Genomic DNA, 136731 nt, shown 5'->3' with positions numbered 1-136731 from the left:
TTAGTAATTAATAACTTATACTAGCCCTTATTCTACAGCTAAAAGGGAGTTAATAGAGATATATAAGTAATTTAGAGTCTAAAGTAATAGTAAGTAATAAAGTAGCTAATTATATAATATATAACTTAACCTCCTTACTAAAAATTACTCTACTAACTTATAATATACTAAACTTATTAGAGAGTAACTACCTTACTATAAGTTAGTTAAGCTAGAGACTATAAATACAAAAATAGTATTATTTAATAAGTATAATTAAGTATACTTAATTGCCCTATAAGTATAAAATGTAGGGCTAGACTTCTACTTATTTATATTCTAATTCTTATTCTTAAGCTTATTTTTACTCTTATTCTTATTCTAATTAATATAAGCCTAGCTTATATTATTATCCTCTTTATTAATATTCCTAATTTTATTAGTATAAGTAAATAAGTTATTAGAAATACTAATTAAATTAGCTACTATTCTTTTTTTACCCTTAGACTTAATAGTTATACAACTACAGTAGTAGTACTTTAGAGATTATTAATTATTATTAGAGGAGTTAATAGGGGGTAAAGTAAAAGATGTCTTCTCTTATTTAATAGGCTAAGAGAATATTAATAATAACTATTTAAAATAGAATACTAAAAATAAAGGGTAACTACTTATTTATTAAGTACTATAGGGGGTACTATAGGAGGTATTAACTTTATTATTAACTTTAGGGGAAAAGAAATAAAAGTATATAGTAGGACCTTTCTTATTCTTCTTTACCTTCTAAATACTTAAGTTCTTAAAGAGATTTTTAACTATTCTTCCTTTATAAAGTAGAGGGAGACTATATAAGCTATTAGAAGTAGTATAATTAGAGTATAACTTAAATTCCTAGTACTAATTAAAGAGTAGTTAGAATACTAGTATAATAATAGGCTAAATATACTAATTAATTTAGTTAATTTTAGTCTAATTAGTAATACTTATTTAAGTAAATGCAGTAATACTAAGTTTCTCTAAGTATTATTAAATTTTTACTTATATAGGAATATAGTAGGGGAATATATAAAGTAATTTAGTAGTATTATAAATAAATACCCCCTACTATTTCTTATAAGTAATAATTTAAATATTTACTAATACTACTATAATACTAAGAGTATTATTATTAGCTGCCTTCTTCTTCCTATTTAGAAGGTCCTAAAATACTTTTATCCCTTTCTTAATTTAATCCCTACTTTACTATAAGTATTTAAAGTTTATTATTTTATTATAGACTTAAGAATAAAATAGTAGTTAAGTAGGAGTATTATTAAATAATTTATTATATATATAAAATAGCTTAAATATATATTTAGCAACTTAAATATACTAAGCTAGTATATAAATAAATTTTTTATTATTAAAAGAGTTAGTAATAGTAATTAGAGGGGGCTAAAGTTTCTTATATAGAGGGTAAAAGGAGCCTTAAAAAAACTACTTGAGTAATAAGTACTTCTAATAGTAGATATTCTTTAGTAATAGGTAGAATTTCTCCTTAGTAAAGAATACTATATTAAAGAGATATTTAATTAAGAAGAAAATTAAAGAAAAGTTAGGAGGGGAATAAGTAGAATACCCTATTGATATATTTAAGTATTATATATAATTTAGGCTACTTACTCTAGTGTACTTAAGTAAGTAGAATAATACTTATAAATTTAATTAGGCTAATTAGTATTATTTAAGAATAGTAAATAAGTCTTAATAAGCCTTATAATTACAAACTAAAAGTAATAAGTTAACTTAGAATACTTAGTATATAATTCTTTAAATATAATATTACTATTTTAAGTAATTTAAAAAGTACAACTTATAATAAATTTATTTGCAATTAGTCTAATTAAGTCTACAATAATATTAAATCTACTATAGTCCTCTTAGCTTTATTATTAAGAAGACTCTACTTAGTAATAGTACTAGTATTAGGAATATAAAGTTAATAGTTATAGACTTAATTAAATTAGACTTTACTAAAGTCCCCTTAGCCTTATTATTAAGAAGACTATTTAGTAATAGTACTAGTACTAGGAATATAAAGCTAGTAATTTAGGCCTACTTAATTAAGTTAGACTTTACTAAAGTCCTCTTAGCTTTATTATTAAGAAGACTCTACTTAGTAATAGTACTAGTACTAGGAATATAAAATTAGTAGTTTTAGACTTAATTAGGCTACTCTTAACTTTATTATTAAGAAGACTCTACTTAGTAATAGTACTAGTACTAAGAATATAAAGTTAATAATTCTAATTGTAGTTTAGAATAGTAATTTAGACTTAATTAGGCTACTCTTAGCTTTATTATTAAGAAGACTCTACTTAGTAATAGTACTAGTACTAGAGATATAAAATTAGTAATTCTAATTATAATTTAGAATAGTAATTTAAACTTAATTAAGTCTAAAGTACTTTTTATACTTCTAATATGCATTATATAATGGCTTATAAATTATAGTAGAAAGAATTATTAGAAATTAGAAAAAGAAAGTTAAATACAATTTAAGAAAACCTCTTAATTAAGCTTTAAAAGTAGCCTTAAAATTATCTACTTTTAAAAGTCCTTCCTACTTAAAGTCTACTATTATTATAGTCCTCCTTACTCTTCTCCTATTTTCTATTATTTATACTATAAATAGTACTATTTAGTATACAGTTAGTATTCTAATTAAGTCCCTATAATATTTTTTACTATCTCTTAATTATTTTCTTTAGCTTATAGAAAAAGAATTAATAAGAATTAATAGAAGAAATATTCTTAGAGATATTTAATAGAATTCCTCTACTACTACTCTAATAGGTCTTTATTCTCTTAATTAAACTACTAAATTTAAAGCTATTTTTAAAAGCCTTATTTCTAAAGGAATAATTAGTCTATATTTTATAGTAGAGGTAGTTTAAGTATACTCTATTATACTTATTAATTATTAAAATACATTCTTAGAAAAGTATAAAGTAGGCTATTTAATTAGGGCTAACTTATATTACTTTTTATTCTTTCTTATAGTATTTATAAGGGATAGTATTTTAACTTCTAAATATATAAATAATTAAAGTAGTACTAATTTAGGAATAATTAGTAAGCTTCTAATTAAAGTATTTAAAAGAGCCTAAATATCCCTTATATATAAAGACTTAATACTTAAACTTACTAGTTTTAGAGTATATTTTAATAAAATTAAGAATATTATTTTAATTAATAATAAATTAAAATTACTAAGTAATTTAGACTTTAGTCTAGTTAATATAAATAGAATTAGTAAATTGCACTTTATAATAAGTTTTACTAATTAAGAACTCTAAATTCTTTTAAATAAGAGAGAATGCAGCCTACTCTAATTAAATTAAGGAAACTAGAAATAGGAATAAGGAATATAATACTTACTAATATAAGAGTAGGAGAAACTTTAGTATAGTTTCTACTTCTAATATTTAGTACTTTATAAAAGAAGAACTATAAATTCTAAGTAGCTTTAGAACTACATTTAGAAAGTATTATTATATTTAATTAAGTTAGTAATATATTTTATTTACTCTTATAGTATTTAGGAATAAAGAGTTATTTATTTAATTGTACTAATAGAGAAGAAAATTATTAGAGGAGAAAGAAAAGAATAAGCTTTTAAATTAGAGAGAAGTTATTTTTTATATTTATTTTAGTAGAGTCCTTCTTTATTAATTAGAAGTCTATATAAAGGAAAGACTTTCCTATTTACTACTAAAAGTAACTTTAAATTAATAAGTAAGGCTAATTATACTAACTTTTAAGCTTACTTAATTCTTACTTTACTTTAAAATTTCTATTACTCTTTCCTACTTACTTTTAAGCTTAAAGTAATACTTACTATAATTACTCTAGTAGGGTCCCTTCCTTAAGCTATAAAAAGGGTAAATTTGCAGTTAAATTTCTTCCTCCTCTTTCTTCTCCTCTATAATAATATAAATAAAATTTTATAATTAGTTCTTTATTTTCTAGAATTTTACCTATTTTGTAGACTTAATTAGATAAATTCTATACTTTCCCTCTATTTTTAGAGCCCCTTAAAAGGTTTCTAATTTCCTCCTCTTCTTATTCTTTTCCTCCTTCTTAATAATAATAGTAGTAGTAATTAAACTATTATACTAAGTCCTTTAAGTTTCTAATTTCTACTTACTTCTTAAACTTAATTAGAATTAATTCTTTTATTTATACTATTCCTTATAATATCTTCCTTTACTCTTACTAATATTCCTACTATTACTTAAGTTAATTCCTACTCTAGTAGTATAATAAATATATAGAATAAGGCTTAACTTACTAAATTTAAAAATAAATTCTTAAGTGTAAATATAGTTTTAGCTCTAATTAGGCCTAGTAGTAATAGAAAAAGTATTTACAATTTAAAGAACTCTTAATATATATACTCTATTAATTTTAAGCCCCTTAATAGTCTCCCTAATTCTACTATTAGACTTATAATTCTATTAATACTAGTAAACTATTTAAAATTCTCTAATTAAGTTCTAATTCTTATACTCCCTTAGATTCCTTTTAATAATACTTAAGTACTTATAATTATAAAAACTTACTAAGTAGCTAGCTTTTTAGTTAATAAATTTTAGAGTAAGTAGTCTAATTAGAAAGTAAATATCTTCTTCTTTAGAATTTATAATATAGCTAATTAAATAGTTAAGAAAAACTAAATAGCTTCTAATAATATTTAAGTACTAATTACTCTTACTACTTAAAATACTAATATTAACTACTAGATTACTAATAGCCCCCCCTAGAATTTAAATCTCTAAATATTATAGTTTAGCCTAATTAAACTTAGAGTATTTACTTTACTAACTACTTTACCTTTATTATATATTATATAAATTATTTTATATTTCTCTTTATTAATTAAGTCTTAAGTTAAGTCTTTTAGTATAATAGTTTCTAATTAAATGCAGCTTCTAAGAGTTAATTTGCAATTAATATAGACTACCTCTATAAGTTCTATAAGGGTACTAGTACTTATAATAATTTAATTAAGATTCTTTAGTACTAAGTAGGTATTATTATTAACTCTCTTTAGCTAGATAATTACTCCTATAGTCTATATGTAGCTAAGTTCCTTAGGGAATATATATAAAATAATATAGCTAATATTAAGTAGAATTTAATTTAGTATACTATTTAGAACCCCTCTTAAGGAGAGATTTTCCCTTATATTACTAATTTATAGTAAAAATAAATTACTTTAGACTTTAGCCCTTTTAGAGACTATAAGAAAGATCTTTAAGTAAAACTTAAAATAACTATTAGTTATTAGAATAAGTAGAGTTAATTTTAACCTAATTAAACTAAGATACTTATAAAAATAGTTAAATTTATTACTAGAATCCTAAGTAACTCCCCTATTCCTTTTTTACTAGAAGCCCCCCCCCCCTAAGCTCTTACTTTTTAAGAGTAGGACTAAAACTCCTAATTTTAAATTTAGTAAGTTAGCCTTAAGTTTAAATATACTTAAATCCTCTAATTAGATTACTAAGAAGGGGGAAATAATACTACTAAAGTTAAATTAGTCCCTTCTAACTCTAAATTACTCTTATAATTTTAGTAAATTTACTAATATAGTAACTTCTACTTATATATACTCTAAGAGTCTTTACTAAAAGCTTTATAGAATAAAAGTTAATAGTACTACTTAAATTAATTAATTAACTAAATGCAATATTAAATTTATTACTAAATTTACTTAAGAGGAATATATTAATTTAATTCTTAACTCCTATAAGTCTATTATAGTATAAATTTAACTTTAGAAGGTATTTTTTGTACTAATTTGCACACTTAAATAGGAGGGCTATTAATAATACTACTAGAGTCTAATTTAGAATATATAGAAAAAAAAAGAGAATACTAAGAATTAAATAGAGGGTAATTAAGATAGTATAAAGGGAAAATATACTATGCACAAGTAGTAATTCTTATAAACTTAATTAGAATAGAGTTATTATACTCTTATATTTTTCTTTATTTTTATTTTACTTTTTAGAGGTAAATACTATACAAATAGGGGAAAGTAATATTTAGAGGGTAATATAGGAGACTTTAATACTCTAAAATTTAGAGTACTTCTTAAGAGCCTTTAATACTCTTAAGTCTAATTAGACTAGTATTATTTATATAGTCTTAGTTTCTTATATTTTAAATTTAGTTTTCTTAAACGTAGATAAAGTAGAGAAATAAGGCTTTTTTAGAGTAGCTTAGAGGATAATATAAGTACTCTAGACTTAATTAAACTATAAGGAGTTTAAAATAAAAATTTACTTATTTAATAGCTATTTCTTCTTTTATACTCTATTATAAATTATAAACTCTTAATATTATAAGTTAGACTTTAGAATAATAAGGAAATAAATATATAAAATACTAATTTAAGTATAAAAATAGAAATAAGTATTATTAGAGATTTAATTAAATTAATATAAACTTATTATATATAATTATTACTATATTAAGTATAGTATTTAAGAGAGTATTATATACTATTTAGGAGATAAATTTAAGTAGTATAATAGAAAGGCTAGCCTACTATAGACTTAATTAGAGTAGACTATATTTAAAAGATATAGTCTCTATACTATTACTTTATTTCTATAGTTATATTTCTTCTTATAGATATTTATATATATTTAATTTTATAACTATTTACTCTACCCTTCTAAGCTACGTATTGTATAAATGTATTTTTATTTTTCTAGGATTTAGTAAAGTGTATTAAGTATAATAATTGCATTAAGTTTTCTACTAATAATCTTCTAATAATATCTCTACTTCCGTCTATTAATTGTACTATACTTACTAAATAGTGCAAATTACAGCTTGCAGCTAGCCTAAGTATTACTTAATTATTGTAATTCTTAAAATGTCCTCCTACTACTAGGCTATCCTACTAATAAAGAAGTAGAGCCTCTACTGCAGGACCTACTTTATCCTAATAATTAGGCTTAAATTAGCTACTAGGCTATTAAGAAGAAGGAGTACTAATTTAATACTTGCAATATTAATTACAGTATAATTGTCTATTCTAGTATTAATAGTAATAATACTATACAATAATTTCCCTCTATATTATTTAATAATAGTACTTATTTAAGCTACTATTAACTACTATATAACCTCTAAGGGGTTATAGTTAAGAGGGTAGGGTAAGTTAAAGGGGTTATCTATATTAAGTATAACTATAATTAAGAATATAGTTTAATTAAATTAGAAAGAAGAATTTAATTTAGTTACTTTAGTTTTATACAACTAAGGGATAATTTGTCTAGATTGCAGGTTTTGCAAATTGTAAGTATAGTTAATAGGAGAATCCTAGGAGATTCTATCCTTACTAACTATATATATCTAAAAAGCCTATATTTTAAAATTTAATACCTCTATAGTTAAGAGTTCTTAATCTTAATAGTATAGACCTTAATAGTAGTAAAGCTATCTCTAATAGACTATACTAATTCTATAGTACTACATATTCTTAAATAAACTACTTTACTAAGTTAATAGTATAAGAATAGAGTATAGTACTTATATTAGGCTTTTTACTACTATTTTTTTTGCATTATATAATTAGTCTTAACTACTAAATTTAATTAATTCTACACTAGTTAAATTAGCATTCTTAAATAGCTATTTACTCCTTACTATCTACTTTTAAGTTCTTTATACTTTCTTAATTTATATACCTTTCTAATTATTATATTTTTATATACTCTACTTACTATAATTACCTCTAATTAAAATACTATATTTATATTATATAGTTAAATAGTCTAGTAATTTAATTAATTGTAGTCTAACTACTAAATTTAAGAATTCTATAGAGATTAGTAATCTCTATAGACTAGTATTTAATTATAAATTATAAATATAATTAAAAGTAAAAAGTCTTAATATAGTATATAACTCTAAATTATTATTCCTTAAGTATTTATAAGCTATTAGTTTATATATTATTAAGTAAATTAAAATAAGTATAATTTGTATTCCTTATTCTATTAATTACTAGTGCGTATTCTAAGGGTCCTTTATTAATAACTTAAGTGTTACGACCCGTCAAACATAACAGGACCAGGGGACGCCCCCACAGGGCGTCTGGCGGTTACGAACAAGTTATAAGCAAGCAGACACGGGAAACAAGGGTGACTCCTCCGGAACGGAAGAACTATGGTGCAAGGTCACGTGGAGATAAGGAAGTGAGCAACTGATTATGCGTGAGCACGATTGATCACGACGTGAGCGGGAGCACGACCTTTCGCGAACTTTCTCTTCACAAAGTATCCACTGTTAGTAGCTGTTAAGATCATAGAGGGCTCCGGCCCACCGCACTATCATTTCTCATCATCAGCCCACGTGAGCTGAATTTCACCATCATGGCCGTCTCTCTAGACGCAGGGCCATCGATCACGGTTCACGGGGACGCCAGTACATCTCGACGGTCTGGACGTGTCCGGAAACCGACCGCAAAGGTCAGAGTGGTTGAGCAAGTCAGCTACCAAGACAATGCGGAGCTTAAAGACGAGATCAACAAACTCTCAAACCTCGTCCAGGATCTCCTACGACGGGACGCCGAAAGGGAACAGTTCCTGAAAGACTGTTTGATGAAGATCGAATCCTTGGAGAAAGAGCTTCAGGAAGAGAAGCAGCGTTCAGACCGGCACCAACGTGGTCTAGCAAGGTCCATGCATGCTGTTAGCACAGGACCCAGCGAGTCTGCCCAGAGTCTCCAAGGGCATCCCTTACACACAGCCCAGAACCAGCCGCCCCAAGTTCGGTCCTACGCGATGGTGGCAAGCCAGCCACTTACCAGACAACTGCATGAAACAACCCCAGCAAAACAAGCCGCAAACCGGGCGGCTTCAAAAGACCTTCGCATCTTCGCACGTCTGCCACCTGAAAGCCCGCTCCGCAACGAGAGAGCCTACGACATCTACGCGTTCGTTCGTGAAAAGCTAAGTCCCCAAGCTCGAGAAGCCCTCAAGGGGATCGACCATGTCAAGACAGGATTAGCACTCCTACCATCGTCAGCAGATGGGGCAAAAGTCCTGCTAGAGAACAGAGAACAGATTGCTGCCCTTCTCCAGGCACAGGCGGTCGAGCAGCGCGACACCTGGATCCGGGCCTATATCGCAAACGTCCCTTACACCAGACACTGCCTGCTCACCAACACTGAGCTGGAAATCACGACCGAGGAGCTCCTTGAAGAGATCCAGGCCACGACGAAACTCAAGCCCGAAAAAGCATACTTTTCCAGAAAAGACGAAGCCGAAAGGCTAGGCACGGTGACAGCCTGGTTCAAGGCGGAAGCCGTAAGGCAACTACCAAGGCGCCTCCGTTTGATGGGGGCCAGCGTTTTCGTCAACCTGCAGTTTCCGAAGGAGAAGAGGTCTCCCCAATGCCACCGCTGCGGCGGCTTTCACAACGAACGAACGTGTACCAGAAGGAAGAGATGCCTCAAGTGCAGCTCTCCTTCCCACACGACCGAACAACACCGGGCACCTTGCGGCGGCACTGAGGGTCACGATGGCTGTGACTGCCCCTTTAAGTGTCCGTCGTGTAACGGGCCCCATGCCGCCTTTGACGTGACTTGCCCTATCAGACCAAAAGTGGTGAGGGGCGTAGTCCAGAGGAGGAACAAGGCACAGCTACGGGCCATCCGAGCCGAGGGAGAGAGATCGTGGAGGCTTGCGACCCAGCAGTCGCATCAACAATCCCGAGAAAGAGGAGAAGAGATGGACTGCAACCAAGCTAATGAGGGACATCAGGAGAATGCGGCCCTCTAGAGTCCTGCAGATCATGCAGGCGAACGTGGCCAGACGACCGCTCGCACACGAAACGGCACTGAATCTAGCCTACGCGGCCCATGTCGACATACTGCTACTTCAAGAGCCCGCTATCCGCTCGGAAGAGAGAAGGCTCACAAGATGCCACCCGGGCTTCGAGATCTTCACCCCAGTAGACAACTGGATTGAAGACAGACCAAGGGTGCTCACCTACCTCCGCAGAGGAACGGGACTACGGGGCGTACAAACACGCCCGCTGCCCAGCCCATCCACAGACCTGCTCTTCCTACAACTCCTGGCGGGAAAGCGGAAAGTTCTCACAGTCATCAACGTGTACAACGCCCCTTGTGGCTCGCTGCGACCAGGCCAAGCGATTAGGGATATCATAACAGCCTGGCAACCCGGACACCAGGAACGTGTGTTGGTCGCGGGGGATTTCAACCTCCGTCATTGGACCTGGCAACCCGAGGCGACCAGCTCCTCGGACGCTGATGACCTGGTGGAATGGACAGAAACCGTTGGCCTTGTCCTCCTGTCGCCGATAGGTGAAGCCACACATAAGGACGGCAACACGTTAGACCTATGCTGGGCGTCCGGCAGCCTCCACGGGGCATCCACCAGCATAGAAACGTCCCTACACACAACGTCAGACCACGAAAGCCTGCTGACCCGGGTCCCCTTGGCCCTAACCGATCCGGTCGACCCAACCCCGGGGAGGTTCCGGCTTGACACAATGGACGAGAAGCTCTTCCTCGACATCCTTCAGCGAAGTATACATCCCGTGCGCCATACTGCAAGCAACGCAAGAGACCCACAGGCTCTGGACATGCTAGCACAGCAACTCACAGATTGCCTTGTAGAAGCGCTTACGGCTTCTACAAGGCGTGCGCTTGGCAGAGGACCTGGGAGACCATACTGGGACGAGAACTGCAGGCGGAAACACCGAGCCTACACGACCAAGAGAGCAACTGTGGCAAGACTCTGCGCCTTGGGAATAGATTGTCAATGGGAGCGAAACGAGGAGGACGCTCTGAAACAGGACTTTCTCCATCAGCTTCGGCGCTCTAAAGACACGTACTGGAGAGGAAAGATCGCCGCAGCCTCCACTGGCAAAGACGTGTTCGAAATGGTCGGGTGGCAGAAGGCCAAGGGATCCTTCCAGACCCCTCCACTCCGGGATGGGAGCAATCCAACCGCGCTCATCTCACAACCGAAGGAGAAGCGGGATCTGTTCGCCCGCGTCCTCCTCAGAAATGCTGCCATCTCCACGGACATACCAGCAGAGAGCCCAGGACCTCGCCTGGAGGCCAATCTTCCTTTCCCGCGTGTCACAAAAGACGAGGTACAAACGTCAATCTTCTCTGCGAGAAGCACCACCCCCGGGTCCGACGGAATCACAACGGCCGTCCTCAAGACAGCGTGGCCCGTTATCGAGGACATCGTCTTCCGGCTCTACAGCGGATGCGTATGCGAGGGCTGGCATCCCACCTGTTTCAAAGAAGCTATCCTAGTCATCCTGCCTAAGCCGGGCAAGAGAGACAGGGCGCTCCCGCGCTCGTATAGGCCAATCGCGCTGTTGTCTGTGCTTGGAAAAGGCTTGGAGAGACTTGTCGCAAGAAGGCTTGCCTGGATCACAGTCAAGTTCCAGGTACTGCACGACCAACAGTTTGGGGCCCTCCCCCTCCGCTCGTGTAGCGACCTCATCGCTGCTGCCATCCACGATATCGAGTGTGCCTGGCAAAGAGGTCGTGTCACCTCTATGCTTACGCTCGACATCAAAGGGGCCTTCGACGCTGTGCTGCCAGGGAGGCTGATCCGACGCCTCCGATGCCAAGGATGGCCGGAGAACCTCGTGCGGTGGGTCTCGAGTTTCGTCCTCGGGAGAAGAGCAAGAATAAGGCTAGACGGAGAGATGGGGGACGTCTTCGACCTTGAGTGTGGGCTACCACAGGGCTCGCCCGTGTCTCCCATCCTCTTCATGCTTCACATCGAACCCTTATTCAAGCTGGGCACTGTTCATCCAGGCAGGAAGCGATCTCGATTTGGCTACGCCGACGACATTGCCATCATGGCAAGCTCAACCTCACTAGAGGACAATTGTGCCCTGCTAGCGAAAGAATGGGAAGAAGCCCAAGAATGGGGGGCGTTAGAGGGAATCACTTTCGACACCGATAAATCCGAGCTCATCCACTTCACCAAGAGACCAAAAGATAGAAACCCGCCAATCACCGTCAGACTGCTGGACGGGAGACAGCACACAGTTCAGGCTGTCAATCAAGGGGCCTCCCTACGGTGGCTTGGGGTCCACTTCGACCGGAGACTCACTTTCAAGAACCATGTGAAAGGCCACTGCGCCAAAGCATGCCAAGTGGTCAACGGACTACGGGGACTAGGGAACACCGCCTGGGGCGCGCCGACACACCTGCTGCGCCGTGCTATTACCTCCTGCGTATTGCCCATTCAGTACTATGCGTCAGAGGCATGGTGGCCGGGCAGGAATCGGATCAAGAACGGACACATCGCCTCGAACGGGGTCAACGGTCTACTCAACCAACTCGACATTACGCAAGCCAAGGCTATTCGAGCCGCACTTCCTGTGTATAGAACGACGCCTGTATCGATCCTACAGCGTGAAGCTGCCCTGCCCCCAGCAGAGGTGATGCTAGATGCGAAGCTCCATAAAGCCTCCGTAAGGATCCATCGCCTTGACGATCGACACCCCCTCCGAACGAGGCTCGGAGAGAGGCCCGGACCGGACTCAAGACTACGGCGAATGGCAAGCCTTATCGAGAGACATGCCGAATACATCGACCCGCTAGAGCTACCGCCTTGGGAGCGCTCAGCCGACTGGCACACAGCCCTGAGCATGGTCGGCTATGAACCAAGGAAGACCAAGGATGAACTGGCCACCGCCTTTACAGACAGATTGGGAGCACTCTCAAAGCGGGACATTGTTGTCTATACTGACGGTTCCCAAATGGTGGACGGTAGCAGAACAGCCGCTGGAGCAGGCTGGGTCGGGTACCAGGCCACACGGCAGATCTTCCGAGGATCAGAGCCGCTCGGCCACCAGACGGAGGTCTTTGACGCAGAAGCGCAAGCCGCTTTTCGGGGCCTACTGGAAGCCATGAGGTCCCCCACGGCGCGGATGGCAGACAATGTTCACATCTGCCTCGACAACCTCGCAGTCACAGCCAGACTCGTCACCCGGAGCCCAGGAAGCAGCCAGGCTAGGTTTAGGGCCTTTAGTGAGCTCTCCGTCTCTTGGGCACAGAGAGGACGGACGAGCTGGACGAGGCCTGGCAGGGTATACATTTGGTGGTGCCCTGGACACACGGGAATAGCAGGAAACGAGGAAGCAGACGCTCTTGCCAAGGAGGCCTGCAGACAAATCCCAGAATCACAGCCACAGCCTACATTGGCGCACTTGAAGCGGGAGTCCAGAGCAGCCGATCTCCAGGCTTTCGCCAGGAGATGGCCGTCAATCTGCCCTCGGCAGTATGCCGACCTTGGGATAAGTCCTCATCCCAAGCCCCCCGAACTTCGCCTTCCTCGGCATTTGCTAGGAAGGCTATATGCGGCAAGATCGCATCATGGAGACTTCGCAGCGTACCACGAGAGATTCGCCCACCAAGACGCACTGCTTCACTGCAGTTGCGGAAGACGCAAAACCCCAGTACACTTCTACTTCTGCAAGCGTGGCCGTAAGGCCACCCCGCGGCATCTCCGCCGACGTATGGCGAAGGCAAGCATAGATTTTCTGCTAGGTACTACGCAGGGAGCTTCTCTTCTGTGCGAATGGATGGAGGCGACCAATTTCTTTTCCGAAATCTGCCCAAGTCACTGAACAGGAACGTTAGGTGAAGACGGCAGCCTGTAAAATAGTTTAGATTAGGATAGACCATGTCGGCATCGCCCGGCACGTCTCTTTTTACTCTGGACGTTAAATACATCATCATCATCATCACGACGTGAGCGCTCACGCGCCCCACTTCGAGTGATCACTCCATACAACACCTGGATTACTGGTAATCAGGTGTAAGCCAAAACCTCAGCAACAGACACACGGGACTTGTATATAGGATGGACTTGGACGAACTCAAGGACAGACTTCCATAGCTCTTCAGCAATCAACTTTGTGATTATCCCCTCGGATACTCTCGGCACCCTTCACTAGTGACCAACGTTACCAGCCCCTTGTTGAGTATACGACTGATCACCGTATCCTCTGAAGACCTGATCCTTTCAGCACGACTTACAGCACTGTTCCCCAGCTTCGTTGCCTCAGCTTCTGCTAATAGACACTACCACGGAAAGCCGACCGTAACATTAAGAGTAGACTTTAAAAGTTAGTAAAATTAAGATTACTCTCTTAATTAATTTTTTTAGTATTTTTATATTATTATTTATAAAGTAATAGGTCTAATTAGATATATCTCTAGCCTATTAGGGCTAATATGCAAGAGTGTAAGTAAGTATGCAAGTTGGCTTAATATTAGGCTGTCCTTAGTTAGGTTGGTACTAATGGTGTACTGTAATGCTTCCTGGCCGGCCTCTGAGGTTTCAATCCGTCTCGGTCTCGGTCTCGTCAACGGCGTCGAGCGTCAAGTGGTTTGGGGTGATGGGAGGTTGAAGCGGTGGCTCGATAACAACGAAAGCTTTCCGGTTCTAGTCGATCAAATCCCGGTCAGCACCTTCGAATAAGCCTTCGCATGACTCTTGATGACTGCTTTAAAGCCTCCTAATGTCCGCGAGGCCGAATGAGAGAACACCAACACCTGTACTGCAAAAAAGAAGCTTTTTTGGTAATCCTTATTTGAAAAAGCCAATCCCGTTACCCTAACCCCCCGATACTGTTCCATCTCCTACACGCCTGATCCTCTGCATCACCTTCCTCGTCCTGCTGTATCTCTTCTTCCTCCTTGTCCAATGGGACCGGACCGACTCCATCACCAGCAAGCTCCGGCAAACCGGCATCGTCAAACAACATCGCCTCCGCCGTCTCTGTACTTATTACCCACCCCGACTGGTATCGTGATATCACGGGCCCCCATAGCCTTCACCGTCCTCAAAGAGTCGACCCTCGTCCCCGGAACCGGTCATCGGGCTCCGTTTGTTTGCGAGCCGGACCTCCGCCATTGTCCGAGCCACCGAGGTCCTCCACTACCTGTTAGTTTGAGCCAAATGATGCACAGGACAGAGGTGCGCGCGAGAATAATCAAAATAACCAGATGATTCTGACGACCTCGGGAGCCCCGGTCAGCTCTGCTCTGTCTTTTGGCAAAAGCGAGGTCTATTGGTCCTCGATGCGAGCGATAGATAGATGCTTTCTTGCCCCGATGACAGGGCAAATTGGGTTCTAGCACACGTCGTGCACGCTCCTCCCTCTCGGTCCTGTTCTCTCGATTAGTGTTCACTCGCGTTGTTCGTGATTATCCTTTCTATGCTTCGGCGGACGTATTAATTAGGTTTCCGTCCCCCTCTCACATTAGATGTCCTTTCCGGGCTAGCCAGGCCTTCATTGTCTCATCGCTCTTCATCCCTCTCTCTCACCCGTCGATCAACTAACAATCTTCCTGGCAGATTACTCATCTTTTTTTCTTTCTTTTTCCTTTTCTTTTTTAAACCATGTTTCGGTATGAATAGCCATAGGAACGGTGTCAGGAAAGCCACCAGGCCTCGCGCCGAGCGGCCAGCGGACCGGCGCTGCCTTTCATGCCGCAGACGACGGGACGCGGTAAGGCTTTCATGGGTCACAGACGGAGGTGGGGTTGGTGATCCTCACGTCGCTGACCCATCATCTCAGTGCAAATGCCGATCATTGCGCAGCTCTCGTTCGGCGGAATGGCAGAGTTCGTCCTCGGGGACGTCTCCTATGACGCAGTCGTCGCCCGAGACGGCCGAGTCCAGGATCACGACGCCAGGAGACCTCGGCCTCGCCGCCGGTACTTTGGAGCCCCTCCATGCGGCCATCACGGCCGCCTTCTTCGCCTTCGTCGGCGATTCGCTTTCTCCCATCACCGACATATTCTCCATCTCCTTCATGCGGACGTACCTCAACACCTCGGTACTCGTCCGGACCGTCGTGTCGACGATTGGCAAGATTTGTCTGGAGTTCCAGAAGCGCGCCAGCCTGGACAAGAAGCGGGCTGCTGCGGCCGCCGTGATGAAAGAAGACCGCGCCAAGCTGAACGAGATTCTGGAAAGGCTGACCGGCCCGGACAGCCACGACCAGCATGTGATACTGCTGTACGGGATCCTCATGATCTACGCCGAGGTGCCTCGAACGATGTGCTACCCCCACAGGAGACTTTTTCACCCGACTAACTCGTTTGCATAGTTTATGACGAGTGACACGTGGGTCTACTTCCAAGCAATATTCCGGAAGTTGTCGGTCAAGGTCCAGGAGCAGTACAGGCAGAGGAAATACAGGCCCCTCCTCTACTTTGACAGAGGCTTGCTCATGAACTTTTCCATGATGGGGTCCTTCTACGCCATAGTATGCTTTGGGGACACGTTCCTCGTCGACCTAGACCTGTACGACCCCTCGCCGTTTGAAAGGGTGGGCTCGCTCGCCAGCCAAACCCGCATCAATTCCGCAATCTTCCACCGTTACACCAAGTTTATGGAGCATTTTGCACGCTTGCATCACAGGTAGGCAGTAGCCATATGCGTGGAGAGTGTGGCGATGCCGAATACCGAATGCCGAAGAAGAAGAAGACGAAGAAGAAGAAGAAGACATGTGCTGACGACATGTCAAGGGCCTATACGTGGGTACAACAAGCTCGCAGCGTCATCAGGGACCGCCACCTTACGGAGGATGTCCCAGCGGCGGAACTGAAAGGGATGCTTGCTGTGAACGGGCTGTGGCAGAAGGGAAAGGACATTGTCGAGAGCTCGACAGTGGCCATTGATGTGATGGAAGGCCTTCGCGAAGTAGGCTACGATAACCACGATGATAATGACGACAACGGAAAAGACGACAACGGAAAAGACGACAACGACGACGACAAGGACGACGACGATGATGACGATGAAATAGCCAAGGCCGACTTCAAAGTCTTGAGGGAAGCCTACTACCGGTACTCGATCATGGGCCTCACACGCACCTTTTGCGACCCGGTGTGGAAGCTCGTGGACGAGAGCCTGCCGCGCGTGGGGGACGTGTGCGACCTCGAGGCCCACGGCGAGTTCGTCCGCGAGAGGATCGCGCAGAGGCTGCCGGGCGTGGGCATGGAGGCGTGGAGCTACCTGGTCATCCTCGTGGGCGTCGGCATGGAGTCGAACACGGAGGAGAACAGGAAGAGGCTGAGCGGCCTGCTGTACGACATCATGGGGAAGGGGTTCGCGAGCGCGGGCGCGTTCCTGAAGGACGCGAGGCTGGCCTGGGGGATGAACCACCCGTTGGGGCTCAAGTTCCATGGCCCGGCGTCGTGAGGAGACGGGCTGCTGCGACAGGAAGACCCGGAGCCGAAATGGGAAATGTTTGTTTGCCAAACTGACGAGAAACTTGATGTTTCCAAAGGGGGAGGGAGGTTCTCGTGTGAATTACATCACGACCTGTCTGTCGGTGGAAACAGAACTTCATCACAACTCGGACAAGACCACGACATAGTTCGGGTTTGACATGTCTCCAGGGACACAGCAGTGAGCGAGATTTGAATGACACTCATGAAGATAGTCTAGCGGCTCAGGTAGAAAGTGAAGAAGACGCCGCTCCATCGCACGCGCGGAATGGAGTGATGAGAATAGACAAACTGCCATATCATCCATCGCATCCAAGTGTGATCCGAGCACGAGCAGAGAGAGAGGCAACTTTTGACCGCCATTGGAAATCCCGCGAGTCCCATCAGCCATAATGACGTCATCTTAATAATCCCCCACGTCCCGTTTCAAGACAGCGTTTCCCCCCGCATCCAAAGTCCCTCACTCATAGGATACAAATAGTTGAAACTGGCAAGAGGTTCAAGTATTCGGATTTGTCTTGTAGCCGGCTGGGTCCAGGTTGAATCTCAGTAAATTACCTTGTCTTAATATCCAGAGCAAATCATCCATCAAAAACAATGGCGCCCCCTATCTGCACAAAGACGTTCAAGCTGAACAATGGTGAGCATCATCTCGGCGGGCCGCTAAGGGGGGGAGGATGATTGATAGATATAGCCAGGGTGAGAAGAGAAACACTAACCCCTTGATAGGCCTCGACTTCCCTGCCGTCGGTCTGGGCACTTGGCAAGGTAAAAGAGCCCCTCCTCCCCTCCCCTCCCTTCCAAGCACCAAGCACTCCGGCACTTGTGTGTCTAACTCTAACATCACCCCAGGCTCCCAGGGAACAGACGATGAAAGGGCTCTGGAGGAATCCATCATCCACGCGCTCAAGTCCGGTTACCGTCACATCGACACGGCCCAGATCTACGGCGTCGAAGAGGTGGTGGGCAGGGCCATCCGCAACAGCGGCGTCCCCCGGTCCGAGATCGTCGTCGTCACCAAGTTCTGGGGCCACTGGCACCACGACCCGGCCGCGGCGCTCCAGATCTCGCTCGACGCCCTCGGGCTCGACTACGTCGACGTCTTCCTCATGCACTGGCCCTGGGCCACGACGCCCGCCCCGGAGAGGAAGGTGCTGAGGAAGTGGGAGAGCCCGACCTTCATCGAGACGTGGAAGAAGATGGAGCCCCTGGTCGGCGACCGGTGCCGGGCCATCGGCGTGAGCAACTTCATGCCCAAGGTCCTGGACGAGTTGCTCGCCGAAGCCAAGGTTGTGCCCGCCGTAAACCAGGTCGAGCTGCACGCCTTCAACCCGAACCTGAACCTTGTGCCCTACTGCCAGGAGAAGGGCATTGTCGTCACCAGCTGGAGGTGAGAAACGTCATTCCGGGATTCCCCGTCAATTTGGAAACGGCGGCATCTTCTTGCAAGAATATACATGTAACGTGCAGGGAGGAGGAAGTATTAGTACATACTGACCGCAATTCTCTTGGATAGCACGCTGGGTGGCTCGCGCGGGGCCAAGAACGAGATCCTCACGCACGAGCTCTTCACCGGCATCGCCAAGGCACACGACGTCTCGCCGGGCGTCGTCTCGCTCTCCTGGGCGGTGCAGCGAGGCGTCGCGGTCATCCCGAAGAGCGCGACCAAGTCTCGCATCGAGGAGAACATCCGCCTCGTCACCCTGACCGACGAGGAGATGGCCAAGATCAACGAGGCGCACAAGACGATCAAGAGGGAGCGCTTTTCCAACGGCATCGCCTCCCAGCACGACGAGATTGACGGCAAGGTGACCCAGCAGGGCTGGACGTACGCGGATATGGGCTACGAAGACGAGGACGGCAACTGGTTGGCGTAAACCTGCAAACCGTAAGTCTGACGGTGCCCACGGTGTCCACGCTATGCACACTCGAGCTTCAAATAATCGTCATGAACGGTTTCGAGTTACCGGGGAACACGACCAGGGTTAACAATATACACCTACCTAGCTAGGAAGAGCATACGGGACACACATCTCCAATACGATCTCCCAGAATAGGGAATACAGTACGGATAGTAGAGTTGATATGCAAAAGAAAAAAACCAAAAAAAACAAACCCACCCGATTCATTTGTGCGTCAGTCAGTAAAGCTACCGCAAACTCAAACCCGCCATGTCAGCGGAGTTAGGGGTTTTAACCGGGGATAATTGGTTTCCCGTGTCGTGTTTACATCGTACGAGAGGAGAGGCAGCCCACGTGAAAAAAAGTTGCAAAGCCAAACCATATCACTATCTATCACTATGCCTGGGAGGCCCATTTCGTCCAAAAGGGGAAGCCAATCCACCAAAATCAGTCGCATTAACCCAATTGGATTCATCCGAGTGTAGAAACCCTGAAGAGAAGTCTATTCTCCACGTTGTTGAGAGCAGTAGAACCAGAGACTACGATTTCAAATAGTGAGAAAGCCCACCACCCCCCCCCCCCCCAAAAACCATGAAGCATCGAGACCAGGCTTGTGGCCCTAGCACAAACTGAATCGGGGGCCTAGGCGCCCGTAGCGTCGCAAGCAGAAGCCCCTCAAGACTTCTGGAACCCTGGAGGGAACCGTACTCTTCCCAAGTTTCTCTACACCCTTCCGTCCCACTGCAGTCTCAAGGCCACTCCCCGCTCAGCAGCCCGCGAAGATGAACATGTCGCTCCAGGAAGAAAATGCGGGAGGGCCGACGGGTCTCCAGCTAGACATAATGCCACAACAGAATGAGGTCACCGAGCCGAATGAAGATTGGACAGGAGTGACTTCCAGCAAAGAGCGGAGAAGACTCCAGAACCGCCTGAACCAGAGGGCGCACCGTTGGTCCCCCCCCCCCCCCCCCCCCCAAGCATCTACACGCCCACCCGAAAAAGGATTTGATCTTACTGCTGACATTCAGACTGACTGGGTTTCCATAGGTAGGAGATTAAGGCAGGAATTCTTCCGTCAGGTAGAAAACAGGCCGCCGGTCGAATACGTAGCAGAAGCCGGGCCCTCAACCTCGGGCCGGGCCGCGGCTCCGGCTCTGGCCTCCGGCAGCGGAGCGGGAACCGGAGAAGCAGCAGCAGCAGTCGAGGATGAGGTCGCAGATGACGGCTACACGCTTCTCCCCTGCGCTCAAAAGAGAGCGCGGATGAGGGACGCCGGCATCCAGGCCAGACGGAACCTCGCGCTGGGGACGCCGCAGCCGGTGCATCTGCCGCTCGTCGTCGGGCTCAACCTCCTCACGGCGCTCGCGCGCAACACGCGGCTGATGGGCTTTGACAAGCACTCCATCTGCTACGACGAGTACATCTCCCCCTTCAACCTGCAGGGGCCCGGCCTCCCCTGCGCGCCGCGGGACGCGTCCTCGTGGCCGCCGTTCCTGCACCCGACGGAGGCGCAGTTCACGATCACGCACCACCCGTTCCTCGACGTGTTCCCCATCCCCTCGCTGCGGGAGAACGGCATCCGGGCCGAGGAGCTCGGCTTCTTCGACGAGGACGACTTCTGCAGGGACGTCTTCAGCACCGACGACGACCCGGACGGCCCCCGGCTGCTCGTCTGGGGCGAGTCCTGGGACCCGCGCGGGTGGGAGGCCAACGTGCCCTTCTTGAAGAAATGGGGCTGGCTCGTCCGCGGGTGCCCCGAGCTCTTGGAGGGCACCAACTACTGGCGGCAGAGGAGGGGGGAGAAGAAGCTGAGGTTCATCACGGCCGGCTGAGTGGTTTTTGGGTATACATATGGTACAAACGTGAGGACCAACAGCCCGGATAAAGTGTTTTTATCTACGTGAGGCTTATGTTTTTTTACTCGTGTGTTGTCGGCGGATCATGGATTGTCCTCTTCTATGATGATTCATTCTTGCTCAGGAAGAACAATTCAATGTAGGTACTGTAGGGGAGGAGAAAAAAAAAAGAAAAACAAGTTGACATCAAAGACACCAGATGAACTTCTCGTCCTCAATGTTTCCCCGGGGGATTTCCAACACCCCCCCCTCCAACACTCTTTCAACAAGTCCCATCAGAAAGGAACGACTGAGCCGTGCCAGAAGATGTCCCTGGTAGCATATCTCTTGGTGATGGTCTCGACGTCCTCCTTGACGCAGCCCTCGGGCACAGGCACGCCCTCGAACCTGGCGTCGATCCAGGCCGCGATGTCGGCCCGGGCCGCCTCCAAGACCTGCCCGTGTCCCATGTCCGGGTACACGCGCGCGTGGATGGAACTCCCGGGGAAGGCCGCGCAGGTCTTGTTGAAGTCGTCGAGGGTCAGGTCGTTGGGCGTGATGGTGTCGTCCTCGCCCGAGATGACCAGCATCGGGGCCTTGACCGAGTGCGGGCCCTGGCCGTTGTACCGCACCGCCCAGTCGTCCGTCACGGGGTGCGTCAGCCAGCTCGTGTTCCTGTAGAGCTGCTCCGGCGTGAAGCCGCCGACGATGGCGAACCCGGACTGGAAGCACGACTTGTCCAGGGCCCCGAGGCGCTGCAGCGGGACCTCGCCGAGGTAATCCGCCACCTTGATCTGGTCGGGGAAGAGCGCGGCCAGCGACTGGAGGAAGTAGACCGAGAAGGGGTCGCGGGCCGGCTGGCCCTGGGCACGCGTGAGGGACGCGGGGATCAGCTTCTGCGGCCGCAGGGCGGGGGCGGCGGCGACGGAGCCGAGGAACTCGCCGGCCGCCAGGAGGGCCTCCTGCCCGGGCTGGGCCAGACGCTCGTTGGTGCGCCAGGCGGTCATGCCGCCCTCGCTGTGGCCGTAGACCACCCACTTGCTGCCGAGCAGGTCGCCGATGGCCTTGCGCGCGGCGACGAGGGAGTAGGCGACGTCGGCGACGTGCAGCCAGCCAGACTCGTACATGAACCCCTGGGGGATGTCGGAGCCCTGGCCGGCGTAGTCGGGGGCGATGACGGCGTACCCGGACTCGGCCAGGATGAAGGGGGCCTTCCAGTCGTAGTAGAGCCCCTTGTTGTTGGTCGGCGCGCAGAGCCGGCTGCGGCCGGCGGTCCCGTGGGTCCAGACGACGGTGCGCAGTTTGTTCTGCTCCGCGCCGCCGCCGCCGCCGCCGGGCTTGGCGAAGGGGTTGTGAAAGGGTAGCAGGACCCAGGCAGAGGCCGGTATGGGCTTACGGTCGACGTCCTCTGTGACGTAGAGAAGACGGGAGAGCGAGAGGCCGGCGGGGATGGTCCAGTTGGAGGTGAGCTGCTCGGCGGGGACGTCCTCCCATCGCAGGATGTCTCCCGGCTTGGCGCCGGTGGAGTTGGCCGGGGTCGAGTAGAAGGGGTCCGACACGATGTCGCCGACCCAGAGGGCCGACTCGGCCTCGTAGGTGGTCTGGATGGCCGCCTGGCAGGCTTCGTCGCATCCCTTCTGACACTCGGCGTCGCAGATGGGGTCGAGGGCGTTGACGGCACCAAGAAGTGCCGCCGCGAGGATGATGAAAGGTCGCATATTGTCAGGTTAATCTCAACCGGAACAGTAGATATAGACAAACTGTTTTGCTTGATGGGGGTGGGGAGGAGGGAAACAAGAAGTTCTTCTCTGCAAGTGTCACCACCGGTTTATATCAGATATCGAGGCATGCCCCCGTTCGTCCCGTCCAGCACACCCACAAACGGCATGATGGCCACATGGTTGACCTCAAGAGACTTCATTACGAACTCTAATTGGCCATGCTGGCTACAGAAATAGACCCTCCTCTCATCAGAGGGTCGTAACGAGCCTCCATCCAAGAGTTCGTTCCCGCGGGGTTTCGCACAGGCGGCGCATACGGCTTCCCCTTCGGGTTTAGACTACCCGCTCATCGTGGCAGCCCAGGGGTCCGAAACTGAGTCAAATAGACTCAGCTGACGGGTGCTGATAAACATTTGCAGGTGCTTATTTCAACCCACAATGCGGAGAGCTGCCAATACTCGAGATGGCCGAGCCACTGAGCCGTCGGAATCGTTCCGAGCTTTCTATCCGAGCTGGTCGCTTTCTCTCAATAAGAATGCTTGGCTTCTTCTGCCGAGGCTGCTGCCGATTCCACTTAGACTTTGCTAGCACAGCTCCCCCCGTCACCTACCATGACACAATTTGTCACTTCGGCTTTTGTTCCCGAAGATTGCCCCCAGCGCGAAAGACAACCATCCATACCATGGCTCTGGTGTCTGTGCCAAGGTAATGAAACTTTGGTTGCACTTGAGTAGCACTGCACCGAATTCGTCAGGGCGGCACTTCTCGTTTAGCTTATCTCTGCTGTTGACGACCTCGGCCTAACAGGGCGACTCACAATGACGGCCCAAAAGGAAAAGATACCGGTACTTGCTGACGGTCTCTCAGCCGAGTCTTCCTTGACAGACATCCAGATGGAGATTGAGGTGTTTCCAAGGTCGAGGATGCTCCCCTAAAAGAGACTTGGCCGAGAAGAGGGAGTACTAACAAGCAGGCGAGAACCTGAACCCCGACGGCCTTCTTACCTCTCAGATGACGCCACAGATCACAGGTCACTGAGTAGCAGCCGCATCCACTTCTTCGTTCGTACTGACAGGTGGCTCGTGAGAATTGTGGTGAGCTTAGCAAGAAGCAGCTCGTGCGAGGCCCACTATTAACATTCCCAAACCAAAACCGAAATCGTCCTCAAAGTCAACATAAGCTCATTACAACGTCAGTAAGAACCTCTCCGTATTCGTCGACCAAGAGAAATAGACTATCGTAAGCAAACGGTTCTTGGGCCACGATGCCATTGTGTCACAACAGAACAATCAACTATATGATACCACAGCGATCGAACCTTTCTGCGTTACCAGTCAAACATCACAGAATGATCCATAAGGCGTCATAGGGCGTGTTAGGTAGGGCGCGCACCTGTACTCGAGGGTGGCTTGAGCTTCACAAAAGCGACGTTCCGCGAAGGCCCGCCCCAGACTAACGTCTTACTGGTTCATGTTTGCATTTTGTCGTGCTGGCCAATGTCAATCTCAGACCAGCAAAGCTGTGTGTTTCATCCTGCCTCGATCTCATCAACTTTGATTCCCTTAGACTTGACTCGTTTAGGCCGTCCCGTCGCGGAATGTCGGTGGCAAAGGATCACACACATGGTGATCATGTGACGGTCGCCGAGTGCTCAACTGCAGGTGTCGTTCACCATGCGGCTATATAATAACTCCTCACGGTCAGTTCATTCGGCAGCTTCTTGTCGCCAAACGAGACAACTTGATGAACCTTAAGATCCTCAAACCCACCCCCCCCCCCCCCCCCCCCATCACCAATATGACTAAACTTTCGGAATTCGTTTCCCGCCTGCGGAAGAAACATGGAGAGCCCCTTTCCGCTCAGACCAATCAGTACAAGCAACTCAACCTTTCACAATCAACCCTTCAGCCGGTCGCCAGCATGCAACTGGCCCAAAACGACCAGATACAAGAAACCAAGCGGGTCCCGGGTTGGTCCGTCTACACGATCAATGGATTCTGCGCTGTTGTTAAGAACCAATGAGAACTGAGACCACTTGGTCATTACTGAGTCCCTGTATTCACAAACTTCTGTCGGATATTGGATGGGTCATGGATTGTTCGCATGTGGTAAGTTTTGCAACAACTGTCGAGTTGAAAAGTAATAGGCTGACGCTTCGCTTTGCGGCCCTAGTCGCACTCGGTGATTCGCCCACCTCTACGGCGAGATCAGCTGCGTCGTGCAGCTGATCCGAGCGACGAACACGGGGAAATGGCAGGCTGGCGGGGTGCCGGCTGGACGCCTGCGGACTGAAGGGGCGCAACACTATCAGAAAGTGCGCAATGAGGTCTCGGTTACGCTATTATTCTTGCCCGCTGGTCGAATTTGATATGATGGATACCGAGCCGGGTGCACTGCCAACCAGTTTCAATGTGGAAGACCAGCCTGTCAGGTATTCGGGAGTGACTTCAACGCAGCTGGAGTTTGGCCGGACTTGCGTAAATGTGCGATCTACTTTGCTTATAGGGCAGAGAAAAGAATGCAAAACTTTCTCCGTCCTGGTTCGACTACATATTCTACAATTTGCCTCGAGTTCAGTATGGGATCAGGCCCTCTACCTCACACCGGGTTCACCCACAGCCATGGAGCATCCATCACCTGTGCCTTTCATGGTAGACGGACCTTTCTAATTCAAGCGAACAACCTTGCCGTGAGACTTGGAAGAGTTTGCCGGCACCAGAGGGAGAAGTGAGCTCGCGGACGGCCCGATTATAACGCCTCCGCCATCGACGCCATCGGTAAAACCAAAGCCCCAATATAAAGCCTTCCGGCTGCAGCAGTATCGCGGAAAAGACAGCTTAGACTTGGTTTTGTAGCAGGATACGAGCGACTTGCTCTTTGGCCGCCTGTAGCCGAATGCAGCCAAGCCGGTTATTGGGCCGCTTCAACCAGCTTTGGATTTGATAACCTACTGCACACGCGGCCCCGTCCAATCACGCAAAGCTTTTAGTTCTCCAAAGGAGCGTGCAGTCTTGGGCAACGATCCTTCGTATGGCAACTCGTACGATGACCCCTCGTATAGCGTTCGCTGGGGGTGGGGGAGACCATACTGAATAGCCTTAGGTAAATGGCCGATGCATTTCTCTGTATGTACTCAACTTGATCGAGGCTACGGTTGCGTCTTGAAGTTAAGATCAACTGCACCGCTTTCAAAACTGTTGCAGCTCAGCTCAGCTAGCTAGGTAGTATTACTCGAGACCTGCTGATTGCAACATTCATGGATTCTCTACCTTGTGTACAAACTAGATCGTCAACCTTCCCGCCTAAATCCTCCCAAGGAAAGATGCCAGGATTAAAGATCCTGGCCTTCTGGGCAAACTGGGTTCAAGGCTCCTTCGCTGTACTAAGCAGAAAACAGGAGGGAGGCGCCGCGCTTCAGTTGCGCTGCAGTCAAAGAGTATAAACGTCAGAAAGTAAGAGCTAAGTCTACTTAGGCAGGTTCTCAGAGACGCCCACGCATTTCCTGAGCACGATGAAAAGGAATGTGACAGGGTTCAATACATATCAGAGCGGGGAATCTCAGTGATCCCTTTGCACTGCAGTAACTCGGCTATCAAAGTTGGCCAATCGCCACCACGCTTGCGCTTGTACACCACTCTCCGGCGTAGACACCATGATGTATCCCTTACTTTCGGTGTCCCGGAGCCGACGAGGTATGAGGTTGGGATCTTTTTTTCCATGATCCTTGGGCGAGCCAAGGAAGGATGAGGTTGGGTTCCTTTTCATGATCCTTCGCGTAGCCGTTCGAGCCGTGTTTCTACATCGGGATGTCCACGTCTAATTACGAATGAGAGACTGCACTTGCAAGGACCTTGAGAGGTATATAAACCAGTCTTCTGCTGCCTTCAGTTCTCCCTACAGACCAAGCAACTCATACTCTCTCATCAAGCTACGAGAACCATACACAGAACCTCCCCTAGAAAATCATCGAACCCTTACAGTCACTATGCGTTTCACCGCCGTTTTCGCTACCCTCGCTGCCCTCGCTGTCACAGCAGCCGCAGCTCCTGCAAGCGCCTCTGCTTTGGAGCAGGCTGGTGCAGTTCTCGGTGGGCAACACTCCTATCATCCTATCATTGCGTACAAAATGATTGTACATTTTGGTATCAAAACTAACAGTGGTCCCCAAATAGTTGCTCAACAGGCGGATTGCAAGAACCGTGACTCCTACGACATCTGTCGCAGGAACTGCAGCCCGCTCGCTCCGGGCTTTGCCTGCACCATCAACTGCCTCATCGCTTACTGCCCCTAGGTTACTGCACCTGGCAGCTGAAGTTGCAGTAATTCTGCGAGGAAGCAGGAGGGGTCATGGCTCACTGGGAGTGTAGCCACGTCCAATCTGGGAAGAATCGCACATGTCGACGGCGGAACGTCGAAAGGGTTACAATTCTCAAGACACAATAAGGTCTTCTCCTGGTCAAGTGAAACACAATCGCTTCGTGTGCTATTTTGGATTGCATAAGCCACATGTTCATAGCACTTGAACGATTTTGGGTTTATTTCGACTTGGCTCGGTACTTAGGTTAAAAATCTTGGAAGGATCAACCTTTGTTACTTCTTCACTACCCAGCCTTATGGTCTTCATTACATCTCGAATGCTATGGATGAACCCTATCAACTCCTGTGCCGTCTTTCTGGACCAATTGACAAGCGGCCGAATTTACAAATTGTCGCAGGGCTACTGGGCAGTTACGTTGTTGGATCGTTCCCATAGTATACGTGGCCTGACCCGTAATAGCTTGTTCTTGGGACCCATTGAGAGGCTATCTGTTCAGTTATTCCATGAAAGATGACAAAAGTCGGTTACAATGCGGCCGCAAGCAATGTTTGGGACAACACAGCACATGTACAGGTGGGGTTGAGGAGTCGATACCTTACCCTACAGGACGTTTGAAATGCAGTTACCGGCGTCAAGAGCGGAGGGAGAAACAATTGAACTCACTGACTCACTGTAGACGAAACCTGATAATGGCAACTCGATTACCAACATCCTGTTGTATGCAGAGCCGTGTAAGTGATCCGGGGCACCCCTGGTTGTGTTGAGTGCAAGGTACCATTCTCGACCCAGGAGTTGGCCAATAGCGCTGGAGGCAGGTTGCACTATCACGTCATGATCTTGACCAACCACTCTTGAACCAATCCCTCCGATTGCTCTCTCACCGATATTGCGGTCTTCTCGGAAAGTCATGTCGGGAAAGAGTCGTCATACTTCATCTAAGAGATCACACAGCTATTAGCTTTTACGTATTTGCTCGATATCAAGCATGTCTGCCTGTTTAATCATCCTCACTATCTCCATCGTGTCTATCAAGACGGTGACACGAAGCGCAGGCCATTTTCTTAGCTGCGAGCATGAACAGGGGAGGGATCTTCCACCAGCACACACAGTTGCCCTCTATATAAGAACAACTCAACTTGACATCTTCCCTTGGGGTCCCGGCTGTGTTTGCAAAAAGCAATACCCATCAGCACGGTTACGTTACTCTAGCATCATTTACATCGTTACATTCGGGTCCCGGTGTGCGGGGTATTGTACTTTATCTATGCTGATCTATCTGTCTACGAGATGGGATGAGGGGACGGACAGTCAGACAAGGGTTGGATTCTGCCAGCATAAGTAGCAATCAATTGTCGCAGCGGGAGCCTCATGTCAAAAGCACTTCAATCGCGTCGGTTATGGTAAATGAAAGGCGAAGCATCGTATCACATGGCTTTCAACCTCATCGTGACGGTCCTTGTCGCTCCGGCTCTGGCGTTGGGGCTCCAACTCCTCCCGCCAACTCTCCAATCGTCAGAAGCGCCGGCGAAAGTCGCCTGGCAAGTTGCCTCGAGCTCAAAGACCATCTACATCGATAGGAGCTTCGCCTCCAAAGCCGACACGGATGGTTCGACTTTGATACCACCCAGCGGTTACGAGTTTGCCACCCTCTTCCAGGAAGACATCAGCCAGCTCACGGGCGTCAACTGGACTTTGCAGCGCGTCGACCGTCTGCCAAATGCTGCCAACGCCAGCGGCATCTTACTCGGAGGCTTCACCGGGAACGCCTCCCCCATCACGTATGAGAATGGCAACCCGACGTCTGAAGGATACGAACTCGAGGTTTCATCCGCCAGCGTCTTTATCGGCGGAACGGGCGCCCGCGGCATGTGGTGGGGGACCAGGACGTTGCTTCAGCTCTTGCTTTTGCAGAACGGAACTCTCTCTTTGCCCGTGGGACGCACCGTTGATGCGCCGGGTTTCGCCACACGAGGATACATGCTCGACGCCGGCCGAAAATGGTACGCGCCAACGTTCCTCAAGGAGCTGTGCAGCTACGCGTCGTTCTTCAAGATGAGCGAGTTCCACTACCACCTGAGCGACAACTACCCACTCAACCGCGGGCGGAACGAGTCCTGGCAGGATGTCTACTCGCACTTCTCGCTACGGCCGGAAGACGAGTCCCTGCTGCCGATCCTGCACGGCCGCGAGAACGAGACGCTGTCCCGCGAGGACTTTGCCAGTGTACAGAGCCATTGCGCGGCAAGGGGCGTGACCGTCATTCCCGAGATCGAAGCCCCTGGTCACTGCCTGTACCTCACCAAGTGGAAACCCGAGCTTTCTCTGGCGAAGCGGGATCTCCTGAACCTCTCCCATCCGGAGGCAATCCCGACGGTCAAGCGCATATGGTCCGAGTTTCTGCCCTGGTTTGAGACGAGGGAAGTACACGTTGGCGCGGACGAGTACGACCCAACGCTGGCGGATGTGTACATCGGTTTCGTCAACGAGATGTCGGATTACATCAAGTCCACCAGCGGGAAGCGGATCAGGATATGGGGCACGGATGAGCCCTCGGAGAATGTCACCATCTCCAAGGATGTCGTCATCCAGCACTGGCAGTACGGCCAGTCGGACCCGGTACTCCTGGCCAACGCCGGATATGATATCATCAACTCAGAAGACTGGTGGGCGTACATGTCTCTCAAAAACGACCACATGCCCATTCTCCCTGCAAGGTACCCGCAGCACTTCAACGAGAGCCGCGTGCTCAACTTCGCCGGTGAGCCCGGGTGGCAGTGGACGCCGGCCGACTTCAACCCTTTCAACAAGACCATGCAGGTGCCTGATGGATCTCGTTCGAACAAAGGCGCCATCATGGCCGCCTGGAATGACAACGGCCCCGACGCCTCGACTCAGCTCGAAGCATACTACGCGATGCGCCGGGGTATAGCGCTTACCGGAGCCCGCGCGTGGCGCGGCAGCCGGGGACCGGAGCTCGTGGCGGATGACGCCGCCCCCAGCATCGACTTCTTCTCCCCTCTCGCGCCGGGGCAGAACCTCGACCGCATTTTACCTTCCGCCAGCTCTTCGTCACCTCTGTTCTCATGGGCCCGCGGTGCCGATGACCCGGAGACGGTACATCTGGGCCACGGGAGCAAGGGGATGAACTATACCCTGACACTCTCTGTCACGGGGCCCTTTACACTTACTGGGCCGGACAGCACACTGTCCCTGGACGGTGATGGGGGCTTGACCTTCGGTGCCGACGGCTGGCCATACCCGCTGCGGGCTGTGAGTGAGCAGGACGCACTGGAGCTCGACCCAGGCCACCCGGGACGGATCTGGGCGAACGTTTCTACCTCGTCACACGAGGCGGTGAAGATACCGAGTAGTCTCCCGGCGAATATCACCATCGCGACGGATGAGTTGCACGGAAGCGTGGCGTGGGTCAACGGGCAGTTCGCGGGGAGGTTCGAGGTTTTTGTCTATGGCGGACGGAACACCCTGTTTAGCTGGAGCCAGATGGCTTTCGTTGCGCCGCTCGAGAGCACCACGGGACGGGGCCTACAAAGCTTGGTTATCAAGGGAGACATATGTATTCCGTCGTAGGAGACGCTGGTCAATCGCCGGTTCTTTCCCTTCATGTATCAAGTCGTCAGGTTGTCCTACAGTCTTGATCTAGCGCGCGAGTTACGTTTGTGTGCAGATACCAATAGATGCTCCCAAACAAACGTAATGTCATAAGGCCAAGGTCCCATCCGAGAGTAGCATCGACGACGCCGTTAATCTCGGTGTTATCAGTTAACCCATCCAGCAAAGTTTTCCCGACGGCTAGACTTCTCGAGAGAATCGAGGTAACGACGGACGCTGCAGACAACAAGCCTGATATGTGTCCCAAGAAGGAGAAACCGAGCATCTCGTTAAACGCGCCAACCGTGTCCATCTCATCCCTCCTTTCCGCAACTGGTTGCTCAGCCGTACGTGATTGGGCGGGTTCAAAACGACCTCAGATGCTTGCCAACGTGTGTGGGTGGAGAGAATCAACGCAAGTCTACATGGGTGCTAAGGAACACAGATCAACCCCCCCCCCCCCGTCTCTTTTTGAAACTATTGGCGCTTAAAACCAAATCGGTACTCCGATGCCATGTGATGATCGTAGCAACGCGGGTGTATCCGGCAACCAGCACATGATCGTTGATGGCATCATGGCAAGGGGGATGGCACAAGCTTGACAACAACGAGAACGACAATGACAAGCAACTGGCGGACCTCCTCAGTCTCCAGGAGCTCCTCCCCACACCCCGCAGAAGAGGTGGTCCCCCTCCCATGGGGTAAACCATGACAAAAACCTGGTCTTCCCTCATGCGCTAATCCTGTTGACGGACTCGATTGCGCCGTCTGTGGGGTTGAAGGTCCCCGCATCGCGAGGAACCTCGGCGAGACACTACCCCGATTCGGAGCTAGACGACTAGCCGCGCCATAGAGAGTTGGACTGTAAATGAACACTCACCTCCCCCCCCCCTCTAGCTTGATGGGTTTCCGTTACTTTGAAGACTTCAGCACGAGCCCCACGACAAACCTCCAGGTTGCTCGCTCTGACCTCATCAACCCTCCCGACTTTATATGTATATATCTACATCGACAGCATCTATGGATGGGTTCTAACATGGCTTGTGGAAATCAACACGAAAGGGGCTGTTACGCGGACCGATCTGGCTGAATCGTATCAAAACATCAACAATGCGTGTGCTCTCCATCCTCACCGCAGTCGCTTCGGCGGCCGCCCTTGTGGTTGGCAACCCTGTAGCCCGCCAAACTCCCAGCTTTGCCGGATACCTCATCTCGACCTTCAGCGACGCGAACCCGAAAGTCCAATTCCACCTGTCAAACGGCAACAGCGCTTCGAGCTTCAAGTTCCTGAACAAGGGCCAGCCGGTCCTCACGTCGAACGTCGGCACCAAGGCCGTCCGCGATGTTTTCTTGACGACCAACCCTTCGCGGTCCGAGTGGTACATCATCGCCACGGGTGAGCGTGACCCCGTTTCCGTGGGCGTGGAACCGAAGCAGGGGCAATACTAAAACCCGCTCATCAGATCTCGATATCAACGCGGCAGGCTTCAACTGGGACAAGGCCACCAGGACCGGCAGCCGGGGCATCGTGGTTTGGAAGTCGACCAACTTGGTAGACTGGTCTGCCCCTTCATTGAGAGTGTGAGAGGGTTTCCATCTTTCTTCAACAAATTTGGGTATGCCCGGCCGACTGACCAAAATATTCGACAGCGTCGAGGCGGACACTGCCGGCATGGTCTGGGCCCCCTCCGCAGTCTGGGATGATGCCAAGGGCCACTGGTACGTCTTCTGGGCCTCTCGACACTACCGGTCCACCGACACGGCTCACACCGGGACCGCGACGCTCGACCGGATCCGCTACACGGCGACCAAGGACTTCGTCACCTTCAGCCCTGCCCGGGACTACGTTGCCCTCGCCGACACCCCGCTCATCGACCAGGAGTTCCAGTACCTCGGCACGCCCGGGGCGTACGCTCGCTTCCTCAAGAACGAGACGACCAACCAGGTCTACCAAGAGGTCACCTCCAACGGCATCTTTGGCACGTGGAGACGCATCCCCGGGTACGTCAGGAGCGAAAGCCCCCGCGAGGGACCCGCCTCGTTTGCCGATAACACGACGCCCGGCCTGTACCACCTCCTGCTCGACGACTACACGCAGTACGTGCCTTTCCAGACGAACAACATTCAGTCGCCGAGCTGGCAGGGCTCGAGCACTTCCGGGTTTCCCAGGGGGTTGAAGCATGGCTCCGTCACGCCCTTGACGCAGGCTGAGTGGAATGCTTTGAACTCCAGGTTCCCGGCGTAAGAGCGTGCGAGGGGTTGTGACCCCGGAAACCATGGATTGTATGTTGGAGCCTACGGTGCGTTATGTAAATGATTTGATGATGGTATCATACAAGTACAATAAGCCCAGCCCGACCGTGGGACCTTTGGCTTGGAGCTTCTATAGAGTGAGTGCCTGCATGCTTGCGTGACGACGGTTTCTACAATCGAAGCACCTATCCGACTGTCAGTTAAGGGAGGAGGATCAAGCGAACAATCCATCAAATAGATGAAGATATGATGCGTTCGTTTTCAAATCGGAGATCAACCAAAAAAAGCCAATCACCGTCAGCTTGAGCTCAAACACTGGGAATCGGATCCATGTAGTGCGTTGTCGCCACTGCCGATTCTTTGCATGTGTGCGCCTCTATCTCGCCCCGGAGTCATCGGGTTGCACATCCCCCTCTCTTTGAATCCGCCAGAGCGGCGCGATGTGAGACAGCGCAGGGCTCCAAGCTTCTTCAGGGCAAGACGAGACGAGGTCCATGTAGTCTCGAAGGTTGCCAATCGACAGCTGACTAGCTGTTAGCGGAGCCTCTCTACCGGTAGTCTTCATCGACCGTCCAGCAATCAGCTAGAGCTAGAGCGGAATGAAGCTCCGCCCCCCCCCTCCCTCCTCCCGCATGAAAGAAACCTGGTCATAAGGCATTTGTCGGTGTCTAAAGCTCCTATTGGCCGGACTACTTGGACGGGGATGCTAAACAGGCAGATTCATCTTGCCTTTGCTCGCGAAGGCATTGCCAGCTCTGGAATGACGCCATGGACGGTTATGGCGGCGCCGCCGCTGTGGTTCCTTCAGCTCGAGAACATTGTGGCGGCTGGAATGATCGATGGCGTTGACGCATCCGGCAGACTTCCAACATGTCTCTCCCCTTAGCGGTCTTGGTGGGTTGCCCGGACTTGGGTAACTCCTGTATGATAGCGCCAGATCGGGCATGTTCCAGAAGTTTAACCCGTGTCATAATACTCTTCACATTCCCGTTCCAGTTTGCCCGTGGCAGCGCCTTTTGGCCGGGCCTGCTGGACACGTTCGTTACGACACCCAACGCACTCTTCTGCTTGGGTCAGTGGTCGTCGCCAGTACTGAACTCCTCTTCCCACGAGACACGATGCACGCGACCTCGATATCGATGATGGAGCAACCACCACGGCCAGGCTGGAACGACGATAGAGCGCCGCTTCTCATCGGCGTGACCGCTGGGTGTCTAACCCTCACGCTCGTGTTCGTGGTACTCCGCTTCTACGTACGAGCCACCGTGATCAGGAAATGGGGACCGGACGATTCCCTGGTCGTTATCTCATACGTATACTTTGTTCCTAGTCCACCTTGAACTCTTGCTCGGGATGACCCTGACCTGAGCTTAGATTCTGACCCTGATCACAGGCGTCGTGTTCTGTGTCTGTAAGTCGATGGACCATGCCGTCTTTCCATCATGAGCTGGCTGGCTGGCTGACCCCGGCAAAACAAAAGGCACAACGGTCGGCCTCGGGAAGCACATCTGGACGATTCCAACAGAGGTGCAGCAGGCGGGTCGTAGGGTATGAATCAAACGTTGAGGCCTTTTTGGGGCGGGCGGGGAAATTGCTGACCTTCAGAACAGTTGATTATCTCGGCGACTTTGAGCTATCAGGTCACCTTCATCGTGATCAAGATGGCCTTCCTCCTCCAATACCGCCGGGTCTTTGCCCTGCCAAAGTTCGTCCTGTGTTGCGACATCATGCTGGGCTTCATCAGCATGTTCGGCATCGCCGTCGTCGTCTCGTCCATCATCATCAGCGCCCCGAGCTGGAGGGGAGACACGTTCGCGCGGGAGCGGTACGACCAGGAGACGTGGTGGCTGGCGACCGCCTGCGTGCATCTGGTGACGGACATCATTCTCTTCCTCATGCCGATCCCCATGCTCAGCAAGCTGAGGCTTAAGCCGATGCAAAAGGTCGCGCTGATTGTTAGTTTCGGGCTTGGGTTTGTGTGAGTTCATCTCTCAGGCATGCTGGACGGGGAGGCTATTGATGTGATCGAACATTACTAATCTAATGCATGGAGCAGAACAACATGCATCTCTGTCGTCAGAATGTCGACGCTGCCACACGTCTTCACAAGGGACGTGACTTGGGACGTCATTCCGGCGCTGGTGTGGTCCGAAATCGAGCTGTGCTGCGCCGTCATCTGCGCATGCATACCGACCCTTCGGCCTCTCATGCGCGTTGCCAAATCGACCCGAACGCAGCGTGAATACGACCGCCAGACGTCGGGGGCAAGCGGCGAGGCACGTCTCGCCCGAAAGCCGGTCGACGGAGGGACATTTGGGAGTCAAAGTCAGCAGAGCCTCCCAAGCCCGATGTTTGTGGACATCGAGCCTTGCATGGACCCAAGGGCGGAGCCCAAGACGCCGTCAATCGTGTCGTACAGCGACAACATTGTGACAACGACACTGGATATCAGCCCGGCGCTGACGGCAGGGGGGTCGGACGATGGATCGGAAGAGTTTGGGCCGGCAGACGTGGAGATTTCGACGCCGTTGAGCCCGCCGCCGCAGTGTTATGCCAGTCCGGCCAGACTTCTGCCTCGGTCTCGAGCAGCTTCTGAGTCGACGGTTGAGGAGTGACTCGAAGAAGCACTATCGCCTTGAGCTGCGTTGTTTGACTTGAGCGTTCCTCTTGCACTTCGGGCTCAGCCAGGCGTTGTGAGTGTCCGTCCAGTTGTATCAGCATGGGCAGCTACTTTAATCGTGCATTCCGGAACGTGATTGAGGTGGAGCCTGATGATGCCTACTTAGACCGCGATTGTGATTGATAATGAAGAATGTTGCCGAGCCGGGAACATGTGGCCTCGGCGCACTTTGGTTTTTTCGGGGTCTTTCAGCGGGGCGGTCCGCTTGTCCATATCTTATATGGGGCTTCTTCACGTGCCGTACTAAGCTGCTCCCGGAAGGCGGTCAGTGATGTGCCGAGGGATCCGTCTTAAGTAAGCTGGCAAAATGGGAGCATCTCTCGCCCGCACGTCCCCGCCATATCGCCGCCTGCCGAGAGGACACCGAATCGACACTCTTCCGTCCCATTCCTTGCGCCTTTGCCTCCTCCTCCTCCACCATCTTACCTACCTACCTTCTCGACGCTTCTTCGATCGCTTGCCACACGATCTTGGAACGTACACCAAAAGAACACGAAGCCGTCCGTAATGACCCACGGGAACGGCGACCACGCCGCCGCGGCCGCCAACGGCTACCCCGCCAAACCCCACTCTTCCGAGCCGTCCCCGCCGAGCTTCCACGACGTGTGCAACGAGCTGCGGCAGAGGGTCGACGCCTTCCTGGCCGAGGACCAGAAGACGGAGGTGTTGCGCAATGTTCAGGCCCAGCTGCGCGTGTCAATGGCCGTCGTGGAAGAGGCCTTGGCAAGGTACAGGTGCGTGCGCCCGGTTCCCTGTCGGCCCTTTCTCTTGGAATATGGATGGATGGATGGATCGCTGATGCGCCACAACAGCTTGGAACAGATCTCGATCTCGTATAATGGAGGAAAGGATTGTATGTTTTTCCGTGTTGCTCCTTATTGCTCCCTGCTGCTTCCATGCTCGAAACCCGGTCAAGTTCAGGACTTGTCGGCATCGGAGCTGTGTATCTTGGAGCTCGTGCGACGAGGTCATGACAGCTTGTGCATTGCTAATCAACCCCCCCCCTGATGACAGGCCTCGTACTACTGATTATGCTACTTGCCTGCCTCGCTCGTCGATACCCTTCGCCGTCCAAACCCTCCCAAACGAACGACTCGAACGGCACGACGTCCTTCCCCGACAAGTTCCAAGCTGTGTACATTGTATCCAAACACCCATTTGCCGAAGTAGACGACTTCGTCGAGGCCACCAGTTCCCAGTATTACCTAGACGTGAAACGATACCTCATGTCGATGAAAGAGGGACTGGGCGCATACCTGGAAGACCGCCCAAACGTAAAAGCCATCTTTGTCGGGACGAGGAGGACGGACCCGCACGGAGAGAAATTGACACATTTTGATCCCACGGATTCCGGGTGGCCTGACTTTATGCGGGTGCACCCGGTGATTGACTGGCATTATGGTAAGCCGCTAGCTCCCTTTTCCGCTCTCTTGGGCAGTCTGTTGTTCGGGTTCATCTGTGTCTCCCGAGATGCAGGAACCTCACAACCAACCCCTTCGTTTTGAACCGGGGCTAACGTCTTTCTCTTGCAGCCGAGATTTGGGCAGTAAGTAACACTCCTTGGGGACGACGACCCGCAGACATGGACATAGCAAAAAAAAAAAAAAAAGAGGGGGGGAGGGAGGAAATCTGAGGTACAGGTCGTGGCTAACTTGGGACCAGTTCATTCGGCATTTGGATATACCCTATTGCCCCTTATATGATCAAGTAAGGCGAGCTCTTTTTCAGAATCAAGGACAACGGCTGACACTCCACACAAGGGATACACGAGTTTAGGCGGAACGCAAGATACCCACCCCAACCCCCAGCTGAAGAAAGAGGGAGAAAGCGGCGCCAGCTTCCGGCCCGCATATGAATTGACGGAAGACGACGAGGAGAGGCTAGGCCGTGATAGATAACGTCAATATAGCGGCGTGTTGACCTACGATTCGCGTTCAAAGCATACCTGGGACCCCATCACAGCGGAGCAATTTGTATAGAGCATAGACCTTCGGCATCGTTCCATCATCACCTCACTCGCATCTCGGAACCATTCTTTCTGGGTTTACACAGAGCGACTGGCTGTTCTTTATTTTATGAAAAGAATTGGCTGCGCAGTTGAATAATATACCTAGCTGGGGTATGAAATGGGCCCTTTGGTCTCCCAGGTCGCGGTAAAAGAGGGGGCTTCATAAAGTCGTTGAAGCGGCTCCTAGATCGTGTTCCTGGGTACATGTTCGGATTGTGACTAGCACCGGCTTCTTTGCTATTTGGCCGACGCAAGTCTTCCACATGCGGAGCGCTTCAACGCTTCCATGGCGGGTGCTTCTGGTGGGTGCTTGTAATCCCTTATCCGCCTTCTAGCTCTGACCTCGGAAGTCTTCGAACTGCACCAATCCTTGTTCTAATGCTAGTTGAACAGTCTCTGGAAAAGGCTCACGAGTCATCCCCTTTGACGCCAGACCATGCTCGGTTTTGTTTTCTCGCACCCGCTGGCTTTTCAATAGGTCTTGGAACTTTCATCTATTTTAAACCGTCATATAGTAATACCTCGTGGCTGCATCATACTCCAGGAGCACTTCGGCCTCCATTTGATCAATGTCGACAACGACGTGGCGCCACATGCTCAGCTCGTACGAGTCGGCCATGAACCCCGGAAGAACCATCGCGCAGAGATATTTCTGCTGCCCGCCGATGGACTCGCTCTTCTCGTTGACCAAGTCACCGCTGACATCCCGCACGTTGGGCCCGACTGCCGAATGGGGGCTCAGCACGACAACCATGTTGATGCCGGGAAGTCCCAGAGGGAACGTCGGGGGTGGGGTCCAGCGTACGACCATCCCTGGGCGGATCCGGTCTTTGAATGGCACCAGGGCGGCCCGAGGGTCGGGGTCGACGCTTGACGAGAGCATATCCTGGTTCATGGTCGGCTTCCTACCGCCCTGCTCCTGAGGAGACGACCCAACTTCGGTGGTAGCCGCAGGCTTCTTCACGCCGGACTTTTGTGAATCCACATGCAGGCGCCAGAACTTGGCATGGAATGCGCGAGCCTGGTCCTGAGTGACGCCGGGGGTTTTCAAACAGCGGGTGAGAAACTCCGGTGTTGGCAGGCGGAGGAGGAGGCCGCCCGTCTCGAAGGGAGCAAGGGTCTCGCCCGAGATTGCCGGGCTTCCAGACTATTGAGATGTCAGCCGTGTTCTGAAACCATAGGAAGCGCGCGTCTTTCTTACGTTGTTGTTGATCCAACTCTGCAGTTGTCCGTTGGACCACGTGGAGGGAATCTCGGGATCGTACGCCTGTGGTTTCGTCTTGGGCAGCAGCACGCGCAGCATCTCGGCATACTTCAGCGTGTTCTTTCCTGCGCCAGCATCGGGGAGACTGGGGTTGACACACGCCACTACCACGGTCTTGCAGCTGCGCTGGCCGACGGGGTCGAACACGTGCTTGAGGATCTTGGTGAGGGAGCTCTGGCGGAAGGGGATGTGCGTCGGCCTCTGGGGCTTCCCTGTCAACGAGGCCGCGTCGACCATCGCCCGGCCCCTGATGCAGTCCTTCAGGACCGACAGGCTTGTGTTGATCTCGCGAGCCTCCTTCATGCGGTCGGCGGTGTGGTTGGCGACATCCCGGGCGGCCTCGGACCCGGCCAAGTCGATGAGGTATAAGAGTCCGTCATCGGCAGTCGGCATGGATGGGTTCTCGATGCGGATCCGGCAGATGGCGTGAGACCTGGACGATTCGTCGTTCTTCATCGTGGATGCGGTGCGGCGAAAGCTTGCCGCTCGTTCGATGAGGTCCAGCAGAACGGCGGCTTCGGTCACTTCGAACTCCATGGCCCCGGCAAGCTGCGTGACGCCAAAGGAATCTTCCAAAATAGAGATGGGCTTTCGATTGTTCAGTAGATCTACGAGGGGGGGGGGGTCCCGTGTGAGCCAGCCCGCGTTGGCATGTGAAGCAGGGGGTGAATTCTAATAGGGCGTACCGAACGAGGACTTGCCAGCCAACTCAATGATGCACGCATACACCTTGCGCTCTCCGTCGAGGTCTCCGCTCATGAGCGACTGGGCAACCAGCTTCTCGATGGCGCTGACGGTGAAGGTCTTGCCGGAGCCCGTCTGGCCGTAGGCGAACAAGGTGCTCACGCCGCCGCCCCATGCCCAGGGAACCAGCGGCTGCACCAAGTCTTGGTAGATGTGCTCCGAGGTGTCTTCCGGGCCGTAAGCCCGGTCAATGCTGACTGACGTAGACTGGAAGAGCTATCAGCGCCCGCGCCATGGAGTAACGACCGGGCCGGGCCCTTTGTTGGAGGGGGGTTTGCCTGTCGGTTGCTTACCATCAGTGTTGGCGGACCCAGCGGCTTGATGTGCTTGCGGATCTGGTGGATGTCGACGACGCCGTTTCCGCTCTTGCGGGGGAAAACACCCCGGATGAGACCAGCGGCTACTTCGTCCTCCAACACTGGACGCAGCCGAGCCGCGACCACCATGTCGGGGTTGGGAGCGGTGTTTGGGTCACTGGGATGGGCGAGGTCCTGCTTCGCCGCCTTGGCGCTGAAGGCCTCGACGGCGGCCTGGTACCACGGAGTGTGTTTGATGTGATAAGCGTCCATGATTATCGATGATGTGACATGCTTGTCTCTTGTCTAGCTCTTCTTTTATTGTCTCTCCAAAAAAAACTCACGGAAATCATGAGTTATGTAGAGGCTCCTTCGTCTCACCAGAACCAGCCACAATGTCTTTGTTGACATTGTTGACGGCTGCCTAAGACCAGTCCACCAGGCAACCAGGCAGCTGATTCCAAGGGTCATCAGCACATGTGTGTTTACACGCTGCATTCACAACATCGACAAAAAAAGATGGGCTTTTGCTGTGGACCAAGAACATATTTTTCAAGCTCCCTGACGAAAGAGAAGGGGGGAAACGGGTTGGCTGCCACACATGCCATGCTCATTGATTGATGCCTAGTTCCAGGCACCCAGATTAACTAAACTGAGGTCGGTCCTTGTGAACTCACGCCATTGTATGCAGTAGTCAAGGCGACCCCTCTTCAGGTCGCACAGGTATGAAGAAACACAGTAAAAAAACGTATGGGTGTTGTGGCCAACACTTTGTAGACTTAGACTTAGACGACAATTTCAACATGGTGTATTGGAGAACGCATATTCCGCACTGCCTAGTGTGAACCAGCATCCATTGCCTGAAACTCCAAGATAGGCCTGAAACTAAACACCACCTGCATCATCATTGTGGTCATCACTCTCCTCGCCTCTGCATTCTTCGTGTCCCTCTTCAGAATCTCGGGTGTCGTTGAACTTGCAGTCTTCTTGGTCGCTTGGTTCTTCATCATCGTCGAAATGCTCATCCTCTTTCTGGTCAGGATCGTCCTGCTCATCATCTTCATGTTTATCATCCCCTTGGTTGCTGTTTCGGTTTAACCCTCCTGGCCAAATTCATGGGGCGAGCGTGATATCCTGCTATCGGGCTCTTTACCGGTAGGACCTGTGGACATTGGCACAGATTCCAGGCTATGAAGCCAACTATAAAGCCGCCATAATAGGTTTTGATGGGTCTCTTATCAGACGTTTTCAATCACGTCTCAGACTCTGGACGGGTAAATTACATCTTGATATTGACCTTTTTAGCAGTGCCTACCCTAGGATATCTCATCTCATGGTTGACCAATCTCTGTCCGTGTCGACAATCTTGTCTCTTCCGTGTTTCCTAAATGTCAGTGAAATGAAGCCGGGAGGCAAGTTTCCACCCGTTTCCCCAATGCACAAAACAGTCTTTGACTAGTCCTAAAATCTGGCCTCTGGGATGCACATCTGTCAACCGCCACGCAAGTAGCCAATGGTTTTAGGTCGTCCGTCGAGTATTACAAGTGCAGACACGGTGCTGTCGTAGAAGCTTAGTCTGCGGCACAGCCTATTCAAGTAGATAATGCTAGGGAAAATGCCTGAAAGTACAAGGACAAGTCGTATGTCAAGTGTATCCAATAGTGTTTGCATTTCCTACGGCAACACGCACATAACCAGTTTGATGGTCAAAATGTTAGATATTGAGTCAATGAGACACTATAGCGCTTTTTGATAACTATTCAATACAAGACCCCCCTCTTTGAATGATTGACTATTTACTCTCACTCACGATCTGGCTAGAAGCCCTTTTCGTTCCTTTGATGTAGGCATAGTCTTGCGGTAACTCGTCGCCCGAATCGCGTACATACTCGGTGGTGATGGCCACTTCAACGTCTTTTCGGATATCCGTGTTTTTCCCCCGGTTGCTTTGACTTCTCTGCACGCCATCGGACCTACCGACATCGACGGGTTCCCCGTGCGGGTCACCCCAAGGCTTCAGGTCTTGCATTTTGTACTCGTTCACCATGCGTTCTTCGCTCTCACTGAACGTCACGTTGGTGATCGGGTAAGCTGAAGGAGGCCCGCGGCCCCGCCAGCTTTGGTTGCTGCCGGCACCGAACGTCCGTATCTCTTTGGGCGTCCCTTCGGTGAGCTTCTGGCTCGACCTCAGTGAAGTGATGATGGAGCCGAACACCGGCGCCAGCCAGTTCTTGACGACGGAGAAAACCATCGGGAGGTTTGCGGTGATGACCGCGACGAATGTTTCTCTAACGGCCCATGATCCAGCAAGTTGTGCGCCATTCTGAGGATCCTAAAGCAGGTTGTCTCAGTACGATGCTCTCATATGTGTAAGGCTTAAGACGGTTGAAGACTTACAGTGACGATGAGTATGCATCGAAGAGTGGCACAGACAACGACGAAGATCCCGCCGCTAAACAAAAGAAGCAAACCGTATTTCTTGGCAGGTCTGAGCTTGGCTTGCCACAACATCGGCAGCGGTATAGAGAGCAGATAGAGGTCGGTTGAAACGTTGAAGGACAGGTACACCCAGACGATTTGGTTGGAAATAGCTGGCTGGCAGACATCTGGCAATCAATTCGTTAGTTTTGCTCCCCTTTTTGGCCAGGGTTCGAAGGGATAAGTAAGATACTTACTGCCAGGGTTGGGGTAGATCTGCCAGTTTTTGTGAAAGGGGCGGCAGGCGAGGAACAGGTTCATGACGACGGCAATCCAGCTGACGACGAGGAAGCCGAAGCCGAAGTAGATGCGAAGCTGGTAACCTCTGCCCAATCCTGCCTATTCACAGTCAGCGTTGGGCTACGATGATAACCTCCTCCCAACATCAACGACTTACTGTCAACCGCAAGTAAAACACCAACAGCGACGCTTTGAGCGCCCATAACAAGACGGAATAACTGGACCATCCACAGATTTGGATGATGGAGCCAACGACCCTTTGCCACAGCAGGTCAGCAATCATGTCCGGCAGACCAGGCGACCACGCTTGGTGTTCTACCTCAATCGATATTCTTCACTATCCGGTGACAGCGCCGCTCGTTGCTCATCCGTCATGCCATTGTTGGCCATGCCTTTCGCGATCGCCCCGACGGAATGCGCGAGCGCAGTCTCGACAGCGTAAAATATCTATCGGCGAGTCATCGTGTCAGTTGACTTTTTGACTTGTGCAAATGCTTTCAGGGGGTGGGGGGAACACACGGCTCCGACCCAGACCAAATAGTCATCGGCTTGTAAACCTCTAATGCCGACGGACCTAATCCTCGAGTAGGTCCTCAGCATGGTGATGAGGATGCCAACCGCCAACAGCGTCCACGCCTCGATCGTGAACGACCGCATGGCGGCCGCAGCAGCAGCCGCCGCAGCCTCGGCTGCCGCAGGGTCCATACTACCGGGTCGAGGGGGAACCGAGAGATGTTACTTTGCAAGCCTAATGAATCGGCTCTTGCATAAAAAGAATATATGCGGAAATGACAGACAGGAGAAGATGAGAATGCGGCCCAGAAAAAAAAAAGGACAACGTCGAGAGAACCTCTTTAAGACTCACATGGGCCTCCGGGGTGGCCAATTTGTATGTTATTGCAGAAACCGATAAAAAACCTAGGAGCGATTCGATCGACACTTGCTCAACCCAAAAGACCCTCCTTACCCCCCCTGTCCATCCCCATGACGGCGGTTGAGCTCCATTCCCATCGACACCCTCCTGAGCCGTGTCACCTGTAAAGTGTTTGAGAATCTCTTTGGATGCGTGTGTGTGTATATGATGATCAGTGTGGGTTCAAGTCATGGGTGGCACGATGTCATGAGAACATGAGAAAGCCCCATCTTTGATCTTGCTAACAGCTTCACAGTGGGGCTCATAAAGGTCAAGGTTAACAGCTTAAAGCGAGTGCATCGCGACCGTGAGACGACTTGCCAACCACAAGCCAGCATCGTGGCGTCGTCCTAGTCATGCTGGTAGGGAACCCAAATGCCGCAAAATGTCACGTCATCCACATAGCTGCTTGAAAACTCAACGGTTGAGCCAACATACTTCGTTATGGTGTACCGAGAGAATCCCCGTATAGCATTGTGTGAAGGTTGTTTAATGGTTATGAAAACTTTGTACGCTTTTAACTTCATGGTGTTTTTCTCGTGGTGTTATAGCAGAGAGCAGTAGTAATAACTGATGCGTAAGTTTTGTGGAAGAAAAACGAAAAAGAAAGAAAAAAACCCGTTGATTTCGCCGATGACTGCAACCCTTAATTGGGGCTCGTAAGGGTCAAGCGCGGTTATGAAGAAAAGAATGCTTCCTCCCCCCAGTCCACTTGAGCCAAAAAATGATACATGACCGCAGGGTTGGACACCCAGAACACTCGAAATTATGCCCTTTTGGAGAACCTGGCTGGATCATTCTCGGACTCCCGAAGTTGCGTTGGCCGGGGTCGTTCTGTCATCCGAACTATCGCTGCAGGGACTGACTCGTCGATGGCAAGCCATCCCTTGTCTTCGTCGACAGGGTAGGCTTCAATCGGTCAATGTGGCACCGCTTACATGTGTTGGCGCGATCCTCATTAGGCACACATATGGAAACCCCCCCTCCCTTGTTTATGTCGCAGCACAGACTGTGGTCGTCCATTGGCCATCCGTTTCCGTTCACGTTGTGTCCTTGACCCGGGGAAATGGCCCAATCATCGTTGCTATCTTCGTGGAACTCCGGGGTTTATGTCGCTGCCCCTGACGAGTGTCAGTCGTTAGCGATGCCGAGTGGGACCCGGATGAAATTGACAAACGTTCCTCCAAAGCTTTAACGGTCCGAGGTCAGGTCTCTCAAAGTTAGATAGATTGGTATCCTGCCAAGTCTGCAGTCCATGACCAGCTCAGGGGCTGAGGCACGACGCAATCGCGGCTCGATTCGGAATATATGCGTAACTGGACCGTTCCGCTTGTAGTAGCACCTTCCAAAGCGAGAGATCGGCAGGACATGGCATCCCTTGTGGTCGTTTCCGATGTTGTCAGATTCTTATTAAACGCGGTCGTCGGTGATAGGTAGGTCACACACATAGAGGAGGCTTGGGGGAGGACATAGGTAAGCTGACGGGCTGAGGTCCATACAGGTCAAGTGCAGGTAAGCTGATCATCGGGGGAGGGAGGGTAACATGACCTAACCATGTCAGCTTACCTACGTTCTCGGCTCAGGTTTATCAACACCACCCCCCGGCACGTCGATGACTAGCTTGAGAACGGGGCAGGTTTTTTTTATTTTTCTTTCCTTCGGTCGTCTTCTTTGCTTGGTTCTGTCTTGACTGGCGACATGGAAAAGATTGACTGTGTCGTAGTGGGCGCCGGTGAGTTTCTCCCCGCTGGTTTATGATCGCCGACCAGGTTTCTTTATGCTTGTGTACAGCATGACTTCTCGAGAGGCGCTTGGAAAACTGATACTGCACAACAGGATGGTACGGCTTAGGCGCCGCGAAGCAGTATCACTGCACGCAGCCGCGGTCTTCTCTGGTCATCTTCGACTCCCAACCCACCCTTGGCGGCACATGGGCGGATGAGCGCTTGTACCCAGGCTTGAAGAGCAACAACTTGCTGGGGACATACGAGTACCCAGACTTCCCCATGGACAGTGAGACGTTCAACATTCAACCAGGACAGCACATTCCCGGCGAGACCATTCACGCCTACATCAAAGCGTATGCGGACAAATTCGGCATCGCGGACAAGGTCCGGTCCAGCCGCAAAGTCCTCGTGGCCGAACATCAAGAGACCGCCGAGGGAGGCTGGGTCCTGACCGTTCTCAATGCGAACAAGGAAGAGTCCAAGGTGTTTGCTCGCCGACTAATCGTCGCGACCGGCATGACCTCGGAGCCATGGCTGCCTCACTTCGAGGGCCAGGAGTCCTTCGGCGGCCGCATCTTCCACGGCAAGCATTTCCAGCAGAACGCCGACACCCTGAAGACGGCGAGTACGGTGACTGTGTTTGGCGGCACCAAGTTCGCCTGGGATGCGGTCTACGCCTACGCGACTGCCGGGGTGAAGGTCAACTGGGTTATTCGGTGTAGGTCACCCTCTGAACTGATAACAGAGATATTGTCTAACGTGCAGATGCACATAGCAACAGGACACGGCCCATGCTGGATGGCACCCCCGTTCGTGACGCCGCTGAGCAAGTGGTTGGAGAAGCTTGCCAGTAAGGCCCTTTCATTTCCGAGAAGCTCCTCCCCCGACCACGCTAACCTCCCTAGATACAAGAATGCTGACTTGGTTCAGCCCGTGTGTATGGGGAGATGCTGATGGCTACACGGGAATCCGCGGCTTCCTCCACGGCACTGCTGTTGGCCGGGCCATTGTCGACACCTTCTGGAAGATCCTGGGGGGTGACGTGATGACCCTCAATGCCTACGACTCGCATCCAAACACGGCCAAGCTGAAGCCGTGGACCGAGCCCATGTTCACTGGTCCCAGCTTCAGTATCCTCAACTACGACACCAACTTCTTCGAGCTCATCAAGAGCGGAATCGTCGACGTTCACCTGGGCGAGATCGATCGCCTTTCCCCCGGCAAGGTCCATCTGTCGGACGGGACCGAGTTCGCTGCGGATGTGCTACTCGCACACACTGGTTGGAAGCATGTGCCGCCTATCAAGTTCCTCCCCGAAGGCATTGAAACGGAACTCGGCCTTCCCCATGCACCCCCACACGATGCGCCCCGCGAGGATCTTGCTGGCCAGACCGACTTGGTCGACCGCGCCGACAAGGAGATCCTCGAGCGTTTCCCGCGACTCAAGAACCAGCCCGTCTGGAACAAGGCCTACGTCCCACTGACCGAGCAGAAGGGCATCGACAGCGACGACACAGTCACCCCTTACAAGCCTCTCACGCCGTATATGCTTCACCACTTCATAGTCCCGCCTTCGGAACGCTTCCTACGAACCCGCGACACGGCCTTCGTCGGCATGGTCAGCAACTTCAGCAACGTCATCACAGCCCATCTCCAGGGCCTGTGGATCAGCGCCTACTTCTCCGGCCTTCTCGTCAACGATCCCGCGGCGGCCGTGGGCGACGAGGCCGCGTTGGAGAAGCTGCAGTACGACACGATCGTGATGAACCGTTTCGGCCACTGGCGCTACCCGACCGACTGGGGCTCCAGCAAGTGCCCCAGCTTCGTCTTTGATGCCGTTCCGTACCTGGATTTGCTGCAGCGCGATCTTGGACTGGGACCGCACCACAAGAAGGGCTTCATGGCCGAGGTCTACTCGCCCTATGGACCAGAGGACTACCGATATGTCAACGATGAGTGGCAGAAGAAGTTTGGTGCTGGCAAAGAGGTCGATGCTTCGAGCTGAAGCGGTCCTGACCTCCGAGATCCTCAAGTATTCTGGTGGTAAAAGCCCAATAAAAGCCCCTCATGGTTCAGCACTAGAACATCACGTAGCCATGATGTTATCAATTGGCCAGGGGGGCTAGGGGGTCGAAGGGGGGTTGGATTCAAAGGGTGGCTCCGGCAGCTGCTATACACTGCAGGTTGCCATAGAAAAGCAAATTCGACGATTCTCGAGGCCAAATCGTGACTTGCCTCGTGATTCCACATAGCAAAACATTATGGATCTCGCTGGTCCATGATCCATGATCCATGCAATCGTAACAATGTGACAAGTCAAAGCGAAGCGAACTGAATTCAATCTCCACAAGACAAACCCTCGATCGCGTTGCCAAGATTGCCATATCTTCCCCAGCACAGAAACAAACCCCCAGCCCCCCTCCCCTCTCCGTCCCCACGTCAGTTCCGTTCATTGATCGAGCTGGGGTGTATCAGCCTGTGGCTAGTTAACAGCCACCACCCCGGCCGTTCAAGGCGCAAACAGCCATGCCGAACATGCAAGGCAGCACGGGAAGGGCTGTCCATCCAGGGGCCCAACCCGTTGCAAGGAGGAGCGCAGGCGGCTCCAAAGTCGCACTTCTTGGCCGCGGCCCGTGCCAGCATGATTGCGGACTCATCCTCGACGTTCGGTACAGTCTCATCCTTGACCTCGAGCCTCTCTTCGAGCTTGCCGGCGAGGAGGGGTCAGTGAGGAGCTCGATGTTGGATGTTATAAGCTCAACCAGCCTCCAACGACAGAGGAGCTGCCCGTATTTATACTCCAGTCGTCAAAGATGTAAAGGAACATTCCGAGAGTATGTATAACCTTTCGTTCTGTTTTTCTCTGAGCTTGGAATCAGTCTACAACCTAGGGCTCCCTCATCAGTCGCCAACATGAAGCTTTGGTGATGTCCTATATCGTGCTGCAGGTGAGACTCGAGTGGGTTTGCAGACCGCAGTTTCTCTCGTGCATGTATCTAACCAATAGATCACCAAGCATCTCCTTCAAGGGATGTCACACGTCGGTCGATTTAGGGCAAGTCGAAACAATTTCTTTCATGAAGACGGTGTGTTTTGACATCGACCCCAAGCGGTCTCAGCGCTTCTGAGTCTTTGCACATAAAGTCTGCGATCTGACGTCAGCCGGAGGTGACAGATGCCCTACAAGCTGAGTTGTATTGTACGCAGTTTTGTTCAGCCGCACTTGTCATACGATGGCACATAGGATATCGGACCTTTGGCTGTTCCATCCCAACAAAGTGGCTTGTATGGTGAACAATCTCTAACCAGAGAGACCAGACGTTTAGTTGATTTCATCCTCAAGGCTGACTTGGACAGCAATGATTGTCGACTTTCAGCCGGTGCAACAATTACTCATTACGGAGCACCGAAAAGAAGTAGAAGCAACACCAAGCCACAAACTCAACTTTGACATTCGTTGGACTGAGAGGCAAAAGGGCTTGGAGAGAGTCGAGTGCCAAGCCGTTTCCAACAAAGTCGACTCAGTCGTAGTCGTATCCTTTCATTCATCAAAAAGAACCGATAATTGGTGGCTAGGTTTTAGAAAATCATGAGATCCGCCCCTTAACGCATGGCGTCCTCGGCAATAATTCAACCCAGACCGAGGCAAGCTGCTGATTTCGCAGCAGTGTGGGTGTAAACACAAACGACGTTGTCAATGTAGGAACTTCATCCGTGACTGTTAGTCATCCCCTTGTGATCCACCATCAATCAGGCGCGAGTGGTTGATTTGTCAACAAGTGATCAATGTTGTTACCTTTATGCTTTTGTATTTGGAACTTGGATGCAAGTGTTGGAGAGGGCCCACTTCGGGGTTGGAGACTTGGAGATGTCGAGTTTGCTGACGCACAGAGATGGGCCCGTTTGGCATTTCGTCTATCCAGAGAGCAAGCAGTCAAACATCGTACATGTCGTCAGGAGATTACCACCCTTTCGTTTCCAGAGATTTATTGTTGTGAATCACTTCTCGTACAGCGCCTTCTCTTCCCGGAACCGAAACCGAAAACGCGGGTTCGTGCGATATTTTTGATGACAATTGCAAAAACACGACGTCCATCAACCCTCTCATCGTGTCATCGCAAGCATCATTTACGTGATAGAAGGCTCTCATTGGGGAGTCCGTATTTTAGCCTAACACATTACATATATATTGAGGCTACTGAGCATAAGGTACTGAGAAGTTGGTTCTTAGTGCATCAAATACATTGGGGCTCTGGGATTCAGACATCTCCCATTTACACATAACCTTCTTCAGGCTCGACGCTTCAAAGGTTTCTATCGTCATGAACCCTTCAACTTCCAAAACTCTCGACTAGCACCTAATCCACTTCCCAGAACAACGATGACTAGTCACCGTGACCGGCCTACCGGAACAATCGATTTGAAAGTCTCATTCGAGACAATCCTCCCGATTCCTGTCTTGAGGCACGAAGAAGTTGCCGAAGTGAAGACTCTTCGACCGCCTCACCACATCAACGAAAGGTTCACATCGCCTCAATCTTGGAGTCCGCTGAGAAAGCGACTAGTACTCTGCCTACTCTGCACGGCGACATGTTTCGCGTCAGTTGCGGCTAGCTCGTATGCCCCTGCAAAGGCAGCCATGGCAGAAGAATGGGGCGTGAGCCAGGTGTCGGCTCTCGTGGGCATCACAACCTTCACGACCGGTTTCGCTCTGACGCCGATGGTTTTGGCTCCCATATCCGAGGTATGGGGGAGAAAGCTGGTTTTCACGCTGACTGGCGTGCTATTTGTGGCCTGCCAGATTGGCAGTGCCGCCACACAGTCTTACCCCGGGTAGGTGGTACTTTATCTCTCATGGCCCAAGGCCCATATGCGTCAAAAAGGGAATCATCATTGCTGACAGGAGTATCCGGCAGCATGCTAGTTCTGCGATTCTTTGCCGGTGTAGGCAGCTCCACCTACTCAAGCATGGTTGGGGGTGTCATCTCGGACGTCTACGGCCCCAAAGAGCGAAACACGCCAATGGCCATTTTCTCCGGCGGTGCCCTCTTTGGCACCGGGTTGGGACCCCTCTTTTGCGGCTTCATCGTCCAGAATCTGGGCTGGCGATGGATTTTCTGGACTCAATCCATTGTCAACGCCATCGTGGTCCTAGCACTATTTGTCTTTGTCCCGGAGACTAGGCAGAATGTCTTGCTCCGCCGCAAGGCCGCAGCACTAAACCACTGGTACGATGATATTGGGACCAAATCAACCGTCAACTTCAGGGTGACATCTCCGAATGCCCAGCAGGTCATCATGTGCGAGAAGATAGCGTGGAAGTTCGAGCATGACGAAGAACATGAGTCGATCGTGCGAAAGATTGCTACATCAGCGACGCTTCCATTTGCGCTTCTGTTCACTGAGCCGATCGTGTTCTTCTTCTCGCTGTGGGCCGCCTTCAGCTGGGCCATTCTGTATCTTGGATTCGCCGCCGTCCCGCTCATTTTCACTCACGTTTACGACTTTGACCTGTCGTCAGCGAATGCGGTCCTCGCGAGCTCATGCGCGGCATCCATCATCGCCACGGTTGTGAGCATCTGCCAAGAGCGCTGGCTAGACGGACTTTCGAACCCCAGATTACCACTGCATCGCCCCGAGCGACGGCTATACTTCAGTTGTGTCGAGAGCATATGCCTACCAATTGGATTGTTCGTGTTCGGGTGGACAGCACGTATCCAGATCCACTGGATCGTCCCAGCCATAGGTATTGGCATTTCCACACTGGGCATCTACTCCGTCTACCTGGCCGTTTTCAACTACCTCGCCGACAGCTATCATGGCTACGCAAGCTCCGCTCTGGCAGCACAATCGTTCTGTCGTAACTTCATTGGCGGAATCTTCCCGCTTGTGACCGTGCAGATGTACACCAATCTCGGGTACGGACCGGCATCCAGTTTGCTCGGCGGCATTGGGCTCCTTCTTACCGCAGGCCCTTGGGTCCTCGTCGCGTACGGCGAAACAATTCGGGCAAAGAGTCGGTTCGCCAACAAACTCGGCCAATGAGTCAAAGGGGGCCTGGGACCGGCTGTCCGCAAACGGCCCGGGCCGCTGGTGAGTTGACGGGGTGGATACCCCGGTGTGGCTCCACTCCGAGGGCCGGGCGTTGGCCCGAGCATCCCGGGAGGTTTGGAAATTGCTGGAAAGCTCGAACTCTCCCCACCCTACGCCTTACGTCACAGACAAGGCATGCTGCAGCGGTGTGCGCGTTACACGGCATGCAGAATATGATACGATGGGATCTCCCCCCTTATTTTGTTACATGTGTATATCTCGTTCCACCATCTAGACTCATCCTTCTGTGCTTGTTGCCGAGTCCCTCGTCGCCCTTGTTCTGCCAATTGGTTTCTCACAGGTCTCTTCTCCCTCACGCCCAAAACTGTCACCTCCTTAAATTCATAGTCCCGGCCAATGTCGCTCGCTCAGCATGTCACCCAGGCCGAAGGCTTCGACTACGAGCGTCCTCCACAACAGGTCGATGGCAATGACAACGACGAGGCTGTCCCCGGCACAGGTCAGCCCGGAACGACCGAGATCAGCCATGAGGATCCTCAATGGCGTCAATTGAACTTTGCGCCAGTTGAAACCGTTCACGCCGAGAAGCCTCTCGCAGCGTACAAGGTCTCGAACGCAAAGAGATGGGGTATGTGAAATCGGCCGTAATGCGGCAATATCGCTGTGTAATGTCTAGCTAACTAACGTCTCTCATAGTGCAAGTAGTTACCGGAATAGTGGCCTGTTGGCTGGCTGCAGGCATCGTCTTTGGGTTCGCCGCTCTAAAGCCGGTTCTCGTCTCGGAAGGGGTCTACAGCGACCTGTGCGATGCCAATGACCCGAGCTCGGTCGAAGACGGCGAGTACATACCTTGCATCGAACAAGACCTGCGCCTGAACCTGTTCTTCATCGCCGCGTCCGTCACCACCAACGTTTCCTCTCTGCTGGCTGGCTCCGTCCTCGATCGCTATGGCAGGCGGGTATGCTGGATTGTGTCGTCCATCTGCCTCATTGTCGGCTGCGTTCTGATGGCTGCCTCGCACAACTTCACCAGCTTTGACGGCTACTTCCTTGGAAACATCTTCCTGGCGTTGGGCGGCACCTTTGTGTTTGTTTCCAGCTTCCAGCTCGCCAACGCCTTTCCCAAGTACAGCGGACTCATCATCGCACTGGTCACGGGCGCATTCGACGCGTCCGCCGCCGTCTTTCTCATCTATCGGATGGTCTACGAAGCGACGGACGGCAAACTCTCACTCGAGAAGTTCTTCTATGCGTACATCTCCATTCCCGTTCTGATCCTCATCGCAGAGGTCATGTACATGCCGGTCCGCTCTTATCACACCATGCCTCAGCTAGAACAGAAGATCGAAAAGGCCCAGGACGAGTCGCGTGACGTTCACGAATCGGACGAGGAGATTGATGATGCCAGGCAGCTTCGCAAGGTACGAAGCGCTCGCGCCGACCGCCGGTTGTCCAAGCTAGACCAGATCGAAGAGGTTGCCGGTGACGCCGAGCAACGTGAGGAGCGCGTCAAAATCAGCGAAGAGCGCCAGGAAGCGAGCGGCGTATGGGGCGTCCTCCACGGTGTTCCTGCTCATCGGCAGATCCAGAGTCCATGGTTCACTCTCATTCTGGCTCTTACTATCGTCCAGATGCTGAGGATGAACTATTTCATTGCAACGATCCGGGCCCAGTACCGGTACATGCTGGGCTCGGAGGCCGAGGCCGATGCTATCAACCGATTCTTCGACGCTGCTCTGCCGATTGGCGGCCTGGTGTCGACTCCATTCATTGGCATACTGCTCAACAATCTCAGCGTTCCCACAACGTTCGGCGTCTTGACTGTCCTGATTGTTGCCATTGGTGTTTTCAATTGTCTGCCTTTTGGCTGGGCTGGATACACCACTGTCATCCTCTTTGTCATCTTCAGGCCTCTCTACTATTCCGCCATCTCGTAAGCTGCCCCAGTCGTCACGAGTACCTTGGTAAATGATCTTTTACTAACCAGTTCTAGGGATTATGCAACGAAAGTCTTTGGGTTTGCGACTTTTGGACGGATATACGGCACTATAGTTTGTGTGTCCGGCATAATCAATTTCGCACAGTCCGGCCTCGATGCTCTTACTCACGGTCCTTTACATGGCGACCCAACACCAGTCAACGTCACACTCGGATGTGCAGGTGCCATAGTTGGAGTCGCCCTCACGGTGTTTGTTTCCATCAAGGGCCGCATATTTGTGAAGGAGGAGAAGCCCGCATTGGACGCCGTGGAAGAAAGGCAGAGACTCCTATCGTCCGCAGAAGGAGACTATGGCAGTCGAGAGTAATCGGTTTGGCCCGCAAACACCCGGCGAGCCGTGCGCAGCGAGTGTGACGACCTTGTCGAGGGGAAAGTCTTTTGCAGGACGATAGCCACGCTGAAGGGCTAAGGGGGACGCAAGGCCAGCAGTGACCTCCTCTGGTCTCATCCGTGAGCATGAGTTGGATTCAGAATCAGTCGTCGTCGTCTGTGATTCTTGACCACAATACACTTCTCTTAGTAATCAACGTGGCTCTCAATTTGCCGTCTTTGTTGTTTTTGCACTCACCCTTGATTAAGATTTAGAGTTGACCATGAGCTTACAAAAAACCTAGCACTTGGCACCCACCCATGATGCAAGAGTTGGGGTACTCCAACTCGCTGGAGGTCCCCACCCTCTGCGGCAAAAACAGGGTTGGAGACATGGCTCCGGTCAACTACCGCTTCGTAGATGAGAACAACATCGGGGGACTTGAGAAGCGAAATCCTGCAGGGGTACTGTCGTCTGTTTGTTTTAAAGGCACGTCTTGATAAGTTCGTCAGTGTTTGATGCTACGAGACAATGAACTACCCAGTTGGTCCAGACAACTTTGGAGTCAGCCAAGTGGTTCGTTCCCTCAGTACTGTGTGTCCACGCACAGGCGTGCTGAGTATCATTGGAACCACAATCTCAGCGCCATAGCATAATGCGTCGTTTTTGTAGACTCAAAGTCCAACGGCTTTGCAGATTCGCTCTTTTCAGACCAAGACTGAAGATAGATCTGCCTCTCAAGCTCCCGCCTGAAAGCTCTAGTCAATTCCATTCCACAGCGCATATCAAGTCTGGAGCCGGGGCATCGTTGCGCAACGGAGCAACCGACGACTTAGTACGATTCAGTGCATACTGAACTTGTTGATTACTAATTCCGCGAAAATAGAAAACTCTAGCTGTCGCGTCATTTCCGGAGAAAAGGGGATTTACTTACCACCAGGAATTTCTGCTGGTTTTTGTGATTCTATCAGATGCTGCTTGTTCCCAGACATACAAACACAGCCCGTACTCTGAGGTACTATCGAAGGCTATGGCCTCCAGAAGAGTCCCTGCTTTGCCGAAAATGTGCCACGTCTGTCATCGTGCATTCGTTCGCGGCGAACATTTACGGAGACATTTAAGGACGCGTGGGTGGCTCTTGCAAGGGGAAGACGACGCTTGACTTTTGCAGAAGGGCTGACTAGTGAGTGGCATACACACCGCAGACACCAAAGAAAAGCCATATGGATGCTACTGCGGTCAGTCCTTTGCCAGGCGAGACTTGCTCACCAGACATGAGCGTCTTTACCATGCAGGCGTCACCGCCAGTTCGCTGTCAACGTCCCCAAGCACCGCGAACTCCAGCCAGAGCTCGACTGTCAACACTGTGGGATCCTGGCCGGCCTACAATGACAGCGTAGCAACTGCCACTCACGATACTAGCCACATGTCTTTGAACTCTGCTGCGCAGCCAGGCCAGTTCGCTCCGATGGTTACGCAGGAGCTAGTGGAACAACCCCCATTTGGAGATGCCCCCGAGCTCTTGGGTCACCCCGGCTCCATGGAAGCCATGCTAGACATTTCCGACTTCTTCGACTCTGTGGGGTTGGACTTCGAACACGGCTTCGACTTCTTCCCACCCGATGTGCTTCCAATGGGAGAATCTCCAGCATTTGCGCCGACTCTCGGTAGCGCCCCGGGTCCTTGCCTCGAGCGGCCGACTCCCGAAAGGCAGAGACCCGGGCCGAGTTCGAACGTCTCCTCTTCGACTCGCATCTGCAATTCCATCCCTGACACGGATACCGGAGAAGGTAGGAAGGTGATCGCCTTTGGTTTAATCCAGTCTCACGACTCCGTTCCCTAATCATAAACGTAGATGACTTCCACGAGTTGAAACCTCTAACCCAACCCTGGAAGGTAAGCGAAGCTCAACGGAGTAGGTTCAGCCAGCATCTGAACAAGTATGAAGGTGTTTTGGACGGGTTTAAACTCCCATCGGGGTTGTCAATATCGCGCTACATCGCCGGGTTTGTGGACGGTTATAGCAATCACCACCCATTCATCCACATGCCAACATTCTCTGCTGAGAATTACCCGGACTCCCCGGAGCTGGTGCTGGCCTTGCTGGCCATTGGCGCTCAGTTCCGCTACGAGACTCGCAATTCCAACCAGCTTTACCGGGCTGGGCGGGCGATCGTACTGCACCGACTCAAATCTGGGGAGGCGACTAGCCCGGCCGGCAATACCGGTGTAGGCGCCGAGGCAACGAGCACGAGTTTCCGTACGCCAACCGTGCGTATGGATTTCCTAAAGGCGATCCTGCTGCTGGCAACGTTCTCGGCCTGGCAAGAAGACCAGGTCCTCGTGCGGGAGTCGCTCGAATACCAAGGCATGCTCGCCTGGTGCATAAGAGACGGTGGTCTGGTAGACGGCCCCTCGGGTGACTGTGACGATTGGCACGTTTGGGCAAGGGACGAGTCGGATCGGCGGGCGAAGCTCTCGGCGTTCTGCTTCCTGAACCTCCAGAGCCTGGTCTTCGGCGTGCCACCCATCCTGCTCGCAAACGAGCTCGATCTCCGCTTGCCGGTGGCTTGCGATGAATGGTTGGCCAGCTGTCCGTCGAAATGGACTCGGGCTCGGGCCAAGGGACCGGCGCTGGCCCGCTTCCAGAAAGCCTTTGTCGACTTGGTCCAGCCGTCCGCACACTCGGATGATGATGGACTCGTCACTTCGCCGTTCGGTAACTTCGTTCTTATGCACGCCCTGCTGCAACGGCTCATGATGGCGAAGCAGCTCTGCCTCGACCGCTACGCCCAGAGGCTGTCTCCTGAAGACGGCGCCAGGTTCGAGCTCTCGCTGCATCGGTGGCGCGAGCAGTGGCGCAGGGGCCCCGAGTCCGTCTTGGACGTCAAGAACACAAAGGGGTCCCTCTCGTGGACGGCGACGTCTCTGCTGGGGCTGGCTCACGTCCGGTTGTACTTCACCTGCAGGACGCAGCAGAACGCATGCTTCGGCAGCGCAAAAAGCATCGCCGACGACGCGTGGGATGCGAAGCCGCCGGGCCGTGGGCCCCAGCTTGTGTATGCACTGCTACACGCGGTTCACGCGCTGAACATCCCGGTGCAACTCGGCATTGACTATCTCGCGGGCTGCCAGGCCTTCTTCTGGAGTTTGCAGCACAGCTTTTGTTCCTTTGAGGCAGCCATCTTCCTGAGCAAGTGGCTGTTCATGCTGGCCGCAGACCACGAGTCAAGTGGGCTAGACGGTAAGTAATGTGGTGTGCTTTTCTTTCCAAGGCAGACCCAAACGCTAAATGAGAGTCTCAGCAAATGAGCGACAGATCGTACGGTGGATAGAGTGCATTGTCAACGAGGCCGTGGCTTCACTTGATGAGGTTGAGGGCTATGACTTCAACAGCCAAGGAGACACGTCGCAATCTTTAGGGATTCTCGGTGGCATGGTCATCAAGCTCTTCGCCAAGATGTTTGAAGGTTGCAACAGCGCCTGGCCGATAATGCGGAAACTTGGCAACAGTCTACATGAGTACTCGGTGCTGTTGGATGAGAATGGCGGGCTGGCGAGTGTCGGAAGAGCCGAGAGTAATGCGAGTTGTTCGGCTGCAACCTGACCAGTCTGTGAAACGAGGGGGTCTTGAGTCGTCTGTTTTGCGCTGGTTTGAGGTGAGCTAGGGAGGAAACCGAACCAATGGCACCCAGTCTGCTCACCCGAGGCCGACACTGCAACACGATGCTGTTTACTCTTGGGACAAAGCACTCAATATTTCAACTGTAGTAGACTAAGAATAGAATATCAGCAGCTTTCTATGCATAACAGGAAGTCGGTCCCTGGCGGTTCTGTTCGCATTACTCGACGATAAGCCAATATGTCCGACTACAGCCTGTTTCTGGGCGACTTTCTTGTAGACAGTGGATTGTGCAAGACTGATTATACCTATGGTAAACGAACGAAGAAGTCTTGGTGAGTGACTGCATATGGTGTTGGTTTGAATGGAAACGGGAACAGTTAAGCCCCCGTCGACTAACAACACATTACAGTTCAGGACTGTCCAGGTACTCCTTGAAGTGATGAGCAAAAATCGCCGGCCTTTGGTAATGCCCGGCATAGTCGAATGGGAACTTGACCGCCTTGACAACCTGCAGGTCGACATCGGCATACAGAATCTCCTTGTCCGAACCCTCCTCGAGCGGGCCAGCAACGACGAAGCCGCCCGGCCCGTAGATTGTAGCCCTCCGTTTCCTTCTCTCGCCCAGCAGAAAGTCCCGGACCTCGCCCTCGGTCCCGTATGCTTCCAGCTCCTCGTCTCCCACAAGACCTGCCGAGTTGATGACGAACGCGCCCACCGAGAAGGCGACGGCCTTTCCTGCAACCTGAATCGCGTCGCTCATGTCGTGGTCGATGCCGAAGAAGTGCGGCCAGGACGCCACATGCACGGAGGGGTAATCCAGCCCCAGCGAGTACTGCGCAAGCGGGTTTCCGTTCTCGCCGCAGATCAAGCCGCTCACGGCGCCAAAGTCCGTCCTTGCCGACGCCTTGCTGCCGGTGTGGCCGGGCGCGTGGATCAGCCGCTCTCCAACCGTGGGGATGTACTTTTGGTGCTTGTGGAGGAGGGCCCCGTCGCGTCCGAAGATGAGCTGCGTGTTGAACAGCGTGCCCGTGGTGTCGGCGCGGCGTTCGTTGACGCCCACGACGGCGTAAACGTTGGCCTTCTTGCACGCTTCCGATATGGCGTCGACCTCCGGGCCGGGGACCTCGACGGCGGACTCGAAGAGCCTCAGGTAGAGCGATTGCACGAGGGGGTTGGTCGGAGAGATCAGCGCATGCCAGCCGGGGTATCCCGATAGAAAGCATTCGGGGAACCCAATGACATCCGCGCCTTCGGAGCCGGCCTCGAGGATTAGGTCGCATACCTTTTTGGTCGTGGCGCTCTTGTTCAAGAATACCGGAGCGGCTTCGACGGCGGCGAGCTTGACCATTCTGAAAAGGTGGAAGTTTGCAGGGTTGATAGAGTATAATTCAGTCGGTTCTTAGTAGGTTTCTGAACAGAGAAAGACACGATTGGGAGGCTTGTACTGCCAAATACTTATATCGCAGGTGCGTGCTGGGCCATTCCGTCATTGACCGGCTTTTGAACGGTCTTCGGCCGGTCTTTGATCGGTCTTTGACGATATCCGCAACCAGGCCGTACAACCAGGTGCTGCTTGAAACATCAGTCAGACTCAGTCCATTATTAATCCTCTTTTACTTTAGCTTGAGTCCTCACAATATGACTGGTTAGTATGTGACTTGAACGAACTTCTCCGCCCCGTTTGGCTGTGATCTGCATGCACGAAGGCTTACTGACGTTAAGCAGCAGCCGGTGGGATACGAAGCCCGAAGAAACCTTATTGTATGGGCAGGCAACTTCACATCACATGGTTAACCACCTACTGAAGCCATTGGTTGGCCCCATTTCTGTGGCTCTATTCCCATTTTTGATACTAATGTATTGTTTCACTCCGCCCCTCCGATACATCTGCGAGCAGGGCCCAGAGTGGCTGGCCTTCTGTGGCGTTGAGAAGAAAACCGCTCAGTTAGGCAAAATACCAAAGTAAAGTACCCAGGTTGATATCGCATATGTTGTGGTCAATGGATGGTTCCATGAGACAAGGCGCACAATGCCTGAACGATTATATAGACTACGGAGAGAAGATCAGCAAGGACATATAGATAGTAGGAAGTCGACCCCTGGTGACGATGTGCGCATTACTCGGCGATGGGCCAAACATGGTTCAGACGACGATCAAACCGCAGCGTACCGATCTAGCCGTTCGGATGACACATGCCATGCTCCGAACTCCGGCGGGTCCCGGCGACTACGCAGAGTGAGTCTCACGATGATTTGACAATAGCCTCAGAGGCCTTTGTGGACTAGTTTCAAGTATCCCAGGTCACGACCTCGGGTTCTTGGGGTATCGTCTCGCAACCCAGGAATCAACCCAGACAACTCTGGGGTCACAACCCACCTTCTTGAAACTGTGACAGTCCAGGCGCGTTACTTCGAAGGGTATATGTACCGTCGATGTTGCCATCTTTGGAGATGCATATTCTATGGTCTTTGAACGCAAGCAAGCAAGCAAGCATCAATCGATTCTTAGTGTAAACTCGTACTCTTCATCGACCTGGCGTCGCATTTTACTTTCACACCAGCCTCTTCCTTTGATCGTTTTCAGACTTACAATCTCAACACAATGGTCCGCGTCACTCTCCTCGCTACACTCGCTTGTAAGTGCTCCTGAACGTCCTGGATTCCGCATCTTTTGTCATGACCGTGACCTGACCTCGAACGCCGTAGTTGCGGCCACCGCATTTGCCCAAATAACGCCCAACAAAGCCGGCTCTAGCAACGTCGGCAAGGGCGACGGGTCGCAGTTCATCACGGGGGGCTGCGTCGACGACTCGGACTGCTCGTCGGCCTGTTGCGCAGACGCGAGCGGCGTGGGCGTGTGCTCGGCCGAGGCGGCGCAGTTCCAGAACGGCAAGAACGGTTGCAACTTTGTCGACCCGAACCGGGAGGCGACCATCGCGGCGGCGCAGGCTCAGGCCGAGAAGCAGGGTTTCTAAGCTCTAAGCCGGAATGCGGAGGCTTTGCCGGGACGGAGGGGGGGGATTGGATTAACGATTAGCAGCTGGGCTGTAAGCGGCGTGGGGAGGTGTATTGCGAAACTCGCATCAATGCCATGATATTCAGCATGCGACATGTACCTTCTAGTGAGAAAATAGAAAACAGAGTGCTGTCCCATTATTCGAAATCCGCCCAAAGAGGCTCTTGAAGGTTTTCTTGTTCCTGATACCCGTCTCGTATGCCGGAATGTTTCATCGCCTAACACTGTTTACTTCTAGAAGGCAACTAGCCTCTTGTTCAAACGAGACAACACTGCCTTATTGTCATTAAGTCATATGAAAAGTGACACACCGGACATTGAGGGCTGACAAATGACCTAAACAGGAAGTTGTGAGAATAGTCGCCGAGTTGTGGGAGCAAATCGTGCTTCGCCAAGGACATAGTCTATCCCAAACAGCAAAGGAACTTCCTAAACAGAACCGGGGGTCTCACGTACGATGGCGTGGTATGTTTACTTATACAGCAATGGCGTGACGGCTGTTTCCCATGGCGAGCATGGGCCGGAACGAACAGAGAGAGCCACGTCAGTGCCTGGGCCAAACCCCTCACGCCGTTCGCTGTCCGACGGGGCTCTACGGGCCAACAGCCGAGTCTAGACTGGATATGGCAGCTGAGTTGGAAGACAATGCCTTGGCGACCCGGATAAGCTTAAAGTCGCTGATGCTCCTGCCCCATACTTCCCCTCGCTCCGATGAAATGTCACCATGCGCACGATGCAGCACGACTCCATGCGCCGCTCTCCATTTCCAAGGCTCGCTTGGCTGATCATCACATCCCGGGGGGGCCGATCGACATGCCTTATTCGGCAGCTCGGCGCTCTGGAAAGCTCTTGGGTCCTGCGGGACTTTTAAGCTTAGACTTGTAGACTGAGATGATCCCCGGCAACAACAGAAGCGCGCTTCCGAGGCAAGGTTACTGGTTTCCTTTTTGTTTAACCCTTGCTAGAAGGTCTTCTTGCCTAAATCACTCAGTTCTCAAGTGGGAAGGAGCATAGAGCGGAGACGGAGACGGAGGGTTCAGGAAAGCATCTTTGATACTGAGAGGCCAAAGCCTACCTATAAATACCAGCCTTTCTCTTCACCCCCGTCCACAACTTCCCTCCTTTTTCCTTCGTCACGACTCACCTCGCGAGCTTTTCCGACTCTTTCGCTTGAGCCGTCTGCCAACTTCGCCTTCGTTCGACAAACCCAAGGTCCACGCTCACTCAGTCGACACCATGCGCTTCGTCACCACCCTCGCCGTCGCCGCGGCTTCCTGCGGCCTCGTCGCTGCCGCGCCCGCTACCGGCGACATCCAGCTCAACCCCGGCCTTCGGCTCGTCAAGACGTCGGAGGATGACGCCGGTTCTTGGGTCACAGAGGACGAGAAGTTCGAAAAGTACACTTCCAAGGGCATCGGCTTCATCGACATCACCGACATCTCTGTATGCTTGCTTGGTCCCACCCCGAGCGTCTCTGTTTGTCATGCTAATCATCAATACATTTGTACAGGACGAGGAGGTCCTCAACGCCCTGTCGACGGCTCCCGAGAACGCCACTGCTCTCATCTCCCGCCAGGCCATTACCTACCCGACCACCCTCACCCACGTTGCTGAGGCCAACTCCCTCATCAGCCGTGTCAGCAACACCAACCCTCAGTCTTGGCTTCAGACGCTGACCAAGTAAGTCGCCGCACCTTCTCGGACACCGTCACCCCAAGCGTCCGGCACACACTGCTAACAGATTTCCAAGCTTCAACAACCGTCACTACCGCTCGACTACGGGCACCCAGGCCTCGACTTGGCTTTACAATCAGGCCGTGAGCATCGCCTCTGGCTACTCGGCCATTACGGTGTCGCGCTTCACCCACTCGTTCAACCAGCCCTCCATCATCGTCAAGTACCCCGGCACCAGCTCCAACCTGAGTAAGTCACATATGCCTTTCATAGGCTTCTTGTCACCGTTGTTTACTTCTCATACCGTATACACACACTCCTGACTAACACGCTGCTCAGTCATCGTCGGTGCCCACTTCGATTCCACCGCTGGCGCCACCACTGCCCGTGCTCCCGGCGCCGATGACAACGGCACTGGCACCGTCAACCTTCTCGAGGCTCTCCGCGTCCTCGTGGCCGCCGGCTTCCGCCCCAAGAACACGATCGAGTTCCACTTCTACGCCGGCGAGGAGGGCGGTCTCCTCGGCTCCCAGGCCATCTTCTCCAACTACCGGACCACCGGCAAGCGCGTCCTCGGCATGCTGAACCAGGACATGACGGGCTACTCCCCTGGCGGTCGTGCTACTGTCTACACCGACTACGTCGACACCGCCTTCACTGCCTACGTCCGCCTCGTTACCACCCAGTTCACTGGTGCCACCCCTGCCAGTTCGTCCTGCGGCTACGGCTGCTCTGACCACGCCAGCGCCCGCTCCAACGGTTTCCGTAAGCAGCTGTGCTCGATCAACAAGAGGCCTTTGCTGACTAGATAAAATAGCTGCTGCCTTCGTCAACGAGGAGCCATTCGGCACCGCCAACCCCAACATCCACACCTCGAGAGACGTAGGTTGAGCCGTACACCGCAACGGCGAGCACCAAGCTAACTGTGATGCAGACCTACGCGAGCATTCAGTGGAACGCTGTCCTGCGCCACTCGAAGCTCACTGTGGGCTTCCTTGTCGAGGCTTCTTACTTGGGCTAGGAACCCGAGGGTCTCAAGGAGCCTGTCGAGTGCCCCATCCATGGCGGTTGTCATCCGTGCTGAGTGAAACAGGGGTTCCATGCAAACAAGCATCCTCTTATCCGTTGTTGCTTTCCTCATAGAAACCCGATCCTTCAAGCAGATTTGGCACAAACGACTGTGCTTGCAGAATAACAAGCATCATTAAAATGTCATGCATCTTTGCCAGTTGAGAGTGTTTGCTCTCGTATTGATTCAACTGACTGTCACTGTGACTTTTAAAACAGTAGGCAGGCAAGCAAGTCGAAAGGCTTACCTTAGTCCGTGTAGCTTTAGATCATCCAGATTGATGTGTTGGCATCACTGACGGCAGCCAATACTCCAAGATCACACGTCACACGTCATCACGAGGGGGGCTATTTCTCATCGACCTGCTTCTTTTGGTAGAAAAAGATAACTAAAGTGCAAGGTTTCGGAGCCGACATGTTCTAAACGGAGCGTTTGGGGTTCAAGACTGGCCATCCTCGTGCCTTTGCGTCTCTCTCACAATATTTCTAGTAACAGCCCCAAGTATGACTCAATCGCCGACGTTGTCGAGCTCGACGCCTCGGCGATGGAGGACTTGGTGGAATAAATGCTACATCGAGGAGGGCGCATATCCACTTCCACGCCGCAAGGTAGGGACCGGGCCATTATTGGCAACCCGCTTTTGATGAACTCTGATTTTCTTGAGTGATAATACTGTTACCATATTATTCTCCCAAGTCGAGGTGTGTTGTGTTATCCAAGAAACTCCTCGTCGGCTCTCACAGCCACAACATACCCTTCCCCCCCCCACCCCTCTCAGTTATGCCTCGACTACACACACACAGAGACATTAATCATCAACGCTCGTCAACATTCAAGACCCCCATAACTCCTCGCTCCATGGATTACCAACATCCCTGTGCCGCACCTATTCCAGCCTGTCAAGGTCGCAAACGCTTAAGCCGAAGCGCGGTACTGGTTCCAGAAGCTGTACATGCGAGTCTGCTGGTTGGGGGTGAACTCCTCGTAGCAAGAGCTATCGATTCCGGTTAGCACCCATCGCTCAAGTCGTGATAAACGCTCAAGAGGGGGGAGGGGGGAGGGAGAAGGGGGTAGACTCACTCGTAAGAGTAGTCCATGTAGTTGTGGATGGGGTCGAGGCCGGCCAGGCTGGGGCAAGAGTCACGGCCGGTGGGGCATCCGGTGGAGAAGCTGGCCTGGGCCGGGGTGTCGGCGATGGAGTCGCCGCCGTTGCAGCCGCCCTGGAAGGTGTGGAAGAGGCCGAACCAGTGGCCAACCTCGTGGGTGACGGTCTTGCCGAGGTTGTAGTTGGTCGTGCTGCCGCCGGGGACGGTGGAGGAGAGGATGGTGCAGCCGTCCTGGATGAAGGCGGTGGATCCGGCGGCGGCGTTGGTGGGGAAGTAGCAGTAGCCGAAGGCATCGTCGGTGACCCGGCGCACAAAGTACAGGTTCAGGTCCTTGTAGGTGCCCTTGCGGAGCGCGCGCTTCATGGCCATCTCGTTGCCGTCCTGGGCCCAGGTCGGGTTGATGGTGCGCGTGGTCTGGACCAGGTTGAAGGCGATGCCGTGGGGGGCAAAGTCCCGGTTCATGACGGCCAGCTGGTCAGACAGCATCTTGTCCTGTGAAGAGGGGAAGGAGTTGTTGTCAGCACGTATGACTGGCACACACACACACACTCTCTCTCTCTCTCTCTCTCTCTCTCTCTCTCTCTCTCTCTCCTACATAGAAGGGTGTAAGTGATCAAGGTTGCTTACAGTGATGTAGCCGTTGGCCACGGTCTGGGAGGAAGCAACAACGTGGAAGTAGGTGTTGACGTTGATGGTGGCCGCGGCAGCCAAGCTGAACTCGCCGCTGGTGGCATTGGCGGCAGCAGCCTCCTGCTCGGCGAGCTGCTTGGCGATCTCAATTTGCTCAGGGGTGGGCTCGTGAGTACCACAGCCCAAGCGGCCCCTCTCGCCGGTGACGGCGGCCGAGGCCACAGCGGCAAGGACCGCAAGGAGAGTGAACTTGGCCTGCATGATGGATGGAGGACTGGACCGGTGGGATCGAGATCGAACAAAGGGAGACTAGGGGCTTGAGAGCTGAGAGGGATAGCGAGCCAAGAGCGAGAGAGAGAGAACCCTGATGGTGGACGACCACATTATATATACTCGAGAACGTCGCCTTGAATCCATCCCAAGCTTGTTTCTGGCTTCAGTAGATTACATGACTCTGGAGCCCGAGGCTAGAGAGTTGCGACCTTCCGGATCAGTTCAAGGCCGCCATTCTGGTCCGCCAGCGACAGGCCGACAGCAAGAATACGACGAGATACGACTCCAAAGTTCGAGGGAGATGGAGACGTCGAGAGCCGACGTCGTGGGGTAAGCCATAATGCCTTCCTATTTGAGGCTAACCTCTGCCAACTCAATCAAGGCAAATCAGCTTTGTTGGAAAAAAGGCTTATGAGCGGCTCGATGGGCCACCCGGGGTTAGAACCTCGTCGGCCATTCGTCGGCCATGACTGACCTGGCATGCTGACAACCAAATTAAGGTCGGAGCGGAGAGCTGAGGATTTGAGGCGACGCCTCTTCTCCTGCCTGTCCGGTACATATGCCCCCTCCCCCTCCTCCTCCTCCTCCGCCTGGCCAGGGCCTGTCAGGCAGTGAGAGCGTCGCGTTGCATGAGCCGAACAGACCGAAGCACGAAGCACGAAGCACGGCGGCGGATGTGTGGAGAAGGGGAAACGGCAGCTGAAAAGCCGAGAAAGACTGAAAAGAGAGGGAGGGGGAAGCGGGCGATAAGAGATCTGGTGATGAGGGTTTCCAGCGAGACCGGGCGGCGACCGGAGATGAATCTGGAAGGACGAGAGATGCGGGAGAAGGAGTAAGCTTCAGGAGCCGGCGCTAAAGGGCGAACGTACCACGGTACGGTTGCATCGCGACACACAACGCTCCGTTATACGCGCATGCCAAGCTCCCGCCAAGACGGCCGACAGTCCAACCAGGGCAATACACTCGAACCTCCCTAATCGGGCTTAAGGGGCAACGGACTACCGTTCGATCGACTCGACTTGAGTCGACTCGGCTCGGCTTGATGGGATAAAATGCAACTCCCCCCAATGCTTACCGTTCCCGACTCAGACTCCATCCGCCGAACCACCCACCCACCCCGCAGTCAAAACAACCTTCTGTTTCTGGGAGCCTTTGGATTGCATGGGACAACCGGTGTAGGGTTGGCTGTTAATCGTAAGAAGGGTCTCAGCTCTGCCAAGACCAGGGACTATTGGGAGCCCCATTGCCGCGTTGGGCAACTGGCAGCAAGAAATGCAATTGATCGGCAGAGCTTCGCCTAGCAACAGGCTGACCAGCGGCACTGGCCACTAGGGTCTGTTGCACATTGCGGAGCCTGACGGGGCATGGTCGGAGGAGGCCGAGGTATGGCAATCAGAGAGAGCGCGAGAGAGAGCGAGAGAGAGCGAGAAAGAGAAAGACGAGGGGCCCGATGAGGGATGCGAGAGGTCCGGAGAAGCCGCAACCACCAGGTTAAAACTCCAGATCTCGCCCGGGGGCTGTCTCAGGCGGTTATCGAAGTTGCCAATTTTCCCCCCAGCAAATCCGACTACAGGGTTCGTCCAAGACGGCGGCGAACGCAGAGGACTCCAGACATGACATTTCACTTGTTGTCAGAGGCGGTCGGTCAACCTTCGGAGCGATTCTTTTCAAAAAACAAAGGGGTTGCCAACGAGGCTCCTTTGGGATACTTCGAAAAGGTCTGAGTTCCTCTGTCTTTGCCGTCTGCCGTTAGAGAAAAAGGATGGACCAAGCGCGGGCAGATGCAGCAGACTCCGGTGCGGTGATTCTCCCTGACAGGTAGTAGTGGACAGGACCCAGGACTTCAAAGCCCATTCGGCGGCCCTCAGAAACATGACGTTGGGAATATTGAGAAGCCTGAAGCCAAGGAATGATGCTGCTGCAGGTGAGGTGAATAGGAAGTAGCTTGCGTGCTGGGTGCTGGGTGCTGGGTGCTGTGTACCTTATTTTGTAAGCTTATTTTTTCGGCCCGGGGGGGCTTCACCTTCCTTTTGGCTGGTGCCTGACTGGTGTGGCGGTGGAGACCGACCCGACCCGAACCAAAATCCGCCAACCACCAGCCTGAGCAAGCCCGATACAGATAACGTTGACCATCTCGCTTGTCATCATCACGTGACTGCGAGTTCCGTCACTCGCAGTTTCGCGTCGCTGCCTGGTTGGAGGGGCGCGCCGCGCGACTTGTCACTTAAGCAGCCGCCCCCACGCCCAACGGCTGGTCCTTTTCGTTTCACAGGTCCCTCGCCGATCGACACAAATCACAGGCCCTTCATTCATCCTGTCAAGCTGGACGTCAAGCTGGACACCTTGACAAGGTGTATGTATACCTCCTTGACCAGCGCGACATCATGCCCAACTTCACAGGTACAATATACAATTCACCCCTCGCCTGGCCACCACCCACCAATGGCTGACCCCACGTCCCCGTGTAGAGGCGGACACCATCCGCATTCTGGTCGCGACAGACAACCACGTCGGCTACGAAGAGCGAGACCCTATCCGCAAGGACGACAGCTGGAGGACTTTTGACGAGATCCTGAACCTTGCAAAGACCCAAGATGTGGGACACACTGCGTTTACCCTCGACTGCTTCCGTCGGCTGACATGAAGCACAGGTCGACATGGTGTTGCTGGGCGGCGACCTCTTCCACGACAACAAACCCTCCCGGAAGTCCATGTACCAGGTCATGCGCAGCCTTCGCAAAAACTGCCTCGGCATGAAGCCCTGCGAGCTCGAGTTCCTCAGCGATGCGAACGAAGTCTTCGAGGGCGCCTTCCCTCACGTCAACTACGAAGACCCCGACATCAACATCTCCATCCCCGTCTTCTCCATCCACGGGAACCATGACGACCCCAGCGGCGAAGGCCACTTCTGCTCGCTGGACCTGCTCCAGGTCGCTGGCCTGGTCAACTACTTCGGCCGCATCGCCGAGGCCGACAACATCGAGGCGAAGCCCGTGCTGCTGCAAAAAGGCCAGACCAAGCTGGCCCTCTTCGGCTTGAGCAACGTCCGTGACGAGCGCATGTTCCGCACCTTCAGGGACCACAAGGTCAAGTGGTTCCGCCCGGGAGTCCAGCAGTCGGATTGGTTCAACCTGCTCACCGTCCACCAAAATCACCACGCCCACACGGCAACGTCGTACCTCCCCGAGAATGTGCTGCCCGATTGGATGGATCTCGTGGTCTGGGGCCATGAGCACGAATGCCTCATCGACCCGCAGCAGAATCCCGAGACGGGCTTCCACGTCATGCAGCCGGGCTCCTCGGTCGCGACCTCGCTCGTGCCGGGCGAGGCTGTGCCCAAACACGTCGCCATCCTGAACGTCACTGGCAAGGATTTCAAGGTCGAGAAGCTCCCCCTGAAGACGGTCCGGCCCTTCATCACGAAGGAGCTCCAGCTGGCGACCGACCCACGCTTCAAGGGCCTGCACGCCAAGAAGGACAACCGACAAGAGCTTACCAAGAGACTAATGGTCGTGGTCGAGGAGATGATCCAAGAGGCAAACGAAGAGTGGTACGCCGTGCAGGACAACGACGAAGAAGAGCCTCCGCTGCCCTTGATCCGCCTCAAGGTGGAGTACACGGCCCCGGAGGGTGGTCAATACGACTGCGAGAACCCCCAGCGGTTTTCGAATCGATTCATCGGCAAGGTGGCCAACACCAACGATGTTGTCTACTTCCACCGGAAGAAGGCTGGCGCCACCAGTAAGTTTTTTCCCCTTCCTGTTGCACCGTTTCTTGCTCTTACTTACCCTCGCCCAGGACGCAACGCCGACACCGACGTTCCCGAAATGCTAGAGGAGACGTTGGGTCTCGACACCGTCAAGGTCGAGGCCCTGGTTCAGGAGTTTCTAATGGCCCAGTCTCTCAAGATTCTGCCAACAGCCCCTTTCGGCGACGCCGTCAACCAGTTCGTCAACAAAGACGATAAACACGCGATGGAGGAGTTTGTCAGCGAGTCTCTGGCTGGCCAAGTGAAGCAGATGCTCAGCCTCGACTCGGATGAGGAGGACTTGGACAACGCTATGGAGGCGTACCGGGCAAAGCTTGAGGAGCAGTTCTCCAAGGGCGCTCTCAAAAGATCAACGAAGCGTACGGTCAAGCCGAAGCCGGACGAGTGGGACTCGGACTTGGATGGACATTGGGAGGATCAGCCCGGTGTGGTGGAGACCGAAACCGTATCCCAAGCCCCTGCCAGGTCACGACGCGCACAAACACGGGAGGAGGACGACCTGATGGAGATGGAGGATGAGCCAGCGGTTGGTCCAGCACCCGCAAGGAAGGCGGCGGCCACCCGAGTAACGAAAGCTGCGCCGGCAAAGAAGGCGCCCGCGAAGAAGGCGCCAGCCAAGAAGGCCCCTGCTCGAGGCCGCAAGAAGCCCGTCTTTGAGGAGGAATCTGAAGAAGAGGACGTGGTGATGGACAATGATTTTGAAGAACCTCCCGCGCCAACCCGCGCCAGGAGATCACAGCCTGCGCGTGCGCCGCCAAAGTCGCGCCAGACGAAGCTCAACTTCTCACAGGCTACGACTTCGCAAGCCGCGGTCGAGATCAGTGACGATGAGATCTCTGATGAAGACGCCTTTGAGCCCCCGCCGCCGACCACCCGTTCCAGACGGAGATAGTGGGCCGGTTACGAGAAGTGCAATTGTTGATGGGGGTCCGCGGTGGACCTACCTGACCAACGGGATAACATCATCGTAATGGGAACGTTTCATCAGGACACTTGAAGATCTCGAGTGTGTTCGATTACCCGGAGTCAAGGGAGCGGGGTTTTGCTTTGCCTTCAAAACTATCAACCAAGATACCACGTCAGATACCATGTCGCAAACGAGAGGCTTTCTCCATCCCTGGCTTGTGACTCGTGATTTACCTTGTTCTCTTGAATCAGTAGTGCTTGTGCTGCCTCAGATCATGGCCTTGACAATGGGGTTTTGCAACTAAATATATCCCCGTCGTTACGCAACTCCAAGAACCAACCACTTTATGTCGTTCAAGTTAAGCTTGTTCGTACTCTCTTTCCACCGCCCCGTCAATGGTTGCGGCCAACGAAACTTCGTGAATCCGACCGTACAGAGCCTACGGTAGTCCACACCTCGGCAATACCTTTCTTGGTCTACAATCATTGCCAAAATATGGCACGGAAGGCCGTTGATCACGCAGTTCCTCTACCGGCCAGCCCTCCCGTATATCCAGCCTCTTTCCGGCCTCTTACGGGAACGTCTGCGGTCCCAACTATAAGGGAGACCCGGACCCATCCCGAGATCTCCGCCATGTCACTCCACCCGGGTTCGGCCGCGGTCAAAATGGATACGACGGGCGATTCTATTCAAAGTCCATACGATGAATGTGACCCGACGCCGAACTCGTTTCCCCGGGCCTGCCTCAGGATTCTCTGAGACTTTTCTGCCTCTCTGCTTCATCGCGGCTCACACAGCATCGCCGGACTGTAATCCGGACACATGTAGCCCAAGACTCTTGATATACAAGATACGACGAGTTTCGGTCAAGAAGACGCTTTCTTCCGCAGTCTGCTTCCTGCTTCCGAACGTCGTGTTGCTGGCCCGAAAAGAAGGGGGAAACATCGGGTCATCCCTCAGGAAGGCAGAGACATCTCACCACCCAGATCGCGTCGCCCGAAGATCGCATAAGCGGCGGGCTCCTAACCCCTTTCCCCCCTCCCCTATGACGCTACGCCTCATCGCCACGCGTCACTGAGACGGCTTTCGAGCTCAGGCAGGCTCTTGTCCGTTCTCGCCCCTTTCACTTGGCGTTCCCCTTGCTGAAATATCCGGCTAGAAACCGACGGGGGTTTGACATCATCTCGACATCAGCCGGGCTTCGAGCCTTGGTCTTGTCGGAGTTTCGGGTGCGAAAGCAGGCAGTCAAGGTTCGCGTCCCTGTCGTCGCTCTATTTGTGAAAGGTGAGAGGGTCAACAACATTGACCATCAATCAAATTCCCTTCTTCACGGGGCCCTTGTTTCCGTTCGCGCGGTTGATCCTGATGTAGAGGACATGATGACCCCCCCCCCCGACGTCCCTTTTTCATCTCGCAAGTTGCCCATAGGGGCTCAAGGAACGGGGGAACCAGATGGCGCGGCGGCTTCTCGCGAGGGGGGCTAGTGACTGAGGGACGGTATGCGAGGGACGTATCACAATGTTACGCTTGCTCCAGCGTGGATCACGCAAAGTTCGCCATCTCTCAGCTTTTCCATCCCCATGTCTTGCTTGGTAAGTGCAGTCCCTCCAGGAGCACGAGACAGGACTTCCATCAACTGCACTGTTAAGCGTCGACGACGTTATCAGCATTGTTGATGTCGTTCTCTATCTCTTAGGACATGGCTGTCGGTTATGAGGATGCCCAGGCCGAGATGGCTCTGCTCAGATGACTCTTCCGACACCTCCGCCCGCAGAGGATATCACCGACGGAAGGTAGTCAGTCATCTGGAGTGAAGTCTCACTTCCGCAGCGTATAGGTCCCTAGGGGATCATGATATTCCATCAACTCTAAAGGAAATATCTCTTTGACATTGTAATGTATCGGTCTTGTGTAGCATTTAGTCACTTGGTCGTCTGTTCATGCGCCAACACAACTGTTCTTGACCTCAAGGCGTACTTAGCAAGCGCCTCATCCCAGGGTACTCCGACATTGATGAGCTAGTACTCTAAGCTCCAAGTATATCTTCCAAAGACAGCGACATCAAACTCGAATGCGTACTGTACCCCCCGACTCAGGTCCCATGGACACTCCCGAGTGTTCAGACTCTTGCTCTTTTACCACACATCAAACAGAAAAGCGACATTCACCTGCCGCCAGTGCTTGGCGTGCACCATGTTCATTGAATCTATACCGACAACTAGGCGAATGGCATAGACCGTTTGAAGTTTGGAGTTTGGAGTTTGCATGTCCCCTTCGTATGTAAGACCTAACCCCACTGGTGTATCATCATCACATCTACACTCCCAGGCTGGCGGACGGAGCAGAGAATGTAGCCTTTTTTTTTTTTAGGGCTCAACCGCATCAAGTCTGCGAGACAAGTCGCCGACAAAGCCTGCAAGACGTCCTTGTTGCGCAGATGCCGAAGGATGGCCGAGACGAGGACCACCGGGCTCGCGTGCGGACCTATCTCCTCGAAGGCGCTCACACATCCGGTGTGAAGCCGGGGAGAGAGAGAGTCCCTCCCGGATTGCCCGGCTGGGAAAGGGGGGGTCTTTCGAAAGAAGGACTAGCAGCGCGTGCAACCATGCACATGGCATGAGCGTCGACTCTGGCGTCCGACGGAGACTCGGGAACCGCATCCACCACTTGTGGAAGAGCCACCGATAGAACACGCGGTACACCAGAGGGCATCATCATCACCACATTTCCTCATTTACACTGCCTCAATCGCCTCTTTACCCCTTTTTTTTTGGTTGCTTTTCTCATGGAGTACCAACACGAGGACGCGACGGCTTATACCCCTCCCCCCCCATATACCCTTCGCCTCCCAGAGCAAGAATAGAAAGAAGGGGGAAAAGGCCGACAACCATCAAGCTTTTTCACCGCTGCGACCCCAGCAAGTACCAAGAAGGCTTAATAACGAGAAACCTGCGCTTACGAGCTGACGCAGCATCCAAAACTTCCCAGGCTCACACACCATACAAAGTAGGAAAGAGTGCCTCATTAAACCATGACTCGAGCGCCATGCCCTTTTCTCGGCGCTGGAAAACCGTTCCGGATTTGTTTCTGTCGGTCTGCGTACGTTGTCACATAGTCCCATTGAAGGCATTGTCGACGGTGCTGCCCGGGCGGTATGGACTCAACCTGAAAGGAGGTCCAAGGGGTAGGGGTGTTTTGTTTCGTTTGGGATATTCTTCGAATTACCCCTTTGGGGAGCTCTCCAGAACCCGGGGCGTATCATCTGTCGTGTGACGGTAGGAAATACTCATCAAAATGAAATCTTCCGTGACTGGAGATTTGTCTCTAGTGCCAAACCCCGCGGAGCCTCTCCCGGAAGCCTCTCCGGGGCCAAACCTCTCTCCCACACATACCACCCCCCCCTTCCACTACCTCTTTCCCACGCCTCAAGGCCCACCTCTTAACGCGTCCGCCCAGCTTCGCGGTTACAACTGTACCGCAACGACCTCATTTCGCGGGAGTCCGGCTTCGTGAAGCGCGAAATGTGTCTGGGTGGGGCTGCGACGAGTGATGAACAGAGAACAAGAGTCCACTTGAAGCCTAAAGGGCCCGTCGGACTGGACCATACGGGGCTGCGTCAACCCTCAGGGGCTTTTATTTGCCTCTCGCCCCTTCGCCGGGGGAATGTTGTTTTTTTCTTTTTTAGTCTCGTTGGCAAACGTAGAAGCCTTTCGACGACTTCGAAAGGGCGTTATTTCCTGCTCTGTTTTCCATTTTGTGTACCTGTACGACCCCACGACTTGGGTACGCCTCTTGGCTCGGTCTTCGAAAGGGCAGGGTAAAGACACCCCTTCGCTACTATGGCGATGGAGCAGAATCCCTGCTCGATGGCGGAAGATGAGCAGCGTCATGATAGGTGGGTGGATCGTGTTCACCGATACATGGCGACGGCCTACGGTTTACCGGTAATTCGATGGCCTGAATCGGGACAGCATTTGCCTTACATAGGCGGCGAGCTTGGGCTCTGGCGATTCTCTGGCGGACGTTTTTTTCAAGATGCAATTGTCGGATAGCTTTTGTTTTGTCGACCGGCCCCCTTCCGGTTCCACAGAGGCAGGTTGATGAGGTTGTTATCAGATTCCATACACGGGTTAGGTTCAGCTGGCATGACTCAAAAACTCATGACCGCTGACAGCCAGATGGGTGTTAGCGTGGATCTAAAAAAGACCAGAGAGAGGGAAAGAAAGACCCGCAAGTGGTGGAGGGTATTCCGACTCCCCGGCACTAGGCTGCCGATGGGCCACACGTAGAATTGGCAAATTGTCCTTCTCGGGATTCTCAGCCAACGACCATCGCTTTGCCGAGAAGGCAGGATCATCTAGGCGCTGACGTTGCCGAGACCAGAGATTACCGTATGACCGATCGCCTCCCCCCGGGTAATGAGGGGGCGGTCACCCTCCTCTGTGGACGCATCTCCTCATTTTCCCACAAAGTCAGGAAGAGTATTCTGAGAATCTCATAGCCTCGTTGCTTCTGACCATACGACGATATGATAGCGTGACATCGCAACTCTCCATTTGAACTTCGTAGGAGCACAGTAGTACTGCGCTTCAGAGGTACTACCAAAGACCACGAAGAACCATGGTCAGGGACCTCGGGGACCCGGGCCCTGGGTCAAGCCCCATCCATGTGATGTTTGCTTCCCGCCGTGCATAAACGGAATATGCAGCCTCCTTCCGCGTGTCACATCGATCACGTGGGCAAGACTCGTCAACAAAATACCATGGTGATCGGCGGTTGATCGAGCCTCGGGAAGTGACCAGAAGACAAGGCTATGATGTGAGTCCATTTCGGGCTTCCAGAGACTTCTAGACCAGCCAGGCCCGAGCTCACCATCGTGACGGAGTCGGCGCCGTCCCTAGTCTCTCAACACCGTGTAGCTAAGGCGGATTACGGTGACCTTGTCATGCGATGCACTGCACAACATGAATGAGGACTGGCGGCTTCAAGGCATAATTGTACGAAGAAAGATAAGCGTTCGAGCGTTAAGCCACACTTTCTCTCGGAGCCCCGCTTGGAGAAATTGTCTGGAACATTGGAACAACTTCGTCCGTCAGCCAAAGCCACCCACCACTCGGCGGTGGATAAGAGATCTAATAAAAGATGATTCAGGGTCATGTATCAAGCGCGCCAGCAACACTGTCCGGGTTTGGCGACGGCGAGGAACCCTGGCAGAGTGTCATAGACACAGCAGGCTTGCCCAGGCCCTGTATGAACGAGCTGGGGTTGCGGAAGGCCTGTCTGCTATCATTTCGAGTTCTGTACACGAGCGGCAAGCCTGTGGTTGCTATTTACGGTCAAGCCATTGTTCGCGGAATGTTGAAAAACGAGCGTCCAACTCGGCGGTGTGAGTTTCCAGACTGGGCATCATCAGAACTTGTAGGGACTCTGGAGGGAGGACAAGTAGGCGAAAGTGCGTGATCCATATCTGAGCCGAATGCAGCAGTGCGAAGCGGCGACTTGCCAGACTGTTGTACAGACTCTGTCCACTGAATGTTCTGTAAAATGCTCCGTGGCGACAATGGCGCATGTTTCGCGGATGATCGCGCCACACGGCTTGATCTAAGCAACCACCGGGGAACAACTCTACACGTACAGAATATACTCCGTGCAATCTAGGCGAACGCCACACCCTCTCCCAGTTGCAGGTCACCATCCATTGGATGGGATTGTGTACCATTTGCTGTCGGACTGCCCAATGAATGGTACCGGATGAGCATCACTGATGACGGATATGGACGAACAGGTAACTAACCCTGCACACCCATGCTGGCCTCCGGGATGGCCAAACGGTGGACGAATGAGTGTTTGGGCATATTGATCTCGGGGTTGTCGTGTGATTCTATCCGTGTGTGGAAGGATCGAAAGACTCAGGTCGAGCCTAGTAAGCCTGGACACTAAGATCGCAAGGCAGACTGGCGAGTTGGGGTTCCGGGGATGGCTCCGGAGACATTGGCTGCGGCGGCGCACCGGCCGGTGGGTAAGATTAAGCTCCATCTCCATCTCGCATCTTCTAAACAGCAGGGATGTTGGACGGGGGTGCGGAGCATGGGACGCAAGGTCCGGCACAAGGCCCGGCACAGACGCACAGTTGTGAAAGGCGAGTGCCGCGTGATGGCGCGTGGGCGGTTTTGTGCGACGGTGCATCCCGATGTTGCATCCCACCACGCGGCGCACAGTTCAAGCCGCCCGAAAGCTCAGGCCAGGTTTTAGCATGCCTCGATCATGAATCTTTCCAGGGTGAATATGCTGGACTATTCCTGCCGTGACGCCTGTGTCGAGAGAGGTGAAAAGCCCTCCAAAATTGACTCAAGGTTGCGGCAGACCCGGAACTATTGGAGTTGAGCGGGGATATGGAAATTGCGCCGCTGGGCCCTCACGGCGCCCCAGTTGCCAGTTCAGAAAAGGGGGCAGACGACGGCCACGAGCAGCGGGCAGCAATAGTAATACAGGACTACCGTTTGCTCCTTACAGGCATCGCCACGACGCCGAGGGGCAAGAATAGGGGTTCGCGAACCCTAGGACGTTGACTAGAAAATAGCGGCCGTGGTGGCATGGAACTTTCGAAGCAGTGGAGCAGTGGAAACGTCTCGGGCCTGTGTCCCTTTGTCGATCTCGCTCCGGTCTGGAGTGTGTTGCTCGACGATTGGCACGGATGAGACGTCAGACAGGTCGGTTCTCGCTTGCTCAAAGTCGACGGCCGCTAATGGCATATTTGGGGAACGGCGAGAGCTAGACTTGGAGATCTGGGTGGTCCAGCGTGACGGCCCGAAGGCGTCAGGACAGGTGTGTTCTTACCCGTGCGAGGAGAACCAGACAAGGGTTGCCGCCGATGAAGACTCGATTGGTATCGATACTCCTGATCAACTCGTATTGTGGTTTCCTTTGCGTTTGGAGAATTGCTTTTTGCAGGTGACATGACAGCAGCCGGCTTCTTGTACGTTGTTGGTGAGAGAGACGGCCTTGACCACGTAGCTTGGCACGTTGTTGGTGTCCTACCTGTGTGTAAATAGCCAGTTACAGCCAGTTGCAGCCGAGGCGGCAGCTTGCATCCGTAGGGTGGCGTTGGTTCACGATAAGACGTCTGAGGAAGCGTTCGGCCTCGGCCGCCGAGGAAGGGAGGCCCACCGACCTGGCTCGTGTGAGAATGGATGCGTGCCGTGGACAATCCATATGACCTACGGAGTACGAAGTAGGGGAAATCTGTTGTGGAGAAATGGGAAATCATGGGAGTGAGGCGGTGGTGGACGCCGATGATGACGGGGGGACAACGACCCCGGGTAATGTGCCATGCGAATTGGATCCCATGTCCGAGGTGCTGGATCGCCAATGGATGGACGCGACAGGCAGGAAATCGACCCGTCGTGGCGGTCGTGCGGCGTGACGATGGTGCTCTCATTTTCGGTGAAACGGAACGGTGCGAGAGATGCGGAGTCTTTGAGCTGCCGGCGTCCTTGTATCTCAAGCGTCTTCATCAAGGGATGAAAGTCGGGGCGCGGATCCCACGGTGAAAGGGGGGGGGGGCGATACATCGAGACTTGAGACTCGAGAAAGGGAGAGGAGGGCGGGGATAGGCTGGTTGCGATCGGTTGGTTGATGGAGTCGAGGAGGCGACATTTTGTGCAATGTCGATTGCATCAAGTTGGCTTGCCACTCGTGGGCCCTGTCTATGCCGGGCGTGTCTCGGCGGCGGTAGCCTCAAGCCGCCTACATGCTGTGTTTTCGTATCCCAATGCCTACGCCTACAGACGTAGAGAGGGACAGAGGAATGCGTGTCTTGGAGGCCTGGACGCGCATTCTACTTTCTGGAGCAGGCGCTGCGGTTGCGTTGCGTTTGTGTCGGGTCTATGTATGTACGTACGCGCATGCAGGAGGGACCAGCCAGGGCAATAGTAAACAGGTGCGCCGCAGCATAGTTTGGTGCGGTTAGCCAGCCAAGGTCTTTGCGATCGGATACGATGAATAGTAGTCATGTCCACGGTGATGTTGTGAACTTGCGTTGGGGGACGTTAGTAGACGTTGCGGAAGCCGTGTCGACAATGACGATGATGTATGATGGGAAACGGACCCCACGGTGACGCCGCGCCGCTAGAGCAGGCAAATACAAGGCCACGTGCAAAATTGGGGACCGGCGACCCAATCAATACTTGTACAAGGAAGGCGGCATGTTTCGTCTGGACAGAGACTGTGAGAAACGGCATGACTATGTACGATGTAGTTGTAGTCGACTAAGTTTAGGTGTGGTGTGGCAGACAGACATGTTACTGTTGACTCTGTCCCGGGAACCAAGGCCAAATTCAAGGTCAAAAGGTCAGGGTCAAACTAGGTCAAGCAAAGGCCCAAACAAAAACGCATGTCTTGCTCCTGCCGGTTCGAATGGATTGGGATTGGTGCGCGCGAGAGTACCGAAGCAAACGTGGAGAGGCTCGGCACGTCGGGCGCTTCCATTGGCTGCAGCTCCCTGCGTCTGGGGGGAAGGAAGTCAAGGAAGTGTCGTGCACCTGTCTCTCCCACTTTTCTGCACAACACAACTCAGGCGCTGCAGGCACGCACAGCACATGACTTGGGTTGCTCTTTATTAGCCTTGAGGACAGTGTAGGGTTGACTGTGCTAGGGGCTGGGCAGGGCAGGCAGGGCACCACTACCCTCAATCAGAGTTGTCGTCAAAGTTTCGGCTTGGATTGATTTTGCTGCAAGTCGAACTCCAAAACCTCCACCGCCGTCGAGTCGATGCAATGCAATACGACACCTAACCTGCGGCAATCAGGTGTACAAGTAGACAATACCAGTCGACGTTCGAATACGAAGCGGCCTGCTCTTCTCTGTCGTGTGTTCGTCCGATGAGCCGAGCAAATGTTACGACAGCATCGCATCGTTTCGCTGGGCGAGTGTCCGAACATAGTTCCCCCGGAGGCCCTGTGTCAATTCGATCGCACTGTACATCCCAGGGTCGCCTCGCTACCTGAGTAGGTACCTGCTCAGGAATACGTACCCAAGGTAACGACCATAGGTGGCCTGGCTAGTCATGGCTGCACAGCTCAGATGCACATTGAGGGATAATTTGTGGACTTTGTGCGTGTTTCCCAGCAACGCACGGGGGGTAACACGATCCATCGATCGGGGGGGGAATGGTGCCAGAAGGATGACATTGACAGAGGACAGGCCCGGACCGACAGGCTCTCCCTCCCTCTTTTGGCCCTACTGCTGCTGAACTGTACTTGTAGACGTTTCTAGACCGGCGATCAGACTGCCAAACTGCGACTGCCAGTGACTGACAGCTGCCTTGTCTAGCTGACACTGTGCTAGCGCTGCCTTCCGCCTGCCATGCTTGTCTGTTTACCACTGAACTGTCTGCTCCTTCCCTCGTCCTGGTCCCCACTGTCTTCCCGTCCCTCCCTCTTCGATGCGACCACAGACATCCGTGCTATCGCGAACAGGTGCGATTGCGTCTGTCGGTGCAAAACTGAGGCAATAGCAACTCCTCCTGCTCTTCGAAAGACACCCCGGCCAATTTGCGTAAGAAGCTAACTAGGCACCTCAACCTTGGATATCTTTCCCAAAGATTTGCACGGGGGAAAGAACCCGCTTAGTCAGCCAGTCATGTTTGATAACTACGAGTACCTGTACGTGCCTAGGAACTCCAAGCGCATCCGCGCCATCCATTCCTTGGGTCCTGAATTACTTGCACAACGCCCCCACGATAAAATGCAGCTAAGGTTCTCGTGGAATATGAGGTAATGACTGCCTCCGTTAGACCCGCCCTATCTTCTTTCTCCCTCATGGGCAGCTTCCTTCCTCCAGCCAACCCGTCGTTTCCTGCACTGTTACGTCTTGTTCATCCTTGCACGACCCGGCAGAAGATTCGTGTGACGACGCCCCTCCTGTCAACCCACGACGTTCGTTGCTATTCCTCGGGACGGGCCACAGACCCGGGACCACTGACCACGGACGCATTTTGATTTCAGGTACGTAGCCAGCGACACTTCCTCATCTTCCCCCTTTTCTCTTCCTTTTCCATCTTCCTCTTCGAGCTGTATCGCCGTTTCGCCTCGTCCTCCCTCCCTGCTAAGGTGAAGCTCCAATGTCCGGCGAGGCATTCCGGTCCCGCTGCGCATTTGTTCCGGCATTATGGTGGCAATTGTCACCGGAGCCGAATGATGCCCACAGGGTCACAACCCCGTTAGCGACGGCGAGGCAATGGTGGAAGAAGAAATAGAAGATGAAAAGTCTGGAGAGATGAGCCTGTGTTTCACGTCTTAAGATTGTCTTCCGAAAGGTGCTCGACGGGGTCTTGACGGTCCCGGAGACGGTTTCTTGCCCATTTGACACCCAAGGCCCAGGGTATGGGCACGGGCAAGCATGGACATGGCATGGGGCACGGCATGACATGACATTCTGACTTCCATTTTTCGTCGACATTTTTCTTGCCTTTTTTCTATCCTTTTCCCCCATAGGGCACGGATGCCTCGCAGTCGCAGAGTGCTGCGTACCAGACCAACATCCATCATCGGCCACTTATAAAAAAATAAAAATAAAAGGTTGCACGCGACAAAATGACACAGCACGACACAAAACAGACAACAGACGAGACGAGTATTTTCTTCCATGCCCACCAGTACACTCCCCATATCCACTCTCCACGCACACCGCACCGCACACAGCTTGTCAGCTTGTCGGCTGAGGTGGGCTCTATGGCCTTGCGGTACCTGGTCTCGATTTTATTTTAGATTTTTTCACAACTCTTGTTTACTAGCAGTATCTTCCTGTTTCTTAACTCTCCGGCATGCACAGGCCAACGAAGTTGGACAGTCGCAACGGTAGGGCGGGCTCTATCCATCTCTATAGGCAGACAGCCCTGTAAGAGTCGGGCATTGTCACAACTACGAGCGACAGCCGGGAGTTGGAGGGTCAGATAGTCCAGAGGGCTGGCTATTGAGCCAGGATCAGTGTCAAGCCGCAGCTCCTTGTCGCATCGTCGATACTGTCTCGACATAAAGCCGAGAGACACATCGGCAGAAGGGCCCATGGTGCACTCGGTCGTTGCGACAGGACCAAAGTTTACCGACGTCAGGACACCTTTTCACAACACACAAAGTCTGAACGGACGGGATGGCGACGGCTCGTGGTCACGGTCCCTTCCAGGCTTCTAGGGTCCCGGTCTCTTTGCCGTCAAATCATCGGTCAACGGCCCCCCCGCTAGCTTAAGAAGCTGGTCGCGGGCGGGATAGGGACTGGACAGGCACTTGAAAGGGACACCGCCCAACCCGATCACCAGCCCGAGTCCACTATAATTCCACATCTTGACCGACTGGCGACAGGCGACTGCTGGCTGGTTTGATCCCGCTAGCCCTAGAAGCCGTTGACCTTCGATTTCTTACCACCTACGGATGCAGCGAAGAAGAGGTCCCGCTCATCTCTCACGAGAGAGCTGGTTCGTACGGCACTACGGATACAGTGTTCTAATTGGGAGAGAAACTCTGCCCAAGCGAATGAAGCCAGGGCATCAAGACCATTCTATAGACGGTCAACAAGTTGCCGTTGTGTTTGGCCGGCGACCACTTGGTCACCCACTCATTCTCTCCTTCCAGCGGGCGATGAGAGGGAAACGTCCCAAATAACAAACGGGGTGTTGAGAAATGATACATCGAGCGTCGGTACCCTTTGCGTCAGAGCGCCCGCGCCTTCTGCCTTCCATCTGTGCTGTCTGGCTGCAGTGACAGTCCCGCTGCCAGCCGCGTTGAATAATGGGTTACAGCACAGTCTCTGCTGTACCTACTTTAGTGGCCCTGTCAGTGAAGTGTCATGGAAGTCCTGGCGTGGCCACACATTTGTTTCCAGGCCCTGTGTGTATCTCTCTCCGAGTCTGGTGTGTTTGGTATCTGTTATTATTGCGCCGTTCCTCATTCCCTCCCATCCGGAAATGTTTCCAGTGCAGTGCTTTCCCATCAATGTTGAGCTCTCCCCATAAAGCCACTCCTGGGCAGGTACCTAGGTAGGTAGGTAGGTAGGCAGGTAGGTAGGTAGGTAGTTAGGTACCTTGGTATCCACCCATCAGTCGTCCTCCTCGTCGTCTACCAAGGCCTGGCCCTGTCCTGCACTGTCGTCGTCTCCTTTTCTCCTATGTTATTTTGACCATAGACAGGGACACAGGGGTGCTAGGTTATCGTCCCGGGTCCCTGATCCCCCTTCCCAGGGCCCTGGCCTTCCTTTCGCCTTCTGCCGTTGCCACACCCCATTTTCTCTCAAGCCCCCCAGTTGGCTGGTACCCGTTCTAGTGGGACTCTTCATTCGCTACGTCCGCTATCCATCCATCGACGACGAGGGGGGGAAAAGACTGGAGGGCGGAGGAAGAAAAAAAAAAGAGAAAGAGAGAGAGAAAGAGATGCAGTCTTTTTTTTTTCCTTTCTTGATTCCTTTCTTCCCCTCGTCGCTCCATCTTCCCATCCATCCTCTTAACCTCCGTCTAACCCCCTCCTCTTCCCTATCTTTTCCCTCTCCCTCGCCCTTTTTAGATTCTTGAGCCTCAACACCAGGCGAAGAGCAGCAGCGCCTGTCGTAATTCATCCCCCTTTCCCCTTCCTACTCTACGTCCATTCTCCCTCCTATCTTCCCTCCTCCAACCACCGCCACCACCACCACCACCACTACCACAACAGCCAACCACGCCCTTCGCGCGCATCAGCCCTTCCTCCCTTATCCCCTCGGAAAGGCACACACTGAAGCGACCGCGTGTCTGTCAGGGTCTGTCAGTCAGTGTCTGCTGTTACTGCTACTGCACTACATCTCGGCGGAGAAGCGAGCGAGCGAGCGAGAGGCAGGCAAGCAAGCAAGCACCAGTCTGTCTGCGCTCATCCCGCAAAGCCGGCCACGGCCAATCCAAATTCAATACATACCAATCCTGCATCCACGTCCTTCTGGGGGCTACCTTGCCGCGCTCTTTCACTCTCTCCTCCCACACAATCCCACCCACGCCCCTACATAACAACCGCCACGGCATTTTTTTTTTCTGGCCTGGCCACGCTGCGCGACTCCCGGCTGCTCGCATCCTCTTCCCATCTCCTGCTTTTTCCTGTCCCATCTTAGGGGGCCCTGCAAAACCATAACGACGAGCGATCCGAACGAGCGAACGGCCGTCCAACGGAAGAAGAAGACGACGACGACGACGAAGAGGAGGAATCTCTGCGAATTTCTGCTGTTATATGCTGCGTTGCGTGTTTAGTGGACTGTTTTCTGTTCCTGCTCCGCTTCCCGCATCTGCATCGCCCGCCAGTCCACACGACGCTTTTCTCCCCCAGTACGCAAACCTTCGCACCACGTTGGATTTTCTGTCGAGGGCATTTTCCCACTCTGCATCTACCAACTGCCCCTGGTTAACCTGCATCTCCCTCCCACATCCGCATACCAACAACCGTCTCCTCAGCCAATCCCCCCTCTTTGCTGCCACTCCCAGTCGGCACATTACACGCACGTTTGCTGGATCACGACCCAGCGGCTGCCAGTTACCCGGGACTAGATCTCGAAGAAAACAATGAGCCAGCAACAACACGATATGTATCTCGACTACTCAGCCCCCGCCAATCGCTCCCCGAGCTCGTCGAGGGGATATGCGGGTGGCTTTCAATCTGGCCTCTCGCTCCCCCGTCAGGCCCAGCGTCCTTACGACAACGGCTTGGGCTCCTCTGCCCTGTTCCCTTCCGATCGTCTTGGCTACAACCCCAGAGCCATGGACCAAATGTCTGCCAATGGAATGCCCGGAGGATACATGTTGGACAACAGCCAGGCCTGGAACTACAACGCTGGTGGTGTTGCGACCGTCAACGGCGCTATGAACGGCGCCAATAGACAGAGGAGCGTCAACCGCCGAGCTGCTCTGCCCACGGTATGTTTTCCTTCCATCCCTTTTCTATCTCTTGACCTTCGCCCTACGCATCCCAGTTGTGATCTGACCGCCACTCCCAACAGAACTGGACCGATCAAGGCCTCGGCATGCACAGCTCATATGGACCCGGCCTCAACAACGGAATGTCGAACGGTCTTCGCTACGACGGACAAGGCGACATGCGACCCAGCTCGCAGACCGAAGAGCAGCTCATTCCCACCGCCATTGTCATCAAGAACATTCCATTCGCCGTGCGCAAGGAGACTCTCGCCGCTGTCATGCTGGAAATGCACCTCCCTCAGCCATATGCCTTTAACTACCACTTCGATAACGGCGTCTTCCGCGGCCTGGCCTTTGCCAACTTCCAGTCTCCCGAAGATACCAAGATTGTCATCGACGCCATGAACGGCATGGAGGTCCACGGCCGCAAGCTGAGGGTTGAATACAAGAAGATGCTGCCGGAAGCCGAGCGGGAGCGTATCGAGCGCGAGAAGAGGGAGAGGCGCGGTCAGCTCGAGGAGCAGCACCGCGCCCCGATGCTGCACCAGCAGCCTTCGCTGCAGACCCTGAACAGCGTCTCCAGCAACCCTCCTCGTGGCCCTCTTGGTAGGTTGATTCTACCAAACCGCATCACATACCTCTGCTGACCAAACAGAAGGAGATATTGACCTGAATGACCCGGAGACTCTCGAGTTCTACACCGAGCTCACCCTTTTCAAGCGTGATACCTCGCGCGAGATTCTCATCTTCCCCTCCACTGTTGCGCCTGAGCAGCGCCGTCGTATTCACATCTTGGCCCACCACATGGGTCTGGAGCACAATTCCGTCGGAGAGGCGGAGTCGCGCCAGATCCACGTTGTCAAGCGCCAGCTTCCTTCGCCCACGGCTCAGATTCACTCCCCCGCTGTCGGATTGGACTACCACAAGAAGGGCCTAAGCAGAGCGGCGACTTTCGACTTTACAGCTGACAGAGAGGCTCGCAGTGCCAGCACCAACTACTCTCACGCTATCGGCCGCCAGGGTCCGACTTTGGAGCTTCCTGGAAGCCCTGACGGAAACGGTCTTGCCAACCTGCGTGCCGCCAAGAGCTTTGCCGACCTACGTTCCTTTAGCCCCAGTCCGTCCGCGTCCTCTTCGAGCTACCTGACGGCGATGAACGGCATCGGCAACATCCCGCAGTCTGGCAACTCCAACCCCCGCTTCGGCGACTACAATGGAGGCGTGAATCAGACGGGTCAGCTTGCTACGCCCAACCTGACGCCCACCTCTGGCACGGTCGGCACTCCCGGGACCGACAGCAGCCTGCTCAGCTCTCTCGGTGGCCTCAACCTCGGATCGTACGAGTCGGCGGCCCATTCTCAGGCGCGCAGCACACCCGGCGCGATTGGAAGCCAGCGCCCCGGTGCGAACAGTGGCAACCGCAACGCTCCCGAGCGGCAGCCTCGTGGCCCCGAGTGGGAGACGTCTGCCGGCTTCAGCGGTCGCAACCGTTCCAATGGCCACATGCAGCGCGGAAGCGGTGAGTTTGCATGACGCCCTTGTGCTTGACGGAACTCTGACGCTGATTTGTGGCCAGACTCTTCCGACAACGCCCCTCGTGCTGGAAGCGCCGGCGCATCTCGATTCCACTAGACAAGATCCCTAATACCTCGCCGAGACTGCCACACGACAACCATTACAATGAGGACACGATTCATGACTCGCGACGCATAGAGACTACAAACGACATTCGACGAGTTCACCCAGCCCGCCCCAGCTCGGTAATCGACAAAACCCCCCCTGTGTTATACCTACCATTGCTTTTCATGATGGACACTCTCCCACACACACCACCCATATTGCTTATAATGATGATTTTGTTGGACACGAGCCTTTTGGCAGCATCATGATGTTTCGCTCGGCCGTCTCGGATTTGGTGGATAGAAGAATCCTACGTCGCGGCGGCATCCATTCTTATTACTATTTTTTTGGATTCACGGCACCCGCCCGGCAAGGAGACCTCGGCTCATCGCTGTTTCACGACCAGAGAAGGATGAACGGAAAAGAAACCTGGATACAAGAAAAAAAAACTTGATATGGGCAACCATTTCGACATGGCACCAAAGGCCCATGGGCGGTCCCCCTATACCCTCCTGTTTCCCCGCCATATCTCCCTCATGGCGCGTGGAAGCATATGAACCACCCTTGACGATGAATACGCTGTTACGACCTTTTTATGTCTAGATAGCTGTACCGGCATGCTCGACAACACCCAAATTCCCTTTTTTTGGATGAAGGAAACATGCTTTGGCGACCATGACTATACCCACCTAATACCACGGTCCAGCATCACTTGAACAAGACGACCCGAGACTGAGGCTGTTCTTTTGGTCTCTTCCATGGCCAAGACGGGTTTGGAGTGTCGAGTTCCAAAAAAGCAACGCCAGCCCATGAGCGGCTCACTGAGAGAAAAAAAAAAAGTTGAAAATGATTTCAGGCGTTGTTTCGCATTGGTACATCCCGTTGTTTTGTTGATTTTTCGTGTCCCAAAAACACCTTTCCCCAGATTCTTCGAACCACGCCCTCTGTCCTTCCTGCTATTGAGGGCGTCATCCCTATGGACTTGTCTGTCCAGTGTTGGGATGGTCTTTCGGGACACTCGTTGGGGTCATCGGCGTTGAGGGTGCATTGGGGCTGCTCTGTCGTGTTTTGCTCGGTCTTTTCCGATTTCTTATTAGAGTTTGCTATTTTTCTGATTTTTTATCACGCATTTTTGAGCATCTTGGGGCAGGATGACAGAACGAGATCAGCGGGTTTACCGCATGTCGATATTTAGGAGACACATGAGAGAAGACGTCAGACGGCAATTTGCGAGGAGTGCCAGCCTGTTTATTTGTGCGCCATGTTGTGGCATCAAGGCACGTTGATAATTACGCGAGCGAGAAGAAGGAAGATGTACGGAGGGCCTACATTATAGGCCGTTCTACGCCTTGTCAAATATACTGCGTTTGGTTTCAGATCGAGCTTTGCACGATGATGAAGTTCCACGGCTTTTCCCATGAAGTTTCCTTGGCCAAGAGAGTTGACATGGACACTCTGCGGGGGTGACTTGAGAGTTGTGAAGAATGCCCTGGAATCCAAGATGTGACAATGACAGTTGCAGCTGTCATATTGAGGGTGCTGAAGATTGGACTCTCTCTGTTTTCTGTTTTTCTTTACCCCTTATGTTTGTGATGTGTTGCCCAAACACCGAGGGGGTCGTATCATTCTTTCCGACGTCTTTGTCATTCACCAGTCGCTTGTTTGACGCATGTCTATGCCGCTGACCGATGGGTGAATCATCATCATTCTTGCTTGTGCGCTTCTTTTATGATGGGTGTTTCGTTTCCCTCTCTCTCACATATACGGTCTTCCGAAACGTCCTCAGGTGGCGGCTTCGTTTCTTTTGCCTTTTCAGGTCCGGCGGCCCGGGATGGTTTGCGTTTCCAAGGCTCGTCGGTGAAATCAATCATCATCTATCTTCCTCCGCCAGTCGAGCCTTGCGTCCGTCATTCTATCCCAAAGCAAAGAGACAAGCAGAGACGGGCAGAGGTCGTGAAGGCATATACATACATTACCTCCATGCCCATGAATGCAGGCAGAGAGTGCGCGGGGGGGCCGATCTGTCAGACGAGGTGTCGAATACGCCAGGGCAACCAGCAGCAGCGATGACGGTCCCGCTTCACTGCCAAGATCAGCTTCACCACAGCCGACCCGGCGCATCGCCGTCCAACAGCCCTCCGCCGACAGCGACGGGAGCCTCCCCCGACAACCATGACCACCACGTGCCGCCGCCGAAGGACCCTCACGGTCTCCTCCCCCGAATACTCTTCCACCGACCCACGCAGCAGCAACGGCAGCCGCAACCGCCACCACCACCACCTCCTCCTCCTCCTCCTCGACCCTGGGCCTGGCGCTGCCACAACTGCGCCGCTCTCCTCCCCCTCGCCTGCACGCGCCGCTGCCTCCACTGCGGTCACCGTCTGTGTACCCGGCCCGCGCCCGGGCTCGAACGGGGACGGTCACGGGGACGGGTCTTGGGAAGGAGCCGCACGTGCCGGACCGAGTTCGACTATCTCCGCTGGAGGGCGTGGGGCGCCTGGCGCGAGGGCGCGAGCGACGCGCGGCGGGGCGGCGGCGGCTGCTGGCGGGACTGCGATTACCCCTCCGAGTGTCGTCACGCGCGAGCGAGCGTCGACGTCGACGACGACGATGAAGAAGAAGAAAAAAGGGCAGCCGGTCTCGCCGGTCAGCCCGCTATCATCCGGCAGCGCAGTGAGTGACCCGGACGGATGGGTCGGTAACGACGGCGGCTTCCCGGCGGCTATGCGTAGTGGGGAGCCGGAACCAAGACCGGGGCTGGCAGTCGACCCGGCGTTGCTCGATGGTGCGCTGCCGCCCGTGTGCGTGATAACCGGAGGGGGGAGGGGGGGGGGGGACGGAACGGGTCGGATGAAGAGTAATAATGAAAGAGCCCTTACCCTCCACCAGCGTCAACGAAAGCACCACACGGAGGGATGGCGAGCGGCAATGTGGCATATCAACGGCGTCTCCTTCGGAAATGGTGTTATCTGACTTGGGGAGCGTCCCGGCGATGGTGTGCGAAGCGGCGATGATGAGAGTCCGACTTGCGATGCTGAGGAGGTCAAAGACCCCAACGCAACACGGAACACGGCGGGTTGATGATGATGCAGGAGGGAGCAGCATCTGGCAGAGACAGACCGGACCAAAGGAAAACCATGGAGCAACACAAGTAGAAGAGCAAGCAGACAGTATTGCACCCCCTCATTACAGTTTTATTTCGTTCTACCCAAGCCCCATCAGCCCAGTGCCATATCCGCGCGTGCCGTGTTGGGAACCGAAAACAGGAACCTCAAAGTGTTATACATTGTAAGAGTTGAGTTGAGTGCCAGACTCGAAGGCGTATCTGCGCAGGCCCTGGAGCGTGCAGGCTGCTCTGCAAACCCTCATGAATAAGGCGCTCTTAGGTTGCTTTCTGCAGCCTCTTTTAGCACCGTTATCCGTTAACGTCCAATACTGAAAACCCCTGCATGCACGACGCTCAGGTCATTCGACGGCATGCTCTTCTTTTTTGGTGTTTCAAAGACGCGAGAGGGCTGGTTGATCAACCTCTGACACACCTGCATCGTCATCGTTTCTGACCAGTGTTTAAAGAAAGCAGAAATAGAGCACCCCTTCAGACCGAACCGCACCCCCAAACTACCGTCCTCTGAGAGAGAGAGAGAGAGAGAGAGAAAGCCAACAGGAATATCAATGTGGTTTTGTGCCGCTAGACATGTCGGGAAACTTATGCCTCGATCGCCTTGGCCTTCTTCTTTTGCTCGACCTTGAGAAGGAGCGCGCGGTTGATGTGTGGCAAAACACCACCGAAGGCGATGGTGGCACGGATCAGGGTGTCGAGCTCCTCGTCACCGCGGATGGCAAGCTGGAGGTGGCGGGGGGTGATACGCTTGACCTTGAGGTCCTTGGCGGCGTTCTACGGGACGCGTGTTAGCGAGAAATCCAGGTAGCCCAAGGCAGAAAGAAGCCCGGATGAGTCAACCGGAGTGCGCGGGGAGGCGGAAGGGGGTGAGAGGAGACATACGCCTGCAAGCTCAAGAACTTCAGCAGTCAAGTACTCAAGCACGGCAGTAACATAGATGGCAGCCTTAGCACCGACGCGCATCTTGTTCTGGGTGTTGGCCTTGAGGAAACGCTTGACACGACCGCATGGGAACTGAAAGGGTCCGTGGTTAGCAAGCTGCGACGGCTAGGACGATAAATTTTTCATCGCAGGGTGCGATCCGATCTTTGCGCCATCGAGTTAGGGGAGCCCGATTGCATTGTGCACGCGACAGTATCCCAGTCCATATTCGTAAGGCACGTAGACAAGGGCAAAAAATGGTCGCGCAACGTGGTTTTCGATGGAATGCGGTGCTGGGCGAGGGGAATCGATAGATCGAGGTTGGGTCTGTCGAGTTTTGTGGTTGGACGCGTCGGGAAAGGGTGTCATGTGTCGGTCGATGCTCGAAAGATCGGGGGCCCAAAAATCGACGTGCAAAACCGGGCGCATCATCAACATCGCGCAACTTACCTGGAGACCAGCGCGAGCAGAGTGGCTCTGTTGCTTCTTGGGGACCTCGGCCGTAGCCTTGCCTCCGGACGTCTTTCCGCCAGACTTTCCCTTGCCGCCGGCCATTGTTGATATCGAGGCGGAAACGCGAAAAAAAAGAGTCGATGAACTCGGGGGGTGGGTGGGATAAAATTCGAGGGTTCGGCCGGAGCGGAAATGCGAGTTGTCGACTGCAAGTAAGTGGGCGGAGAAAATACAGCCTTCTATTTGTAGATGCCTGTTGCGGGTTGGTGTTGAAGTTGGAGGGGTTGTCGAGGGAAGCTTTGGTGGAGGTGGATGGAGATGGCAGAAATTTAGCTCCAAGACTGACGGTGATTGTTGTTGTTCGTCGGTGACGGGCAGACCGCAGGAGTCGAAGAACAGGGGGGGGGGCGAATGGGGAGCGAGGGAGCTTTCGGTGCAAGCAAGAAAATCGCGGGTCGGTGCGGTGTGTGGGAGGTGAGAGCGAAGGGGGGATGCTTGGTGCCTACTGCTGCTGCTGTTGCTGTCATTTGCTGCCCGTCGAGGTCCACGGGCTCCTGTTCGCGGTCCACGGACGCCAGAGTCTGATGCTGCTGCTGTTTCCGCCGAATGCTTGGTGCTTCTGCCCGTCAGGCCCTCTCTCTCCCTCTTCTCCCCCCTCTCTCTCTCTGTGAGTGTGTGTGTCTCCCTCAGAGTTTGCTGATGAGCTCTGTTCGGCGCTCCCATTCGTCGGATCGAGCTCTGTTGTGGATGGCTGTGTTATGGCGCTAGCGGCGCGTGCCCAGATTTCGTGGACACAATGTTACTGCGGGAATGTTGCGCCAGCCGAAGTAAACCCGACCCGCAAATCCCACTTGGGACCAGGAACCATGGGGGAGCGGGCTGAGTGAGTGAGTGAGTGTCGTAGAGGGCCCTGGGCGAGGCAGGAAAGGCTGCCGCTGAATGTGTAGCACATGGCCACTGGCCACAGCAGGGTCGCTCTGATGGCGCATGAGGATGACAGCAAAGAGAAGAAGCGAGGGGAAACACTTGCTCAACTCGAGCAAGGCTGCCTGGAAACCATGAGGCCCCGTAGTGGCAGAGAAGCAGGCACATACATACCTTGGCCTTGCCTCGAAGTGAGGCTCTGGACGACGGATGCCAACAGCAGGCCTCGGCCAAGCCCGCTGCACTGAAGCATCATAGTCGGCTAAAGCTTAGGAGACGATGAGAAATGACCTACATTGCAGGCTGGATCATATCGCAGCCTGCCTCGGGCCATGAAGGGGATGTGTTGTCATCTTGACATGGTCGTTGCTGGTGTTGACCTTGATGTCGACGCAAAACGCAGACCAAGAAAGCGTCCCGCACGAGGCTTGGAGATACAATGTGGCGGTGCACATCACGTGATATGGCTGATGCTCGCACATCCCTCCGCTCCGTCCCGTCTTTTCTCGATGTGCCCCATTCAATCGGATCCTCGGCCCCATAAAACCCCGGGTTGCTACTCTGTACATCCATTATACTGGAATAGTGGAGAGCAAACCTGAGTGAGCCACGCTTCAACTGGCAACAGCTGGTTTTCCATGCTCCGTCCGGTCTGTCTATGCCCCCCATCTTCTTTTCTCCTCACTACCGGTTCGTTAACCACCAGCACCGCACTGGCGGGCGAGAGTTTGCATGCACATGCATCTTTGTAGAGTTCGAAACTCTGCCCAACTCGATTCGGGTCAGCTGATGGCATCTTTTTGCCCGCTACAGCAGCAACAACAGTACGTATTGTGTGGCACACGGCACTTTCGGGGATGCACAGATGCTTGGCTTCGTTGGCTGGTCGACCTCGTCTACATACATGGTAGTATCAGTCTTTTCTCTGCTAGTTGATCATCCTTCTCCACACAGAGGTCTACATGTACATCATGTACATCGTACTGCAGGTCAGGAGCCGGAACCTCCTCCTCTCTTGCCCCTCTCATGCCCGTTCGTCTTCGGTTGCATCGCCCCTGTCTACGTCGGTTTTGCGTCGGTCATGGGCTTGGCTCCCCCCAATCGAGGACTCCGCCCTCGCCCAGCCAACGCTGTGTGATGCGCGCTCGCCGCGTCGGCTTTCAAAAGCTTGATCTCTTATCGGGCATTGGAGGCCTGGATTGTCTAGACAGGACTGCCAACCTCAAATTTTCCCCTATATAACAGTCGCCCCTTTCCGGCCGCAAAATAAATGACTACAAAACTTACGCAAACAAATTCCCATCAGTCATGACGACCCCTCGTGGTCCGTCACTGGCGTCATTTGGCGCTACTCGGGTGTCTTTCCAGACTTCCAACGGCCATCCAAATGACAAAAAGGTTAATGATGGCGAAATGCGGGGGGGGAGGATGGCTTCGACCGGTTGGTTCAGTGAATTTTGACGTGACAAGTTCACTTCACGTGAAACGTTGCCTGAGCAAAGCCGGGATGGCTTGGCCAATTCGAACCATTCCTGTCCGGTCATGGCTCCAGAGCTTTCTCTCGGAGTTCAGCGAAAGGCCACATGGAGGGCCCCGGGATCCGTCTCGACCAGCCAAAGCATGGATGGGTATGGGTGGTGGTGGTGGTGGTGGTGGTGGTGGTGGTGGTAGGGAAGCCTAACGAGAGGAGCAAGTACAGGTAGGCGAGAGGAGGGGGACACATAACCCCTAGGACTCGAAACATGCGATGCACCCAAAGTCCAACACCGTCAACCCTATGTTGCTAAAGATGGACATGGAGATGCTTGGCCACGTTTTGACAACCCCCGAGCCTGATCTGAGCGGCCCAAGGTGATGTCGTGTGCCACGGTGCATGCTGTAAGGCCTCCTGGCTTGGCATTACCTCGCTCTGCGTGGGCCGTACAGATCAATCTTACCAGGCAACACAGGGCAAGTCGGTCGGTCCTCCACGGCTTAATAGTAGAAAAACAAGATCATAAAGACAAGGTTTGGGGGGATTTTCTGGCTCATAGTTCTGGACACTCAACCAACTTTTCTCCGGCTCTCTCTCTCTCTCTCCCTCTCTCTGTTCTTTGTTCTTCTTCCCTCTCTCTCTCTCCCTATCCCTCGTCCAACTATTACTACCTAGTCCCCACTACACATCAGACACAGCTTGACAAGAGCTTGTTCGACTCGATCAGCAAACGCCCATCCCACTGTCATTCGACCTTTGGACGGCCCTGAACGCTGGACGGAAGCCCACAGACCGGAACCCCACCTCGAGCTTTTCCCCCCGGGGACCATCTTTTGCACGACCTCTTGGACTGCCGAGGTACTTGGCTCATCACCCACCGCCAACCCTTGGGTTGCGTACCCCTCGGGTCACTAGACTGCACTATTGGCCCTTTCGCCCCTCTTCGAACCCGGTTCCAAGGCGGCGCACCATTTCCACCGCGTTTGCGCCGGAACACGCGCGCCGTACCAAGTCTCGTCTCGGGGGCTCTCTCTCTCTTTCTCTCGCTCAGTGGATGGATGGTTCGTACGCCTCTCCCTGTCTCCGATCGCTGCGTGGCGGTCGACCATTCCAGCCCGTTCGTTGCATGTGCCTCTAAAAAGGTGAGACCACTTGCAGTGTCTTTGCGCAAAGGCAAAAACCAGCCCAGAGTTGACTCGAGTCCTGATGATCCCCTCCTACTCCTCCTCCTCCTCTTCTCGCTTTACTGCACTCTGTAACTACCGCGCGCATCTCTGAGTCCCCGGGAAAGAAAACCTCGGGCTTGCTTGTTTGTTTGCCTGCTTGCTTGCTGCGTCAAACCCGGACGGGAACCCCAAATTCGAGGAGCGAGAAGGCAACCCTGCATCGCACCAGGTCGGATCAGGCCCGCTGGTCACAAGAGGGAAACGAAGAAGAAACGAAAGAGCCCAAGGCGGGCTACCACATCACAGACCGATCAACACTCCATCACATCCTCCACCGCCGTTCCCCGTCCCCTTCGTCTTCTCTTTTTTTCCATCGTCCCCCTCCTTCTCCCTTCCCCCCGTCTCCTCCTACTATCATCCATATCCTCTCTCTCTCCCTCTCCCTCTCCCTCACCCCTCCTTTAGCCAGAACAATGTCCTATCGATTTACGGCCACCGAGGCTACGATTGCAGACGTTGGTTAAGATCAAAACCAGACGACCCATCACTCGCTCGTCAACCCAGCTTACTCACTCACTTACTCACTCACTCACTCATCGCACTCAGATCATACTCTCACTCTCACTCTCACCCTCAACTCTCACCCTCAACTCTCACCCTCTCGTCGACTCCATACCTCGGCACCTCGCCCCATCTTTGCGCCCAGTATTTCCGGTACGACTTACAGACCCGTTTCACATCGGTCCTCTCTGTAGCACGCCCGGTTCCAACCGGTTTCAACCTCCCGTGACGAGGGGATCCCCGGTCGCCAGCCGCCCGCCAACACCGCATCACCTGCGTGCGTCGTGCGACGGGCGCATATCCCGCTGGCGGCGGCGGTGCACCACCGTAATATAGAGGCCTGCTCATCCTCCTCCCCGTCCAACACCTCCTCGTACGTGCTGCCTGGCCACGCCATGGACGACGTCGTCCGCTCGTTCGGCAGAGGCATCTCACGTGCCGCCCGCAGCGTCCGCAGGCAGGTTCAGCGAGATCAGCATTCGTCTCATGATTCCCCAGTTGCCGCTTCGTCGTCGTCGGCCCCATCCTGGGTCGCTTCGTCCACCAGCGCCGAGACCGCCACAAATGTACCGGCATCCGCACCCGCGTCCGCGCCCGCGCCCTCACCCGACGACCACCCCGATCTCGAGGCCCAACTCCCGGCTCACACGACCGCGTCTCAATCCCAGTACGCCGCCGTGCCGCTCACGTCGCCGCCGCCCGTCGTCACGACCGCGCCGGGGTCGGGATCGGCCTCATCGCCTGTTCACACGCATACGCCCCAAGCCCATGTCCTCCCTACCCTCACTTTCGGCCCATCCGCCCAGCCGCCCACTCACGATGAAGCATCTCCTCATCATCATCAAGCTCTCACCCCTCACTCGACCGGCAGCTCGTCCACCTCTGACGCCCAGACATTAACCAACAACATCACCACCCAGACCCTCACCGTCCCGAGCAACCCATCCCAGCCCGTGTCGCCGCTGTCGCCCGCGCCGGCCGTGCTTCACTCATCCAATGCGGCCCAGCTCTCTCCCTCCTTCACCCCATCTGCCATATCGTTCGCGCCCCAGGTCCATCCCAATTCACCGACCCCCCAGCCGCTCAACCTCTCGGTCGCCACCTCGCCAGCTCAGTACGTACCCTCGCCTCTCGAGTCTCCCATCCCCCTCGAGCTCGAGCAGCAGATCTCCGGCAAGGACAACGCCTCGATCCGGCCCCAGAGCGGCCCCCGGCCCCGCACATCCCGCTCCCGACGTGACTCGGTCATCGAGAAGGTCGCCTCCTTGGACCCCCGTCGGCGCTCGCGCAGCCTCGGCCCCAGGACGGGCAACAGCCTCATGGACCTGCCGCCCGAGCTCCACCTCATGATCATCGACTACCTCGAGTTCGGCGAGCTGGAGAACCTGCGCCGCACGTGCCGGTTCTACCGCAACTTCCTCACCAAGCAGACCATCCGCGACCTCTTTGGCGAGCAGTTCCGCCTCGCCCTGCTGGCGCACTGCTACATCTGCCTCAAGTACGACCCGACCCGCGGCAACCTGCTCTGGGCCGATTACAACCACCCGCGCTACCCGCTCGCCAGTAAGTGCGTCGACTGCGCCTACCAGGAGGACGAGCTGGCCGTCGGCAAGAAGGTGGCCCTGGGCAACTACGCCAGCGTGTGGATCTGCCGCTGGTGCGGGTATCCCGTCGCCGGCACCGCGGCGCCGAACCAGCCCGAGTTCCACAAGGGCTGTTATAGCCACTACAACAACGTCCTCCTCGCGTATTTCGTCCTGGGCTGGATCCAGCTGAGTCTCGGCATCGTTGCCGCCGCGCTGTGCTGGAGATACTTCAGGGATGAGACCTTGATCTTGGTGTCGTCTATCGTAAGTCCTGCGGGAGAGTGTTCCTTGACGCGGGGTGCCTTGTTTTCTGACTCGAGCAGGTCAACTTCGTTTTGTTATGGTGGTGCTTGGCCTTTCTAGTCGTGAGGGGCGAACACAAGCGCACATATCACTTCACCGGCGTACTAGAAGCCGCGATACTCGGCCTCTGGTGCTTGCCTCTGTACATACTTGTCAGGGACATCGAAGACGGCGTCGACGGAGCCTTGGACAGGAGGGTCACGGTGACCCTGGTCTTTATCATCCTGAACATGTAAGTCGTCTCTCACTCTCATCCCCATTCTTGTCGACCACCCCAACTCACAGGAACAGGGCTTTCCGCCTCTTGAACGTCCTGGGCAACATCATCCTCACGCTCGAATGGCGACACTTTGCGCGGAAGAAGCCCAGGCTCACGCCGGCCGGCCGCTTCGGCAACATGGTGCTGGCCTTCCTCGTCTACTGGACCTACCCGCAGGCCGTCGAGCAGGAGTACCCGCCGCAGTACCACTTCATCAACACGGGCCGGCGGCGGGTCAAGATGATCCTCGCCGAGAGGAACGCGCAGCGGCTGCGGGAGCAGCAGCAGATAATGACTATGATGTACTAAGAAACGCCCAAAACTCTCCATGGAGGGTTTAATGCTGCTGCAGGTAATGAAAAAAGAATCGTAATTTCGGCGGATTAAGGGGGGCAGGGGGGGGGGGGTCGGATTCGAAATGACGAACGTAACGGCAGCGATTTTGATTTTTCTCAAGGAGCAAGAGGGTTCTCTCGCCCTCGCCCTTCTCGATCTGTATTTGGATGGCAGATTGTCATGCCTTTGTTACTATTACGGGCGCAAGGAAGACGGGGGGAGACGGTCATATGCATGTATGATACCAGGCGACGATGACCTGCGCGCCCAGCAGCCTGTTGGATCCCACAGCACGACACCGGCGCTGATGATGAATTCTATGACGAAATAGCAGCGGATCACGCTTACTCCCGTATTATTATTATTATTCTACAATTTGTTCACACGCACACAAAAAGATAAGGGGAGAAAAAGGTGAAAACGTCCAAGGATCAGAGACACTTTCTGTTGACTATCCCAGGGCCGACTTCTTCGTATTCCGCCCTCGAGATGCACATGCTCCTGAACGCGGACAGCTCGCTCAGCATGGAGCCTCCGACCCACGCGGAGTACGCCCTGTTGCGCGGGGCGACGACGTTCACCTTGGTCCCCTTGTCCTCGATTTCTTCGAGACAGCGTCTCAGTCTGCTGCCCAACCCTGGGAATAGGGAGTTTCCTCCAGCCTGGGACGAAGTCAGCATATCCCACCGTGGCTCCCGGCCTCTCTCAGTCCACTCACGAGCAAGATATTCCCATACAGCCCGTCCCTCAGGCTCCCGTCACACCGCCTGACGACGTTGAGAACATCATGCTGCAGTCCGCCGGTGTCCAGCCCCAGAATCCCAGGGTTGAGCAGAACCTCCCCCGCCAGCCATCCCAGCGGCCTGTCGAGCTTCACCTTCCCCCCGTCAGGCAACTCCCACACTTCTCCGTCGCCGGCCTCCCTCCGCCTCGTCCACCCGGTCAGCTCCCTTTCGAAATCTTGCGCTACGCGACACCGCTCAAACTTGAACAGCCGGACGACGTCCTCCCACGCGCTGTTCGAGGGGAGTTCCAGCCCGGGGTCCCCCGTCGTCAGGTTCAGCCGCAGCCAGTCGTCGATCGCCTGGCCGCCGACGTCGTTGCGGCGGGCGCGTTCGCGGATCGGCGTGTGTTCGTAGACGGGCACGGTGGCGGTGCCGGCGAATCCCGAGTCGACGACCAGCGCGGTGGGGAGGTTGGCGGCGTACGTCGCCAGGAGCGCGGGGACGGCGGTGTAGTACGCCGGCGCGGAGAGGGACTCGAAGACGTGGGATGCCAGGCGCTGGCTGGTGATGTTGTTGTTCCGTGTTAGGATGGGGATGGTTTCAAGAAGGTAGCCGCTCTATGGGAGGGAGGAGTGTGGTGCCTACCGCTGACCGTCGGGGGCATGGACTGGCTCGGTCATGAGGATCGGGTGGGACAGCGGGACCGAGGCTCCCAGCTCGGAGAAGATGTGTTTCCAGACGGTTTCCACGTCCTCCCAGTTCGTCACGTACCCCCCTGCATCGATTGGGTGACGGGCGCGGCGGAGGGATCCGTGGGGGTGATCGAGGTTAACGGCGTGGCCGACATTGTACACCGACTGACGGCCTGTCAACTGACTGCAAACACATTGGGACTCAGGAGGCTTTCGGCAGTGCTAGCCCGTCCTACCTTCCACTCATCTGTGTCTATGTTCAATGATGTCCTGGAGGGATACTGAACGATCGTGGCTGGTAGATCAAGTTAGGAGAGAGGTGATGCAGCGAGGTCTCAGTGTTTAGTTACGAAATAATGTCGAGGGTGTTTGATAGCCCCCGTAACCAGCTTTCATAAATCCTGATCTACGACACGAGTTCTCAGCATGCGTTCTTTTGTTGTCTTGGGTTGTTGATGTCCACGTGCCCGTTATCAATTACAATTGCCGGCAATTCCATCATGCTCTTGAACATGAAGTTGATGTTGTGGATGAAGACTACATCCAGGTGGCGGGCGGACCGTACCTTTATACGATGAGAATGCAGACGAGAACGCCTTAAATGCTTGCTTATTGGGGCAGTGCTTCCTAGAGGCGGGGCACCAGCGGCGTGGCAGATGCAGGCAACAGGATTCAAATGCTTGTGTGTCCGCTATAGTCGTTTCTTTTGCAGGAGGCGGCTACAAAACTGACCACGACAGATGGAGAGAGTTTACAAAGCTGGTTGACACAACGCTTGTTGGACTAGAGAAGCAAGTCAATGACGGTGTTGCTGAGCTTCAACGTCCAGATTAGCAAAATGGGACAGCAGGGGCATCAATCTTGCAAGTTTGGCACTCAAAGTTTGTGCGTTCTACACCGAGAAAAACACGATGTTCAACTCCAGAGTGAGGACAAGGAGGTCTGCACGATCTTGATTATACGTACTATATATATACGAGTCTTCTTCCAGAATGCATTCGCCCCAAGGCAACTAGCACTTCCCCCTCAGGACCGATCCAACCCGTAAGCGCTTCGAAACCACCATCGACATGACGGCCGCGAGCATGAACCCTCCGGCAAAGATCCAGGTGCCCTGGAACTCCCTCTGCACCTCGGCCGCCCCGTCTCCCCGCGGCTTCTGCGCCGCACCGCCGATGGGGTTCCCGATCAGCGCCCCGATGCTCGCGATCGTGTACCCCATGCCCATCCTCGTGCCGTACTCGGAAAGGTCGTCCGTCAGGTTCGCAATCGTCGCCGGCGGCAGCGAGACCATGCCGCCCGAGACAAAGCCGTAGACGATTGAGACGGCGACGAGGCCCGGCAGGTCGTGCGCGAAGCGGAAGAGGAAGAGAACGACGGCAGAGCCAAGGCAGCAGGGCAGCATAATGGTCATGCCGCCGTATTTGTCGGCCAGCCAGTTCGGGGCCAGGCGGCCAAACAGGCTGGCGGCGTTCATGGCGCTGAGGATGTAAAAGGACGTGTCCGGGTCGACGCCGAGGCGGATGGCGTAGGCGTCAACATAGAAGAAGGGGACGTAGACGGAGCCGATCATTAACGCGAAGGCTGGCGAGTGGTCGTAAGCACACAGGGACGATGGACAGAAATGACAGGAGATCATGAGACGAGTCTCGGGAGGCTTACCGATGCAAAAAGTTACGTAGGGGACGTCCTGGAAGTGCTTCAGGCGGAAGAGGGCACCGCGGCGCTTGAGGTTCGGCCGGAGGCGCATGATGGCGATGCAGACCAGCAGACTGCCCGTCACGATGAACGCAAACACCCTCACGGCCCAAGGGAACCCGATGGAGGCGATAAGCCGCCGTTCCATGATGGGATAGACGATTCCCGCTTTTGAGAGATTCATCAGCAAACAGCCCCTCGATCACCAACATCTGCATACACACACGTGCGCACGCCCGCCATGAAAACTCACCCAAACTGCTACCCGTAGCAGCGATCCCCGTAGCGACCATCCTCCTCCGCTGGAAGTAGAGCGGGATCACGGCAACGCACGTCAGTCCCAACAGGCCGCTGCCCATGCCGACGCAGAAGGCCTGCGCAAGGAGAATCTGCCAGTACTGCGTGCACAGGCTGAGCATGAAGAGACCCAGGGACGTCATGGTGGTGCCGCAGACGAGGATGAAGCGGAGGTAGCCCGCGTCGAGAAGCCAGCCGGCACACACGCCGATGAGCATCATCAAGAAGATCTGGATAGAGCCGATCCACGCAATGGTCGAGGGGTTGGTGTCCGGGAGGAGCTCGTTGGAGTAGTAGGCCTGGAAGACGCCAAACGAATTGGAGAGGCCCCTTGGGAAGGTTAGGAGCGTCAGCTCGACTACTCGTGAAATTCGTTTTTTCGGACGGGAGATTTTGATACTGTCCTTGGAGACGACTTACCAGGTGTTGGCGAAGAGGATCCAGCTTCCGAGGACCTGAAGCCAGGCGGCAACGCCCTGGTCCATGACCAGCTCTGCCGCAACCCCTTGGGCCGGCTCGCCGTCGCTTGCGGGCGGCGTTGCCTGGCCCTTCTCCCCGTCGGGTGGCATGTTGATCTGCGAAACCGCGTCGGAATCACTATCTTGGCTCTTGGCGATCGCCATGTTGCACCCCAGACATAGGTTGAGGTTGGTTTAAAAAGATGCAGTTTCAGGGTGAGAGAGAGAAAATAGCGAGAGATGGGAGGGGAATTCTCTGAGGGAGGGCAGACGTTGAGTTCATATGAAGTCTGACAGGGCCCGCTTGTCGAGCCGCTCAGGATGGTAGTTCAAGCCGAGCATGGGATTCTGATGAGAGAGCCGGCGGGCTGACGGGGGAGGGGGCTCGTGGGACAAAAGTCCCCTTGTGTGGATCGGGAACGGAACGAGAAAGACTCGAGGAGGGAGTCGTCACACGAGACTTTGGCGAGGTAAGAAATGGTCTAGGGCATCAAGCCACCAAACCAACGGGAAGCTCGTGCCATCGTGGGCGTGATGGATGCAAGGGGCGGTCCGGCCGCTAGGCGGGAGAACCCATGTATGTAGCTTGTTGTATGGGGTTTTGCACTCCCGCATCTTACCCGCCGCGGGTTTCTCACGGTAGGATATCTCCAGGCTCAGCACTAGGTGTTGGGATGGTAAGACGTGCTTGGGGTCCGTCCGGCCATGTTACGAAAATCTACAATTCGGTTCTTCCAATCTGGGATTGGCCCATGTCGTGAGTTAGCATATCGCTCACCTCAATGCAAGATTAGAGAATGGGACAGAGATAAACGCCAGTCTGCTTCTTGTTGTTGAAGAGCCTCGTTTTCTGGCAGCGAAGTCGCTTGGGCAACTACATGACTGGCTGACGTCCAGGGTCTCGACGCTTCGCCGAAAGATGGCCCTAGGCTCGCAGTGTGGATCGTCGCTGGGAGAGACCCCTACAAGCGTCGACTGTGGGTTGAGCCGAATGGTGAGACGGAGACTCCGAGATATCTGACTTCCCAAGCCGAGATGTAACACAGATGAACGCAACTTGGATTACGGTGGCGGTAAGGAAGGGGGACATGACTGGCTGAGTTCGGAATCGTCGGTGCTGCAACTTGAAGAGGGAAGAGAGTCCGATTGTTTCACAAGGCAAAAAACGCGTGTTGTCGTTGGGAGACTTGGATTTTATATCCTCGGTGCTGAATGTTGTTCCCTTCGGCTCGACCAACATCGGCTTCGGCTCCGGCTCGATAATCCCAACCAGGAAAAGAAGGCCAACGGGGGTTTCAAACACAACCCATCTATCTGTCTGTCGCTGGGGCAAGATGAGGATGCACTTGAAGCGGTTGAACAATAGACAAAATATATCGGATCCAGACGTGGAAAACTCAATGCAGCCTCTTTGCACATCAAGGTAAAGTAAGTAAGTAACCCGGGACAACCCAACCAACCAACAGCACCTTCATTAAAACAGCCCCAAAAAGGAAAAATGAAGAACCCGTAAGAGTGGCTGAACCAATCGCGGTGAGGATTTGAGCCTCACGCGGGGGTCGAACCCGCAACCTTGAGATTAAGAGTCTCACGCTCTACCGATTGAGCTAGCAAGGCGGGTCTTGTTGTTGTTGTTGAAGAACTCACCCGTTGAACATCCTAAGTACCTCACTACCAGTCATCAAGCCCGAAACTCCTCTTCCCTCCCACTATCTAACCATACCCTCTTCAAGTCTCATTAACATCGTCTTAATCCGCCAACATCTCCCTCACAACTTTCTCCAGCGTCTCCGTCCCCCTCTGCACGTCGGTCCCCTCGTACGCATCCGCCGCCATGATCCCGCCCGGCAGGAAACTCCTCGTCATCTCTGCAAACATGCCGGCCACCGGCTCCCGGAAGACCTGAGCGAAGAACCCCTCGAGCTGACCGTCCTCCACCATCCTGATCTCGACCCGTCGTCTCCCCGTCGCCGCCTCGAACGCCCTCTGCACGTCCCGCGTCGAGTACGACCGCGGGCCCTGCAGGTCGAAGACGTGAGGGTTGTATCGCAGCGGCGAGCCCGCGCCGAGCGCCTGCGCCGCGCATGTCTGGCCGACGTCTCTCACCGATACCTTTTTACGTCTTGTAGATCAGTAACCCGGGGCGAGAACACTCTTTAATCTTGCCGTTCCGTGCCATGTTTTTTTGCCAGTGGAGTAGTACTCACCATGGGGATCTCAAAGTCTTCGGGACACACCACGGAGTGGAAGAAGGGCGGCTCGGCCTTGAGCGTCTCGAGCGCCGCCGACCAGTTCTCCATGAAGTAGGCGCACCGGACAAAGACCACCTCCGGCGCGGCGCCCGTGAGGGCCTGCTCGGCCTCGTAGTTCGTCTTGATCTCGCCCTGCGTTTTGTGCATTCGTCAGTCAAACCTCCCCCTTCCAGAGCTGGCTGTAAAAAAAAGAATTCCCGTCATTCAAAACTTACCGTGCCATGTTCCAAGCCGGCCCCAACGCTGGACACGTACACCAGGCGCCTCACAGACCCGCCCGTCCGCCCGACGGCGAACTTGACGTTCGCCGCCATCTCCCGCGCCCTCGCGAGCGGCTCCGCGTCGGAGTACAGCGGCGGCGTGATGGTCACCACGGCGTCCGCGCCGGCGAGCCAGAGGGTCCCGACATCGGCGACGTCGCCCTCGACGGCCGTGAACTGCGGATGGTCCCGGAACTCGGCAGGCACCTTTCCCAAGTCTCTGTAAACCCCCGTTACGGACGGACGGGATGCGTCGTGTAGGAGGGCTCGGATCGTGGCCTGCCCCGTTTTAGGTGACGCTGGCACAACGAACACGTGCATCGTGAGTTGGTTACAGTTGTGGTTGATATCGCGCTCTTCTTGTTCCTCTTAAGTCGAACGAACCCAGCTGCCTGACTGACATCGAGCGTAATTCACGATTCACGCTTGCCGAAGCTTAGCTATTGGGGGTTTATTAACAGATGTTTACTATGAGAATAGCGGCTGCATGACATCATACGCGAGAGGTCTAGGTTTGGTTATATCAGTCGCCCTCGTCGATGCGTCAGTGGCTGTCCGTGTTTCACTCCCGTTTCCCACCACTGCCCCTAAGCGACATGTCATCTGAGCCCGACAGCATGAATCTGGGGTCGAATCCTGGATAGTGCAGGATACAATTTGTATATAGGGCCAGTCTGTATTGGGCAATTGGTTTGCATTCGCTTCTACCTCCTATCAACCGGCACAAAGGGGTCATCTCGTGCTTAAGAAGGCTTTGACAGCTAGCTACCACAGCTCAATCCTTCAGGTTTAATGAGTGTCCCAGGATACTGGACTCAATGAGCTTGAGAGAATGTCAGCATAAATGCTCATGCTCATGACAACCGCGCTCATGACAGCCACGCTCACGACAGCCAACCCCGGGCCCGACTCACCTTGCTCCAATGTCCCTGCGATAAAACATGCCCTCGAAGCGGATCCCTTTGGCTCCCTCGTAGGCGGATGAGACTGCTTCTTCGAGGGTGTTTCCCGTCGCCGCTACGGAGAAGACGCGACCGTCCGCCGTTCTCAGTTCACCGCTGACTCGTTCGGTGCCTGCGTGGAAGACGTGCACGCCTGTAGGTGTCAGCGCCGCATTTTCATCGAACATCAAGTCAGCTTACCCTCGGGAGTGGCGTCCATCTGGATGGTGTCCCCCGTACGGTACGACTCCGGATACCCTCCTGCCGCTACGGTGACGTTGCAAGCGAACCCGGAAGACACGCTCAGTTTGACGTCGGCAAGCCTGTTCTCCACACACGCGAGAAGGAGCTCGGGCAAGGCCTCGTCTGGGAGGAGGAGTACCATGCTCTGCGTCTCGGGATCTCCGAACCGGGCGTTGTACTCGAGCACTTTGGGCCCCAAAGGCGTCATCATGATTCCCGTGAAAAGCATGCCATTGAATGGCCTCCCTGTGAGCCACGAGTCAGGCGCAAGTATGCCAAAGGAGCCAGGCGAACTCACCGTCCAGCTCAAGTCCACGAATGGTAGGCCGGATGATGGTCTCTTCAATATCGGCCATCTGCGCGGCGGACACGGCCGAAACCGGTGCGTACACGCCCATGCCGCCCGTGTTCAGCCCTTTGTTGCCGTCGAGGGCCCGCTTGTGATCTTGGCCGGGAGGGAGCGACAGGACCGACCTGCCGTCAGTGAAGGTGAGCACACTGATCTCGTAGCCTTCCAAATACTCTTCGATGAGGACCGTCTCGCCAGCTTTACCAAACTTGCCATTGAGCATGATATCCTCGAGGGCTTCCCGTGCCTCGTCAGCCGTCTCGGGGAGAATGACGCCCTTACCGGCGGCAAGACCGTCCGCCTTTATGACGACCCTGTGGCCCAGTCTTTTCAGGTACTCCTTGGCCTTTTCATAGTCGGTCTTTTCGAAAGTCTTGTAGCTAGCGGTAGGGATGCCCCTCCTGTACATCAAATCCTTGGCATAATCCTTGGAGCCTTCGATAACCGCCGCCCTCTTGCTTGGGGCGAAGCAGGGAATACCATCTGAGGCTCGGTCAGATCACTATGTATCCTCGGTCAACAGACAGTCCGAACTCACTCTCCCGGAAGTGGTCGCCCAGTCCACCCACAATGGCGTCATCAGGTCCAACGACAGCAAGGTCGATGCCGAGAGTCTGCGCCAGCCGAATGAGCCCAGGATAGTCATCGCTCGCTACGTCTCGGCAGTTGGAGGCCTTCGGAAGCGCCTCCGTGCCGGCGTTTCCAGGCGCGACGTAGACATGCTCGACAGACCTTGAGCGCGTGAGCTTCCAGGCCAGGGCGTGCTCGCGGCCGCCCTTGCCGATGAGGAGGATCTTGAGATTGCGATGTTCGGCAGCCATGGCCTGAGTGACGTCTGTGGGTTCGCGGTGGCCGTGAAAATGGACAGAAATGAGAAGTGAGGGGCGAGGGGACCTCGATGGAAGAAGCTCGCTCGGTCCGATAGTGAATGAACAAGTTTTGACGGGACAAGACGGTACCGCTGCGATAAAAAGGATGATCCGATCTGCCAATGGCCTTCGGGGTGCCGTACCGTAAGGCGAGGACGGAAAGCCGTCGGTTCCATGCGCAACCGCAACTCAATGGAATTCAAAAGTCACCCGCTGAGGGCCACCGCGATTGAACCTCACTTTCTCCGTCACCTTCCCCCACATCAACTCGTCGTCAACCAGGTAACAGCTGCCGACCAAGAGCCGGTGATGGCCCCTCGGCCGCGCAATGAACGGCATCCGGCCCCCAAACAGCACAACAACCTCGTCGCCCGGCTGCATCATCTGGGGCCCGATGCCCACGCGGCCATCGCGGGTCACAAACGCCCTACGGTTGTGCGAGTACGTCCGCGCGCCGGACCCGAAAGTGTGCAGCTTCTCTTCCCGCTCTGGATTCCCAAACTGGTCTGCCGTCGGCGGGGGGCCAAACTCGGCCATCTGCGTAAGGAACGTCTCCGCGAGGTCCCGGACTTCCTCGTCGAGCTCCTCGCGGGGCTTCCGCGTGCGGTCGTCGAAGAGTGGGTTGAGGCCCCCATGCTTCTGGGTGAGGAGGGAGCTGTAACCGATGATAGACCCCAGGACGCCCGCCAGGACGGCCTTGCAGAATGCCACATCGAGCAGCCCGCCATCCCGATACGCCCTCCCGCACCTGGGCGCGATGGGCACACCAAAGAGCTGCTCCCAGGCGTTCATGATGGCCAACGCCGTCTCCCGCGACCCCCACCCGAACGCAAATGTCTCGCTCGTCTTCTGCACCGCGTCCACGTTGTACCCGTCCAGGGACAGAACCTTGGGTCGCACGGGTTCCTCGCGGATCGGTATGTCGTGGACCTCGGCAAAGTACCGGAAATGCCCGTCGCAAAAGCCGGCGAGATACGCCCCCTTGAACACAAAGCACGTCCTCCGGCCGAACCACTTGGGCACCCACGACGGGTAATCCCCGATTCCAGGGTCCTCGTTGTGCTGCACGTGGTCGAGGACATCGAGAACCCTCGGTTGTTTAGGCACGAGGAACCGCGTCAGGTCGCAGTACACCAGCACTGTTTCCCGCTTGTAGTCCGGCCGCAGGGCCCGCGGCCGACCAAAGTTGAGGTCCGGCGCGAGCCCATTGACGAACTCGTTGACCCGCGTGAGGCCCCGGCGAATCAGTCGAATGCGCCAGCTGTCGTTATTGTCCAGCACCTCCGTCAGCGCCAGCACGGGGTTCAGGCCCTCGTCGCATATGCCCAGGAGAGAGAACACCTTGTCGCGGTCGTCCGTCGCCTGCAGCGTCCGCGTCAGATCGAGCAGGCCGAGGAACGATCCGATGGAGCCCTCGACCTCGGGCCGTCTCTGGGTGGTGGTGGTCGGCTGTCGTCGCATGAGGATCAGGTTCCACAACTCGTAGGGCCGGTGTATCGAGATCTCTCCTTTCCAACCCCCGACGGTGATTAGTGAAGCGATCAAATCGAAGAAGGACATCTCCAGGTCCTCGATCTTGGCGATTGCCCAAGACGATGCCACGACTTCTTGCACACACCAACATCGATTAAAGTACTGACGTTCAAAGACCTCATTAAGATGGGCCATGGAGGTCTCTGGTAGATCGTTTACCATGCTGCTCGCCAACTCCATCACCGCATCGGGATCGAGCTGCTCGTTGTTCGGGCCGGGAAGGGTGTATTCTCTGATCCTTGCGAGCCGTTCCGCAGCCAAGAACGCCTCCTTAGTCCCGGATGTTTTGAGCCCCAACCAGACAACCACTCGAGCGGCATGCTTGTAAACCAGCCTCATGTACTGAACCTGACGAGAGCGCTCATCTAGGTCCGACTGGTCAATGCAGAGGGCGTCGATCCATAGCCGGCGCACCTGTGTCGGCAGGCGCAGGGAGCGCAGGGCGTCCTCCAGGTTCGGTTTGATGGGTAAGGGGTGGCCTTGCAGCCAGATGTAGTCCCTCGACTCGTCAGTGGGCTTTCCCCAGGTGTAAGACAGCGCCTCGTAGGGAGGTGCATCCTCGATGCTAACGATTTGCAGATGCGCCTCGAAGGGGTCCTCCCCCGAGCCGGGGTGCAGGAAAAGCAGCCGTGTAAACGGCGGGGTTCGGCCCTGTTCTGCAATGGGCGGCAGCGGTTGGTAGCGGTACGATCCCTCTTGTGCCATCGTGTCTATATATCTGGCGGTCGGTGATCCGTTGTCATGAGCCTCTTCCTCAATTCAGAGTTGGTGTCGACTGTCTCCAGCGGCGGAGTACGCAACCATGGTGAACATGGCTGAAAACCCGGGATATCAAAGACGGCATCACGTGTACCCCCTTTGGTGCAGACTTCCTACTGTCAGAATCGGACATGGTTCGTCCGGTCCTGCTGCAGGGGGTACTGTTGATGGTGCCATGCGACTGGCCGCAGACCTCAGCCGCTCGCGCTAGATGTGCGATGCAGGAAAACTTGGGGGGGCCGCCTGACCAGGCACACTAGCAAGTTGTAGACGCAAGAAAATGGTGTGAAAGTCGTTCATAACTATGCGGGAATAGGGTTGGTAATACAAGAGACCGACCAAGAGGTTGGCCATATGAATGCTGAGGGCTTTCCTGGGACGTGCAGCCTTGGTCTATGACCGTGCCGTCGCCAGACTCCCGGCCCCGGTGTAACCGTTTTCAGCATCCGATTTTGGGGTATCATTACAGTAGGAATAAGTTGCAGTAACGTGTGCTGCTCATCACAACCTGGCTCCTTCTCGTCGTCATTCTCGGCCCAGATCTTCAGAAGAGAACTAGGGCTTTGGCTCTGTCGTTCCTCATCGAATTTCAGGTTCTTTCATGAAATCGGGAATGGTCAGGCCGGCCTCGAGCACGGAGAGGTCCCAAGGGTCGGCGGGCCCCACCTCCGCCTCATCATCCACCTCCGCGTTCACAATCTTCTAAACAGCCTCGTCAGTCGCGTAGCCCATTCACAAACTACACATCATAGGCACTCACATGGTTCGTACTATCCACATCGACATTGGGGGCATCGTTATCCGCCGCGTAAATCTTGATTGACCGCAGGTGTGTGTCCTTTCCGTTCTGATGGTTCTCGAGTATTTGCATCTGGAACACGTACGAGACCAGCGTATTACCGTCAGGGCCGCCACCAGCGCCGGCAACTGGGACCTTCTGCCAGCCGGATGGTTGCGACATCTCCATGGTTGCGAACTGGATTAGGTTGTTCTCGCTGGTGCCTGACTTGAAGATGATCTTGGTGGGCGTGTAAGACTCGTCCTCGCTGTAGTCTACGAAGAAGCGAATGTCTCTGATGCCGACCCGCTTGATGAAGTATACCGTCAGTTTATGAGGCTGAGGCCCATCGGATCTGCTGTCGGTCAGTACTCTCTCGTTCGGGAGTGCTGGATGCGCTGGGAGCCGGATTCACGTACTGCCAGTACGTCTTCAGGCTGTCGTCACGAAGCTGCTCAACGCCATTGCCCTGCTTGTGGCTGCTGACAGTGAACTTCCCCAGGTTGGAAATCTCCTTCAGACCGGCAGCGAGGGGGTCAAAATCGGGCTCCTCGTGAGGGTCCCCGACGAGGTCCCCATTCTCGCCGTCCTCAACGCTAGTGTCGGTGCCGGATATCTCGCCAAGGTCATCGAGAGGCATGCTGATGCCCTCCTCGTCCGAGTACTCTGGGATCGGCGCATTCCGTAGATATTCCTCCATGTTGGCACTGGCTCTCATGGCCTCCCAGTCGACGCGCTGCGGGGGGAACGCTTCGCCGTCGCTGGAGATATGATCGTCGGGATGCGAGCTGCCTGGAATGAGTCAGCAGTTTCGTTGACCATGGATTGAAACAGGCAAGACGCAAGCCATATGGCCAGGATCCCGCTTGGGAAATCGTCTGAAGTCTACGGCTGGGGCCGCATGAACCAGGCGGGGTCGGCGGATGGCCCCGGTGCTCAAAACAATCTCCTGCGCCCAGGCGTTTGCTCAATAACTCTCTGTAAGTACTCCCCAAAAACACGCAAGCGCTGCTGGGGAGCTAGTGCTGGAGCGGCCCTTGTTTCGGCTGCTTCATTTCGTGAGGGGAATGAGAGCAAACGAAAGGGAGAGAGACCCCTTGTCATTGGGCTGAAATGAAGAGGCCAGACCTGCCTCTCCTCTCATCAAACGGGGGCCGAAATGAGACCCCTGCTGGCGAGAGACCAACCCCTGTCTGCTTCATTCGACGACAAACGACACGCTTGAGAGCTCACTGTGATTTGGCCAGAGCCCAAACGACTTGCTTTGTACGAGAAGCTAGCAGATAACTGTGGGTGGGCGTAATGTACTTGCAGCTGTCCAACGGAAGACTTAAATAGTGTCACGGCGGCGGAGCTCAGGGACGAAAAAAAGAAGGGGAAAAAAAGACTCCGGCAATGGACCTGAATGTTGGACGGGAGGAAAGATCGTCACCCACCATTCGGACCATGAGTTCTCGTGGCTCGGCGGTCATAGTAATCGTTCATCCACTGCTCTGAACGGTCGACGTCCAGGTCCAGGCCGTTGTGGCCGTTGCCGAGCTGCTCGGGGCTCTGCAGGTCCGGTCGCGGGAAGCTTCCATGCCGTTGGTCGTCCATTGCCAGCTGGCGACTCGAGCTGCACGGTCTAGATCTCGAGGGCTGGCCAAGGTGCGCGCTTTCGTGAGGATTGCGTTGTGGTGTTGCTCTTGCAGCGTTCATCGTCGGGAATCACGTGGATCACCTGAGAGATGTCACGTGCCTCGCTTGTCGGTGTGGGGTCGCTCACCGAGGTACCATCGTCAAGGTCATCGACCACCCCCTTGGCGTTCGATGCCAGCCAGTTCCCGGAAAGAAGCACAAGGCAGTGTTCATCTCCAGGAATAGATGGATGTTTCATTCTGGCTTGCATCACTTCGTAACGCGCTAAAGCTGGCCAGGGTCGACTAGTTCCATCTATGCACCGGATTACAACATACTTGCCAAAGACATTGGATGTGTGTGGCAAGGTTCCCTGAGGGGTTGTCCAACTACACTACTCACCTATTCATAGCAGTGTTGCAAGCGATTGGCGGTTGTCGTCCGGGGGGGGTTCAGCTTGCATTTCAGCTGAAGCCGCGTTCTACTATTGAACATGGTTCAGACTCGGCATTACCCCGACTCCGTGTAAGCAATTTATCTCAAGGCCTTCTCCGACAATAAACCTCCTTCCAAATTTGCACTAATCTTGTGGGAAACCTAATGCACCTAAACGCCTCAGTGTGTCTCTACACTGTCTCGTGCAAACGCCCGTTAACTCAGCCTGTCAGGCTTCTCATACGGGCCGGAGGTGTTGCTCGAATGGCCATGAACTAACACAGTGAGCCAATAGCAACATCGTCGACTCAGCTGAGAATCATTATTGGGCTTCTATATCGGTCTAGACGCCGAAGTTTGGAAGGTTGATCCTAGCTGCTGCTGCAGCAGAGGGATGCGCGTTCTAGATGTCAACCGGTCAAGATATCGATTGTTCTTCGCGGTATTGTCAGTTGCCCAGGGAAATTTTGTTTCGATTGGCTTGCATTGGAAAATCAAAGAACAGGAGACCCGAAGGATCGTCGCAGATATAAAAGAAACGCTCTTCCCTCGGGAGGAACAGACAAGCTCACAGCCCAAACCATCGCATGCTCTATCTTGTTACTCAATCCAACACTAGCATCCAATCAGCCATCACTATGAAGGTCTCCGTTTTCGTCCCGGTCCTCTTCTTCTCCGGCGCTCTCGCCGCCATCGGCAGTTACTGCAAGGACAGCAAGGTCCGTCTCACTCCTCTCCCATGTATTGACTTGGTCAGTATGCATTCGTACTCATCCACATGGCTTCATAGGGTATCTACGGCACTTGTCAGAAGGTCAACAAGTGCAAATCTCTCAACGGATACACAAAGACCAATCTCTGCCCCGATGACCCGGACGACGTCAAGTGCTGCTTCTACCCGGACTGCAACAGCAACGGCTACTGTCAGAAGGATAGTCTTTCCTGCAGTGGCACATACTCCACGTGAGTCATCCGCTCCAGTACATGCACAATAGCTAACATAGCATCCCTTTTCACTAGTGGTGACTGCCCTGGACCTAACGGCTACCGTGTAAGTATACATCTTCATCCCCATGGCTTCCATCGATGCTGATTTGAACAAGTGCTGCAACTTGAGGACTGGAAAGCCTCCTATCTGCACCCGCGACGAAAAGACTCGCCGCTGCCTCATAATCTGAGCTTGGGTGAAGAGTTCGTGCTAGCTGGTTGGGCCCAATCAAACAAGCTCAGTAGCAATAAGAACATGATTAAGCCTAAGTATGATGTTCTGAAATGGTATTGGGGCTGGATCGGAACATGGAGATGCCACATGATGAATGACCAAGTATGTGAGACGAAGAAAGAGAAAGAGTGGCCAGGCATTTTGTCTTTCACAAATCAACCAGGTTCGGTAAAGTCGTTGAGACTAGAAACCAGGGTCGATGTAGGCGCTGCGCGGAGATATTCACGGGGAGACGTGTCATGAGAGAATAGGCAAACAAACAAGAGCAACGTTCAACAAGCAATTACATGCATTTTTTCCTGCCAGTAAAAGAGAAACTATGCCCATCCAATGATCAGACCATATAAGCCCCCCAAGGTCCATCCCAAAACGCCGGCCAGAGAGATCAAGGTATCATACAGCGCATTGAACAATATGTTGTGATGCACATGAGGCCCAAGTGCCGTCTATGAGTAAGAAACACGACGCCGCTTGGCTTCCTAAGCGCCGAGGGAGCTGCGCTTCTTCTTCAGCTTCTTCTCCTTCTTGGGAGTCTCATCGTCCTCGTGCTTGCGCTTCTTCTTGCCGCCGTCGGCAGCCTTGATCGGCGTCTCGTCGGCCTCATCCTCGCCCTTCTTGAGCTTCTTCAACTCCTTCTTGCTGAAGACGACGGGCGTGCCGTCCTCGCCAAGCTGGACGTCGCCGCGCTCGAACTTGCGCTTGAACTTGGACACGCTGACACCGGCCGCCTCAGCGAGGCGCTCGTACTCCTTTTCGCTCAGCTTCGCGGGTGTGCCCTTGACGCTCTTGCTCTCCTTGACCGGAGTCTCGGCCGCGATAGAGACACGCTTCTTGTCCTTCTTCTCCTTCTTCTTGTCCTTTTTGCTCTTCTTCTCCTCTTCGCTGGCATCGTTCATCTCCTCGTCTTCCACTTCCTCGTCGCTGTCGGCGTCCTTCATCTCCTCGTCGACAACCTGGATGAGCTTCTTAGACTTCTTCTCGGACTTGCCGTTGGTCTCGGCGTCCTCAACACCGTCGGCGTCGGCGTTGTACTTGCGGGACTCCTTCAGGTTAAAGCCACCGGGGGTGGTGAGCTGACCGTCGGGGCCAACGCCGACACCCTTGGGCAGGAGAGGCTTGCCCTCGAGCTTGCGGAGAAGGTTCTCGAGCTTGATGCGGCTGGTGAGGCCGAGGATGCTGCGCTCCTCCTCGTCGTCCTGGTTCTCCAGGTCGCCGAGAGCATCAACGCGCAGACCAAGGGCGGTCTTGGCGGCGAGGGAACGGGCGATCTTTCCCTTGTTCTTGCCGGTGGCCTGGCCAACGAGGGAAGAGTGGTAGATGATACCGTACTTGGGTGTGTCGTGCTTGGTCTTGAGGGCACGGAAAAGGGCCTTCTCGGCACCGAAAATCTGGATGGTCGAAGAGGGAGCCTTGGCCAAGCTGATCAAGGAACCAGCGTGAGCGATGAGGCGAGCACCGACGAGGTAGCCGACGAGGGCGGTCAGGTTGGGAGCAAGAGCGCGCATGCGAGTCTCCAAGTAGTTGGAGAGCGAGGCACGGTACTCGGAGTAGGTGATGACCTGCTGAGCCAACAGCTGGATGTTCTCCAAATCTTCGGAGGTGATCTCAGTTCCCATGGAAATCTCCGCAGCGGTCTTAACGGGGGTCTCGAGCTCCTCGGGGAGGATGTCGGAGAGGTCGGCCTCGTTGAAGTCCTGACGCATGCCAACGGCAACGACAAGGCGAGCGTAGACCAGGTTGTCGTTGAGGATCTTGGCAAGCTCGGGGAAGTGCCAGCCGTACCATTCCTTGGTGCGCATAGCATAAACGTTGAGCTCCTTGTCAAGATCGTCCACCAGCTTGATCGCCTGGACAACCATGGCGTCGACCTTGTCGGCAGAGAACTTAAGCTTGTGTCGGGAGATAGAGTGGGAGAGACCGAGGGCCATGCGGTCCATGGTCTCGGTGGTAAGGCCGGGGATGAGGGACGACAGGTTCTCGCGAACAGCACGGAAAAGGTCCTGGGAGGCGGCCTCAGAGACAGCCTGGATGTTCAGGTCGGGAAGCTTGCCAATGGCGGTGCCGAGCTTCAGGTCGGCGACGGCAATGGTAGCCTTCTTCTCGTCCTTGATCTCATTGAGCAGGCTGGCGAGCAACGGGGGGACGCGACCCTCCTTGAGACCGGCGGCTTCCTCGACGGCGATGGCGGAGCTCTCGAACTTGACGAACGACTTCAACTTGAGCCTTTGCAACAGTCAGCTTGTTTCGCACCGACACGCAGCAATTTCCGCGATTGGGCCCACAGAGTTGCAACGCGTGTGCGCTGTCTCGTGCGCTTCGTGGAAACCGACTGCCATTGACTTTTCGGGAATGCGACTTACATCTCGTTGATCTTCTCCGAAGAGGTAGGTCCCGAAGAGAGCTCATCGCGCTTCAGGAGCTTCTTGTCGGCAGCCTTGAACAGACCGTAGCTAGTTGTATTGTTAGCCTCGATCAAGTTTCTGCCACTCTTTATTTTTTATTGCAAATCAAAACGTACCCTGCCGGCGTCTCGGCGAGAACGAAGAGAGACATGTTGAATACTGTCGAAACCCTTCAAATCTAGCCTGTCGGTTCCCTCGGGTGAATTCCTCCGCTCGTGGGTGTGAATGTTGTTGTCGGCGGAGGCAGGTTTCCAGAGCGGATTGATGGTTTGGAAATATTTTTTTTCTGATCTAAGCTCCACCAATTTTTTTTCGACGCTGCAGACCTTTGGGCGGGCCCCCACACCCAATTGGCAAGTGGGATAGCTCGGAACGCGTAAAATCAGTTTCGCCGGTGTGCGGCAGGAGAGAGATGGAAAAAAACTGGAAGCGTGTGCACCGCCTCAGTGGATCTGTGCGTGGCTGTAGCGCGTAATGGCTAGTGGTGGAGGCTGACGTGTGTTAGGTACTTGGTTGGCTGCCGTGGAGCCGATTTGATTTGGTTTGGCTGTGAGAGACAGAGAGAGAGAGAGAGTCCTTAAGTCAACGACCACAGCTATCTCCGTCTGCGCCTCCACACGACCCGGCGTCACTACCTATCTCCAGCTCCCTCGAATCGAGCATCCACAATCCCGTCAAGATGGAGGGTCTTTTCTTCAACGTCAACACCGGGTAGGTCCTGTTCTCCTGATGCGTGACGTGCACGCGGGTGGTGACTGACCGATTGCAGCTACATTGAGGGCATTGTCCGTGGCTACAGGAATGGCCTTCTCACCGGCTCCAACTACAGCAACCTGACGCAGTGCGAGACCATCGATGGTTAGTGCTCCTCTATTGGCCGACGCGATGCATGTCTGACTTGGATATCTAGATCTCAAGCTGCAACTCGGTCCTGCGTACGGCGACTTCCTCGGCAACCTCCCTCCCAACCCCTCGACGTCAGCTCTCGCCGCGAAGACAACCGACAAGCTCGTCTCCGAGTTTCGCTATGTCCGGGCCAACGCCGTCGGTGCCCTTGCCCAGTTCATGGACTACCTGACGTACGGCTACATGATCGACAACGTCGCCCTGCTGATTACCGGCACCCTCCACGAACGAGACACCCGCGAGCTTCTCGAGAGATGCCACCCGCTTGGCTGGTTCGAGACGATGCCCGTTCTTTGCGTCGCGACCAACATTGAAGAACTGTACAACAGCGTCCTCATCGAAACGCCCCTCGCCGCCTATTTCAAGGGCAGCCTTAGCCATCAGGACCTTGATGAGCTGAACATCGAGATCGTCCGAAACACGCTGTACAAGAACTACCTGGAGGACTTCCACAACTTTGTCAACACCCACCCGGATATGGCTGGCTCGCCGACGGCTGATATCATGTCGGAGATTCTCGAGTTCGAGGCTGACCGTCGTGCGATCAACATTACGCTCAACTCATTCGGCACCGAGCTGAACAAGAACGACCGCAAGAAGCTTTACCCCAGCTTCGGCAAGCTGTACCCTGAGGGAACTCTGATGCTCTCTAGGGCAGATGATTTTGAGGGTGTCCGTCTCGCGGTCGACGGCGTTGCAGACTACAAGAGCTTCTTCGAGGCTGCTGGCCTCGGTGGCGGCCCTTCGGGCCCCGGTAACTTGGGTGGCGGCTCGAGCTCTGACGGTAAAAGCCTGGAGGACATGTTTTACCAGAAGGAGATGGAGATTTCCAAGAGCGCTTTTACTCAGCAGTTCACATTCGCTATTGTGTACGCCTGGGTGAGGCTTCGTGAGCAGGTACGAGACGAATGCCACATTCAACGTGAAACAAGAACCAAGCTAATGACGTGTTAGGAAATCCGTAACATCACCTGGATCGCTGAGTGCATAGCCCAAAACCAGAAGGACCGGATTGGCAACTACATCAGCGTGTTCTGAGTTTTGTGTGTTTGGCAGCAGTCCTGTTCTCGTACTTTTGTAGAATACCAGTTTCTTCGTTTAATGGCAGGTCACAACGGCGCAAGGAGGTAGCTCAGGTTCATGACGTGGAGATCAGCATCTTTACCGATCGCTATAGTGTACATAGAGGACAATTACAAGTCTGAATTTTACACATGTCATCTTCGCCTCCGCCGCCCTTCCCTTTTTCGCCCTTTTAGTCTAGAAGCTGATCTGCTCCTTGTACGTCGCGGGAGATAAGCCCAGCTTCTCCAGCAGGTGCGTCCACCGCCCGCTTCCTCTCTCCTTCTTCTCCATGTACTTGAGCAGTCTCTGCCTCCGGTGGCAGAGCACTCTCAGGTTCCTCTTGTTGTGCTTGTCCTTGTAGCCGCGGTTCTGCGAGAGCTCCTGCGCCAGCTTCCTGATCTTGGCGGTCAGGATCGCGATCTGCACCTCGGAGCTGCCAGTGTCGGGGCCGGCTCTCTCGGGAGCTGGCGGGGCGTTGGGGTCCACGAGAGCGGACTTGGGCTTCTGCTGCACGATCTTGTCGGTGTTGTGTCGGCCGAAGGTGTCGACGCATCTCTTAATGTTGGTGTGCAGGCGGATCTTGGAGTTGGCATTTTCCATCGACAGAATGCGTTTCAGAGCCTCGACCGCCCTGGCATGGTCCTGCTTGTGCTGCTTTTCGGCCAGCTTCTCTGTCGCAGGGTCTACGTAGTCCCTGTCCTCGCTCTTAATGGGTTTCGTCAGGGCGTAGGCCTTCTGTATCACGTGCTCGAGCTCGTCCCTGGTGACGAGATGATTGAGAAGACCCGGGGACGTCGGAAGCGGGCGGGGCTTGAAGAGGATGTTGCCATTGTCGTCCTTGACGAGCTTCGTTTCGGACGCCTGACCAGCCGAGTCGAACGATTCAACAAAGGGGGTCGGAATGCCGTGGATCGGGTCACCCCATTTCGCGTCCTTTTCCGCCTGGATCTCGCTCTGCCTCTTTTGGTTCGCGGCCTTGCGCTGCAGCGCCTGTTGGTGACGGTAAGGATCTTGCTTCGCCTTGCGCTTCTTCTCGCGCAGGGAGAGGTTGGCGGTTTGGATGATGGGGAGGAAACTCGGGGTTGCTGGCCTCACAGCCGGGCGCAGGCACACTATGACAATCAATTAGCTATTCAATTTCTTCCTATAGATACTGAGGAAGACCTGGAGCTCACAGGTGGCGGTGCCTAGCCGCTGCAGGCTCTGTAATCTGGGAGGCATGGCGGCGACAGTTTCCGTTCAACACGATCGTCTGCGTAGAGAGTCGCCCTATTTTTTTCTCCAGACTCCCGAACCAAAGGCCCAGTCTTCCGCATGGCTTAGGTAAAACATAGTGGATATCCGACTTATCTCAGCAGACTGGAGCCATCGCTGGATGCGTGCTAGCGCAAGCGTCACGTGCAGAGTGGATGAGGGAGCTCCGAAAACGGTACGTATTGACTGTGCCCCGCTAAAGGCCTTAGCGCGATGAGGGCAAGCAATCGCACAGTCGCACCTGGCCGCACCGAGCAATTTTGTCAAATTTTTGTCGCGATCTCGAAACTTCACGATTTCGCAGTCTTCCCTTTCTTCCCCTCCGCACCACCACCGTCCGACACCGTCTCCCCGTGGAAGAAAAGACCGAAATCGCCCAAGATGGCTCCCGCTAACCTGCCCTCGATCTTCAATGCCACTTCCCAGGACATTGAGATGCTGCTCGCAGCTCAAGCCCACCTGGGAAGCAAGAACCTTCAGGTTCACATGGAGCCCTACCTGTGGAAGACCCGTGCCGACGGTGTCAACGTGATCAACGTTGGCAAGACCTGGTAAGAGACGACCGCGAGCGCTCGAGCTGCCCCCGGCAACTCATCGAGCGGGAGGGAGAGGCGAAACCGGCGCGCAAGTTGGCTGACTTTTCTGCGCGCTTCAGGGAGAAGATTGTCCTGGCCGCCCGCATCATCGCCGCCGTCGACAACCCTGCCGACATTTGCGTCATCTCTGCCCGTCCCTACGGCCAGCGCGCTGTCCTCAAGTTCGCCGCCCACACCGGCGCCGTCGCCATCGCCGGTCGCTTCACCCCCGGTTCCTTCACCAACTACATCACCCGCTCGTTCAAGGAGCCCCGCCTGATTATCGTCACCGACCCCCGTACCGATGCCCAGGCCATCAAGGAGGCTTCCTACGTCAACATCCCCGTCATCGCCCTTTGCGACACCGACTCTCCCACCGAGTACGTCGACGTTGCCATCCCCACCAACAACAAGGGTCGTCACTCCATCGGTCTCGTCTGGTGGATGCTCGCCCGTGAGGTCCTCCGCCTCCGCGGCACCATCTACAACCGCGAGACCCCCTGGGACACCATGGTCGACCTGTACTTCTGTATGTTTGCCCCCGCTCCTCGAGGTGTAGGATGAGTGAAGAAAGTGAACAATAAGAGGGATCCACGAGACTAACCAGCGTGTGCGCGAACAGACCGCGACCCCGAGGCCGAGGCCGAGGAGAAGGTCGAGGAGGAGAAGCTCCCTGGCGTCGAGGAGGAGGGTGTTGCCGCCATCGAGTCCGGCTTCCCCGCCACCGGTGACTGGGACGCCCAGGCTCCCGGCTTCACTGGTGCCCAGACCGGCACCAACTGGGACGGTGCTGGTGACGAGTGGGCCGCCGCTGGCGCCGCTCCCACTGGTGACTGGGCCGCTGCTGGCGAGGCTGCCGCTGCTGCCCCCAAGGAGTCTACGTGGTAGATTTCCCACAAATCATCAGGTGTCGGCATGAACGAAGGATATCCCCCCCCTCCACACGAACGTTCAATCACAAGGTCATCGGTCATCGAAACACGATGAACCTTTTTCCACAAAAACGGCGGAACAGCATCGCGAAAAGGTCATGGAATGGTAGATTATGATCGTCGCTGGTAGCAAAAATCTTCGGGCAAAAACGGGTTCAACTTGGCGTGCACTTATGAGGGAAAGATACTCGAACCAAAAGAAAGTGTGTGAAATAGTCGGCAGAACCACCACATTTCGCGGATTGTTGTGCATGTCTTTTGGGGAGAGGGAATGCCCTGTGTGGCCAAGAGGGGTGGACTTGATCGTTATCCCGCCTGGGTTCTTGTCCTGTTGACGAAGGCTTTCCAGTCGAAGAGAGAAAAAAAAAACTTATCAAATGCTTGGGGACTTGGGGCAAGGGTTCCAAGACTTGCTCTGCAATACCAAAACCCATCGTTGGTCCTTCAACCTCTCTCCCCCTTTCTCCGAAGCACAAGTGAGTCGACATTTGGTAATCATGTTTCCCCAGTCCAACCGTGCCGCCATCGAGGAGTCAACCAACAAGAATCAGTTATATGTTCTTGTCATGACCATGTCGTAAGCCTTATGTTGGCAGGCCCAGCCTTCTCTTATTGTTGTTGTTTATGTCAATTGCCACCAAGTGCATTTGTCACCTTGCCCCTACCGTCGAGCTGCGACTTGCCCCTCTAGAGTTTTGGAAGGCTGTCATGATACACCAGAGGGATAATTGTTGTCTTGCATCGGTGGTGTTCCATGTCATACATAGGGCTACCCACCTTGAGCTCCATTCTCTCCAGTAATGCTGGTCTTACTTGGCAGGAGCTGCATATTCCGACCCAGATAAGACGAGGCCGAGGCCTCTATCACCTACACTCACCACAACGCAACGGTAGACGACAAGTATTCCCAGTCTGGAGAGCACATCTACCTGCCTTCGGCCATGCTTGCCGCCTTGGCCGTACGTAGTTCTGCATTGTAATCTTTAACCCCCAATCTGAACTCATCCTATTGTTACCTGACATCGCCTCCCTTCCACTCCCCCTTCGTAGCGCTCGAGTCGTCATTGAGCCGATTACTTTCGCATTTGAAAGAGCACTGCGATTCCATCTCGCCATATTCACCCGGATTTCCCCGTTTGACACGCCTGGACAAGCCTTCAAGGTGGGAGCTCGACATGGGCCTGTGTTCAGTCGTCATACACATCAAAATCCAGAACCTATCCCGACCCACACTCGTCGACTTACATCAGTACCCAAAAGTCCCGTCGGCATCCAGATGAGAAGCGTGATTACCGTCTCATCAGAAGGTGGACCACTTTTTGAGAAAATCTTGTTCTCTTATCGTGCAGGGAAGTCCCCGAAACATGTCTCATCACCCAGCTTGCATACCAGAATACTAACTGAAAAAGTTGGGGAATCTTTTGGTATTTGTCTGATTTACTCGCCTAGTTGAGTTGACTAGAGGCTCTAGCATGCAAAAGGGGTATTGAACGTCGCTGAAGAAGCCGTAAGAGCCCAGAAGCTCAATATTTCCATATCCCTTCCAAAAAATCCCAATGTTTCCCTCAACTCCCTTTGCTTGCCGTTGTAGTCGCTCGCTCGCTCAAATGACGCTAAGTAAGGGGTATAGACCACCGTTTTCTATGTGCATACATGGCCAACAGCGGCCAGATGTCCTCTTCTAACCGCATCCTCCTCTCCTCCGGTTCTCGAGCCTGAATGCTCGAGTGATATCATGTGGGTATTATCAATACAGGGTATATGGTCACCGCCTTGGAGACGCCGCTTCAAGGCCACGGGGGGGTTGTGAACGACGATCGCTGAAAAGAGACCTCGGGAATGAATGCATAGGTCGGAATAAATGCTTGTGCAGGATGGAAGGGTAGGAAACGGGAGCCGAAGTCGTGGCTCGTGAGAGGCACAAGGGTAAAACGCGTAAAAAAAAAAGTGAGAGGCTCCTACAAGACGGATCGAGATTACCGTCGAGATTGGTGCCCCTTTGTAGTCAGGATATGATGTCATGTGCCCGAAAATGAAGTCGTGCTGGCTTATTCAAGACGATGGGAGTGTTTACGTATCTCCTCGTCGCTGAGAGCGCTCATCCATAGGCAGCGCTCGGTAATGCCTTCCACGGGCTGAAATTGGTACAACGTGCTAGCCTCGAGCAGCCTCAGCAGCGTCTTGACTATGGTAGCGGCGTATCTGCACCTCTCAAAATTGACGAGCGGTGCGGTCGTCGGCGAGCTGGCAATCTCGGAGGGACGTTGGGCGTTGAAGAGCAGGTCGTGCGTATAGATGCCCACGAACGGGATGCAACCCGTGTCGGAGCCACTCTCCATTTCCGCACGCAAGTTGTAAAAGTTGCGCGTAGGTGAAATGAGAGCCTCGAGACCCCGCAGGGTCTGCATGTCGTGGGGCGGCACCATAGCCCAGGTGTTTGAAAGTCGAGATATCTCAATGGAAGTCAAGGCGATGGTGATTTGGCTCATGGTCGCAAAGTTGCGGTATCGGCGGCAGTGGGCGGCGATGTGAATGAACTTGATGATGCACCGCGCCCGTTCCTCGATGTTCTGGGTGAGGACGATCTCGCTACATGCCCACTTCACCATGATGTTGAAGCGCGCAATGACGACTTCAACACCATGGGCGTCTGTGTTGCGTAGGAAGTCTACCCATGAACGAGAGTCGTTGTTGGTCGCGTTTTTCCAGGCCATATCGATAAGCTCCTTCCAGTCGATCTCGTTGAGAGCGTCCTTTTCGATCAGCGTGAATTGCTGCGCCAAGATCTCAGAATCGAAGGCGAGGGTGAACGGCAGGTGGACTGAGAATCTCAGCGACGACTCGCGTTCGGGCTCCAAGTACCTGGGCTGGCCGCGCAGGGCTTCCTTGGTGCCCGTGGGGTCAGATGGCGACCTCGCTTGGTCCCTGGCTACCAGGACCGTATCAGGGGTCGGCGGGAGAGGCTTTTGCTGGTACACCTGATCCTCATGGAGTTCTGGAACCAGGGCGGCTTCAGGCGACATTTGAAGGGCCTGGAACAGCGTCATTGGTGGCGAAGGAGGACCGTCTGACATGCCAATGGTCGACTCTCTCAGTGGTCGACGATCGAACTCGAGGATAGACGCACTGCGGTGTGCATTGCGATTGGGCAGGGGCTGCGTCTGGTTCATGGCAAACTCTTCCGGCTCAACCATCTCGGTTGAGAGTTCAGAGGAAAGGTCAGAATGCAAATCGTCTTCGTCGCTGTCATCGTCCAAGAACGATTGTTCGCTTGGCGGCGCCTTTGGGTTGATTCTCTCCATACTTTCGGTTCTTTGAACGAACTCAAAGGATGAATCGCGTGAGGATCCTTCGTACATTGGTCGTGGAGTCTCTGCCGGGGATATGTCATCCTCAGGTCCCTGGAGTACGGACATATCCGTCCATCCGCCAACAGATGCTTTACTACGGCCGTCGTCCGTCAAGCCGCGTTCCAAGAGAGGAATAGAGCAGTAGGATCCCGCAGATTTGTTTGACAAGAAGCTCGCTGCAGTGTGTGATCGCCGGGGGATGTTGAGAAAGCTGGAATGGGTCTCCGACCCCTCACCCTCCTGGTCCAATGCAGCATCGCCGGGAAGGACGTGTAACCGACGATTCTCTCTCTTGCCTGATCTGAGAACTTCAGGCTCCATATCGGGCTTACTGGAGGCGTCTGCGTCGTGAATCGGAGTATTGGAGGGCTCCATGGACAGTTTGAATGTCTTCTTTTCGTATTTGCCTTCCAGTTTGAGCAGGGCCGATTCCACGCCACCATCATCGTCGTCGTCGGGGATTTGCGCAAGCTTCTGCGCCTCTGCTTCGAAGGACGGGCGCATGATCGGCTTGGACGAGTGGGTACTGAAGAATGAAACCTGTCGTTTTGACGACGGCTCTGCCATGGCACCGAGGGAGAAGTTGTCTGCCTCATCGCGGTGCGAGAACTCGCTCGAGACAACGTCTACAAACGCGCTGGTGTCGTGGTTGGGGCTTTGCAGAGAAGAGCTTCGCATTGACTCCGAATAGGTTGTGAGGGAGCCCGTAGATCGCGACTTACGCAGTGGCAGGGCATCCAGGCCACCTATGTTATTCACTGCCCGAAGATCACCACCTGGTCGCCGCCTTAAGACACGTTGAGGTTGGGGGAGGGTATCGTTCTCGTTCTCGTCGGCTACAGAGCCCTCCGTGTAAGTGGTTGCGTCAAAACTCTTGACCGTCGAGCGAGGGTCGAATGCGCTTCCAAACGAGGCTGTGCGTCGACGAATAATGGCCGAATCGAGAGATCGATTCGTCCTGCTCGATTTCTGCCGAAGGTGTTTCCTCACTGATCTGGTAAAGGTCGGCCTGCTGGAAGTTCCTTCGACCAACTCCGAGAAAGGGCGACCGCTATCCATCGACGGCCGTACGCTGCCGCCATTGCCCAGGGTTGCCAAGTCGGGTATAAAAGGAGGCAAAGGATCTGCCGAAATGGATTGTCTGACGACGTGCTGGTTGAGAAGATAAGACGACCGTCTAGGAGTACCCACGGCTTGCCCCGGAGGTGTATTTGGCGGCGTTGGATCCGCACCAGTGGGCAGGAATGCATCGGCAAATGCTTCGATGGACTCGCTAGCTGGCAACGCCCCATGCATCGTTGGCAGGGAGAACGGGATCGTGTCGTCCACAATGACGATTGACTTGCTGCCCGTCGTAATCGCCATGTCACTGATGGGTCGGAGGATATCATCCTCGGGAATGCTCCCAAAAGAGGAGACCAGATGGGTTGCTGAGTAGTCAAGACCTTCCCTTGATACTGCGTTGCGCAAAGCGCCAGCGACAGGGCCCATAAACCCCCTTCGTTCGGTTTCGATGGCTGCGTCTGCGGCAGCGTCTTCTCGTACTGCCTTCTTGAAATCCTCGACAATTTCCGCGCCCAGAAGGTCTATCCGCACAGGGGGACGGATTCCATTGTGCTGTGGCCTAGCTTGAGGAACAATCGCGGTCCCGGGTAACCGGTTTGTCGTCGCTCCACGAGGTCCGATGGGGGAGATGTTGATGAAGTTGCCTTGTGTTGGGGAGACGCCTTGCCCTCTTGTGCTGAGGGCTCGTCGAACACTGCCAATCAGCTTCTTCATGCCTTGACCAGACATCGCCGAGGCGCTTCGCTGCTGTCCTGGCACCTGAAATATCGTCGTATGTCGCTGGAAATCACCTGCGAGGCTGGGGGACATGATCTCGACATACGGCTGACCGGGTGGCATCAGGTTTCCTCGAACGAGACTGCCGGCGAAGGGCAGCGACATGAGGAAATCCGTGTCTTGGAAGCCTGACCGGTCAGCGGCATGCTCCTTTTCTCTGAGCGAGTCCGTCAAGCTTCCGTTTCTCTTGTGTCCGTGGCCCGCCCGTACGCGCTTCCCAACCAACGCCCTCGGTGTCGTGGCAACAAGCCCTGTGCTGGGATGGGTCGAATTTGCGGGTACTACAGGATGAGCACCCAGTGTGTAGTTGTTGCCATGCTGGTGCCCTCTCGAGGTCTTACCAGGGAATGAGCAGGAGATGATGTCCATACTGGCGATGCTCGTAGGTGAAGCCGCCTGTCGTCTGTCGATTTCTTGGACGTGGCGGTTCTCCGGCGTGGCGGGCCTGGTCCCCATGGCCTGAGAATCCTCAAAGTGTCCAGCGCGGGATACATCGTCGCGAAAGCTCGTCTTTGCTTGGTCCTCTAAAATTGGCGCAAAGAGGCCATCCAGCCGCGGAGCAGCGTCTTCCTTCTCCCAGAACGACGGATCCAGGCTGGCGTTTCGGTGGCCAGCGATACCGCCTGGTGCGATGGGCACACCCGGTCCAAGGGTTGGCTCGAATTCGGGGCCATCCCAGAACTGGGCACAGACTCGTCGCCAACACTTCTTCAGCTCGGCTAGAATCTTCAACTGAACCTTTCGACCTTGGGGTTCAGTCGCCATTTCATCAAACATGTCGTTCAAGAGGTTGCAAAAGGAAACGCGCAGGCCGTACTCGACAACAAAGTCGTCCATGAAGTAGTTGAGAATCCAATGGCGCATAGCGACGAAGGTGCGCACCCGGACAACCATGCCGATTTCATCGTTTCGGCCCAATGCCCATCGTAACCGCGCCATCAGCAACTTCAGGAGATCGCCTGCCTCCAGGAAGGTCCGGTACGTGAGGAAAAAATCGGAAATGAGTTCGTAGTCGAGGAAGCTGGGAGAGGTAAACTCGGCGACGAGTCGTGGCGGTGTCGCCGCCGTCACGGCGCCTGTGGCGGGAGAGTACCGCACTATGGATTTGTCGTCGCATGTCGGCTTGAATGTGAGGGCATCGAACATGGTGGGTTCGATGACCAGATGGGTCGACATATAGGTGGAGCGGACGGCGGGCAGCCGGGGCGTCGTCATGGGAGGCGGACTGAGAGGGTCGGCGAACCTCGAGGGTTCCAGGGGTGGCAGGCGTATTTGAGGGATCGAGATGGGACTAGGCTTCCTGGACGCTGTTGACTCGGGCATCCTTGGAACGAGGTCGCCCGTCGGAGATTTGTGCAGAACAGAGACGTTGCTGGAAGAAGGAAACTCGTCCGTCGGGGCATAACTCGAGCCTCTGAAGAATGGAGTGCCTCTAGCGGTGAAGCGCGGGTTGCCCAATTTCCAATTTGGAATTTCAATGTCTAACATTGGAATTTGAGGCGCATCCAGATCCTCGGTGGTTTTTGCTCGTTTTTCGTCGCCGGGCTTAGAGATGACGATCTTGAAACCCTCAGCCTCAGAATTGCGACTCGTGGCGCCGTCGTGAACCGTTGAATCGGAGTGGGCGCGTCGGTGTTGAGAAGGCCGCGGGGCGTGGGCGGAAAAGTAACGGCTGCTACTCGACGTTAAAGGGCTGGTGACCGTTGCAGGCGTTGCAGGAGTGGGCGGCGTGTCGGTCCACTGGCTCAGATGAAGATCGCTTGCGCCCTTTTGCTTTTGCTTCTCCGTCAGGGCATCAAGACCGGCCGTCCCTGGTGGCGTTATGGGAAAGACAAAATTGGGCTGAGGGTATCTCTGGTTGGCGGGGCGGACAGTCGGTCTGTTTGTTGTCAGCACGTTTTCGGCATAGAGACATGAGATTACAGCGCGGTCTCATCATTCCTGCCCATGTGGGCAGGAGCCAAATCAACCAACGGTCACCGCATGCGATCAAACAGAGAGGGAGGAGCCCACCTCAAGTATATGCGGCCATTGTTCCCCACGTTGGCAACGGTGAATTGTCTTCCTTCACGTCCAGCAGAACCTCCATCGGGGGCAATCTCGAACTTATCGTCGGCGGAGCTGTCGGCCCTCATGCGTCGCGTAGAGACCTGATTTCTCTCCTCGGATATCCTTTCCGTCGCGGGAACCAACGGTTTCGTCGAGGACGCCGGCAGGCGCATCTTGGCAGACCATTTCCCCCCAGATGTTGCTCCGACTCCAGCGGTGGCACTCTGGCTCTGGCCTTCCCTGTCGCCGTCTCCAGTTCCAGACTTTGGCGACCCTCCGAGTCTCGAGCTGCGGGTGGCTATGCCTCTCGGGCTTAATGGGCTGCGCGGAGGCTGGTCGCGTTGAGGAGGGCGCACGCCGAAGCCGGGGCCGACTTGCGGGGACCGGGGTTCGGTGGCCTCCATGGCCGGTGTTGGGCGCGTCTTCGTCTACAACTGCAGGCAGCGGGTGATACTCGCTGCGTTAACTGGTCGCAAAGGCATTCGGTCAGCTTTCTCGTGGCACGCAGCAGTGTGTATGTTGTCAGACGAGATTACGTGGGGACGGCGACTATGAGGGGGAGAGATGAGGCTCGGTGTGTGAAGTAGGCTGGAAGGGTAGCAGCTAGTTGGTCTTGACAAGAGGGGCGGGTGACAGAAGCAGCGCGTTTGTTTGTCTCAGGGCCCTAGGCTCGGAGGATGGAATATGTCGGCCTTGGAGGCTCGTGGGAAGAAAGTAGGGTTTGTGTTGGTGGTCGTATACAAGAACTTCATCCTGGCCCTTCGTGGGTCCGTGAGATCCAGAGACCAGACCAACGAGCAGCTCAAGTGCAGGTCCAGGTCCTGGTCCAGGCCTGACGCTCGGAGCAAAAGATGAGATCAGGGTGCATGGTTTGTGGAACGTACGTTTTGACGCCATAAAGAAGCAACGGCGGGAGCGACGGTGGCAGTGTTTTGCAACGAGGCACCTCACAGGTTTCGCTCGGTAGAGACAGTGACAGAGGCCGAGTCGAAGTCAACGGAAACAGGAGTTAGAGTCAGTTAGAGACGCATAGGCAGATACAAGCGTCCAACGGGCATAGTCCCAGAAAATACCGAGACCTTAAAACCCCCCAAAAGTCGAGGGCGGGAGGCAGGAATGCGCTTCGACGCCCGGACAGGAGCAAGACAAGGCTTGGGCGAGGAAGGAGGTCGGGATTCGGGGGTGGATGGCGCTCGTTCGTAAGCGGCGGGCGTCTTCTTTTTTGTTTTTTTTTTTTTTTTTTTTTTGTTCTCTTCCTTTTTCCGATATTCGTCTTTGGGATGCGGACCGTCTCGAGCGAGATCAAGGTCAGGATCGAGTTCCAGGTCGAGGTAGTTGAAGGAAAAGGAAAACAGGAGGGTCCGAATGGTGGAGAAGGAGAGAGATGGAGAGAAAGGAACGTTGTGTGTGAGAGATTGTGAGGGTGAGAGTGTGAGAAAGTGTGTATGTGTGTATGTGTGCGCGTGCGTATGAGTCGAAAGCAGACAACAGAAAAGCAAGCAATCAGGCAAGCAAATGGACTGGAAGGTGAGTGAGGGACGACGACGGTACGGTCCAGTTACGAACGAAAGACCAGGCCAGACCAGACCAGAATGGCAAGGATGGATGAAGGTGGTTCAAGGTTGAATGGGAGAGAGCCTGCGAGGAACAGGACCGGGAAATGGGCAGTCAAAGTTGGTGGCCCGTGAGACGGGAGTTGATGGATTGCAGGGGCAGGTACCTAAGTATCTACCTAGATAGATGGGTAGGTACTCTACTTTGTGCGTTGTACCATTCTACTTAGGCACGTACCTATTGCTGGCGCCCACTCGTCTCCGCCTCTGTGTCTTTCTGTCAGGTGGGAGATCAGGGACAGGGGACGGTGGAGAGAAAGAAAGAGAGAGGGAAGGGGCAGAGCAGCAGAGCAGAACAGGGAAGAGCAGAGAAGAAGGGCATTGGAGGAGGATTGGAGAGGCTGGCTTGAAGAGGGAGGGGAGGGTCGGGGGAGGATGGGATGGTTGGTCAATTGGAGACACGGCACGGAGCCATGCCCTCCATCGTCATCAATCCATCCATGGTCACCCATTGAACGCAACAGACCTCTCAGTCTCTTGCTGTGGCCGAAGCAACGACATTGACAGAGACGGCACCAACAACACAGCAGACAGAACGGAGCACGACAACGAACAGATGCCGACGGAGGAGGGTCTCAACCAGACTGCACAACCAGAGGCAGAGAAGGAGCAAGCAGCAAGCAACAAGCCACAAGCCACAAGCTACAAGCTGCCGGCCTCATGGAACGACTGGCCAGAGACGGGATCGATGGGTCTCGTCGTTGGGGGCATGAGGTGGACCTTGGCATCATCTCTCATGTCCGTCCGTGGGCATGGGCGGGACGAAGGGAAATGGCAATGCGCACGGCACGATACCGAACGCTGGCCGCCCTGTCCAGTGTGTCCAGAAACAACACACCCCCTGGAAGATGCAGGCCGCAGGTGCGCGTGGTTGCTTGGATGGCCCAGTGCGCTAATCTCCACTAGCAACTTCACGTGTGAGTAAGGTACACTACTTAGGTACCTAGAGTCTCCTACCAGCATGCTGTAGAGATGTATATGCTTGGATGAATGAGTAAGTACCTGCCAGGTCGCTGGACCTGTTCGTACCTATGGGTCAACGGTAGTAGGTAAATTGCCAGCCCTCATCTAGTATTTTGCCAGTCTCTAATCTATTTAGGAATGCAGCTACTACTACTACTACTACTTTTACCTTATTAATACTACTGCAATTAATACCCTATGCAAAAATAGCCCTTTTTATAGTAAACTTAATACTATACTCTAATACTTATAATATTTAAAATTTAAGCTCTAATTACTAAAGAGTACTAGCTGCACATATAATTCTATTATTATAATAAGAGTATTACTCTTTAGTAAAAGAAATAGAGTAATAATTATATATAACTTAATATTATTTATAATTATACTAGTAGTTGCATTTTAATTGTAATAAAGTAAAAAACTTTAATTAAGTAATATAATTACTTATTTATAAATAAAATCTAATATAATAGTAATATTTAGAGATAGTAAATTCTTAATAATAGAGACTTTTATAATTATTAATCTACTAGTAAAGACTAATTTACTATTATTACTACTTTTAAGAGGCTTAGTAAGAATAAGGCTACTTTTAATACTACTTATAATAACTTTATATAAAAATTAATTATTAAATACATTAAGGAGCTCTCTTTTAGTAATAATATAATTTTATATAAAATTGCAGTCTAATTAGCTTATACTAAAAAAGTTACTATTAATAATTAATATATATAAAATCTCTAGTAAGAAATATATAAGAGTAAATTTAGCTTACTAACTTCTATATAATTCTTTCTTTAATAATTATAAGTATATTAAAATATTATTTTTACTAAGAATAAAGAAACTTATCTATAAAAATACTTATATACTTAATTGCATATATCTCTATAACTAAAAGAGATATAAGTAAATGGGTTTTATATTTAGAATCCTTATAATTTTAGCTATAGAATAGTGTATAATTTATCTGCATATCTTGTATATAAGGATTTACAGACATACTAGTCTACATACAGACTAGTAGAAGCATTCCAAGCCAGCCCTTCATACTAAGGACTTCAGCCCTACATACCAGATAAATACACTATACTATAAGCGTATTTTTACATATAATAATATGTATTAATAATCTAGGATTTTATCCCTTAGGCAGAATTATAAATAGAGGGAATTTCCCCCTCTATTTACCTTAGACTTTAGACCTTATGCATGCAAGTAATATATAACCTTTCTGCCTACTTTTTATCTTATCCTTATTTAAGATATTCTATCTTATATTCCTACCCTAATCTTAATTTTTTTACTCTATTTAATATAGTAATAATAGAAAAATTAATAGTATTTTCTAAATTTATTAATTATACTTAGTAATATTAAAGAGGTATTTAGAGTTACTAATAATAAATAATACTTATAAAATTAGTATATATTTACCCCCCCTATTTATTGTAATCCTTATACTAATTAAGTAGCTAAGTAAACTACTTCTAAATACTACTTTTCTAAGTAGTTAGCTTTACTACTATTAATATAATATTTAATATATACTTTTACCTTATCTTAGTAGAAATAATTAAATTTTACACTTAAGTACTTCTATAGTTTTATTAACTATTAATTGCAAATAGTATACTTAACTTAAGTATAATTATAATTAACTTTAATATAAGTTTAAAGTATATAATTAAGAAGGTATTTGCAAATATAAATTAGTAATTTTATTTATAGTATATAATAAAAAATATTAATATAAATATAAAGTTAAAATAAGAGGGCTTATAGCCCTCTAAAGCTAATAAGGCTACTACTACTAACTTTAAAAATTAATATAAAAGTACTACTTATAAAATTAATAAAGGGACTCTCTATTAATAATAATTATAATTGCAGTTATTTAATAAGTAGAAGTATTCTTACAATTTATATAGTCTAGTAAAAGTATAGTAAGTATATATTTATATATTAACTATTAATATTTATAAAAAAGTATAGAGATTCTTAAAGTAGTAATTTTTAAATTAGTAAAGTGCATTACATTTATAAATTCTAAATTTTATACTAATATTTATAAATATTATTTAGTACTTTTAGATAACTTATATTCCTTACTTCTATAAATTTATTAATTATAAAATATAAAACTTGCGCAACTATAGTATTAAGATAATATTACTTATAAAAAGAGTATATTAAATAAGAATAGGGCAGAAGAGATAAGATAGGATATCTTATATAAGAATAAGATAAGGTGTAGGCAGAAAGGTTGTATATTGCTTGTATGCATCAGGTCTAAAGTCTAAGGTAAAATAGAAGGGAAATTCCCTTTATTTATACTTCTTGCCTAAGGGATAAAATCCTAGATTATTAATCTATATTATTACATGTTATTATAGGTTATTATATGTAAAAATACGCTTATAGTATAGTGTATTTATCTGGTATGAAGGGTTGAAGTCCTTGGTATGAAGGGTTGGACTGGAATGCCTTACTAGTCTATATGTAGACTAGTATGCCTGTAAATCCTTATATACAAGGTATACAGATAAATAATACACTAATCTATAGCTAAAATTATAAGGATTCTAAATATAAAAACCGTTTACTTATATCTCTTTTAGTTATAGAGATATATGCAATTAAGCATATAGGTATTTTTATTAATAAGCTTCTTTATTCTTAGTTACCCCCTTAAGGTTACTATAGTTTTATAGAAAGCTTACATTATATTATATAGGTTATAAGAGATAAAGTCAGTTATAGGATAAAAAACTCTTTTTAAGAAGAGAAAAGTCCTATTATAGTAAAAAAAAAAAAAAAAAAAAAAAAAAAAAAAAAACTCTTTATAAGAGAAAAATAGTTATATAGTAGTATTTTATAAGTTAAAAAACTCTATATTTAGAGAAAAAGTATATAAGGGGAAACCTAATAGAACTTAATAGTATAGTACATATATAGTAGTATTTCTAGAATTTTTCTTTCTAGGGTACTTAGGAATTTCTTTCCAGGGTACTTAGGAAATTCTTTCCAGAGTGCTTAGGAATTTCTAAGTAAGTTATTTTCCTTTATATAGGTTGTTACTATATATACTAGGTTTTCTAGTTCTTTTAATTTATTTATTTTTATATCTTTATTATCTTTAGGTAAAAACCCCTTATTATTAAGGTTTATAGTCTCCTTAAAGTATCTTATTACTTCTATATTTACAGGCTTAGTAAATATATCTGCTATATTATTTCTAGTATGTACGTGAAATAAAGAGACGTTATTATTATATATATTAAATCTAGAAAAATGGTATTTTATGTCTATATGCTTAGCCTTTTTATGTAGCTCTGGATTTTCTGCAACTCTTTGTGCTGCTTCATTATCTATTAATATAATAGGTTTATTAAGAGTAAAAGGAAGCTTTAATTCCTTATAAATATAGTTATAAGAATTATATAGATATAGAGCTTCTTTTACTGCTTCTGTTAAAGCCATATATTCAGCCTCACAGGTAGATAATGCTATAGTTTTCTGTTTTATAGAGTTCCAGCTTATAGGGTTATAATAACCAAAGTTAAATATATAACCAGAAGTAGACATTCTATCGTCTAAATCTCCAGCCCAGTTAGAATCTGTAAAACCTATTATCTGTAGGTCTATATTACAGTTAATAACTAATCCAAGGCTAGGATATTTATTTAAATATCCCCATATATAATCTAGAGCTAAAAAGTGCTCCTGTGAAGGATTACTCATATATCTAGCACATAGATTAACAGGGTAGGTTATGTCTGGTCTAGTTTTTAAGCTAGCATATAATAAGGATCCTATCTGTTGTTGATAGGTTTTTATTTCCTCTGTAGAAGCCTGGTTATTATTTTTCCTTAATTTTAAATTAGGATTAACAGGGCTATCTCTAAAAGGTATATCCTTTTTATTATATTTTTCTAGTATTTTTAATATATAACTAGTCTGGTGTATATTTAAGATCTTACTCTTATTATCTATAATTATTTCATTTCCTAAAAACCTTTTAGGTATACCTAAGTCTTTTATAATTAAGTCTTTATTAACAGACTTATAGAAGTAATCTACTTCTTTATCTGTAGGTGTTACTAGTATCATATCATCTACGTGGCATATTAACACCGCTTTTATATTATTATTATTAGCTATAAAAATCCCTTCATCATAAGGAGATTCTTTAAAGCCTATTTTACTTATAATAGATCTTAAAAATTTATACCAGAGTCTAGGGCTCTGTTTTAATCCATATAAAGCCTTTTTAAGCTTACAGTATAGCGTTTTATTAGGATTAATATTATTATAGTTATATTCTAGGGTATTAGTTTTATTATTATATATAAAACCAGTAGGTAACTGAACCCATAATTCCTTATCTACGTCAGCATGGCAGAAGGCATTAGATATATCAAATTGCCTACTTTTCCAGCCTAGTTTTATAGCTATTATTAATATAGCTTTATAATTTTCAGGCTTACAAGTAGTAGAAAAGGTCTCTAGGTAATCTATACCTATATATTGATTAAAACCTTGTACTACCCACCTTGCCTTATAGATAAGATTATTATTTATATCTTCTTTATTATTATATACCCATCTACCCCCTAAGGGTTTTATTCCTTTTGGAAGGGTAGTTATTATCCAAGTTTTTAGATTATCAAGGTTATTTATCTCTTTTACCATAGCTTGAATCCATTTAATAGCATTATTTGATGCTATTGCCTGTTTATAAGTAGAAGGGACATTTAATACACTTATAGATAGTATAAAGGTTGCCTTTTTAAATCTATTATTATTATTATCCTTATTATTTATAGTGGTAAGTATAGATTTAATATGTGGGAAGTCTTTTATAGTTATAAGAGCTCTTTCTTGATCTGCTACCCATTTATAGTCTTGAAGGTCCTTTTTATTTAGCTTAGGAATTTCTATTATTATCTTGGATTTTTTATTATTTATACTAGTACTGGTTTTACTAGTATTATTATTATTATTATTATTATTTTCTTCTTCTAAAGTAGGATTCAAGTCTTTTAATCCACTTATATTATTTCCACGTAGTATATTACTATTATTAATAGTATTATTATTAATATTAGTATTATTATCTTTAGAAGGTAGGAATTGATTTTCTAGAATTATTATATCTCGGGTCCAGTAGGTTCTTTTCTTCTGAAAATCATAGACCTTATATATATTAGCCTTACTATTTAAGACTATAGCCTTAATAGCTTTATTATCTAGTTTCTTTATTTTAGGATCTTGATTTTTATAATAGCAGATAGATCCAAAAGTAACTATATTATCTATATTAGGCTTTTCCTTATTAACTATTTCATAAGGAGTTTTATAATTTATAGCCTTATGAGGGGTTATATTATAAAGGTCTACTGCAGTTAAAGCAGCTTCACCCCATAGGTATAAAGGAAGGTTAGCTTTTAATAATAAAGCTCTTATTTTATTAGTTATAGTCCTTATAACCCTTTCTATTATACCATTAGGTTCATGTGTATAAGGGACCTTTATATTATGTTCTATACCTTTAATTATATAGGTATAGTTAATAAGGTTATTATTAAACTCAGATCCACCATCTGTATCAAAGTTTATTATATTATTATTATTAATATGTTTTTTATTTATATATTTTAATACAGCAGTATTAACCTCTTCTTTTTCTTTAGTTTTAAGAAGAGTTATAGAGGCTTCTCTAGAAGATCTTTCTAGGAATATAATAAACCATCTATATTTATTATAAGTAGGAGGAGTTATTGGACCACATAGATCAGAAGCTACTTTTTCAAGGTATTTGTAATCCTTATTGTAGTTATCTGATTTTTTATTAACCTTTGTAGTAAAATTTGCCTTAAGACAGGTATCACAGTTATATTCTAAAGGTATAGGTATTTTATCCTTTAGATTAGTATTATCTTCTAAGGCTTTTATTACTTTAGGATTCACATGTCCAAGTCTATTATGCCATTTAATATAAGTATTAATATCTGTATTTTTAACCTTATTAAAGGTGTATTTCTTCCTATTTATATTACTAGTTTTAATAGTATTAATATAGTTGTTATTTTCAATCTCTATAGAATTAATCTCTTTATAGGTAAGGGTTTTTATATTAAGGTAATATAAGTTATCCTTAAGTACCCCCTTACAAAGGGTCTTATTATCCTTTGTATTTATTAAGGTAACTGTTTTATTCCAAAATAGAGAAGCAATAAATAGCTTTCTAATACTATTTTGACTTAGAAGATTAATTCCAAGTTTAGGCATATAGAAACAGTCCTTTAATATATAAATATTATTATTATTAGGAAATTGTATAGCGATATCTCCTATAAGGTTTATTTTTTGCTGTTTTGCTTCACCCCAGTTAACAGTTTTATTAACTGCTCTTGTTTTTATAAAAAGAGATTTATTATATATAATATTAACTGTTGCTGCAGTATCTAAGCAACAAATATTATTATTATCTACTATAGGCTTATCTATATTACCTATAGTATATATATTATTAGAAGAAGTATTATTAAGCGTTTTATAGGAGGATTTACTCACAACGTCTTCAAAATCTATAAGATCTTCTTCTTCGTCTTCTAGGGTACTTATTTCCCCTTTATCTAGATCCATAGCATCTATAGTTATATTTGCTATAGGATCTTCTTCATCATCAGAGGGTATTTCCTCTATTATAGCCCTTTTTGCTATAAGGGCTTTCTGTTTTCTATACAGTTGCTTTTTCTTAAGGTTATTCCTTTCCCTCTGTATTCTAACTATTTCTTCTGCATCTGCAGTAGTTATAGAGGGTTTTTTCCAGCCTTTTGGGGCTTTATTTGGATGAAGAAAATTGCAATCTGCAACCTGGTGACTTTTTAACTTGCAATAGGTACAGAAGAGTCCCTTTTGCTTTTTCCAGGGTTTTTTATTTATCCCTCTTTTAATAATATTATTTCTAATATTATTAGAGGTATAGAGGATATTAATAGGCTTTCTTTTTGCTTCATCTATTAGATTTGCAAATAGAGAGTCTAAAGTATAAGCCTCTGGATCCTTCCTTAAAGCTTGAGTTATATTGGTAATAAAACCTTCATAACTATCATCCAGGCTATTTAAAACCCATGCTATTATAACCTGATTAGGTAAAGCAATAGACTTTAAAGCTAGATTATCTGTAAGCTCTTTAACCTTATTAAGGTAGGCTTCCATAGAATCAAAGGATTCTAGAGAGGTATTAAAGAACTCCTTACAGGTAAGATATTCGTTGGTAAATCCTGTAGGTTCATATAGTCCCTTCAGTTTCTTCCAAGCTTCATAGCCTGTTATAGAGTCTTTTATAACCCTTAAAGGGTTATCCTCACAGAAAAGCTTTATATAAGCTAATACCTTCTGATCTGCTAATCTTTGGGTATTATTGGAAGGGGCTGATTCTAGGCTGGAGTTTATATCTTTACTTATAAGTAAAGCCTCAAACCTAGTTGCCCAGGTAGAGTAATTTAAGCTTCCAGATAGTCTAGGAATCGTAACCTTATCCATTTTATATAGATATATCCTTTTATATATAGATAAAAGAGATATAAGGAGGTATAGTATAGGTTCGGTTCGAAATCGATCGATTGCAAATCGAGGAAAGGTGATATTGAAAAAAGGGTTATATATTCAGATTAACCTTAAAAAGGCAGTTCGAATAGAGGTGGAAATAGTGTATTTCGACAAGTATAGGTAATGTTGAGAGTAGTTGAAATAAAGGTATTATAGGAAATCGTTCGTTCGGTATCGAAAGAGGGGTTTTTTAATAAAATAGATATAACTGTTGGATTCGTTGAAAAAAGAGGATTCGAGAGGTGGTCTTTTTGTCGTTATAGGGTGCTTGTTGGTAAAGTTGATGTCGGAAAGGTTGGATAGGAGAAATTGAGGTTATTTCGTATATATAGGCCTTTTTCGCTAAAGCTTTCACCAGCCAGACAGTAGGCCAGTTGGCTTAGTAGTCTAGTCAACTGCTAAGTTAACTCAATTGATTGACTACCAATTGAGAGGCCTTGGGTTCAATTCCAGCTTGAGGCAAAAAGTAAAAAATCCTTTGTTGGTTGGATTATAAAGAAACCAATAGGTTAGGTTGGTTGTTGGTTGTTGGTTGTTGATATATCGTCCGGAGCTGTAGTGACGTAAAATATAGCAAGGTGTATAACTTGCTTAGTAAGACAATCCCTCTATTCTGCAGAATATGGATTGCAAGGTATGGATTGTAAAAGGTCCAAGGTTAATTCCGTAAAATTC

General features: G+C 52.1%; 38 protein-coding genes across 38 annotated transcripts; 22 read left to right on the top strand and 16 right to left on the bottom strand.

Moving 5' to 3' along the window:
• Positions 1-15539: 15539 nt before the first annotated feature.
• Positions 15540-17261, top strand: CH63R_10954 (aldo/keto reductase; the record flags this gene model as incomplete). Its single annotated transcript, XM_018305928.1, has 4 exons — positions 15540-15589; positions 15654-16101; positions 16165-16478; positions 16586-17261. The coding sequence occupies 4 exons, from the start codon at positions 15540-15542 to the stop codon at positions 17259-17261; spliced, it is 1488 nt and encodes a 495-aa protein (XP_018155352.1).
• A 626-nt stretch (positions 17262-17887) lies between these two features.
• CH63R_10953 (Aldo/keto reductase) lies at positions 17888-19167 on the top strand (the record flags this gene model as incomplete). The annotated part of the gene is made up of 4 exons (XM_018305927.1): positions 17888-17930; positions 18020-18058; positions 18143-18680; positions 18807-19167. The coding sequence occupies 4 exons, from the start codon at positions 17888-17890 to the stop codon at positions 19165-19167; spliced, it is 981 nt and encodes a 326-aa protein (XP_018155351.1).
• An 806-nt stretch (positions 19168-19973) lies between these two features.
• Positions 19974-21023, top strand: CH63R_10952 (Aryl-alcohol dehydrogenase; the record flags this gene model as incomplete). Its single annotated transcript, XM_018305926.1, has 2 exons — positions 19974-20139; positions 20275-21023. The coding sequence occupies 2 exons, from the start codon at positions 19974-19976 to the stop codon at positions 21021-21023; spliced, it is 915 nt and encodes a 304-aa protein (XP_018155350.1).
• A 299-nt stretch (positions 21024-21322) lies between these two features.
• On the bottom strand, positions 21323-22744 carry CH63R_10951 (putative Secretory lipase; the record flags this gene model as incomplete). Its single annotated transcript, XM_018305925.1, has 1 exon — positions 21323-22744. The coding sequence occupies one exon, from the start codon at positions 22742-22744 to the stop codon at positions 21323-21325; it is 1422 nt and encodes a 473-aa protein (XP_018155349.1).
• Positions 22745-26732: 3988 nt separating this feature from the next.
• CH63R_10950 (uncharacterized protein) lies at positions 26733-27038 on the top strand (the record flags this gene model as incomplete). Its single annotated transcript, XM_018305924.1, has 1 exon — positions 26733-27038. The coding sequence occupies one exon, from the start codon at positions 26733-26735 to the stop codon at positions 27036-27038; it is 306 nt and encodes a 101-aa protein (XP_018155348.1).
• A 1455-nt stretch (positions 27039-28493) lies between these two features.
• CH63R_10949 (Glycosyl hydrolase family 20) lies at positions 28494-30653 on the top strand (the record flags this gene model as incomplete). The annotated part of the gene is made up of 1 exon (XM_018305923.1): positions 28494-30653. The coding sequence occupies one exon, from the start codon at positions 28494-28496 to the stop codon at positions 30651-30653; it is 2160 nt and encodes a 719-aa protein (XP_018155347.1).
• A 1131-nt stretch (positions 30654-31784) lies between these two features.
• CH63R_10948 (Glycoside hydrolase family 43) lies at positions 31785-32919 on the top strand (the record flags this gene model as incomplete). The annotated part of the gene is made up of 3 exons (XM_018305922.1): positions 31785-32070; positions 32138-32255; positions 32325-32919. 3 exons carry the CDS (start codon positions 31785-31787, stop codon positions 32917-32919), a joined length of 999 nt encoding a protein of 332 aa, XP_018155346.1.
• A 952-nt stretch (positions 32920-33871) lies between these two features.
• CH63R_10947 (Integral membrane protein) lies at positions 33872-35542 on the top strand (the record flags this gene model as incomplete). Its single annotated transcript, XM_018305921.1, has 6 exons — positions 33872-34240; positions 34302-34338; positions 34375-34475; positions 34538-34752; positions 34843-34905; positions 34984-35542. The coding sequence occupies 6 exons, from the start codon at positions 33872-33874 to the stop codon at positions 35540-35542; spliced, it is 1344 nt and encodes a 447-aa protein (XP_018155345.1).
• A 572-nt stretch (positions 35543-36114) lies between these two features.
• Positions 36115-37505, top strand: CH63R_10946 (phosphoadenosine phosphosulfate reductase; the record flags this gene model as incomplete). Its single annotated transcript, XM_018305920.1, has 4 exons — positions 36115-36460; positions 36622-37008; positions 37140-37153; positions 37368-37505. The coding sequence occupies 4 exons, from the start codon at positions 36115-36117 to the stop codon at positions 37503-37505; spliced, it is 885 nt and encodes a 294-aa protein (XP_018155344.1).
• A 609-nt stretch (positions 37506-38114) lies between these two features.
• CH63R_10945 (Kinesin-like protein) lies at positions 38115-40192 on the bottom strand (the record flags this gene model as incomplete). The annotated part of the gene is made up of 4 exons (XM_018305919.1): positions 38115-38762; positions 38817-39487; positions 39566-39830; positions 39917-40192. 4 exons carry the CDS (start codon positions 40190-40192, stop codon positions 38115-38117), a joined length of 1860 nt encoding a protein of 619 aa, XP_018155343.1.
• A 1519-nt stretch (positions 40193-41711) lies between these two features.
• CH63R_10944 (Kinesin-like protein) lies at positions 41712-43342 on the bottom strand (the record flags this gene model as incomplete). Its single annotated transcript, XM_018305918.1, has 6 exons — positions 41712-42251; positions 42317-42525; positions 42595-42736; positions 42795-42894; positions 42957-43084; positions 43157-43342. The coding sequence occupies 6 exons, from the start codon at positions 43340-43342 to the stop codon at positions 41712-41714; spliced, it is 1305 nt and encodes a 434-aa protein (XP_018155342.1).
• A 1906-nt stretch (positions 43343-45248) lies between these two features.
• On the top strand, positions 45249-47282 carry CH63R_10943 (Flavin-binding monooxygenase-like family protein; the record flags this gene model as incomplete). Its single annotated transcript, XM_018305917.1, has 4 exons — positions 45249-45282; positions 45387-45995; positions 46053-46127; positions 46183-47282. 4 exons carry the CDS (start codon positions 45249-45251, stop codon positions 47280-47282), a joined length of 1818 nt encoding a protein of 605 aa, XP_018155341.1.
• A 2376-nt stretch (positions 47283-49658) lies between these two features.
• CH63R_10942 (MFS multidrug transporter) lies at positions 49659-51322 on the top strand (the record flags this gene model as incomplete). The annotated part of the gene is made up of 2 exons (XM_018305916.1): positions 49659-50110; positions 50194-51322. 2 exons carry the CDS (start codon positions 49659-49661, stop codon positions 51320-51322), a joined length of 1581 nt encoding a protein of 526 aa, XP_018155340.1.
• A 405-nt stretch (positions 51323-51727) lies between these two features.
• Positions 51728-53637, top strand: CH63R_10941 (Major facilitator superfamily transporter; the record flags this gene model as incomplete). Its single annotated transcript, XM_018305915.1, has 3 exons — positions 51728-51959; positions 52028-53264; positions 53325-53637. The coding sequence occupies 3 exons, from the start codon at positions 51728-51730 to the stop codon at positions 53635-53637; spliced, it is 1782 nt and encodes a 593-aa protein (XP_018155339.1).
• A 1429-nt stretch (positions 53638-55066) lies between these two features.
• On the top strand, positions 55067-57247 carry CH63R_10940 (Regulatory protein; the record flags this gene model as incomplete). Its single annotated transcript, XM_018305914.1, has 3 exons — positions 55067-55430; positions 55547-56884; positions 56946-57247. 3 exons carry the CDS (start codon positions 55067-55069, stop codon positions 57245-57247), a joined length of 2004 nt encoding a protein of 667 aa, XP_018155338.1.
• A 421-nt stretch (positions 57248-57668) lies between these two features.
• Positions 57669-58613, bottom strand: CH63R_10939 (Nitrilase/cyanide hydratase and apolipoprotein N-acyltransferase; the record flags this gene model as incomplete). Its single annotated transcript, XM_018305913.1, has 1 exon — positions 57669-58613. One exon carries the CDS (start codon positions 58611-58613, stop codon positions 57669-57671), a length of 945 nt encoding a protein of 314 aa, XP_018155337.1.
• Positions 58614-59867: 1254 nt separating this feature from the next.
• On the top strand, positions 59868-60240 carry CH63R_10938 (Biotrophy-associated secreted protein 2; the record flags this gene model as incomplete). The annotated part of the gene is made up of 2 exons (XM_018305912.1): positions 59868-59901; positions 59972-60240. 2 exons carry the CDS (start codon positions 59868-59870, stop codon positions 60238-60240), a joined length of 303 nt encoding a protein of 100 aa, XP_018155336.1.
• A 1277-nt stretch (positions 60241-61517) lies between these two features.
• On the top strand, positions 61518-62976 carry CH63R_10937 (Peptide hydrolase; the record flags this gene model as incomplete). Its single annotated transcript, XM_018305911.1, has 6 exons — positions 61518-61724; positions 61792-61961; positions 62032-62204; positions 62295-62720; positions 62773-62837; positions 62890-62976. 6 exons carry the CDS (start codon positions 61518-61520, stop codon positions 62974-62976), a joined length of 1128 nt encoding a protein of 375 aa, XP_018155335.1.
• Positions 62977-63939: 963 nt separating this feature from the next.
• On the bottom strand, positions 63940-65021 carry CH63R_10936 (Metalloprotease; the record flags this gene model as incomplete). The annotated part of the gene is made up of 3 exons (XM_018305910.1): positions 63940-64018; positions 64105-64622; positions 64758-65021. 3 exons carry the CDS (start codon positions 65019-65021, stop codon positions 63940-63942), a joined length of 861 nt encoding a protein of 286 aa, XP_018155334.1.
• A 229-nt stretch (positions 65022-65250) lies between these two features.
• CH63R_10935 (uncharacterized protein) lies at positions 65251-65592 on the bottom strand (the record flags this gene model as incomplete). The annotated part of the gene is made up of 2 exons (XM_018305909.1): positions 65251-65391; positions 65509-65592. The coding sequence occupies 2 exons, from the start codon at positions 65590-65592 to the stop codon at positions 65251-65253; spliced, it is 225 nt and encodes a 74-aa protein (XP_018155333.1).
• A 1825-nt stretch (positions 65593-67417) lies between these two features.
• CH63R_10934 (DNA repair protein) lies at positions 67418-67677 on the top strand (the record flags this gene model as incomplete). Its single annotated transcript, XM_018305908.1, has 2 exons — positions 67418-67433; positions 67502-67677. The coding sequence occupies 2 exons, from the start codon at positions 67418-67420 to the stop codon at positions 67675-67677; spliced, it is 192 nt and encodes a 63-aa protein (XP_018155332.1).
• A 13-nt stretch (positions 67678-67690) lies between these two features.
• Positions 67691-69694, top strand: CH63R_10933 (DNA repair protein; the record flags this gene model as incomplete). Its single annotated transcript, XM_018305907.1, has 2 exons — positions 67691-68774; positions 68832-69694. 2 exons carry the CDS (start codon positions 67691-67693, stop codon positions 69692-69694), a joined length of 1947 nt encoding a protein of 648 aa, XP_018155331.1.
• Positions 69695-75035: 5341 nt separating this feature from the next.
• Positions 75036-75564, bottom strand: CH63R_10932 (uncharacterized protein; the record flags this gene model as incomplete). The annotated part of the gene is made up of 2 exons (XM_018305906.1): positions 75036-75439; positions 75504-75564. The coding sequence occupies 2 exons, from the start codon at positions 75562-75564 to the stop codon at positions 75036-75038; spliced, it is 465 nt and encodes a 154-aa protein (XP_018155330.1).
• A 7712-nt stretch (positions 75565-83276) lies between these two features.
• Positions 83277-85259, top strand: CH63R_10931 (R3H domain-containing protein; the record flags this gene model as incomplete). The annotated part of the gene is made up of 4 exons (XM_018305905.1): positions 83277-83627; positions 83711-84233; positions 84283-85146; positions 85204-85259. The coding sequence occupies 4 exons, from the start codon at positions 83277-83279 to the stop codon at positions 85257-85259; spliced, it is 1794 nt and encodes a 597-aa protein (XP_018155329.1).
• Positions 85260-88953: 3694 nt separating this feature from the next.
• On the bottom strand, positions 88954-91239 carry CH63R_10930 (Histone H2A; the record flags this gene model as incomplete). The annotated part of the gene is made up of 6 exons (XM_018305904.1): positions 88954-89142; positions 89251-89415; positions 89740-90480; positions 90546-90791; positions 90841-90910; positions 90962-91239. 6 exons carry the CDS (start codon positions 91237-91239, stop codon positions 88954-88956), a joined length of 1689 nt encoding a protein of 562 aa, XP_018155328.1.
• Positions 91240-94262: 3023 nt separating this feature from the next.
• Positions 94263-96324, top strand: CH63R_10929 (F-box domain-containing protein; the record flags this gene model as incomplete). The annotated part of the gene is made up of 3 exons (XM_018305903.1): positions 94263-95717; positions 95777-95988; positions 96048-96324. The coding sequence occupies 3 exons, from the start codon at positions 94263-94265 to the stop codon at positions 96322-96324; spliced, it is 1944 nt and encodes a 647-aa protein (XP_018155327.1).
• A 2456-nt stretch (positions 96325-98780) lies between these two features.
• Positions 98781-100386, bottom strand: CH63R_10928 (Major facilitator superfamily transporter; the record flags this gene model as incomplete). Its single annotated transcript, XM_018305902.1, has 4 exons — positions 98781-99352; positions 99431-99634; positions 99720-100093; positions 100184-100386. 4 exons carry the CDS (start codon positions 100384-100386, stop codon positions 98781-98783), a joined length of 1353 nt encoding a protein of 450 aa, XP_018155326.1.
• A 1584-nt stretch (positions 100387-101970) lies between these two features.
• On the bottom strand, positions 101971-103054 carry CH63R_10927 (NmrA family protein; the record flags this gene model as incomplete). Its single annotated transcript, XM_018305901.1, has 3 exons — positions 101971-102333; positions 102429-102605; positions 102689-103054. The coding sequence occupies 3 exons, from the start codon at positions 103052-103054 to the stop codon at positions 101971-101973; spliced, it is 906 nt and encodes a 301-aa protein (XP_018155325.1).
• A 589-nt stretch (positions 103055-103643) lies between these two features.
• Positions 103644-105087, bottom strand: CH63R_10926 (Phosphoribosylamine-glycine ligase; the record flags this gene model as incomplete). The annotated part of the gene is made up of 4 exons (XM_018305900.1): positions 103644-103828; positions 103876-104163; positions 104216-104749; positions 104805-105087. 4 exons carry the CDS (start codon positions 105085-105087, stop codon positions 103644-103646), a joined length of 1290 nt encoding a protein of 429 aa, XP_018155324.1.
• Positions 105088-105324: 237 nt separating this feature from the next.
• On the bottom strand, positions 105325-107373 carry CH63R_10925 (HET domain-containing protein; the record flags this gene model as incomplete). The annotated part of the gene is made up of 1 exon (XM_018305899.1): positions 105325-107373. The coding sequence occupies one exon, from the start codon at positions 107371-107373 to the stop codon at positions 105325-105327; it is 2049 nt and encodes a 682-aa protein (XP_018155323.1).
• Positions 107374-108006: 633 nt separating this feature from the next.
• Positions 108007-109903, bottom strand: CH63R_10924 (Anaphase-promoting complex subunit 10; the record flags this gene model as incomplete). The annotated part of the gene is made up of 4 exons (XM_018305898.1): positions 108007-108129; positions 108188-108560; positions 108625-108997; positions 109642-109903. The coding sequence occupies 4 exons, from the start codon at positions 109901-109903 to the stop codon at positions 108007-108009; spliced, it is 1131 nt and encodes a 376-aa protein (XP_018155322.1).
• A 941-nt stretch (positions 109904-110844) lies between these two features.
• On the top strand, positions 110845-111224 carry CH63R_10923 (Glycoside hydrolase family 24 protein; the record flags this gene model as incomplete). The annotated part of the gene is made up of 2 exons (XM_018305897.1): positions 110845-110976; positions 111048-111224. 2 exons carry the CDS (start codon positions 110845-110847, stop codon positions 111222-111224), a joined length of 309 nt encoding a protein of 102 aa, XP_018155321.1.
• Positions 111225-111958: 734 nt separating this feature from the next.
• Positions 111959-114032, bottom strand: CH63R_10922 (NOSIC domain-containing protein; the record flags this gene model as incomplete). The annotated part of the gene is made up of 3 exons (XM_018305896.1): positions 111959-113702; positions 113840-113929; positions 113998-114032. 3 exons carry the CDS (start codon positions 114030-114032, stop codon positions 111959-111961), a joined length of 1869 nt encoding a protein of 622 aa, XP_018155320.1.
• Positions 114033-114560: 528 nt separating this feature from the next.
• CH63R_10921 (V-type proton ATPase subunit D) lies at positions 114561-115825 on the top strand (the record flags this gene model as incomplete). The annotated part of the gene is made up of 4 exons (XM_018305895.1): positions 114561-114592; positions 114651-114739; positions 114792-115684; positions 115742-115825. 4 exons carry the CDS (start codon positions 114561-114563, stop codon positions 115823-115825), a joined length of 1098 nt encoding a protein of 365 aa, XP_018155319.1.
• A 222-nt stretch (positions 115826-116047) lies between these two features.
• Positions 116048-117073, bottom strand: CH63R_10920 (Ribosomal protein S15; the record flags this gene model as incomplete). Its single annotated transcript, XM_018305894.1, has 2 exons — positions 116048-116964; positions 117028-117073. The coding sequence occupies 2 exons, from the start codon at positions 117071-117073 to the stop codon at positions 116048-116050; spliced, it is 963 nt and encodes a 320-aa protein (XP_018155318.1).
• Positions 117074-117487: 414 nt separating this feature from the next.
• On the top strand, positions 117488-118569 carry CH63R_10919 (40S ribosomal protein S0; the record flags this gene model as incomplete). Its single annotated transcript, XM_018305893.1, has 3 exons — positions 117488-117657; positions 117762-118210; positions 118304-118569. The coding sequence occupies 3 exons, from the start codon at positions 117488-117490 to the stop codon at positions 118567-118569; spliced, it is 885 nt and encodes a 294-aa protein (XP_018155317.1).
• A 2092-nt stretch (positions 118570-120661) lies between these two features.
• CH63R_10918 (RasGEF domain-containing protein) lies at positions 120662-126258 on the bottom strand (the record flags this gene model as incomplete). Its single annotated transcript, XM_018305892.1, has 2 exons — positions 120662-125684; positions 125819-126258. The coding sequence occupies 2 exons, from the start codon at positions 126256-126258 to the stop codon at positions 120662-120664; spliced, it is 5463 nt and encodes a 1820-aa protein (XP_018155316.1).
• An 876-nt stretch (positions 126259-127134) lies between these two features.
• CH63R_10917 (uncharacterized protein) lies at positions 127135-127463 on the top strand (the record flags this gene model as incomplete). Its single annotated transcript, XM_018305891.1, has 3 exons — positions 127135-127257; positions 127346-127381; positions 127413-127463. The coding sequence occupies 3 exons, from the start codon at positions 127135-127137 to the stop codon at positions 127461-127463; spliced, it is 210 nt and encodes a 69-aa protein (XP_018155315.1).
• Between the last annotated feature and the right edge of the window lie 9268 nt (positions 127464-136731).

This window comes from Colletotrichum higginsianum (assembly GCF_001672515.1).
Source record: "Colletotrichum higginsianum IMI 349063 chromosome 7 map unlocalized unitig_7, whole genome shotgun sequence".
In the NCBI taxonomy this organism is placed as follows: domain Eukaryota; kingdom Fungi; phylum Ascomycota; class Sordariomycetes; order Glomerellales; family Glomerellaceae; genus Colletotrichum; species Colletotrichum higginsianum.
This window is presented reverse-complemented; position numbering and strand designations above follow the sequence as displayed.